At 46.2% G+C, this 144,179-nt stretch overlaps 1 protein-coding gene and 1 non-coding gene across 3 annotated transcripts; both read left to right on the plus strand.

Annotated features, from left to right (window-relative positions):
* Positions 1 to 28,498: 28,498 nt before the first annotated feature.
* TMED2 (transmembrane p24 trafficking protein 2) lies at positions 28,499 to 105,684 on the plus strand. Of its 2 annotated transcripts, XM_069619683.1 has the most exons (5): positions 28,595 to 28,882; positions 55,124 to 55,316; positions 68,690 to 68,710; positions 71,520 to 71,627; positions 104,275 to 105,684. In XM_069619683.1, the coding sequence occupies exons 1-5, from the start codon at positions 28,703 to 28,705 to the stop codon at positions 104,397 to 104,399; spliced, it is 627 nt and encodes a 208-aa protein (XP_069475784.1). In that variant the 5' UTR covers positions 28,595 to 28,702; the 3' UTR covers positions 104,400 to 105,684. The 2 variants fall into 2 exon arrangements, with proteins under 2 accessions (XP_069475785.1, XP_069475784.1); XM_069619684.1 differs by lacking the exon at positions 68,690 to 68,710 and having other exon boundaries at positions 28,499 to 28,882.
* LOC138496864 (small nucleolar RNA SNORA74) lies at positions 64,135 to 64,332 on the plus strand. The gene has a single exon (XR_011278324.1). It is a non-coding gene; the product is annotated as a small nucleolar RNA SNORA74 (small nucleolar RNA).
* Positions 105,685 to 144,179: the final 38,495 nt, after the last annotated feature.

The raw sequence follows: 144,179 nt of genomic DNA on the forward strand, positions 1-144,179 counted from the left end.
CCCTCACTTTTTGCAAATATTAGTATATCATCGCTGATATATATTAATTGCATGTGGGATGTCTGCAAATGCATCCCTCAGGGCGTTATGAAACACTTCCCCCGCAGATGAGATGCTGAAGCGTAGGGATAAAATCCGTTGTGAAAGTGGTAATGTACCTGGAGTCAGGACGTAGGACCAGTTGGTGGTATTCGGCTCTCAGATTCAGTTTCGAGAAGAAAGCTGCGCCTTGCACGTCAGACACCACACCAATCATGGTCTGCGTTATGTGCCTTTCCCTCTTTATGGCCTAATTAGGTTTGCGTATATCGACACATATCCTAACAGAGTTAGGTTGCTTGGGCCTTTCAGGCCACTACAATGGGAGATACCCATGGTGTAGGCCCCTCGACTCCATCTATGATTTCCAGTTCCACAAATATTTATATTTCAGTTTCAAATTGCTCTCGAAGCTGAAACAGGATTCTCCTATGCTTGAGTGCTATGGATTGGACGGTCCCGTAAATGTGTAGGTGAATGGGTTCACCCTTCTTTCGACCTCAGTGAATACTGAGTCAAATCTCTGTACCAGTGAGTGGATGTCCTCGGCATTTATGCCAAATGCAAAGTTCACGATCCTTAGTGCTTCCACTGCTGCACACCCTAAGAGTTTCTTCACTGACTGTGGTGAAGTAGAAACATGCCTTGATCTGTAAGTCTTCCTGTCTACCAGTTGTTACAAATACACAATCCAGTGGTAGTGACGTAGTCCCCTCAAACATGAAGATCCGCACTTGTGTGGGAGACATCAGAGGGGGCTGTCTCAATGATTTATAGTGCAATGCTGCCATGACATTTACTGAGGCTCCAGTATCTATTAGTACAGGGATGTCTGTACCTTGTATTTTTACTGTGTATCTCGGTGGGCGTTCCTTTTCTCACCTGCCCCTAGCACCATAGATATGAAACACACCTCCATTATCCACTTCTCCAGCCGGCTCATTTTCCTGCTCGGCTGGGTCTATTTAGGCAACCTTCTTCTTCTGTCTCTTAAATTGCGGCCTTGGTTTGGCCTTCCCCTTTCGGTTGCATGGAGGGCAGTTGGGCCCAACACACTCATGCAAATTGATTTTGCATGCCTCATCTGCCATATGTGTGCCTTGCGTCTGGCACTCCCCTGAGTGAGGTAGGTTGTATCTGCATTGTGCACAGACACTCAGGGCTTCAGCCTGTTTTTCACCTCTACTAATTCCGGTTTTCTTGAATGTCTCCATGTTTTCTCACCATGAAGGCATCTTCAATCTTGATGGCTTCCATGGTGACATCCATTTTGGATGCTGTCTTGATATTGGGCAAAATCTTCCTCGGGGCCAGCCCTTTGAGAGCAAAAATACCCAATTCAGCCCAAAATACAGGTTCTATTGTGCTGAGCAGTGATCTCATGCTAGTGACAAATGACACCCTCAAAGTGTTATTAGCATATTTATTCTAAGCAGTGAATTTCATATACATTTGGGATTCAAGTTAGAGAATATTACAAAGCATAAAACAAAGAGCAATGCAAAATATAGTGAAACATGGAACTTAGATAAACATAGAGAAACATAGAGAAATATAGAGAAACATAGAGAAACACAGTCTTACGTCCCTTAATCTCAGCCCTGGGAGACCTGGGTTTCTCATAGAAAAACAAGGCTGGAGGACACCGTGAGAGCCAATTCCGGGCACCTGACTGTACACGAATCAAGTCCACAGGCGATCTCCCCCTGATCCCATGTGTGCATGGATACTTTATACTCTCTTGCTGTCAGTCACCATGACGCATAGTTCCAGAACTTTCTCTGTGAGGCTGGTTCATGGAAAAAACCCAGCTCTCTCTGAGATGCTCCCTGCTCGCTCCTACCCCCTCCCTTGTTCCCATCTGCGCTGGCTGAGGAATGTCTTATCAGTACCTTCCCAGAGAAAAGGAAGATTAGCTTGGAGCCAGGGCTAACGTTAGTGAGGCTGAATATTCTAAGGGAAGCAGGGATGTATTAACCCCATCTGCAAGCTCTAAAAGGCATGCACTCATAGCTTAGTGTTTATAGCGCTTAAGACTGGCTATCTAAGCGCTATATAGGTGCCATGATGTTCCAAACACTCCAAAAACCTATTAGCTACATGGCTAGGGGCCCTCCCTGCCTGTCTATCAACAATGTTTAATTTGACCTATCTCATACTAGGCCTGCATATTCCTTGTAGCTCACTACTGCATAATGGAAGTGCTACAACAGACTACTGTCAGCATTTTTAGCACATACTTTGAATACACTATTGGCTTTCAGCGGCTAATGCTGTCATCTAAAGCCCTGATTGGCAAGGTTGCAATTTCGTGTATCACTACATTCCACCCCTATTCAACGTTTGTGCGACAAATGCTGACTAATACCTATCAACATAGTATTTAGTGCAGTGATAAAGACCTTGGGGCTTTGCAAGAGGTTTAAGCAAACTATCTTCTAGCGGTTAGTTAGCGTGGCATGCAAGGTAAAACACTACCTAAACAAAAATGTACACAAAGTGAACAGTGACATATACCCTTGCCAGAACCTGGCCTACACAAAAATACCTACGCCAAGTGAACATGGACATTTACTCTAGCCAAAACCTGGCCTACACAAAAATACCTAAATCAATTTTGTATAACTGATTGTCAGTTAAAAAGCAGCATGCAGTTAAAATGTCAAGGCAATCCAGTGTAGTCTAATCTACAATGCACTATTGCATTTATGTATGGTTACCAATTCTAAAACCTGGCAGCCTTTCACCCTAAGGGCCTACCCTCCCCCTGATCCCAGGGCATTCAAGCGTGACTATGGGCTGTGTGACTAGACACTTCCCCCAGGTAGGTGGAACCCAACCAGAAACCATCTAATTTCGTGAACAAGGTGAACCCATGGGCACCAGGTTGTCTAAATAAAAACAATTCTACTAATTTACATCAAAGCATGGCATGTGTTATTCATGCAATCAAAAGCAAGCAATTCAATCCATATGTATGCTGGTAACTGTAGCTCTGCGTGCCAGTGTGTGGAGGATGGTCGCCCCCACCCAGTAAAAAGCCAACACCTGCTGATTTAACAATGTTTGCCATACAATGCATTGTGTGTATTTAGCAGTCTTGTTGACCTGCCCTATGGCAGACAAAAATGTCTTCATGTCTAAAATTCTGTCATCTTCAATTGGCTGTCAATACTTGTAGCAGTGCTGGGCATATCAATGGGCCCCACTAGGCCAGAAGTTCTATAGCAGAGCTGGCATCAGAACCCATAGTGGCTAGCTTATTGTGCACAGTTTCTATGTCACAAGCATATAAAGCTCCTGCAATTAATGAATCTAGCTCCCTAGCTACGCGCACTCTAGTGATGGGCCATAGAAATGGACTCCATTTGTAGCAGCTTGGTAGTACTAAGGAAACATTGCCTCATGATAAATCTATGTCTAAGTGTAGCACTGTAATAATGAAGGTGTGCATTACCAGTCTACAATTTACATGTTGTCTTACCACTGGAAAATCTAACAGGTTCACAGTGTCTACCTTCTGTGACTTGGGGAATACCCTTCTTCAAGTGGGATATCTACCATATACAATATTAACTTTAGCCACAAACACCATACTACTATCCGGCAGTGGCTGTTTCATCACACCATGGAAAAAATTCATTTAGTCAAGTTATAGTTCATTAAATCTTGGCGAGAACACTCGCTGCAGTTCTTGGTCAGAAAAACATCACATTAGACAAATTAAACAAATGGTATCCATTCAGTGACAAAAGATGCCTGACAATGTGCCAGGCCAGTACTCTAGCAATTCCATGTGGATACTCATTTGCAGCGCTTTTCCAAAGAATTATTCCAAATGTTTACAATCAAAAGGTGACTCTTTGCATTAGTGTGCTGGAGACAGCTGTCCCCACAAAAACATGAAACTGGTTGGTTTAACAAAAAACCGTGTCACACTCTGTGTCATAAAATCAAACATCAAGTCAGTCATGGTTTCATTTACCTGCCTTAAGCTGGCTGTAAAAGTATCCAGTGTTTCAAAGATTACCATTTCAAATTATAGCTCACACACTTGGCAGCATTACTTCAATTAAGAATCTTAACCTACGCACAGGTGACTTTGATGTGCGCACCCATCTTATCTCAAAATAAATTACGCTCCTGCTTGCATAATTCTGCTGCCCCAACAGTTCATAAATCATTCTCCTGCCTACGTGCAATGTAGAATATTTTTTTTTTCAAAAAACAAAACATCTCTGGTTAAAGCCATTCAGTTGGAAGAGTAAAACCATTTGGTTTTTTCAGATTCATCTCAACAGTGCATTTAAAAACCATTTTTCAATGTGTTAGCATTCAATTGCTGTGTCACACAGCTGTATGTGGTGCCTGATGTTACAGTCCACAATTCATTGTCCATAGTCCTTTAAACAAGAAAGGGCAAAACATGTCATTTAAATGTGTAGCATCAAATACTTGATAATTAGCCAAGTCTGCACCGTGCCAGTTCAGCAAAAGTTATTACTCTGTTGGACACTATTCGCAGGTTACAGCATTGAGTGCGGTGCAGGGCACGTTAAAGTTGAAATAGCATGTCGCAGTGGCTCGCTTTCTCTGAGAATGCGTCTGACCCTTCTTTGATCAGTGTCACCCACAAACTGCATATTCACTCTCTATATTATGAAATGTCTTGTCGTGCTTTGCCTAGGCAAAATACAAACAGAAATGTTAGGATGTCATCAAAACTTCAATATCAGCGTTATCCACCCCTTCCCATAATACCACCCCCATCTTCAAAAAGTCTCATCAGGTAACTACACACTTTGTCATTGCTACTGCAATTATTTATCACCTTTCTGCATGTTTCTGGGGGCTTATTTACACTCAACCATACGGGGTGTAACTGCCTAATCACAAACTCATTTGTGCAATGCAATCATAGCTGGTCAATGGTACCTCAGACTGATCTGTGCTTTTACAAAGCCATATAGTAAGTACCCAGGTCGCACAATGCTTTTCTTTTTCACCAAAGCGATCACAAATGCCAGGCACCAACTTGCTTCCAGTGTCCCATGATCTTGGTTTAGGTTGCCCTGCTGGCATCACTCCATTTTTCAAAGGTAAAGTCTTTCAGTCCAATACCGCTTACAGTTGTACAAGCAGCTTTGTTTATTTATCTTTCTTTTCTTAGCAGTGTCTTTTCAAGTCTCTGGTTTTTTCACTTGTCATTTTTTCAAAGGGCGTTTGCTGTTTTTGAACCACTCCTTTGAGTGCGATAGTCTGAGTCAGTTTCTTTTGTTGCTTCAACAAATCATTCATTCTTGCACTAAGCCGTGTGGCTTCTGGATCATGGCTAATGTGCAGTGTTCATGTTGTACTTCAAAGCCCCGCTCTGCATGTTGTCTCTTGCAAAACGGCTAAGCACTTTTGTCAGTTTTGCTTCCATCTGGAATGCCATAATGTCTTTGTCAGTTACTCCATCCCTGGCAATGTAGCTTGCAGTTTGCCAGATGTGTATTTTCTCTTCTCAAAGCGCCTAGAGGTTTCTTCTCCAGTGCACAGCGCTTTACTTCAGTTCACATCACATGGAGCATTGGAATGCAGCTTGCACAGCAATAGCGTTTCACTTCACTTCACATCACATCACATGGGAATGCGGTTTGCACAGTAATGTCTGTTGGAATGGGCAGCTGTCTTTTCTTGGCCCATTCACAGATGCATAGGTAAATGTTCAGATGTGATGTGCCCGTCTGCCATCCTGCATGAAGCCTTTGCTCCGTACCACAGTTTACTGGGCAAATTCTTTACTTTTTGAACAGCTCTCTGTTTTTGCTCCCCCTTCCTCAGGAATGCAGGCATGTTTATCTTTCGTGTGCACCTGGCAGCGCCATTAGCACGCAGCTTATCTCTTTTGCCTATAACTCTTATACTGTGGCGGCTTCACTCGTTTCAGACAATTCATCCAGATTAACTCTTTCTTGTACTGTTTCTGCTTTTGTTTGCCTTCACGCACCTCGCCCAAGACAGCTTCAAGGCACAAGCTCTGCACACACAGCAAGACTCTTGTTTTCAAAAGCGGCACTTTTCTTGTCATTTTTCTACTCCATGTAATTTTGCAAAATGTCAAAGCGTCTTTTTTTTCTTGTAATGTGCGATCTTTCAAGAGAACTCACAACCCATTAAATCTTTGTGCTATCTTATCACACACAGATGTTTCATTCTGTTGTACCATTGCCAAACTATAACCACTCAGTTCAGTGCATTTAAAAAATAAAAAATGCCATATTTAGTGCAGCTCCCTGCACGTTTTTTTTCTGCAAGAACAACCCACACTCTATTGCTTGTGGGCTGTTTAATGTGTCAACAACATTTTTCCCCATGTATCACAGTCAACAGGTCACTATTTCCACAGCATACATCACTAATAAGGCAACAGCACAAATCCATGGCATAGCATGGGGACAGTCAAAAATACTCCAGGGGCAATTTAGAAAAATATAAATTGTTTTTCCCCCCAACCATTGCAAGCTGGTTCTGCAATTTCAAATCAGTACACAAAAATCGAAAATCCAAATAACATTCACTCACTTTCCTTTTAAGTGAGTCTCTCACCCAATAAAAGCATGGCACAGCCTAAAATGCAATATAACCATTTTAGTGTGTTTCCTTTAAACAGAATTTGCCACCATTAGCACATGGAATTTTACAGTTGGCAAAAGAAAGAAAAAACTCTTTAGGCTCTCAGCACAGATGTTACTCATTCTCCTAAGCATGGCTCATTCCCCTTCCTCATTATTCAGGAATGCCAACCCTTCAAAAGCATATATCAAAAAAGACGAACCTTCGCCTCCGAACATTACAGCCCCCACTCGCTAGCACACTGGGGCTGAGTCAATGGTTAAATCACTATTCACAATTTGCATGTCAAATCCCTGCAATTATTTTTCCTGCCCTCATGACAGAATAGAGATGAGAACTCCGTCTCATTATGCATTCCAAATTACAACTTTAAACTTGGGAAACCACATGATAAAATTCTTTTTCTAATTGAGCATACATCTTTCTTAACCATTCATCGGAGTGCTTTAAACAAAGCCATTTCCCGCTCGTTTATTGCCTTGTACTCCCTGGCACCAATCCCATGCAATAAGTCAGTCACGACTGATTTACTGAAGGGAGTCTTAACCACACAAGCTATCGGCCACGGCAAGCCGACACAACATTGCTGCCTTTTGAAGTCTCAGAGCTGCAGTGAGACCATCAAGGAAATGCGACAGCCTGCTCCCCACTCTACACTGTGTTCTCTCACACCATTTGTCATGTCATGGCACTGCTATTCACAAATCCCACAAAGCTGCCACCAAATGTCTTGATATTGGGCAAAATCTTCCTCGGGGCCAGCCCTTTGAGAGCAAAAATACCCAATTCAGCCCAAAATACAGGTTCTATTGTGCTGAGCAGTGATCTCATGCTAGTGACAAATGACACCCTCAAAGTGTTATTAGCATATTTATTCTAAGCAGTGAATTTCATATACATTTGGGATTCAAGTTAGAGAATATTACAAAGCATGAAACAAAGAGCAATGCAAAATATAGTGAAACATGGAACTTAGATAAACATAGAGAAACATAGAGAAATATAGAGAAACATAGAGAAACACAGTCTTACGTCCCTTAATCTCAGCCCTGGGAGACCTGGGTTTCTCATAGAAAAACAAGGCTGGAGGACACCGTGAGAGCCAATTCCGGGCACCTGACTGTACACGAATCAAGTCCACAGGCGATCTCCCCCTGATCCCATGTGTGCATGGATACTTTATACTCTCTTGCTGTCAGTCACCATGACGCATAGTTCCAGAACTTTCTCTGTGAGGCTGGTTCATGGAAAAAACCCAGCTCTCTCTGAGATGCTCCCTGCTCGCTCCTACCCCCTCCCTTGTTCCCATCTGCGCTGGCTGAGGAATGTCTTATCAGTACCTTCCCAGAGAAAAGGAAGATTAGCTTGGAGCCAGGGCTAACGTTAGTGAGGCTGAATATTCTAAGGGAAGCAGGGATGTATTAACCCCATCTGCAAGCTCTAAAAGGCATGCACTCATAGCTTAGTGTTTATAGCGCTTAAGACTGGCTATCTAAGCGCTATATAGGTGCCATGATGTTCCAAACACTCCAAAAACCTATTAGCTACATGGCTAGGGGCCCTCCCTGCCTGTCTATCAACAATGTTTAATTTGACCTATCTCATACTAGGCCTGCATATTCCTTGTAGCTCACTACTGCATAATGGAAGTGCTACAACAGACTACTGTCAGCATTTTTAGCACATACTTTGAATACACTATTGGCTTTCAGCGGCTAATGCTGTCATCTAAAGCCCTGATTGGCAAGGTTGCAATTTCGTGTATCACTACAGATGCAAGCACATCTGCAAGTTTGTGCGACCTACCTAGTTCCAGTATACTAACCAAGGTAATATCCCGCTCATGTAGTATCTGCTTCCTTAGCTTTACTGAAAAACAACCCTGACTCAACTGTGCCCACACCACGTCTTCTTCATTGAGCAGCGAACAAGTAAAGGCCAGTTGGCGAAGTCAGTCAAGGAATGCATCCAGCGCCTTTTCTTCCTTTTGGTTCGCTGCAGAGGACAATTCTTTCATAGTCAATATTTATCATTGGGCTGAAATACACATTTAGGGCCACAGTTGCCGCAGCATATGATGGGCCAGCCGGGCGCAGGGTCTTGAATATATTTTGAACAGCCGGCACAGCAGAATAAAGTAGGGTTGATTTCTTCGCATTGTCATTTAGCTCACCCGTGGCATCAAAGTACATTTCTAGTGTTTCAACCTATAGTGCCCATTGCGAACCTAGGTTAGATGGTCTTCCCACAATGTCGAACTCCACCAATGGGGCTGGAAATCCCTGTTGTCAGTGATGTCTCCCCAAATCCTGCACCCCAGCAGCCATATCTGCCATGGTCGGTTCTTAACTCTGTCCCTTCTTCTTGAATTCACATAGCCTGGCCTGTGTTGGGATAACCAGCTGCTTAACGTGGACACTTTCTGCTGATGTCACCAGATCTGGGCTGGGTGGTTGTTGTTCCCGTCTGAAGCTTCTACATTCCCCTTATATGGGTACTTTGGATGTGATTATTTACTTTAGAGGTGCCATAGCACTCCACAGTGGAGACACAATCTCAGATTAGTCCACGCTACAACATGTATTTTATCTTTTTTCTTTTTATATCCCTCCCTTGCAGGATATATGACTCACGGCTCAGCATGAGGAATTCCACTGCTCCAGCTCCTTGGTGGCTCACAGTTCAGCGTCAGAATGATCACGCTTGAATACCTTGAGGAACGGCACGGGCCGAGACACCTCCATGCCGATCCCTGTCCAGCGCATACAACCTCCTTGTCAACAGTATTATGATTGTGTTACCTCGCCCCGTGCTCACACTAAACTGTAGTCAGCCAAAGAGGATACAGCACACAGTGCTTCCCTTTCGGGTCCGCTCATGCTGCGTTAGCCACGCAGTGCGACGCCCCGCACTTGGGAGGGAGATTTTGTTAAGGAAAGTGCGAGAAATGAACTTTGTCCAGCATTGGATCTTTCATAGATTCAGATGCTTGAATATTCCCCATCGTCAGACTGGGAATCCTCGGTGATCAAAAATAATTATTAAAATGTTTTAAAATAAATCCCTTCTCCCTTAGAGAATGCATGTAAATACTCCATTGTGGCCTATGAGATATTCTATTGTGTAGTCCCTCCACCTCACTTTGGTCCTTTATGGCCCCAACCAATGAGGTGACAGGGTTTAAGCTCCGCCCCATTCAGCCATCTTCAGATTTTTCACCACAGTCTATCAGACAGAAGGAATCCTCCAGCTCTCTGAGTTTTCGAATTTATTTCACCTTTTGTGTGTAGTTTATATTCTTGTAATATATTCTGCTGGTGTCCCCTTCTTAGGGACTTTCTATTCTGAGCCTTTGGGCTCTGGAAAACGTTTTTTCTTGGCACTTTTTCATCAAGTGAAAGTTCTCAGCATGGCTGAGCTTCCGTCTGGCAAGAAGCCTTCCCTGTTTAGGGACTGCACGAGGTGCAGGAAGAAACTGGTCTACGTGAAGGAACCACATGACCACTGTATTTACTGCTTATATCCACATGACATCAACAAATGTGACATTTGCAGGACTTTCTCCACCAAAACCCTGCAAGACAGACACAGGAGACTTCTGTTACACCTAGAAGCCAAAGGAGTTCCTCTCCCTCTCATAAGACTAAAATAAAGTTGGGAGCCACTTCTTCTATGCCTTCCTTGGACTCAGGACACTACAAGGCACGGCATCCTGAAGAAAAAACCACCTCCCAAGGTAAGGAGGCATTTTAAAAAAAATACCAGAGGGGGTGGGGGGTGCAGTGGTCCACGGAAAAGCCGTCCACGAGCGGCAGCAAGGTCAGGCACTCAACGACGACCAAGCCGGCGACGAAGCCACCATCAACTACGACAACACTCCAAGCCTCATCATCCACAACTAAATCCTCGTCATTGAAGTCATCGTCCACGAAGCAGTCGTCGATGAAGGAAGCTCATCACTCGTCGACGAAGCTCTAGTCCACGAAGCTCCCCTCGATGAATCAACCATCTTCAAAGCCTTCGTCCACGAAATCACCATAGTGAAACCGCCGTCGACAAAGCCATCGTCCGCGAAACCACCGTCGACGAAAGTACCGTCGACGACTCCGAAAAAACGCTGTGTCTTCTGAAGAAGTAGAACCCACAACACCATTCGCTGACATCACAGATAAACCATCCTATGTGAGAAGTCTCCACAAGTCTTTGGTAGCAACGTCTCAAATTTCAGATACTCCTGAGCCAGTTGGAGCACAACTGTCCCCTTTAAAAGAGATGACAGAACTCCCGGACGTCATTCTTCAGGAAGAGTTCTCAGACACGGAAATTCTTGGTGAGCAACCTTTCCTCATTCCTAAGGAAAACAGCCCACCTTGGCAACCGGATTCAGAGGACATGGCTGATCCTTATGAACCGGGGCTCATGGCATCGATGCAAAGAATCACTGAGGATTTTAACAGGCGCCAAGAGCAAAAGAATAGGTCTTCTGTACCGAAGGAGCCAAGAACCCCCCTGAGGGATGCTTTACCTCGGCATAGCACACCCAGACACTCCCCTTCCAGGAGTAGGCCACTCTCATGGTCATGAAGTCAGGTGCACAGGCATCCAGGGGTCGCATGCACAGGAGACCTGGGTGGACACCGTCATGGTGCCTTTGGAACCAGGCTCATGAACAAAAGTAAATAAGAACATCCATTTAACACCAAAAAGCTTTTATTATGGACATAGCACTTCAGATGCATTAACCTTGAACATTCCATCCATTAAGCAGGATGCATTAACCTTGAACATTCCATCCATTAAGCAGCCCCAAGTGTATTCTTGGGTGTGGCTGCTAATGGACTGCCTTTGCACGTGATCACTCTCTAGAAGTGGCAGGGTGTGGCTGGTAATCCAGCCCTAATGGCATACCCATGATCTCAGCTATATAAGCTGCCCCTATCCTGAAGAAAGACGCTTCGCGTTATTCTGCACTTGCAAGCAGCGTAACGCTCACCGTCGCCTGAGGTCAGACTTACCTTTGAAGATCCTGCTTCATGGACATCCTGTTTCCTGCCAGCATACTTACCAACTGGGGGAAGCTGTTCTTACCTGTACATCTCTTCGGCGAACCAAGTATTCATCTTTACACTTCCCGGAACGCCGAAATTTTCATCCTGGCACCGCAGCACGACACGCTCCATCGTCGACAGCAGCGCCTGCAAGGAAAAACAGAAGACAAGGTTAGACATAGAAAAAACAGTCAGTTTAAGGTTGCGCTTCGCCATACTTGACGCTTTCCTTAAACCATCACTTAGCTGCTGTCGAATATTGTGGTAGCATCCATCTTCCATCCGGCCAGGCCTCGCGTCTCACAGCTGCATTGAGGCCGCATTTCCATCTAAGGGAAGAAAACAGGAGACTTTATTGCGGGCATAAATAGGAGCAACATATAAAGACATTAAACAGAACGAACAGTATCACAAGAGCTCAAGAAAGACTTATCAATCATAAGGAGAAGCATTGTCGCAGTTGGACTGGATGTAACGCTCACCTGATTCCCGTAGATGCGCCGGTCTTGACTGGGCGTATACCGTATCTTCAAAGGTGATGTGTAACACACGGCTGGCTCTTTGGGCTGGACCTCTGTGCACTGTATGTCTGACTCGAAGGGTAAGATGTCTGCAGATAGAAAATATGGGATTAAGGAACTGGGTTATTGAATGTCTCTCTCTTCTTCCCTTTCTCTTCTCCTGTAGAACCCCAAAGGTTAACGCTCTCACCTTAGGTAAGTGAACGCCGTGCTCTCCATCTGCCTCGGGGCAGGGTGCTGTAACCAGTTTCTTCACTGGATAAGGGGAGCAGGCCTCTTGACTTCAGAGGACTGCTGTCCGTCGTTTACTGCACGAACGGTAAGTTTCAAGTAATTCTAATGTCTTTAAAGTCTTTAGTAATGATGTTTCTTGTTTTGCAGGGTTCCGGCGATGGCGGATGACGGGCTGAAGTGAGTTGAAGATGGAGCCCGTGTGATGAATAGAAGCGCCTGGAAGCACGTAAGTAAGCGCTTGTTGCCTGCTTCATGATGCGCTCTAACTGTCTTTTTATTTTGCAGGTACAAGTTCGGAGCGGCTGCAGGGTGCCGAAATACCCACTGGGTTAGATGTGGAAAGGAGTAATGGCACGTGAGTATTAAAGTTCCCCAATGTCTTTAAACGCACCTTGTTTTGCCTTCCAGATGCGGGATGCAGCGCCGAAGGCCTCCGGAGCGTGCGAAGAGTTGGTAAGCTTTTGTCTTTCAGATGCCGGAATGCAGTGTGAAGACCTCCGGAGCGCACGAAGAGTAGGTAAGCCTTTGTCTTTCAGATGCCGGAATGCAGCGCGAGGCGTTGGTGACAGCCGATGGACCAGGTAAGTGAAGAGCTGTCACTGAAGACCGTAATGCTAACCTGTTCTTTCTTGTCTTTATAGGTGTTGCTGAAGACTGGATTCAGGATGGTAAGCCTTTTTCCTTAGGCCCAGGATCAGATGCAGAAGACACGATGAGCGTTCTGCTGCAGAGGATGCAGAATAACGCAAAGCAAGATTCATCCATCGGGTGTGGTTTAAATAGCCTCCTGTAGTGCTTAGGTGTCTCCTTCCACAGCCACGCCTAGGTAAGAAAAGAGTTCCTGCTTTCCAGAAGAGTTCCAGTGTTCTGAATCTAGGGAGTGGCTCCTGCCCCACCCAACAGGAAAAGTAGTTCCAAACAGAAGAGGATCAGAGGCTCAACTGGCAGACAAGTAAGCAGCATGGTCTGCTGCAGGTAAGTCCACCCAAGCATTATGAGCCCGGCGCTTCCAGCGCTGGGACTGGGCATATTTATGAGCCTGGTGCCACTGGCGCCAGGACTGGGTCCAAAAGGTCCCAATTGGGACTGGTTGGCACTCGGAACCTGGGTTATGGATCTGCTTCCAAGGGAGTTGGGAAAACCCTGACCTTTTGGAAGCAGAGATCATGACACTGGACTAATCCTTATCAGGGGTCAGTGAAGGAACTACATCCCATTCGACGCGCCTCTGCCAGAAGTAGCAGGACGGAGAGCTTATCTTCCATAATTCACAGATGAGCTTTATGGGTCAGCGTATGCGCACAGAAACTGTACTTTGGGGTAAAGGGTTCGAGAGGTACAGCAATCACAGATTGGCGCACACACACACACTCTTATCTCCACGCAGGAGCAGTATCATCACGTACCACCACTCACAGCTTTTCTACTGAGAGAGACCTGAAGGGGGTGATTCAAGTTCAGGGAGGACTGCAACCGTGCCCCAACGCCTCCGCAGAGACCAGGTGAGCGTAACAGCCACAGAAAAGAGCACAATCGCCTGAGCCTCCACGTAGATCCAGGAGCAGAACACTCAGTGCTTCATAATAAGAGTCCCCTCTCCAGCATCACGGCATAGACCTCGATCGCCAGTTTGAGATCCAACTACGGTACCGTCATCGGTGTCAGTATCCGATTGTCAAGAGGACCCGTTCAGGGATTTTTCGGATACTGAGGAGGGGGGGGGATTACACAGGAGCCTGATGCTCCCAGTGAATGGGATGATTATATCGTCGAGAAACCCAGGAAGAAAGACTCCCCAGGTGATTCGTCACCTCCAGACGATTTGGTATCGTTTCATACTATAATTGGTAAAGCTGCGGACTTGTTCAAAATACAAGTTTCATCGGAAGAGAAGAAGTCGGTGCTTTATGAGCACAAAGACAAACGCAGAAGAACGGTCACCACCATTCCTCTTCTCTACATCATATGGGAGTCTGGGTCGAAGATACTGGCCACACCTTTATCCACACCTGCGTTAGTGTCAAGACCTGAAAAGAACTACAAGGTACCTGACTCGGCACCTCTTTATTTAAGGGGTCATACTAAGCCGGACTCAGTCATCACAGTAGCGGCCAGAAAGAAGTAAGCCAACCCATCATCACCACCAGACAAGGAAGGTCGTAAGCTGTAAGCCATGGGTATAAAGGCGTCTTCCTCAGCATCTCTCACGATTAGAGCGGGCAACGCATTAGCCACGACAGCCAGTTTTGACCGCGAGCTTTGGCTTTGCATGTCCAAGCTGACCAAACATCTACCAGCAGATTTACAGGAAGAAGCCAGGTCCATCATTGCGGACGGAAAAGCTACTTCAGACCACATGATCAACGCTGCTGTCGATGTGTCTGGGTCAGGTTTCAGACAAATGGCCCATGGCACGGTGCTAAGGAGACAGGCATGGATGAAGGCCACGAATTTCAGGCCTGAGATGCAGGCACACATTTTGGACATGCCCTTCGATGGGCAAGACCTATTTGGCACAAAAGTAGATGACCACCTAAAAGGAATTAAAACGGACACGGATACAACTTGAGCCATCAGTTCCTTGAAGGATAAGTGTGAAGACTGCAGGTCTTTTCAACCCTTTCGAGGTTCAGCGTCAAAAGACAGAGGATATACGTGTTCCTCCTATGGTCAAAAGCCGCAAGGTAACACATATCAATCCACCAACAGGTATTCCCAGAGAAGAAGGCGTGGCGCTTCCCAAGATAAAGCCCAGAACAAACAAAATCGACCATTCAATTCTTCCCCCTCTATGTCGAACACCTGTGGGGGGGAAGGGTAAGCCAATTTTTTCAACGCCGGAATTCGATAACATCAGACAAATGGGGGGTCCGCAGGGGTCACACCATAGAATTCCTAGACCACGCTCCATCCCTTGCCCTCACCCCTCGCAAAGTTCACATGCTGCGGAACGTCATGGCAGAAGTTAACAAATTACTGCACAAAGCAGCTATAGAGCCAGTTCCTTATTCCCAGAGAGGAAAAGGTTTCTATTCCCGCTTCTTTCTAATCAAAAAGAAAAACAGTCAATGGAGGCCCATATTGGACTTAAGGGCACTCAACAAATACATCAAATGCATCAAATTCAAAATTAAATCCCTGCAAGGCGTCTTACCGTGGCTGAACAGAAACGACTTCCTAGCCACTCTGGGCTTAGAAGACGCATATTTCCACATTCCAATTCATCCTGCCCACAGACAGTTCCTCAGGTTTGCTATAAGAAACCTACATTTCCAATTCAGTGTACTCCCGTTCGGACTGAAATCTGCACCAAGGGTATTTACCAAATGTCTGGCGCCCGTAGCAGCGAACCTCAGAAGGTTGGGAACGGAGGTCTTTCCATACTTGGACGACTGGTTGATAAGGGCAAGCTCCTACAGTCAAGCTCAATTGGCAGTATTGAAAATGAAAAACTCCTAAAAGGGTTAGGTTTTTCAATAAACAACATAATATCCTGCCCAGTACCCAGCAAGACAGTTCTCTTTCTGGGGGCCCGAGTTCGACACCACCATTCCCAGGGTAAGACCATCGGCGGACAGAGTAACAGCCATCCTTCGCTCAACATCATTGTTCCTAGAAAAAGAGGCGACCACAGTACGCTCTTTCAAATCCCTCCTGGGCATGATGTCCTCATGTATATTTCTCATACCAAATTGCAGACTTTGCATGAGACCAATCCAGGAGGCCCTGGACCACCAATGCAAACAAGCCATGGGTTCATGGGAAGATGTAGTCCAGATTCTGACGGCAGTGCACAAGGCACTTCGATGGTGGAATACTCCACGGAACCTGCTTCAAGGGATGTCATTCCAGGCACCAACGTCTACTCTTCTCTTAAGGACAGATGCGACCCTTTCGGTAGGGGGAGCGCACTTGGCGGACCTCCAGAAAAAAGGGGCGTGGTCAGACCAGGAATCACAGCTCCACATCAATGTCCTAGAGCTCAGGGCGATAGGTTGGGCTCTAAAAGCATTCCTTCCAGTAGTGGCAGGTCAAGTCTTGACCATCCAGACAGACAATACACCTCCACGCACTACAAAAACCGGCAGCTCAACTACTATGGTCATGGGCCTTGCACCACAAAGTCCAGGTCAGGGCGGAACATCTCCCGGGAGTGGACAATGTCTTAGCGGACAAACTCAGCAGGGAGTATGCGTCATCCCACGAATGGGAGTTAGACAAAAAGGAAGGATTTTCTCCGTATGGGACCATCCACAGATCGACCTCTTTGCCACCAGAGTCAAAAGAAAATGTCAAGCATTCGCCTCAAGGCCGGATCATCAGTCAGCAGGAGATGCCTTCTCGGTGGACTGGACAGGGAAGTTCCTTTATGCCTTTCCCCCCATTCCACTCATAGCCAGAGTTCTGCGCAGAATGAAGGAACAGGGTTGCACCATGATCCTAATAGCGTCGGACTGGGCGCGACAGATCTGGTACCCGACTCTGCAGCATCTATCCCGGTGGCCTCCAATTCTCCTCCAGGTACATCAATACCTCTTGACTCAGCAGAACCACAAAGTCCTCCACCATGACCCAGCGAGCCTCTCCCTCAAGGCCTGGTTCCTCAGCAGCGCAAACTCATGAACTTGAACCTTCTGGCGGACTGCTGGGATATAATCAGGGCCTCTAGAGCCCCCTCGACAAGGATCACCTATGTGCGGAAATTGACCCACTTCTCTAAGTGGTGTGAAACATCTACGATTAACACACTTACAGCTTCGGTAGAACAGATACTACCTTACTTATTACATTTGGCCCTATCCTCCTTCAAAGTTCACCTGTCGGCCATATTGGCATACACGACAACTCCAGAAGCGTAGTCATTACTCTCTCTTCTGACCATCAAGATCTTCCTGAAGGGGTTGATGCGTACTTACCCTCCTACGCCCTCATCAGTTCCTTCCTGGAGCCTAAACACTGTACTAACGGCCCTCATGGAACCCCCTTTCGAACCCATTCACAGATGTGAAATAACATTCTTATCTTGGAAAACTGCTTTTTTGATAGCCAGGACTTCGGCCAGGAGGATCAGTGAATTACAAGCCTTGTGTTCAGAACCTCCTTTTACTTTGTTTCAGCAAGACCGCATCATTTTGAGGACACACGCAAAGTTTCTGCCCAAGGTCTTATCGGAAATGACACTCACAGAGCGCATTGTTCTGCCTTCCGGAACCATACCTCGGAGGCGGAAAGAGCTTCACATTCCCTAGATGTGACTAGGGTTTTGAAATTCTACTTGCAGAGGACTAAGGAGTTTGCTTATCTAACAGACTGTTCATTGCCTTCGCTGGCCGCACAAAAGGGCAACATATCTCCAAACAAAGTCTGGCAAGATGGGTCTCATTATGCATCACCCATTGTCATCAATCGAAGGGCGACCCCCTCTCCAGACCACCTTCAGCACACTCCACCAGAGGGAGAGTGGCATCAGTATCGTTTCATGCAGGGGTACCCTTGAAGGACATATGCAGAGCCACTACCTGGAGCACTCTGCACACGTTTGTCAAACACTACTGCCTAGCAGAAGATGCAAACAAGGAATCTGCAGTTGGACAGGCAGTGCTCCACCACCTCTTTGCATAAGGTAGGACCAGCCAACTTTCCCGCCTTTCCTCGAGTAGGTAACCGTTGTGTTGCTGCATGGTAAAGGTTTGTCAGAAATTACTTTTCTACATCTATGCTTATATATGTATATATATATGGTGGCATGCTTTAACTGCTTGGTATTCTATTCAAGCATCTGAATCTATGAAAGATACAATGCTGGAGAAGTCTTAGTTACTTACCTGTAACTGTATTTCTCCAGCATTGGTATCTTTCATAGATTCACATGCGCCGACCCGCCTCCCCTGAGAGGCTGCTCCTACGCTCAGCACCCATCATACTGTAGTCCCTACGGTTCAAAATCTGAAGATGGCTGCCTGGGGTGCAGCTTAAACCCTGTCACCTCATTGGTTGGGGCCATAAAGGACCACAGTGAGGTGGAGGGACTACACAATAGAATGGCTCATAGGCCACAATGGAGTACTTACATGCATTCTCTAAGGGAGAAGGGATGTATATTAAAACATTTTGATCATTATTTTTTTTATCACTGAGGATTCCCAGTCTGACGACGGGGAATATTCAAGCATGTGAATCTATGAAAGATACCAATGCTGGAGAAATACAGTTACAGGTAAGTAACTAAGACTTCCTATAAGCTTTGTCTTCCAAGGTTCTTTACTGTCGTTGATGTGTCAGTGAATCTCCTTGTTCTGTCGGCCATGGGATGTAGTGGCCGTTAGCCCTGTTTTTGGATATATTTCTGTTTAGCCAGGGTTGAGTTTGAGGTTTTGTGTCCTTGTAGGCATTCTTCCAGGTTTGTGTTTTCTCCTTGTGTGTTTTCTTTGTAGATGATCTGTCATCAGTGTAGTTGTAGCATGTGAGGCCATATCTTTTAATGGGCTTGATTAGTGGAGTCAGGTAGATAGGGGGAGGATCCTTGTGGTACTCCACAGGTGGATTTGAACGGTTTGATCCAGACCGTATCTGTTAGGGAAGATTTCATCCAGTGTAAGGATAGGTCAGTGATTCCTATTTCTTCCAATTTTGTGATGAGGGTGTCATGGTTGACTGTCAAATGCTGCTGGGAGATCCAGAAGTATCAGAGCTGCGCTTGTCTCTGAGTCTGTATTAGAGTTCAGATCGTCCCACATTGAGAGCAGTGTCGTTTCTGTTCCTCTAATTGGTCTGAAGTCTACTTGTGCCTGGTCCAGCAGTAGGTGTTCTATGTCATCTTGTATTATTCTAATGGCGTCATCGTGCTAAAGTTGAACTTAGAAAGTGTGCCCTAATAACATCACTGTGTTGGAGTTGAAGTTAGGGAATGTGCCCTGGTGGCGTCACTGTGTTAAAGCTGAACTTGGAAAGCGTGCCTAATGGCATCACTGTGCTGGTGTTGGATCTGGACGGTGTTCCCAACATCATTGAGTGTGCCCCAATAGCCTCACTGTGTTAAAGTTGAACTTGGAAGTATGCCCTAATAGCGTCACTGTAGTAGAGTTGAATTAGGATGGTATCATCAACATCATTGAACGTGCCCTAATAGCGTCACTGTGTTAAAGTTCAATTTAGAGGTATTCCAAACATCATTGAATGTGCCTGGTCGCATACACTTTACCGATTACCACAATATCACACTACTACGCTTACTCTCTCCTATACACCGCTATTCAACTAGAACACAGCAGTACTATGACACATTCGGTAAAGCTGTTCTAACATGACTCATCAAGTACCCATCATCCTAATAAAATGCAGCTAGCTAGCACATACCAGCTAGCTTAGGTGTCTCCTCAGGCCTAAACCAGCCAGAACTCATTCTGGATGTCCACCATCCAGACTGAACACATTCAGCTGATCTCCTCAGCATCACACCTACCGCTAAGAAGCGTCTATCATGCAACAACCACACCAGCTGCACACATACCTGGTGCGCCCACACACTTTTCGTCTCTCTCTCTCTCTCTCTCTCTCTCTCTCAACTGACTTGAACTGCAGTTCCCGAGGGCGCTCAACCTACCAGCGCTTTGAGATCATACCAATTATACAGGCCCTATACAAATGCAAAATAACATAACCGAAGACTGGCACGCCCGTGTTTTGAATGCTTTGCGCTCCGCGCATCCCCAGTGATTCTGATGGAAAGTAGATACGGCCGTGTGGACCTTTCCCGCGGGCACAATGGAAATGAGTCAACATGGCAAGGGCGAAGGACAGATCGTCGCAGACAAGCACACCCACCACCTGTTCCCTGAAAGGACATTTATGTTTATAACCCTGTAAATTATCCACACCAGCTGCACACATATCCAGTGCACCCACGCACCATACGACTCCCTCTCTCTCCCTCTACTGACTTGAACTACGGTTCCTGAGGGCATTCAACCTATCAGCGCCTTGAGATCATACCAATGATACATAAGGCGCTATATAAATGCAAAGTAACATAACATAACTTCCTCTTATCAGCTTTTCGGAGCACATATAATGGGATGCCAACGTGTAATGTATTTACACCAATAATATAGAACATTATTGTTACACCATTACACTATTATTACCGCATCCATGCGGTAATGAAGAACTCCTGTTACCTGCCTCGGCATAAGTCTCGTCTCATTGATTGTGACATTTGATGCATTTGGCTCAGAATCTGCACTCGATGACACGTCTGAACGAGACTCCAAACGGCCCCCTACAAACCTTCAAACAAACCAGGTAAGTATCCTTTTGGACTTCTTATACACTTATGTGGAGGGGGGACAATAGAATTATGTGAGAGCTACAATGCGTCCCTCCAAATGGATAAAGATGATGGACAGAAAAACACATGGAGAACACACACACGCACAAAACAGCACTCCAACATGGCAGAGACTATGAGAAACTAATATCAGCCTATTAGAGGGTAAAATTAGATTTTGAAAACGCTGCGAAGGATCGGAAGGGAGACAATAAAATTCAACACCAAGCCACGACTGGAGAGGTTCTCAAAAGGCAGCAAGTGGCAGACAAACTTCTAAAATATAATCATTCATCTGCCATGCAATTGCAGAAGACGCTGCATGACACTTATAACATCATCGATGATCACAAAATGGAGACTGCATTGTCAGTTTCCCTGGTAAAAACGTACTCGGTTCCGCCAAGAGGTACATTGCTTCCATCAATGCAGTGTTGGTAACAAATAGAAACGTTAGACACGGAAGTAATTTCTACCATTTTAAAAACGGATTTCAAACTCAGATCAGCTCCCGCAATAAAAACTGCACTGAAAATGGAAGAGGATATGTCTCCTACTGAGTTCCTTGATATGTGTAAGGTTATATTTCCCTCCGAGACAGAAGGTAGACGTGATGCATATGCAACAATGAGGACCCAAGTACCACAGTATATCACGGATGAAATAGAGCGTAAAGGGTATGTTAATAGAATCCTGACCTCAGAAGCAGGATGGGATTGACTGATGGATATGGTTCTAAAAATATGGCAAGGGAAACAGAGAACGATACCAGTCAGAGGGTGCCAGATGCTGGCAGACATAGGTATCTTGGAAAAGCAAAATGACAAAGAGAGACCCACTATGTATAACATTACATTCGACAAAGAAAGGTATAGTGATGAGTTAATAGCCATAGGGGGATTAAGAGGGGGGGGTACGAGAGGAACATTTGCAGGTAGAGGAAGGGGAGCCATGAATTAGGATGTGGATGTCCCCATCTCCTCCATTATTTCATAAAACTCCATTGATGAGAAGTATGAATGTATGCCAAAGGAAGCGGGACCACTCAAATGTACCCTCCAGAAGGTAGCAACACCCCGTAGCATCACTCTGAAGTTGCCCCAGGATACGGACACTGTACTCCGGGATTATCAAGCTACCCATCTACTAGATTGACAACATACTATACAAAAACGATGCCTTCTGCATTCCCCTCCCCATGCAAGAAGATGTGCTCAAGTGGCCACATGGATTATGGTGCCATGACAAGGGCCCACAAGGAAATCAACGGATAGAATACTTTGCTTGGTGACCCATGATGCTGACAGATTGGAAGAACTATGTGAATATATGCTCTGCATGCTGGGCATTCGACCGGAAACATAAGTCTGCATCTGGTATCCAACTCAATGAGCCACACCCCGACACCATCCATGGGAACTGATCCATTTAGATTTTGTGGGGCCCTTTCAAAGAACTCAAGGGAATAAATAAATGTTGGTCATCATAGATGCATTCTATGGACCTGTTCAGCAGAAGCAACAGCACAGTCTTCATCGAACTGGTGATTTCCAGACGTGGCATTCAGATGACGATATCCTCAGACAACGGCACTCTTCAAGAATGACCTGATGTCCCGTATATGTGAGAAACTGAACATCACCAAAAATTCCTATCCCTTACTGTCTATCCTCAGCCGGAATGTTGGAACGCCTCAATCAAGAGATCAAGAAGGAATTGAACAAACATGTGTCCACATAAGGATGATCCTGGGATGTCCACCTGCGATATGTGCTCCATGGTCTCCATTCCAGGATACACTCTGCCACCAGATACTGCCCATACGAGATCCTTTTTGGCAAACGGATGCCCTCCATCAAAATACAGCTGCTGCCCCAAGACAAGGGTCCCAAAACATATAATTTACATCAGGAACAATATCTATGAACGCTGTTAGATACATTACATGGGATATCAAAACAGGTGTCTGACTTACAGCACAAGAAGGATACACTTGTAACAGAACACATTTACCCAAAAACAGCAATCCTACTAATAGGAGATAACGTAATGGTGAGGAATGAGAACAATACAAGAAGTCGCAGCAGAAATGGCTAGTGACATATTTTGTGACAGACAGGATATTACCCCTGATATGTGCTGTAGACATCTATGATCACAAAGGTGTCATTTTTAGACACTTGCACCAACTAAAGAGGGTGTCGAGAGGGAAAACAGAAAGAAACTAACAAGAACGGGTTAATAATACTCTTGTTTTGCAGAACACTACCAATGATGAGGTTACCACGCTGCCCGTTAGGAATTGTGATGTGGCAAATTCAAGAAGAATGGAATAGTAATACAGCATTAGATATGGTGAACAGTGTGATTAAGGTGATAAACGTGTCTGACTGCTGGGTGTGCTTACTGTGAGAAACGTAAGGGGGGGGGGGTGTTCACATTTCCTCATCTGGATCCTTTGCTCAGGTGGCCAGGAAAGGGCCATCACGCTTGGATCCCGACCCTGAGTGTGACAAGAGAGGGAGGATCACCTGGGTAGTGGGGTTCGGGGTTGCGCCAATGGGAAGACCCTAGATGAGACTTTGTATCCCAATGGAACGATAGGCGAGGAGGAAGAAGTCCCTGAAACCTTCATGGGATAAGTAGGCTTTACTGTCCCTGATCCAAGAGGGAGGCGGAAATATCGTACCAGAACAGAAGCAAGCAGGGAGGTGGGTCAGATGAGACAAAAGAATGGCTTTGACCTCAACACCTATTTACCTTCCCCCATTTCAGACCATACGGTGGGCTGTCAAGACCAGTACTTTTGTGGCAGGGTGCCAGGGGTAGAGAGTAACCTAACAAAGGGGGAATCACCTCAGTTGCATAAAAACAGGGCCAGGGAACTCCCCTCTCTCTTTTTTCAATCACCCTATAATTATTCAGCCAATAAATATCAGTTTCTGTTTTATCCTGTTTCTTTCTCCCCATTTCCAATATATAATGGGACGAGGAAGAGGCAACCGAAAGTTAAGAGAGATTACCTGTGTGAAAAGGAAGATGAATGGAGATGCCTACATTCTACCACTAACCTGTCCCCTTAATAGAGTCGGCAGGGCCAGGCACTTGACACTAACCATACCCACCTCAGTTAAGGTATAAAAGGTGGAGTTCTGCCAGAGTAAATGGGCGAGCTGGTGTTGCTGGGTGGATTGTGGAAGCAAGGGAACAGGATGCTGCAGCTGGATGAGCCCAGAGGATCCGAAGGAGAATGGGACACCAGGACGCTGACCCGGTGTGTCAGAGTGGTTGCAGAGTGGCGAGGGAACTGTGTCTCCATGGAGCCGAATTCGGTAAAGCTGTGACCTGTTGGCCGTATCCAGGCCAGTGCTTATTCCCCTGGCACATTTGCAGGTTGCAGGGATGTCTGAGGGGCAGTTGGTGAGACCCTTACCTCGACACACGCTTTCTAAGGAAACTGCCCACCAGCTTTGTGCTACTCAGTGAGTTTCATGAGGGAGCGTTAGAAACTCCGCAGCGTGCGGGAGCAGTAGCAGCGGAAGGTGCAAGCGGCACAATAATTGAAAGGCAAGAGAAAAAAAAATGCGTGAGAGGTGCGAAAGGAGAAAAATGAGTTGTGAAGAATAGAAAGAGGGTGCGCGCGACTCGAAACAAAGAAGTAAAAGTGAGAAAGGTGCAGGCAGCACGAAGCAAAGAGAGAGGAATTGTGCAAAAGGCACGGCAAGGTAAGGTAAAGAAAGTGTGCAAGAGGCAAGGCAAGGTACAGAAAGAGTGCAAGAGGCACAGCATGGTAAAGAAAGTGTGCAAGAGGCACGGCAAGACAAAGGAACTGTGTAAGAGGAATGGTAAAGCAGAAAAGTGTGCAAGAGGCACAGAGAGGAAAAAGGTGCCAGAAAGAAAATAAAGAGTGTAAGGAGAGGGGCCAAGTATCAGAGTGGTTGCACATGGGGAGGAGGAAAAGCCCTGTATTCTCAAAAGTCTCTGATACTGCCCCAGTGTTGACCAAAGGAGGTGTACAGCGCCACTTGATAGAAGGTGGAAAAGGGTGAAGCTACAATGAGAGTGAAGTGGGAGCGAAATCCTCCAAAGTGAAGGAATGGCTGTTGCAATCTCACCAGAAGGTACTATGCTATGAGAGGGGCATCCTGACAAGGTGAACCTTTGGCGTTTTTGTGTTTGTAAACTTTTAAATGACCTTTTTGATACAATGGGGGCCTATGCTTGGGGAAGGGAACCCTTAGAGGCCTGAAAGGAACTGTGAATCTTTATTTAATACAAGAAGGGGCCCAAGCATGGGGGAAAAGAACACTTCGGAGCCCAAAGGAATTATAAAGCAAGACAGTGTGAATATTTTTGAGCCAGAGAGGCCTGAGCTTGAGAAAGGGAACCCTGAGAGGCCCAAAGGAAACCGGAAGAGACATTGTTGAGATGCTTAGACTTGCGGAAGGGAACCCGGAGAAGCCTAAAAGGAATGTGACTTTGTTTTGGTAACCAGAGGGGTCAGAGCTTGGGGAAAGGAACCCCAAGAGAGCCAGAGACATTGTAAACTGTTTTGTCCTGCTGCAAGAGTCCTACCTGGAAGATCCCAAGGGCACCCCTTTTGCATTGAACTATTTTTAAACTGGCAGAACTAAACCTGATGGTAAGGCTACCTGAAACCAGCCTCGATTTGCATTTCTGTTTGAACCACCACTTTTCTTTAAGAAGACCTCACATCACATTTGTTTAAGAGTGAGGGCAAGCATAGGTTGTGATGCAGACAGACTCTGGTTTTGGACTCATGGACAGACGGCCCTTAGAAGCATCAGCTGAGGGAACAACCCCATTAGCGTTAGGGCTAGTTAGGAATTACACCAACCCTACCAAGTTTTATAATAAAGGTTTTCAAACTGTTACTTTTGAGTCACTGTTACTTTTGAGTCTCGGTCTCTCTTGATACCATGCCTGCCTCACATTACACACACCCAACCGCTGACCCCACGCGCCTTTGATAGCTAACCCTCTCCATACTTTATTCAGTGAATACAACAGGACTATTTGCATTCCTAGGATCCAGGGAACTGCAACACCAATTAGGATTAAATATGTCATAGGGGCAGAGCTATGCGTTTCCATTGTTTGCGCTGGGGAACAAGAGATTACATCAGTAGGAAATTAAACAAAATGTAACATGACTATCAATTGCACATAATATTACAGGTTCTAGGTCTAAATGGTCAGCAAAATGGCTAAATAGAATGGGGAGCTAAGTGGCAGACAATGAAGTACCTTACACCAAGGAATCCCTATATATGACTGGTCCATTCAAACCTGTTCACCAGTGCACGCCAATACCACTGCCAGGAGCATGCTACAGTTGTGGTAATAAGGGGAACAACATACTTCCAGCATTATGGACAGGGCTCTGCACGTGGACTACTATTATACCATGGATCGGGATTATCAATAGAAAAGGTTTGGAGCAATCAGGGGGTAGAAAGAGAAGGGTGATAAATACACCAACGAATTAAGAGTTCCACGTGGAAATACACCTAGGGGGATAAACGAACCAGGATTTACGAATCACGTGGGCGGGGGTGGAGCATCACGAAAGGGCTATACTGAAAATATCAATGATTGTTGAACGTATGGTAAATGAAACTGCGGATGCACTGACCTTATTAAATGAAGAACAGAAGTGAATGGCCCAGCACTGGGATGCTCTGGACATGCTCCTAATTGAAAAAGGGGGATTATGCATGGCACTGAACCAAATATGCTGCCTTCTGGTCGATCTTAGTGGGAACACAGAACATAATATTAACAAGATACACAGGTTGGCAAGCGAACTACACCAGATGACAAGGTCGTTCGGCGACACAGAGGGTACCTAATGGTGGTCGACATTCAGGAACATGCTCCCAAGGCTGGGGCACACTATCACGTGGTATGTTATGTGTATCGCCGCCGTACTTATATTAATTCTATTGAGCACAGCTTCGGTGAAGCACAGCTTCCACTGTAAGAAGAACAATAGTGCCTATACGAACAGTAACTCAATTAGAGGACCAAAATAGAGTTACTGGTACATTGTACGTACCAAGGAACAGGGGTACGAGAGAGGAGGAATACGAGAATGCTTATACAGGGTTGAAACAGGGATGATTCCGGATGACTCCATTGAATTGCCACAACGCTAGATAACGGTGGGATTGTGTCTTTCGGAGCAAACACAGAAAACCAGAAAGGGTGTGGACAGTCACCAATGGCTGGTATGCCCGTGTGTTGAATTTATTTATATTGCGCCGAAGCCCGCGAGCATCAGGGCGTGTACATTTAGACAAGGGACATACACAAATAAACGGGACGTCACGCTTGTATTGTCATATCCTGACTATGTACTTATTTAAAGGTGCGTATTTTTAGTCTTTTCCTAAATGTTGTGTAGTTTTGCTTAAGTCTTAGCGAAGTTGGTAGCCCGTTCCAGGCTTGGGCCGCTCTTACAGGAAACATTTGTCCTAGTCCATTTGCTCTTTTGGCACCGATCCATATGATCTGTCCGTGCGCCTCTTATCTCAAAGATTGATCCGGGGTGTGGAGGGTGATCTGTTCTTTTAAGTAGATAGGCGCTACTCCAAAAATGCAACGCTGAATCATCGTCAGGATTTTAAAGGTGATTCTGTCCTCCAGTGCTAGCCGGTGAGTGCTTTGCGCTCCTCCTTACGTGCCCCGTGAGTCGCTGATGGAAAGTAGATACGGCCGTGTGGACCTTTCCTCCAGGCACAACGCAAATGAGTCAACATGGCAAGGGTGAAGGCCAGATCGTTGCAAACAAGCACACCCAGCACCTGTTCTATGAAAGGACATTTATGTTCATAACCCTGTAACTTATCCACTTCCTCTTATCTGCTTTGCGGAAAACAAAAAATGGGATGCTGACAACATGTAATGTATACATACATGACAACCCTCACGATTTAGGAGGGGGTCTCCCGATTTTTCGGTTAAACATAATGCTATTTTTCACGTTCTTCCGCCTAAAATAATTCTAGCCCAATTAATGCCTATAGGAAAATATTCATCTCCCGATTACTCTGATGAAATCTCCCTCCCAGGTGCGCTGGAACCTTGGTATGTATGTGTACACATGTTGCATCCATGCAGCAATAAAGAACTCCTGTTACCTGCCTATGCATCAGTCTGGTCTACTTGATTGTGACAAGCGTGCATTCGGGTGAGAATTATTGGTCGGAGAAAAGGAAAAATAGAAACATTTGTAAATGAAAAGGCAGAAGTCTCACGCCTAAAACGTGAGGGTTGCCACGTATGCATCCCTCACAGTGGTTGCTCTTTCTTCGGAACACGGCGTAGGTCACACTGAAAAGGTCACCTCAGGAGGATGCCCCTGGCCTGCGGTTATCTATCACACGACCCCATCCCCTGCTCTGAACGCTGTCTTTCCTTTGGTTCCAGGAATCTCTGCAGCAGACTGTGAAGCTGAAACCGCCTGCGTGCTCTGTTCTCCTTTGAGTCAATTGAACCTTCGTGGGTAAAGAAAACTACCGGTAATTCGGTAAGTAATCCCAACAATACCCCGCACTAACTGCCCCGTGTGTTCTGTCTATTCGAGAGTACTTCCGTATAAGTAAAACGTCATCACTAGGCGGAAATAGCGTCCATGTTGGATTGGGGCTAGCTTCACGCCTTTGTCTCATACAGTTTACACTTGTAGTCCCATTTCTATTTCTTAGGCTTGCTCGCAGTAGACGTGCTTGTTTCTGAACTTTGCCGGCCACCGTCTTAGCAGTTACGTGGCATTCACAAGGGTTTGGCCTATCAGGGCCTTCCTCATCAGTGGTGGCGGAGGGGAGTGTTTCCCTCTTGACGGAGTAAGAGGCCCGAGAAGCCTCTGCCGTCTCCTCTAGGTTCTCCCAGCCATGTTCACCACCACGGAGCTCGCGCTGCTTCTCGGCTTTCTGTGCGCCACCGCTTCTGGGTACTTCGTCAGTATCGATGCGCATGCGGACGAATGCTTCTATGAGCGGGTGTCTTCGGGCACCAAAATGGGCCTAATCTTCGAGGTAGCCGAGGGTGGCTTCTTGGACATAGACGTGGAGGTGAGACGGAAAGGGAGCACTTGTTACAGAGTTCCGCGAAGCATGACCGGGTAGTGGATCTTTGTGCCACATATTGCATCCGATTCATAAGTAGGGGGTGGATAGAATTGGGTCGCCGTCAGTATATCGCGTGGTGGAAAAATGTTAAGTGAGTGGTTAGTATGTTTTACCCATATTAACGGCTGGCTAGAACGTTGAGGGTCATTGGCCTTGGGTGGTGGGTGACGGGACATGCTTTAGGTAGAGGAGATCGTGTCTCAAAGTCCTTGGTCTCTGGGTCAGGGTCACCAGGACCTACATGTAAGGCGGCTAGGGTCGCAAGGCCTTATGCGTCTGGTTGTTAATGGTAGAAGATCTCGATGGATTTAAGCCTCGTTCATTGGGTGGCAGTTAGCAGGTGTTCGGGTGTGGCAGTTTCTAGCCAGCTTGGTGTCCAGGACGAAACACTAGCATGGGCCCCTGCCCTCCGACTGGCACACGTCACTCCCAAACACACCGTGTGTCGTGCGACAAACTCCCTCAATATCAACAAATCATTTCTATATAAATGAAGCTGGATTCATTACGTTGTAATTCAAGTATTTGAGAACACATGCTTTTGCTGTCCAAGTAAATGGATTTTCTAACATCTGTTTTTAGGGAAGGCCTTGCTTGACTGCAGTTTCAAATTGTTTGTACTGGCACACTGCGATGTGACCAACCTGTTGGTCTGAGGGCCCACTGGCCCTGTGTTGCAGGTGTTTCCGTTCGTACTACCTCACTTGTATTTCCCTAGGGGCAATAGTAGACTAACCATATGAATTATTTTCTGATGGGTTCAAAGATGGACAGTCTGGTACACTTATTGCACTCTTTCAAAATACTTATGAGAGTGGGAAAGGGTACAAATGGCACCAATGAGGGTTCCTGTAAGCTTTGCATTATATCACAGTGCATTTCAGGGATATAACGATGATCGGCTATCTCTATATTTGATGAACAAGTCTGTGATAAAAGGATTGTATTTGTGAATCTTTAAACTCATAACGGATGCATGGCTTAGTGCTCACATCAAGGTTCCCAACACTCACCCTAACATTAAAATGTTTGTTACTATGAACCATACATATGTATTCAAGCATCATTTTTGGATGCAAGTATAACATTGCTGGAACATGAGCCACTCAAATGGGGTAAAAAGGCTCTCTGGCTTTTTGTTTCTGGAAAACCTTAGATGAAAAAGGGCTGGCTCTCAATGTGAGCATGCCCAACCCACAATACAAAAACAAAGGGGTGATGGAATCCTCCAGACTGTCGTTCTTCTCCTGCCAAGCCATTACAGAAGGGGGGGACCATATGCAAATCAGGCTTGCTCCCACCCCAAAAGGGGCAGTCCAGCCCGAATCCCTTCTGCACGAGACTACAAGAATCCCCAAACATGTTTCGGCCTTGTTGGACCTTGTCAGTGAGGAGTAGCTAGCAGGCACTGGACCCACGTCTGGGCATGCCAGTCCCACTTGGCGTGACAAAGCAAAAACAAAGGTGTGCAAAGACTGCAGGACACCTTATCCACCCTTCATTTTCCCCACTCTTCTCTTTATGTTGCTTCTCCACCCACCCCGTGATTCTACCCATCCTTCGCTCTGTGAACATATCATGCAATCCATTTAACGCCTTTGCACCACAAATGGAGTTTGCACCTGTCTCTCTGCCTTACCAGCCTACATCTCTCAACTGTTCTCTTCCCAGCCTGTTAAACAGCCACTATCGTGAAAGCCACTATCCTAACACTCCAAAAGAAAGCAACTGCTGATTTCTCTCCCATCCCCAACCCCTCATTCTACTGACCTTTCTTTAATCTAAAACGGTTGATGGTTGTCTTCATAGTCCCCTTTCTCAGGGTAAACTCTGCCCCTCCACCCCCATTTCTGATCTGAATTGTGGTCCAAACTCTCCACAGGGACTGTAAGAGGATTCAATTCAACACTACAGCTAAGTCAACGCCTAGTCTATAATACTGAATGAAAACCCTTATTGATATATCTTTATGTCCAGTTCATGCGTTCTGGATGACTACCCCTATATAACACCCCTCTCTTGGAATCCCCCTGACCCCACTGAGCCAAGAAGTAGTTCTGTTTTGCCAGTTAAAAGGTTTATTTGATAATTTAAACAATAGATATATATATGTCACACCTTATAATAAATTAATAATTGAATAGCACACTTAATCTGATATGATAAAGATTAACAACGGAGAATCTGGCACTAACACGCTTCTCTATAATCAATAAGGAGTTGACATGAAATGGATAAGGTAGCACACAGGTGAATAGGAACAAAAGAAGAAGGTGGTACAAAATGCTTTATAGAGTTCAAATGGATGCAAGGTTGAATGAATGAAATGCAGTATAGAAATACTCAATATGATTTCAACAAAACAATGTAATCACTTTTCTCTGGCAATCCCCTCCCCCCCCTTGATGCAAGGCAAGGAAATGGAAGGAAAACACAGTTCTCAGAAATGCAATCAACTGTAATTCAGTTCACCCCAGCAAGCTTAGACTACAGAAGTTTGAAAACACAGGCCCAAATTGCTTTGATATGTGCTGGCAATGAATTAAAAAATATGCTAAATTTGCTTTTAATTCCCTTTCAGAGGTTCAGGGTGAATGGTATCTAGTTAATATTAGCTCAGGCTCACTCTTGCAATGATTCAGGAATGATTAGCAGGTTAAACGAATTTCTGGCAAATGGAAGGCAAGCAGCAGCTGTTTTTACACGGGGAGAAATTTGCAAATCGCGGTAAAATTCGCGGATGCGTGTTTCACGATTACGGCAAAACTATAGGGGGTAGGAATGCGGTTCTTAGTGCGATTAAAAGCTTAGATTCTCAACTTCCAGATGAAAGTTACTGCAAGTCTCTAGCACAAACGGTTGCAGAGATATGAGCGATTGAATAAAGGTCGTTTTTCAGATTTGAAATTTTAAAAGCTCAAAAAGACAAGTGCAGCTTGCAACTAGGAATGACAGGTGACAGATTTGGAGCTATCAGGCAGTTCTACTTAGGTTAAATAGATTGAATTAGATGAATTTAAACTAAGAGCTTTGGTTTGGTACAGTTTGGCGGTACTCACAAGAGATTTTAAACAGGAAGGCGGCTTTGTCACGATCTGGTCAACAGGTCTGGACTTCGGACGGTCTCTGGGCACAGCGTCTGGTCTCTGGAACTGCTCACAGCATCGGGGTCAGCACTCTGGATACAATGGCCTGGTCTCTGCTAGGCACCGGTTCTCTGGGTCGGGTCCTGCCTTCTCTTTGGATATTTCTGTCACCGGGTTCTTGCAAAAGTTCTTGGCAAAATTCAGACGGCGTCAGCCGGCTGTCTGAAGAGTTCAGTTGCAAAAAGATTTTGAGGCCTGCTGACAAATACTCTTGCTGGCAGTGACCTTTTTGGTTAAGGTTCTGAAGTCTCTGTTTATCTTGGAGTCTAAGTGTTGGCTCTTTGAAGTTTGATGGAGGTAAGTATGGATTTTTCCGGCAGAGCTTCCAGCGGCAGATGGAATTGAAGGTCCCTATCTGTCCTGTCTGTCTGCTTTTATGTGTTTAGAATGTGGGTGTGTTCTAGCATCACTGACCCTACCTCTCTCTCAGCTTCTAATTGGTCAAACTTCCATTTCTCATTTGATTGGGGAAGGAACTGTCAGTCAGAGTGATGTCATTTTATGGCTTGCAGATAGGACACTCCCCTGTCATCTGTGCACCCAAATCTATATATGATCCAAACACATATTTCACAGTTACACAGTTGTTTGAAATTACATACCCATGTCACAGATCACATGAGGTATACTCTGTCCCAAATCTGCTGTTTCTAAGAGCTTGCATTGAGAAATGGCACATATTGACTTTTTAACTGATTTTTCAATTTCTGACATTGACCCAACTTTACATACATGTGCGCAGGGAGTATGGACATTAACTGATGAAGTTTCAGATTTTTAACATGCATACATTTAGAGTAATATCCACTTTTCCGCTGACACCCCCCTGAACATACCACCGGTTCTAAAAACCTCTTAAACTGTGGGCAGAAAAATCACAAGAATTATGGTATCATTTATAAAATTTTCACATGTCCGCTCTGAGTTATTCATCTTTTTAGAGTTATGTTCTGGCTCCAAAGGGGTGTGGTTTACCCTCAGCACAAGGTTGAATTTCTGGTTTTTCCAGTTCTGCCAAGCCAGCTTGCTCTCACAGGCAGTGCCCCTCCCCTTTCCTCAGGAGGAAGCCACTTTTTAAGACCATTTACGACTCCTGCCAATAAAACCTTTGCCTGAGCCAGGACAGGGCTTTGTTCACTTTCCTGCAGAGCCCAGGTAATTCAATTATCAGATAGATGGCATATCCTTAGTGTGGCCAGCAAAAGGCAGATTGGCCTGGGAACACAGCTGTGACAAGTTTCACTCCTGATGGGGGTAGTTGCCAGGCAGAATCAAGTTCCTTAAGCCAGACTTTCAGCTAACTGTCATGTTTTTTGTTGCTTTTTAAATTAACTTGCAATTTTACACATGCAGCTAGAATGCTGATTCTAAGTGCAAAACTATGACATTTCAACAGTTACAAAGGCATGTGACACCAAACATAGGTCACTCATTTAATCTAAACATTTTCGATTTTAGTGTCTTTAAATCCAGTGCAACTTAAACTGCTGACTCCATAGCAGTTTTGTTATAAGCATTGTTTTGGGCTCTTCATTTCCCAGATTTTGTAAGCACACAAAACTCCATTCCGCCAAATGTCTGCTGGTGTCCAGTGAGTTTTTAGATGTGTTGCAATGTTTAAAATAGACATTTTGAGCCTGCCTTCAGAGAAACACAGGGTGGTTTTAAACTGCCGGCTTTTGGATAGTGGTGAGTACTGGTACTGCACCCATTTTTGGGATTTAAGAAAATGAATTCTCCACAGTTATGGGTTTGCATTTGGCAATCAGCATTGCCATTCCCAATGGTTTCAGACTACTGTGCGGGTAGTCCAATGGTGGTTTTAAAGCGCTTTGAAGCTAACCGGCGCTACTGTTTTTCCTTTGGCAACCCATTTCCCTCATGGCAACCCGGCCTTTCATTCTCGCACTGGTGGGTGGCACGTGAGGCAACCATCTTGAATTTTCTAAGCCCACAGCACCAAATGTTGTAGCATGATAGCTTAAACGTGGGTCAGGACACCCAACAGGACTGCATTCACTCGCATTGCCAATTCTTACTGCTGGCCATCATTCCCACCTCTCCTCCCCTAACCTTCTGCTGCTTTTGACACAATGGATTCTTCCCTCCTACAAACTTCTTTCCATCCTTGGCTTTAAGCACCATACTAGTCTTTATTTCCTCCCATCTTTTCCAACGACTCTTCTGCATCTCATGGGACTCCAGCACTTCCTCCCCATCACCCCTTTCTGTGGCTCTCCCTCAAGAATCAGACCTGGGCCCACTTACTTCTATGTACACTATGCTCTAACGGAAATCAAATGTTGCACCAGCCACGACTGACTCTAAAATAAAAATGGTTGGACCCAATTTCTATTTTTGGGCTCCTGCTATCTGGAACCCTCTCCCCTCTGACCTTTAGAACTGTGTGTCTACTGCTAACTTTAAAAAAAACAACTAAAGACATGGTTGTTCGATGGAGGGTCAGACTAGCTATCCGACTAAAAGCCTACTTTATAATACTAGACTTATACTGCTTTATGTTCGATGTCCATGTGAGTGCCTTGAGGCCTATGGGCGAATGGCGCTATACAAACGAAAATATAGATAGGTAACTCTTCCCTTTGCAAACTCATTTCCTTGTTTGCCCATTACCTTGACACTGATATTCTCCTCCACCTTTACAGTCTCCAAATACATAGCTAACTGCCATCCACCAGTGGATGTCTACACTGCCTCCAATTCCAACCTCCGCTGCCAACCCATCTGACCTCCTCACCCATGCTCACAACCATGGGGTTCTGTTTGACAATGACCTCAAACGCGACACAGTTATCATGGCCGCTGCCACTACAGTCGGGCTCAAACTAAACATTACGAAATTCTACCCAAGCTTCATGCACCATTCGACACAATCTCTACTCTTGTTCTCAGCAGACAGGACTGCTGCGCAATCTTATTTCTTAGTCTACCCCCTACTCTTTCTTCTCTCAACACAATCCTCCACGTTGACACATACCCTTTTCAACCTATTGTTGCCAAATCACCTCCTCTTTAACTTCTGCTACTCTTTCTGCCGAATCTGAAGACTTTGTCCCTTTGATGTAAAACTCTCCCTAGAGGTTTTAGAAAGTGGGACCTCACTTGGGGTGACTCCCCTCAAGGGAACAAGGACTCCCATTCCCATGGATAACACTCTCCACCTCCTAAGGCGTTGTATGAATACATGGGAATCTGAGAAACCTATGGTACGTTCAGCTGTGGGACTCAAAACAATACTGGAAGTGCCTTTTATGTATTGGCTCACAACAATACTGGCCTCTCCTTGCGCTTGACGGCTGAGGATAAGCAAAACACCCCTTTTAGGTCACGGAGTGAGGCTAAAGGCCCGATCACCCTGGAATGGAGAGAAGAAGCAATGCGAAGAGGTGGGCCTCCGACGTGAGCATGCCAGTGAGGGGAGGAACAGTGCTACACAGCAGAGCCATGTGGGCTGTGAGGAGCAGGAGAGAACAAGAGATGCCACAGTCGGCGAGACCAAAGAGTAAAGCCAGCCTTACCTGGAGGTGTGACCACGGAGGAAGTGGTGGACCCACTGCCAGAGAAATGACACAGAAACCAGAACTCGAGGGAGGAATGGGTCCTCTGTTCGACGCCAGGTCTGAGGAGCAGAGACCCGTTGAAACAAGCGCAGCACAAAACTCACTTGTGCTCAGACGTGAAGGCCAGAAAACGGTGTAGAACGATACCTAACAGAGGCCACCTCACTGGACTAAACCCTGCAACATCGAAGGTACTGGGTTGCTCATAGTGGAGGGGCAGGGGGTGGAGAGACCAGAGAGCGATGAGGGAAGGAATATCCTAAAGCCACACCATGGGCATAAAGGCCTGGAGAGAGAGAACCATCGGGGTTACAGGAGCCCAAGAAACTGGACTATTGTTATCGGTGGGGATATTAGAAAAACTAAGGAGAAAGCCACTGCTACTGAGCAGACACCGCCCCACTCGAGCAAACACTGCGACATTGAAGGATTCTGGGTTGCTCAGAGTGGAGGGGGTTGGAGAGGAGAGGGAGCGAAGGAGCAGAAGGGAGGATTGCCCTAAACCTATATAAGAGTCCATGGAGCGAGAAAAAGAACCAGATAAGAGCTTCGGAAACACAAGAATACTTAGTGTTGGCAAGAGGAATCACCTATAGCCCAGAGAAATAAGTGGGACCTGGAGACAGAGACTCCAGGGCTATGGGGACTCCAGCAACTCGAATATTGTAATAATCTAGACTGCTCAACGAAACTCCCAAGCAATAAGAGAGCAACGCATATAAAGAAGGGTTACCAATACCCATGGGAAATGAGTCTCATTGGGACAGAGAAACCCAAGAGAACCAAAGGAGCCCAATAACCCAATTGAAGGACAGATTCAAGGGGAGCACATAGGCACCTAAAAAGTGAACCAAGTGAGGATAAACCAACCTAGATGGTAGAAAGGGATCAGGGAAATATCCCTCCACCTAAGGAAACTTGTTAATTTTGTCTTTTCAGGATATTGCAAATTTTTGTCAACTTTTGGAACTTTGACAGCTGGCCAAGAACAAACCAGAGAGAATTGTTTTTTTAATGGATAATTCTTGGATCCTGGAAGCCAGAGCAAGATTGGGATGAGCAACTCTGAAGGCAGCTCACACTGTCTAGGTTTTTCTTTTATATTTTTGCTAAGTGGTAGGGCCAGTTTAGAAGATGGGTTTGGACAAAGGACTATTTGACTATTGACGAGCACCGTAGTATAGCTTGGTAGGAAGGCAACTCCCCTTTTAGCAATATGTCTAGAAAGACGTTTGCCTTTAGTTAAAACCCTTTGACAACCTGTCCTTTGGTCCGAGGAGTCCTTGTTTGCCACATTTTATAGAGCTACATGTGAAACATCCCACTGAATGCTGTCTGTGTACTCGCCACTTATCAGTTTGGCTCCCCATGCAGCCTCTTGCTAGCCCCCCATTTTCCATACTTACTCCACTCGAATGCTGACCTCCCAGCCATCAAAGCCACCTTTTTAGTGGAACTCATCAAAATGAGGCTCAAACTCGACATGCTACCAAGAAAAGGCCCTGCCCCCAAACCCATCCACCATTCTCTCAAATAGCAGCCCAAACCACTGCTCCTGCATTCTCATTCTTCCCTCTGACTACTTTATGTAATTATGTCAAAACTGGCCTCAGGCTCTGTTGTAATGTCCTCCTGTCCCTGGTTTGTGTTTCTATTCTTTGCCCTTTCACCAATTGGTAAGGCACCTTACCCTAGGACTACCTCTGCTCTGTTATTACCTACTTTGTAAGTCGTTTCTGTTTGAAATGACACCCTGTTCTTAATTACAAGCCAGAACTAAAGGGACACCACAGGTCTCATTTCTTGTTTTATTTGCTGCACTGTGATTCTGATAACTGAAGATTTGTGTGGGGGGCTTGGCTTCTTGGTGGTATTTGCTTATTTTCTGCTACGATTGATCGTGAAGGTTTGTTCTGTTTCCTGGATCCTCTAACCAGAACACTGATATATGTGCAGAAGAATTGTAGTTTGTGGACAAACGTCCACGGTATAATCAAATGGCAGTCACTACATAATTCGCATTTGGGTGCAGCCCCTCGCATTATGCAGAAGCTGCCACTCATTCTTCCATGCCACGTCTTCCATTTCAGGAGCACATGGCAGGCACAGAAGCCCTGCAGACCCATATTTGTGGCACTGTCCAATCTGGCCTCTGTCCCTGCAGCCAGTAGAATGCTAATAGCCCATAGAAAGCTACTGGCCTCTGTCCCTGCAGCCAGTAGAATGCTAATAGCCCATAGAAAGCTACTAGGGTGTTTGTGGACACGAAGCTCATGTTTTGTATGGGCTGTGCTTGAGGTGTGACTAGTGTCCATAGACTCTCCTCCCTGCTCTTTGTTACTGCGCATGCCCGAGGTGTGCCAAAACCCGTGTAGTACAAACACTCAGGTTGGCTGTGCCAATGATGCCACTATTTGTACTGTAAGAAGCCATGTTAATGCTGTGGCTGTGCCAGTATTGCCACTGTAACAAAACACTTGACTTGTCTAGTAGTGACAGTACTGCCTTTAGGAGCAGTGCTTTTAAGCAGTTTCCCTCAATGCCCACACACGAGCACGACCCGTTATGTTGTGGAGGCATGGTTAGCCGACCCAGTTTCAGCAGTGTTACTGCATGTACTGCTACAGCTTAGTTTGATTATGATAGATGGGTCACCTGTAAAATCTAATTTAGAAAACTTTCCATATTGACTATCTGCAGTGCTGGCACTGCTCCTGTCCTAGTGCCCGCTATTGACTGACCTATTTTGCCGTTTTCTTCTCTTTATAGAGCAATGCGTTGTGGTCATTGCGTTGTGATTGCATTTGTGAATTTACCTGTTGAGGGAAGCAATGCCCACTATTTGCATTTTGAATGGGCAGGTGTAATGTTAATAAGGGCTTGAAGCTTACTGGCCCTAAAGAGAGAGCACTCAAAGGTGTCTTCCAAATGTTACTAATATTGGAATTTTGTGTGGAAAATGAGCCTCTTGTTACTATTGAAATTGATTAGCCAAGATGCTATAGGAAATGGCAATCATTCCGTACCACATGCAAGTAAAATGTAGCTCCTAAATTAGTTATTAATGAAGATGTTTGGCATTTCCTTTTTAAACCGTTATTGATCAGGCTTTTTACAGTCATTATTTGCAGCACATCAGCAGGTGGTGGTGTTTGTTTTCATTTCTTATTTTTATCGCATTTGGGCCAGATTCGTGGAGCTTTTCCCAATGTGATTGTGCCATTATAAAATACTTCTGGGTGACATGGTTTAGACCCATGTAAGGTACAGAAGTAAGATTGTGTATCTCATAAATGATTGGCATAGTATACAAGCTGAATAACAAATAGCATATAAAACTCCATTGCATAACTAATTTGAGGGATTCAGACGCAGGGTTTGAAATTGAGGGGAGCTATTTGGCTCATGCTTGTAGCCTAGAAGAGCTTTGTTCACTGGACACAAGAGCTACATTTGCCCATTTAAAGGACGAGGGCTTGGCCGAGTTCCTGCTAGCCATCAATATCTAATTGGCATGTGTATGGGTGCAGAGGTGTACACCAGGGAAATAAGCTGGTGTGTTTGAAAGAGGATAGTCATTTATGTGTGTAGCTACAGTTGGAATTTTTGTTGTGAAAGGTATCTACGTTTTTGTGGCAGAAGTGTTGTGCAAAGTGTCATTCGAGTTGTGTGTGTGTGTGTGAAAGCAAATGCAGGTGGCAGTGTGGCTACACCTTCGGTTGATTGGAAAAAGGCATGGGAGTGTGAGGAAAAAAAGCGTTGCTTGTAATCAAACGAAAGACTAGAATGTGTACATTTGGCAATTTCTAATACATCTGGGTTGATACATTATGGTGGATATATTCTGCATGCTTTCCGCTATGAATATGTGGCTAAATTCAAGGCCCCACTTAAGAGTAAAGGCAGCATTCTGCCAACACCTGCATTCCCTCTGGTGGAACACATTCTGCAATCGCCTAAAAGCCATAGCATGGTCGCCCTGATGGGCTCGACTAAGTGCAGCACCCTGGTGAACTGCCCAACCATTCCAAGTGCTATACAATGGCTATCACAAGATCTCATCTGGTGCAAAGGCTACAATCCGTGCACTACAAAGGCTACCCTCACAAAATCCTCTGAGAGCAACACCCAGGTCGCCCTCCTGAATTAATCCAAGTGCATCACAATGGCTAACCGCACAAGTCTTCTAAATGTAACATGTTAGCAGCCCTAATGGATATTCAGAGGAAATCCTTGGCTGCATTTATAAATCATCTAAGCGCAGAATGAATGGCCACCTTTCTAATGATGTGGTTCAACACGTTGGCCACCCTCACAAATACCTCCAGTGCAATACATTGCCCAACCCCAGAATCCATCTAAATGCAATACATTGCCTACTTGTGCAGGAACCCAGCCAATCGGCACCCATGCGCCATTCAAACTGTGGGCAGTAGCTGTTATTTCAGGAACTGGTTCCAGGCAGGCACTGCAGAAGACAAAGAACAGTGGAGCTTCCGAGTCCTTCCTGTACTCGGACACTTGCACCTTGGCAGGCTTCACAAAGCGATCCCACCGAAGACAAAAGTCAAACTAGGACCTGCTCCACCCTACATGCCAAAAGGACCAAGAAAGGACTATCCATCTTGAATTGGCGAAAAAAGAATGCTGTCACCGTTTTGGGTCAATGCCCAAATAGCTTGATACCCTGCACAACAATGCTCTTGAGGTATGTACCTGTGTTGTTGTGACAGAATGCACGCGGGACGCCGGGGATGATGCTATACGGGACATGCTTTCCTATTAAAGGATCCTAAACTGAAAACTGCGACTTCTTAGTCGCAACCACACCGGTACATGCCCTTCACAACAAAGCTTGTGAGGAATCCATCTAGCTTTCAACACTTGATCCACAGCTATCATTGATCTATATTCAAGTAACACCCAGCGCACCAATGAGTTAGTGTTATTTGCGACATATGTTTAAGTCCCAGTGTCGAGACAGACTTTCAATATTTAAAAAAGCGATATGTAATAACTGTAAACTTTGTAAAATCTATTGTACAGTCTTTATAGAAGCCTTGCTCCAGTAGCAGTCACCTCGACTGTCCTTTTCCTAGAATGCCTTTGCCTTCCTGATGTACTCTGGGACGTGCTGTATTCCCAACAGAGGCACAGATCAATTGTTTATATTTGTTTTTATTGTGTAATGTTCTCAACAGAACACCTTTACAAAAAAATATTCAATGAACACATAGAACTTGCATTTCTGAAGAACAAATACCAAATTGAAGTTATTAAAACGTATGACAGTTCAGATTCTAAAAACGTTCAAATACAATACCAAACTCAAAAAATTCCGTAATACATAAAATACACAAATTGCAAAAAGCACAATAAATATTACATGACTATTTGAGAGAAGTGTGAAGAGGGGTGAGGTTTTAGTAGTTTTTAGTAGGATTGGTTATTAGCATTTCTGTCTGGAGAAGACACACTCGTATTGTCTTTCGAGATTTAGACAACATTTCTTCCTTACAATGATCTAGTTTCAGCATAATAAGGCTGTCTCTCATATCTCGGTCATTATGTTGTGTTAGTTAATCTCCTACATTTCTATCTTTGTTCTTACTCAGGCCAGCCCCTACATCAGTCTTTGGTTGATTCGAACCGGTACCCGCAAATCTATCTACTTGAAACCTATACACACACCCGTCGCCTTGTCGGAACGGAACGCAACGCAGTATAGTTAAGTCATTGCCAGGATGTCTGGATTGGCACAATTGAATCTGCATACCTATGTCTCCGATGATTTGTTGGGTTAATCGTTAGGAAGTAAGTACATCTCCGGGAAGACTGCTAGGGTATCATGTAAGTCAGTCTAGTGCATTCAGTCTTCTTACTGGCTTGGGTGTTGGTTTCATAGTGTGGTGATAGTGGTCTCATTATGGCTGGCGGGTTAGCTTATAAGGGGGGGGTTTGTTAGAGGATAGTTGTCTTGTGACCGTGAGGTAGCGGTTGGGTATTGTGGATGCACAATTGCGTTTGGGTTTACACCAGGTTCAGTGGGTAAGGTTGGTAGTTGTGCCTGTTTGTGTCACCCTTGTTTGCTATTCTGTCCTGATTGGGTTGTTGCTCGTGGTTGGTCTCCCCCCCCCCCCCCCCCCACCCCCTAGCATTGTCTGTTTTGTTCTTGTGGGTGTTTCCTCTCTGTTGGGTCTAGGTGTTACATCATGGTTTCTGTCGGCCTGTCCGTTTTGTGTTTCCTGGTTTGTTTGTTTCCATCTGGTTCCAAGGTGTTGAGCCCGGTTTTTAGTAGTTTTCTAAATTTTAGGTGGTCTTTGGTGTTTCTTATTCCTTTCGGGGAGGTAGGTTTTTTTCGCCAGGTGAGAGAAAGAGGAGCCACCTAGTTTATTTTTTTTTTTTTTTACTGGTGTATGGCTTTGGTTCCAGGTGTATTTCATTGCATGATCGAGCCTCGCTGGTTTGTAGCTGGTTATTTTCTTTTGTAGGAATTTGGCTCCCTGTCCACTGATTGCCCTGTGTGTTACGCACATTGTTTTGAACGTGATAGTTATTCAATTGGAAGTCAATGTAGCATTTTATAGCGTTGCTGTGATCTCTTCTAGATAGTTTGAGGAGGAGTCTAGACGCTGCGTTTTGGATGCATTGTAATATCTCTAGGAGCTGTTCCGGCATTCCGAGTTAGGGGCTGTTGGCATAGTCGATTCTTGACATAATGAGGGCGATGATTGTGTTTTGTGGGTGGGACAGGAATGGTAGGATTCTTAAGTGAAGGAGGAAGAAGCATTTCTTAATTATTGTGTTTAATTGTGGTTCTAAGGTTCGTGCGTTGTCCATTAGGACTCACAGGTTTTTGACTACGTTTGGTATGGACGCGGTTCCCAGTTCTATCTGCCAAGGTATGTAGGTGGTTTTCTTAGTCTTTGGATATCATGATTTCCGTCTTTCCTGAGTTGAGGTTATTGGTGTTCATCCAATCATAGATTTCTTTTAGACATTTTCCTAATGTTGAATGTTCAGTTTTGTAGATGATTTGAGTGTCGTCTGCGTAGTTGTAGCACGTAAAATTGTATTTATTTGAAGATCTTGATTAGCAGAGTCTGGTAGATATTGAAGTACAGAGGTGATCGTGAGGATCCTTGTGGTACTCCACCGTCAACTCGTGGAGTATATTTGAAGGGATTTATCCATACAGTTTCTGTTCGGTTCGCTGGATATGATTTCATCTGGAGTAGTGCTATGTCTGTTATACCTATATGTTCTAATAGCTTGATGAGGGTGTCGTGGCTTACTGTGCCGAATGCTGCTGAGAGGTTGGGCAGAATCAGGGCTGAGGTTCTATTGGAGTCAGCATTTGTTTTTAAGTTGTTCCAGATAGCTAAGAGTGCTGATTCTGTTCCTCTTGCGGGTCTGAAGCGCTTGTGCTTGGTCTAGCAACCGGTGTTTTTGTAAGTGCTCTTGGATTAGTTTGTATACGTAGGTTTCTAGGAGTTTTGCTGGGTAGGGAATGTTTGAATCTGTCTGTAGTTGGAGAGGTCTTCCACGTCGCCACTTGTGTTCTTAAGAAGTGGTCCAATATATGCTGATTTGAAGGATCGTGGTATATTCAAATGGAGTTCTTTGTGTGAGGATTGATTTGTAGATGTCTGGGGGCCAGGGATTAATGGGCGAGCCTGCTTTCTTGCTATATTTTACCCGCTTGACAAATGTCTCCACTGATATTTGCGGGAAGTTTTGGAGTTTGTGCTCTGGCCCCTCACTGGAACCCGTTGGTTGTGTTAGGATTGGTCGGTCTGTTTTCTATGATTTGTCGGACGTTGATTTTTATTTTTTAAATGGTCATTGCATAGTTTCTGTGACGGTATTGGAGTGTTGTCGCAAACTGGTAGGTTTCTCATTTCGTTTATGATGAACATTTCTTTTTTTGTGTTGGTGGCTTTGGTGATTCTGTCATAATGCCTTTTCTTTGCCTTTTGAATTTCCTTCTTGTACTATTGGATTTGTCTCTGGAACTGAGTTTTCTTATCTTGGTCATATTCCTCCATTCTAGTTTTTTCATGGTGCTTAGTAGTGGGGTGAACCATTTTGCCATTGCTTTTTCTTGAGGGAGTAAACTGTTTTTCCGGGAAGATGTTCGATTGTATTAGCAATCCATGTTTGTAGTAGGTCTGTTTTTCCCTCTAGGTCTACTTTCTCCAGTCCGGTCGTGGATGGTTTTGTCAGCTCCAGTTCTAGTAGGTTGTTTGCTTTGATGGCTTTCCGTTTTTTTTTTTTGGTGGTTGGGAGCCTGAGGGGCTGATTGGTAGCCTTACTTGGTAGCGTGATTACAAATGGAATTATGAGATGGTTGCTCCAGAGTATCTGTATTGGCGCTGTGGTGGTTGGCGAAGATCACGGTGTGTGTGCCCTGCAGAGTGTGTTGCTCCTTTGACCAGTTGTAGTTCTATGGTTGCAAGGTACCTGATTAATGAGCTTTGTGAGTTGGCATATTTTTCTTCTGACCATGGATTCACAGTTCATGTTTTGAGGTTTGCCTGTTTTTTATTATCAGGTGTTCTTTGAATGCTATTGCAAAGACTCCTCCTTTTATCCATTTCCCGTTTAACTGTAGGCATTTGAAGTTGATGGTGAGGCAGCTTTGGAGTGTGATTTTTGTAGTTATCATCCAGCTATGTTTCTGTGATGAATAGTGTCGATACCGTTGTCACACAGCAGGTAGAAGATATCTGTTGGGTGTTTTGACATTGATTGGGTTGCAGTGGACTTTTATGGTATAATTTGGTTTGTGCTTAATCATTGGTATTGTCTTCTGATTGGTGTTTTGGTTTTCTTCCATGTAGATCTCAGGTTGTGGTGTTGGTACAGTGTCGTCGTCGAATAGCTCTTCTAGGTTAAAGTTTTTGTTTTATCGGGTTCCTCTTTTAATTCTGTGGCTGTTGAAGGGTGGGTCCTCTTGTTTTGGTGATATATGGGTTTAGGTCGTCTATCATGTTCTTGGTCCCTCTAGCTTTGTCCCTGCTTCTTCTGCGTGGTTGTGTTTTGTTGTCTGTCTTTCTTGATTCGTTTGTTGGGTTTGTTTGTTCCGGTGAGTGGTTGTTTGCGAGTTATGGTGTTTGGTATAGGGACTTTTCTCTTCTGTCTGTGCTTTTTGTTCTTGTTTAATGGGGGGGGGGTGTTCCGCAGTTGGGGATCTGTGGTGGCGTGGGGTTTGTTCTCACTGCCCTTTGTCTTTCTCATGGTCCTATTTGTTTTTGTGTTATTTGGCAGTCGGTTGTGGGGTTGATGTCTGAGAGTTTCTTCCTTTTGGTTTTTGTTTGGGTTGTTGCGGACGCGTTCCTTGTAAATTGGTAGGTTTATATTTCCTCTGAGTTTCCTTCGGGGTTGAGGGAGGAGCGGTAGCCCACATGCAGTGCTTTGTTGGTTGGCTGGATTTTTGTTATGATTGTATGACTGTGCATGTTTTTCCTGGTGGTTTTCGTTCGGTTCATTGCATGTATGATTGCGCGACGACAGCACCACACCCACAGAGTCAGTCTTATGTGCTTAGACTGGCTTTCTCGCGGGGTTAGTCTCGGCGCGGTGGGTTTGTCCGATACAAGCTTGAAGGCTGCCTGGTGGTGTGACTTGCTAAATAACATGTCTGGTTCAATATGAGGCTACGGTGAGACAAACTGTCAAGTTGGTGGCTGTGAGTATGATCTAAGAACGTAGTCAGTAATATTTTAATTGGCTTGTCCTACTAAAGCACAATCTTCTTCAAGGTAAGACTGATCAATAAATTGATATTTTGAACCAGTTACATGTATGTTTTTAAAAAGAGGGGGGAGGGGCAGAATATACTTCTTTTACCCTTCATTTTTAAGGAGTCCATAAAACCCATAACTGCAAGTCCCATCCATGTCAGGCAATCGCTCAACATTTCAACCACTATATGTCTACGTCGCTACTAGGGATACATATAAGACGCTTACCAAGATATTTCTCACAAAGTGGGGTTAATGCCTTACAGTATTGTACCAAGTGCTTCAGCGTTTCCAGCTCCAATTGTTCATTACAAAAACAGCAGTATGGCTCTTTTTATTTATTTTTCTTGATTTGCTTCTACTAAGAAAAACCTCCCTTGTATAAAGGAGGTTCCATCTAAACTTCAAAAATTCCTCACATCTGTAGCAACTTGGAAAAATGTTAAGGAAAGGGGCCGCAATCCCTATTTTATTTTTTATAATTGTACACCAAGTGAGTCATTGAGGCATAAGCATGAAAAAGGTCTAGTATGTTTCGCTAATCCCACTGTAAAAGAGCCATTTTTATCTCATCTGGACACATCGCTTAAGTCAGTGGGTCCCTTCCCAATTTCCCCAAGAAGCTTCTCAAATCGCACTTTTATTTCAGAAATCTAATTTGTACCCTTTACTGTCGGCAGATAATCCATCTTCTCGTCAATAGCAGCCGCTGGTATTACATGTGGTATTTTTAAGACTTTCTTCTACATACGAGGTTCCAATTTGTTAACGAGGTTCAAAAGCCCACTCTCCCAACAACTCTACTCCGTAGGCCATTTTGGGTACTACTTCCCCAAATAAACTTTTAATACTGGCTTAATAGTAAATCTTCCAAACCTTTGATTTTAAACATCTGATTGGCGAGAAGGGAAGCTTTTTGCTTCATCAAATTGACAATAAAAACGTTCTGTGGTTGGCCACAAATTGGTAACCCGGGTAGACTAGAGTTCACCTACTGTACACTGTTATTTAATTTCAATTTATAGCTTGGACAGCTCTTGGTTTGGGCAATCTGCAAGACTTTAGCTATTTCTGGGTTTATAATAAATTAATTAGCAGAGGTCAATAGCTCAAAAGCAGCAAGTAATCTTTGTAGGCCTATAGGGGTAAGGTTGAAAAGCAGGTCATCTGCATAGACCAACCATGACACTCTAAAAGTGCCGATTTCTGGAGATATGGCAGCCCCTTCCAAATATTTCCAACGTCCGAGACCTATAAATTAAATAGGCAGGCAGCAACACTGCATCCCTGCCTAAACCCTGAGTTTATAGCAATTCTTTTACATAATGAGCCCCCCCTTATTCAATCGGACCTGAATGCCAGAGGATTTGTGTAAACCTATGATCAACTCGAGAAGCCCATCTGGGATCCCCCAGCTAGCGAATTTAGCCCATTGAACCTTTCAGTTCACTCAATTGCAACATACACTACTGAAAACATCATTGCCCAAACCAGAGATAGCAGTGTTTTCACCAGAGACCCAATCGGATTGGTTCTGTTTCCTCTCCTAAAACCAGTTTGTAGGCTGTTTAACCTCATGATTTTCTCTAGCCCATGACTCCAAATCATCTAACAAGAGGGATGTGAAGACATTACTATCCGCATCCAATATTGAAATGGGACAGTAGTTTCTTGGATCGGTCCTCGCACCCCTCTTGTAAATCTGAATCACGAACGCAGTCTTCTAAGTTTCTGGAAAGCTCAAGCTATCAACCAGACTACGAAATAATACAGTAAATATAATTGCCCAAGCCTCAGGATTAGTTTTCAATTGGTTATTAAGCTGATGCCATGGAGTTAGTGCACCTACAAATAATATCTAAAATAAGTGCATTATCAATCTTAAGCTCCCAGTTAACAAGGGAGCCTCTCAGATATATATCTCCTTGGATATCGCTTTTCTATTTTTATTTTGATGTAAATCTAGCCAAAATTCCATTCTTCAGGACAGCTAGCATTTGTTCTGCATCATTCTGAAGAATTATTGCACAGTGTTGCTTTATAAAATTCTTGTAAGCTTGTTTTGACTTTCTTAATCATCCACTGCAGCAATAAACCTCTTTAACATATCTAATTGTAGCCCCTTTTTTCTGCAATGATCCACCCACCTGTCTAAGCCCACTGCGTTGCCCACAGAAGTTATCTTCAGTTATCTCCCTAATTGTTTTAGAATGGTTAACACGATTAAATATTACCCATTTCCACTCAATGGTTGTGGATTGGAGAATGTGATTAAATCTGATATGGAGCTTACTCATAGCTGCATCATGGCATTTAACTTGATTCCTACTTTCATTTACCAATAAGTCAGTTGGGGGGGCCCCCCTCATGACTTAACACATGGTTATATAAAAAAAAAAGCCTGAATTGAACTGTGATCACTCCATTCAGTAGGTATAACACCTTTCTTTTAAAACCAAATTAGTGCACACATTATCAAGGGTAGACAAGCTGTATCTCCTCTGCCAAGTCGAGAGGCTGGGAATGTCTGCCACCACTCGGTTATAACCCGACTGAGGTAAAACAAGGAACCCATTTCTTAGAATTTCTGAGTTTTTCAGGTTCGCCTTCTAGAGAAGCAGCAAATACTCCTCCTCATCCAACATATTAAAAATGCAATCTGAGTTCAAATCTCCTGCAACCACTTTGTCATATTCTAGCTTCCATTCAAATATTGTTTTGGCCACATTTAAAAAAAAAAAAATAAAAAAAAAAAATCAACTTATGCAAGTAGATTGATGGACTTTGCCTAAATACTGAGACTTTCCCCGGCTGTAATTCCACAATTTGAGCCCCAAGCCCTAAAAAATAGGCAAATACTCCCAAAATATAAAAATGGGCAGTAAAAATACTCTCAACAAAAGCATAGGAAACAAATATGTAGAATCTTATGCCCCTGCTATCGTCCACACAGCTCTATGGATTTGTTTGGATCCGTAGTACCACAGGGAGAAACTGGTATTACTGCCTGTTCCGAATAAGAAAACCTGTATGAATAATTGGGTGCAAAGAAATAATGATTTTAAAAAAAGGTATTTCGAAATGTTTTCCAGTTAAAAACGTTTTTAATCACCTGTAAAATAATACTCCCACTGGGAATTGACTTCCTATTTTTAAAGTTGGGAGTAAAAATGTGAGTAAAATAACTTCCAAATCTTATCTGTAGCACTGAGAGCCCCATATAGATCGTTGTCCAAAGTTTTTACTTTTTATATCCCGAGACCTATGAATCTCAGTCAGTAAGCTCCCTGTTGGATGCCCTCCATGGCCAGATTGCACCCTTTGTACAGAAATGACATAACCGTCAAATGGTTGGTCCGTAAGCCATATCTACTGGAACATTATTATACTGTGAGTTCTAATGAATGTCAGCATTTCTGGGTTTGAGAGCAGATGACCATGTCTTTGTGAGTTCCATGAAATACACATCTTCTCGGAGGCTACCACCTCGACGTGGTTTCCACCATTCCTATCGTCATTTGCCATAGATGCTGCCATCCAAGCAAAGTCGGTCTGATCTAACTTTCAGCAACCACCCCAGATGACATTTTAACCTTTCGATTACATTGTAGTGGCAGTTGGTAAAAGGAGCCAATGTCCCCCAAAAAAGTTTCCCTCTCGAGATAACCTGGATGAAGAAGCCGAGCTAAATGCATTCAGAAATTTCAAAACCTAGCTGCTTCACGGTGCACCTCCTTTATAAGATTACACACACAAATTCTACCCTTTCAATATCCATACTGGAATTAAGTTTGGAATTTCTGCAGCAATTGCTAGAACATGCCTTTTATTTAAGCACAACGTCAAAGAGTCCCCACAGCAGGTGCTGCCCTCCGTCTTTAGCCGGATCTCCTTAAATTCCGTTAACTCCAAGACTTTCTTTGCCTCTTCCTTCTCTCTAGCTCTACCCTGCGGTCTGTTCTCCCTTGTCTTCACCCCTTAATTGCACTGTTAAAACTGCAGAATCGCTGCCAGGCCCATTTGCTGTCTACCAAACTGTTAAATGTATTTTTTTACTCACTCGATCTGTGCAGACTATTATCGTCTCAGAATTTCAAGGGATCTGAGTGACTGTTTCTCCCCATGTTCCCAGCCTGCTTGAACGCTTTGAAACACTTGCCTGTGTATAGGCGCTGTATAAATAAACAACACCATACCATATAGGCTACAGATTACTATCTTGTATGTTTTAAAATTGTGACCAAATAAAGGGGATTTTCCTTTCAAAGATTTGATTTGCAGTCCTAGCTGTTTGCAAATCATCTGTACTCTGATTCCCCCTTTAAGACTGGGGCAGTTCCTCGCCCCATTCAAGTGACCCCCCCAGAGTATGTATTTATGTTAGAAGTGTTCAAAACGGAATACCTACTCTTCTGACACCATTCCGCTCAGCACTTCACCACACCTCCCTGAACAAACCCTCCACTGACAACTCGCACATTCCTATTCTTGACCATAAACCCCCACATAACCTTCACACACCACATATTTTGCGTTAGCGGTGTAGCTGCATCTTTCATGACGAAAGGTGAGACCTGTTCTTTCCCTGGATGACTTGCGTACCACAGTCCAGGCACTAGATCTCTCCAAGCTGGATTACAGAAACGCAACTCTCCCTAAACGGCAGCAAGACTCGATCTATACCTACTGCAGGGCTTGCTGAACACTAAAGCTATACTGCACCACCTCAAAACCCAATCGTACCTTCACAACTGCAAAACCCCTCACCCCCAAAAACACCAGACAAGCCAACCAAAATCACCCGCACATTCCACTCTGCAAGCTAACCTGCACACAATAACAAGCCTTCAGCCAACAAAAGCCTCACTGTGCCTCTTTTTCCGCACCTAATCAAATCGCCTCACCTGCTATCAGTGTCTATCCTAATCTTCCTAAACTATTGTGAAAACTTTGTAGCTTCCTTTTCAACTCCTACCTTGGAACTTTGTCAGAATCTGAGGAGGGCCAGCACTAAATGGCAATCCATGCCTGAATAACCTCCCAAGTTTGACTCCCACACTCCTCTTCCCAAAAAACCCTTCCATTACATCTTGTGGAGACTGCTACCAGTTCAACAGGATGAAGAACAGAGGCCTGAAAATTGAGATTGGCCAGCTCCTTCACAGAACATCCTGCCTCTTCACTATCTATCCTGGCTCAGTTCTGGGACGATGATTTTTTATTTTTTTGTACGTTACTTGCTTCCTCCTGGCTGCTGCCACCAGGACTACCCATTTTACCACCCAGATTCTGCAGCGTGGCTATTGCTGGGCTCCTGTTTGTATTATTGTACATCTCCAGATCCTTTGGTAGTCCTATATGCTTTAGCAATTTGTCTTGGGATGTGTGGGGACCCCAGGTGTAGTATGTCCAGGAGTTATCCCCTTTCAGACCTTCTTCTCCACCTTCACCACACAGGATACTGCAAATCTAACTTTCACATGATAGGTACACTGCAATTTGTGACTCCTTTTATAACAGATCGAAGGAAATGGGCAAAAAGCTGCCAGCCATTATGTCACATTTTAGATCTCGTTGAAGCCATGCGTGCATCCATGGCATCAGGCTTCTTGTATAGCCTAAGGACTCGTGGATCATTCTTTCACCCTCATATAACCTGGTGTAAAATCTAATTTTTCTTTGACCTTCTCTTTTCATTTTGCTGTTGTCCAGAGAAGCTTTTGTGCAGGGTACATGTTCACTTTCATTCACAGGTGACCCCCCACGCCCATAGCCCCACTTTTGTACGTGTTCTCCCAGCTGCCATGAGTGCCACTTGTCTGCTGCCCCCTCCAGCTTCCGCAAGTTCGCCCCACCCCCCCTCCCATAGGATCTCCTGTTGGCATCTCGTCCATTGCCCCCGTTCAGGGCAGTCGTCTGAGAAGCACTGTGCCTAATTGGTGGGAGGTGCCTAATTGGTGTAAGAGGAGGAGTACAATGACTCCTACTCTTTGCCATTTAGGTGTCTCTGGGGTTCTGCCTCCAGTACTCTCCAGGGAAGCAGGAAATAGTTGGAGTGAGCTAGCACAGGGAAGGCAGGCAACTGAGGTATAAATGTCGGTGTGAGGATGTGAATTGCAAAAGATTTCAGTTTGCCAGGTAGGCGGGAGCTGGCGCCAAAAAGGAAATGTAGAGCAGAATACTTAAAAAAAAAAAAAAATATTTAGAAAAAGAGGGAGCAATCGCACATGGACAACCACCCCATGTGGTGGAGGGGTGTGTGATGAACGAGGGGCGGTTTTAGAGGGTGCAGATAATAGAATTGTATTTAAAATGTCATATGAAATACTATATAAATAACCTTTAACTACCTCCTAAAGGATGAAAGCCGAGTTGTCCTTATCTTGATTCAAACCTGCATATCCTGGCAGCATGTGCTCAACCCAGTGAACTTTCTTACACTTGCAAAAATAGCAAAGTTAAGTACCTTGTTGAGTGTGGTAATGGAGTAAAGGAATCTATTGCAAAGGTTTGAGCTGTAATCCATTCTACTGAGGGTAAGGGTGAGATGAGATTTAGAGTGGAAATGGGTGACACTGGATGGAATTTATGGGTGCTTTGGTTGAACTTGGCTTCCGTTTGGTGGAGGTAATGAACTGTTGTAAATTCAGCTCACAGTGCCAACACCCCATGATGCACGTTATGGAAGAGGGTGGCATGTTGCTGTCGATGGACGTGATGGAGTATGCGCCTACTGGTAAGGTGGCACTACACTCCCCTACGGTTGTCTAAAACGTTTCTAGGCACACCAACCCCCCCCCCCCACTGTTGGAGAGGCTGCGGTGAAAGGTGTGACTACTGGCACCAGTGGTGGAATTGTCACGAGGTGAAAATGTACTGGAAAGTGGTCCTGGGGTGGATTCAGGCCATTGATGGGATATCCAGAGTACTCACACCAGTGCTGGTCTTGTTTGGGGTGGAATCGGATGATGACTCTTACGAGTCACTTGCGCACATGCCACATAATTTATTATTAGCAGCAAGGGTTTGTTTAACTGTCAAGTGGAAGTCAACCACCCTCCCCACAAAAAGAGAATGGCTGACCAAGTCGCATGCCATTTATGAAATGGAGAGCCTCACAGCCGCTGTTCACGAATCTCGCAGGGACATAGATCTGATATGGCTACCCTTTTTAGAATTTTACACTGCATATTGGGATTCCGTAAGGCCGAGTGACTAGACCTATTACCGTGAATAATTAGCAAAAGCTAATGGAGGTGCCCCAAGTCGTCCACGGTCCTTCATCTGTGTCTATAATCTGTAATGCAATCTAAGTAATGAAAAAATATGCTACCTAGTGTGTGGTTTTCAGCAGACAGTAATGAGGGAAAATGGCTGCTTAGTGAAGGCTGAACATCATCCGCAAATGATGATGTGATAAACTAAGGAACTGGCCTGGAAAATCATACAGTAAATTGCACCAAAACTGCTTTAGTGTTGAGGATGCTTCCCACAAGGGTAGTGCTCTGAAAGCAGTGGTGGGTGAGAGTTGGGAGGACGAATGGCCTGGCAGTCAAATCCGCTTGGATGCGGATGAAGGACTGGTAAAACTGATGGAGTTGGAGATCTGGGTAGTGCTGTTTCTTTGGAGTGACTAATTGGGTACCTGTCCTGAATGGATGTTTTGACTCCACGTGGTTAAATAATACACTTGGATTTTAAAATAGTGGGGGGGGGGGGGGAGAGAACGGAAACGGTAAGGTGGGGACACTAGTGTTTGTGTGTTTTTAAAATAAATGGTGGCTGCCGTCCTGTTCTCGGTAAAGAACCTTGTGGTGATCATGAGGATAGAGAGCAGTTGGTAAGGGCAGAGGTAGATGCAGGTAAGGACGCCTCATTTCCATACAAATCTGGGGTGTACAAAGGGATTGGTGTTGCAGAAATGGGAGCAAATGTGTGGTACAGGGCAGTGAGTGGGTCATGGGATCTTGATGTTTTAGTAGAAAAGTAGCAAGTAATGTCTTTGACGCAAGAAACGTCTTTGTAGAGGGGAATTAAGCTAGACTGGTCCGTTTTGAGGTTGGGCTGTGGAAAGCATGGACTGGAGGGCCCAGCATAGCTTGAAGGGTGTGAATTGGGGGGAAGACTGGAGGTTGGTGCAGTAGGGAAATGGTAGAGGAGAGCACCCTTGGGGAATTTCCTTGCTGGAGGAAAGGGGTGGGGGGCGGTTGTGATGCATGACCCCAACTGCTGACTAGTGGGTTGGCAGGGGAGATCCATGTTTTAGAACTGGAGGAAGCAAAATGGGGAACGGGATAGTGGTGTTCGGAGGGATTGGTAAATGCCAGGTTAATCTTTTGAAGGGCCTTTTTTTATGAAGTTGTAAAGGGATGGAGAGAGAACATAGATGTGGACCCAACTTGGTTAAGATTAACACCTTGGTATTTAAACTCGGTGATGGAAGTGGCATGAGTCAAAAATCGGGTGCTAATATCAGCTCCTCTGTATCAAGCACCTGGTAATCTGGGTACTTCCTGAGGAACTAGTACCTGCCACACCACAAATTTAACTTGCAAATTTACAAAATATACAAAGTTGCAATCACATCAGCATGGGGCCAGTTTACAAGGAAAGTCCAAAGCAGTGCCTGGTAGTTGTTGGTGTCAAGTTAACCAGCCACCCATATGGCTACAAGCAGCTGCTAAATGTCTCCAGGCAATTGTGAACCCTGAAGTGGATACTTGGGCAGATACAGTGAATCTTAGGGAGTATTAAGGGGAGGCAACGACTGTAGAGGAAAGGTCTAATGAATGGCCACTTATGTGGGTTGACTTGTTGTGAAGGGTGGCCAGAGAAGGGAGAGTTAACTTGAAGACAGTGCACCTTAATCCGGTTAGAAAGGCTGACGTTTACTCGAGTAAAAGGTATAGTTTGGGACAAAAGAAGTACAGCGCACCAGTAGTCTGCTAGGTGAGTTTTGTCTTTATTTGTGGGATGTACATTTCGATCAGTTATTACTTCCAATAACACATTTACAGATGGCGGTGGCCTTACGAGGGAGGTTGGAACAAGGAATTTTAAATAGGATGGATGCATGGATAGTTGCATAGTCTCTTTACTGGTCCGGAGACTGAGGTGTTAGAGGCGTGTCAGTGACTGGTTAGAAAATACCTCTATAAGAGCGAGTATTCCAGATCCCTAATGAGAGTGAGAGGGTTGGGCGGGATGACGTCTGGGGTGGTGACTGTCCCCATCAAAGAGACGGACGAGGGTTGAAGAGGTAAACTTGCATGTGGGCAGAAAAACTTGAGCCTTTAGCAGTAAAGGAAACCATCTGGATAGGGTGGGGATGTCCGACAGTGCCTGGGGCAACATTAGCGCACATGGGGTATACATGCCAATACCTAGCATAGGAACCTGAGAATGAATGGTGGTATTGCCCTGCTATATGGTGGCACTAACCGGTGAACTGTACACTTGCACGTATGCAAAGGCCATAACTATTCCCATTGCTAATGCTTCTTTAATTTGTATACAAATTCACCACAATGGTGACCAGTGCAGTTGTCACCGATATAAATTAACCTGAGTTTATGGCATGTTTTTGGACCTGGTTTAGGACTATTTCAGAATCCATACTTTCTCTTCCATGCACAAACTGTTGTTGGATAAAAGCAAAATATGATGAATTTGTAAAATATTTGTCATTTTAATTGTTTATTTTTATTGTAGATTACAGGACCAGACGATAAAGGGATATACAAGGGCGACCGCGAATCAAGCGGGAAGTACACATTTGCTGCACACATGGATGGAATTTACAAGTTCTGTTTTAGCAACAGAATGTCCACGATGACTCCTAAAATAGTAATGTTTACTATTGACATTGGAGAAGCCCCAAAAGGGCAAGACATGGAAACTGAAGGTAGGCAGTGCTCTAGGAGGGAAGAGATTAACTGCTTCTTCATTCCTGGTTAAAAAAAAAAGTTGATTTTCATTAGCCTACATAGTATTTTAAGGACTAGCACATGCAAGAGAATAGAATGTAGGGAAATCTGGTTAATCCCAAATCTGTGAATTGTTTTCGCTAAATGTCTCGTTTTGGTTTAAACCATTGCCTTGGTATGCTGGAAGTGCCTGTTGGTTAAAGGAAGGAACAGGCTAGCAAAGCCTGGCATCATTTTCTTGAATCCTGTTGCATAAACAACCTACACACCAAATGGACGTGCTAGTTTGCATCAGGCTAGGAAATGGGGGCTACAATATGAAACCAAGGAGGATTACGGGCGAAAGAATAAATGAAGAACAAACGTATAGTGCAACTACCTATATTACAAAACTGGATGCTCCATCATGCTTTTCCGACGGGGTCCCAGATAGAGCAACTGTCAACAATTGAGCATCAGTTTCAGACACTGAAAGTATCTGAACCCTGCAAAGAAAATAAAATCCATCTCCAGCATGAGTGAATGGTAATCTGGTTTGCATCCTTCAGGCTAGCAGTAATTGCTTTTATTGCAGATGAGCACAATCGTTGCTGGAATTATTCTGTACGGTACAAATTATGATAAACCGCTGATTTTAAAAGGTATTGGTCTGCACCAGTTAACTTGTTTTATTATATACATCCCGCACCTGAGATTAGGAATGATACATTTTAGAACATGAAGCAATCATGTGAGCTAGGGCGCCAATGTCGGAGGCTGGCTCAGTAGTTGGTCATTGGATGAGTCAAACCCTAACTTGCAAAGCAGTCCATAACGCTCAAATTAAAAAGGTTGTTTAGGGTGGTGAAACATAACCTGTCTAAACGTCGTTGCATAGTAAAATATGTTTCAGAGCAGGTTATGCATGGCTTTTTTTCTGTCAAGGAGTGCGTTTTCGGTTGCCTGTAAATGATAAATATCATAACTGGGCAACTAGAGACTTAAGGGAAGTCTGGTTGGTTATGCTGAACACAAAGCTAATGTGGAGTTTAAGAAATGGAACCAGAATGCCCCTTGTCTAATCAAAAAGACTGAATGGCTAAGTCTGAAATCTGGTAATTTTGAACCACCATGCGTCTTGCTATTTGCAATCAAATGGAGAAAATACTTAGTGGGTAATACGTTTGGGTTGCTGTTATTTTCACTGCTTGAACTCTTGCCTACCAGCCTGATACATAATGTAAAACATCTGAAGACTGCTGTATTTTAATATTGTTTAAATGTGTGGGTCATTTAATGCTACCAGATATTATTTGCATTCAAAACTGTTTTATCTCTTGAGGCCAGATGACTGAATACTCTTAAGGAATACATAAGTGGATAAGAGGAGATGTAGCCTTATTTTTAAATCGGGGTGCAGAATCTGCACTCCCTATTAGTGATATTTGACTCTTGGCGAGTAAGAAATGGTGTGCTATTTTGTATGTATAGTTGCAAGTGACTGACTTTTTTTTTTTATTTTTTTTTAATTTTATTTTTTATGGCTGGCTACAAGCTCTCACATTTTTGCCCCCTGGTTAAGTGACTCACTAGAAACCGGGATTTGATAAACATCTTCATTACCACGAGCTATCTCAGCCAGTCTCAAATAAAAGGAGTGCCATGTCAAAGAAAAAAGTAGAGGGCGGGGGAATGGGACATGCATTGATTTGATTTACAATAACTACTCCCACAGCCTAGCCACATGCAAATGGAATGTCAATTTGATGTATGTGGCTCATGCCAGAAGTGCTGCCGCTGTTGATTTTTTTTTAAGAAGGCTTCAAAGTAATGCACCAGGTGCAGTTTGTCAAATTTTTCATTTAAATGTTGCTCTTGTGGAAAATAGTCCAACACATGTATATAGTAACTCCTATATAATAGGAAGACTACAATCACATTACAATGGAGGTGAATGGAACAGAAAACTGGAGTAAACATGAGCAAGTGGATGTTTTTTCAATGTGATACTTAACAAGATCAGTCTACTGGGCTGTGCAGACCAATGCGGATGGATCATTTCAGCCTTGGTGGAGGAAGGATGTAATTTAGGCGGGTATGCAGAATATAGATTCCACACACTTGTTTGTGTTCGGGGAAGTCTAATTTTTAAGGCACAAAGGTAAATATGCTTCATTCCATTACTTATGTTTCAGCATCCAAGCAGAATCCAAAGAGTAAACTACATTGCCCAGCATTTGGTCCTCTCCGTAGTTTTCTTGGAATTCTAACTAGTATTGCTCATAGTCAAATCCATAGTGTGGCTCCCTCTGACCTCTTCCTTGTTCCCAACAACTCCTCCTTACTTTACGGTGACCAGCACTGTGTACCTTTGCAAGGTCCACGTCACATTGTCGGGGAGTCCACACCCAGAAACCTACGACAATGGTCTAAACTGCAACTAGCATCAGTGAGTGGCTTTTATGATCTCAATTGCAAATAGCAATGTGCTCCAAGTTTCAGAACAAGAAATGATCAAAACATCACTGATCTGGTGGGAACAGGCATGTACAGGAACCAACCTGTTCAAACCACGCTTGATAACCAACTTGTAATAGAAGACTATAGATCTGATCTACTCTCCTATGTTTTTAATAGAATTTCAATGTCCTTAATACAAGAATGAGGACTAGATATGTATATGGGAAGACCCAGAGTTGAATATTGGGCTTGTCCAAACGTTGCTCCCAACCAACAAAGCCACCTCCTCTATTGGCTTAAAGTAGAATTCATTAACCGATTCACCAGCCTAATCGAATGTACTGATTTTATATCTTCCAGTCAATCCCCAATAGGAGAGACTTTGGAAGCTATATCTCTTGTGGCATAATGAGTCCTAGTATTTGGGTTATGAGAATTACCCTATCTAATGGGTACATGCCTTGCCACAACTTGTGTATCCCCTCCAAACTTGTAGCTGTGCGTCTACCTGGTCGGTGCCGAAAACACTTTTGGCAAAATGTCTGCCTTTAAATTAGAGTAATGACGTCCTTGCAAAAAGCAAGGTTATGTCATTGCATCAATGCTAAGGTCTCAAAGTAAATAATGGGCCATCAAAGTGTCTTAAAATGTTATTTCTTCCTTTTTAACATACAAGGCAAAGGCCAAATGAAATGTACGTGAACATGCTAAAGTAATTGTGCTTTTCCTACTGTAGAAATTGGCAAAGGCAAAGATTCCGGACTAACTGGGAGAATTCCAGAGCTCTCATGTCTGAAATGCACTTGCATGATATCAGAAACAGGAGCATTGTGTGCTTACAGGCTAGCCATTGGAAACTCAAATTTGCATGGTCTTCGAGAAATTAAAGCACAACCCAGAACTTCCATAGGGCGGCATAGGAAGGCTCTGGAGGTCTGAGAAACCTTACCCATCGACCAAAGGGTGCTCGCTGACTGGTTTGCTTGCCACAAAGTTTGGCAGACTGCAATTGCTGACCTGTAGATGCACGGGGCATGGGAGGCCCTACCCATATCTACTTAAATCCGGTAAATTCAACACCTTCACTTTAAGACCTGAAATGGGATTTTTGGCCCCTTTCAATGAACCACAATCCGAGATGCCCAGGCTTCTTTGGAACTTCTCACTGTAGAGGTACCCAAGAGTTCCAGAGGCCAGCAGCTTAAACCAAAAGCCCTGCAACATGACAGTGCACCCCAAACTCATCCAGGCTATAAGGACGTCTCTTGGAGGGTGGAGCCTCCACCAATCCTTCAGAATGTCAGGACTCTGGGGGAAGTAGGATTGGAAAATCCAAGTAAGCTCCAGACGAATCAAATACAATTTCTGGGCTGTCCATTTCAGGGTGATTAATACCATGTACACTTCACCCTTTTTTTTTAGTGCGAGTGGATTGAAAGCATGTGCGGGTGTGGGGGAGCATTTCATCCTTTGCGGCACGGTAACTGATCAGGTCTCCAGCTGAAGATGAAGATGCACTGGAGATGGGTGTTGAGCCTGGAGGCAAACCATACTGCAAACAAAAAGGCCTTCTCAGAAATGCAATCCTCTTACCAACTGAGGGTCTAGTTGCTGAGGTATTGCAAGTTCTGTTCGGGCACTGCATTGGAGAGGCCTGGCAAACACCCTGCCAGCACTGACAACTTTGCAGTCAAATGTCAATATCTCTCGTCAACTCTGCCGGGGGCATGGACCTTGTGCCAGCAGGTGGCTGATGTACCAAATGGTGCGTATGTTGTCCATCATGAGTAAATAATGCTTGTTTTCACTTGGTCTGGGTACTGATGGCGAAGGAGCCTGTTAGCGTTTCCTGGCAGTTTGACCATATCTAACATCTGAGGACAACTTCTGCCAGTATAGAGTTCCACACCTGGCTCCCTAGCCTGATCTGCTCACATCAAGAGAACCTCTGTTCCACCCATCCATATTGTAGTAGTAATTTTATATAGTGCCTTTTCCCATTTGTATGGCCTCGACCCTTTTTGTGGTAGGAACGCCCTCATGGACCGAAGTCAGGTATCGGAAAGTTCCAAGAGGAGGCTTTGGAACAGTGTGCGCATTTGGGCATGATTAGGACTTGGAAGGGCTGGCTAGGCTCAAGTAAGCAACCCAAGTGGTCAGGCACTGAGGAAGGTCACGACAGAGCACTAGTGCTGGAGACCCGCTATGTACCCAGCTAGGCAGAATTTGTTTCTGGTTGTCGCTGTATTCTAATGGTAGAAGTGTTGAGGCAAGTCTGGTGTTTCATTGTGACCAGTTAGCTGAATTCTAGAGTGCATAGATGGATAGCCGTGTCTGCGGCAGATGTCCACTGAAGTGGTGCGTTTTATACATACCTTAAGTTCACCATTTCAACCCTCCCCACACACCATGAAATCTATCCAGGTGCAAACCCCTTCCCACCCCCAAAATCCATCCAAGAGAAACTCGCTTCCTATCCCAAAACCCATCTAAGTCAACTTTGGCACAGCAATCAGAAGGCACCTAGATTTTACTTTAGCACAGCAATGGAAGGACACTCTGATTCAACTTTGGCACAGCAGTGTTAAATCAGACAGAATCGACTTTGGCAAAGCAAAAGAAAACGCACCAGATTCACTCTGGCGCAGCAGTGGAAAGACTCCCAGATTCAACCTCGTACAGCAATGGAAAACACCTAGTCTCCGCCCCGGCATAGCAAAGGATATACACCCAGACTTCGCCTTGGCTGCCTGGTGCAGCTAGGCTGAAAGTGGAGCATGGATGCCTGACACAGCTGGGCTGCTATTTGGCTGCCGGTTAAATAGTATCTCATATTTGACCCAGGCACACCAATGGGCACACTCAGATTTAATTTGGCACTACTATATAAACACCTAGAGTTAGCTTTTGGCAGAGCGAAGCGGAAATTGCCTAGATCCAACTGTGGAAATAGCACAGGAAAACACTTGGATATGACTTTGCAGAGCAATGGACAACCCTGAGTTTAAACTTTGGCCCTTTATTAGGAACATGGTGTAGCCACCATTGGGGTTCTATGTTCGATTCTATGTCCAGAGACCTGTCTTGAGAGTAGGACATTTCTGAACGTAGATGTTGCATCTTCGGGCTCTGCACCACCCTGTAATGGAATAGTCTGGGAAATGTAGCCGGAATCTGTGGCCTATTAACCTGATTAAATCCCTGAGGGGGAACTGCTCTCTTCTCCAGTTTGTCTAATCTGTCTGTGCAGCAATCAGTTTTGCTCCCTGAATGTAACCTGATATTCACATGAATAAATGAATTCTGATCCCTGGGGTTTTCATGGCCTCTTCAGTAGCCCCACTGGTCGAGTACAGTTTGTACTTGCAAGTGAGCTCTCAAATTTTGTCTACCCAAGAAAACGTGTCCTGTGGTCACGTAATATCAGAACAGCTAGATATGTGCCTTGAGTTTGAGGTGTAATAGCCAGTCGTCCTTCAGCAGGTGCATGCCTGCCAACTTGGAAGTAATCTGGACTATTGCGCCCTTCGCTGCCAGGGCCTGGAATCCCTGAATCTGAGGCCCGCACTCCTGCCAAAAAGGTGCAATTGTCTGGGCGGTATTGGTCTGGTGACCGATCTGTTGTAGATTGAATCCTGATACGTTCTGACACCCAAGCATCTTCTAATATTAGACCCCAGTTGAGTAAATTAAGCCATCTGTCTTAAACATTGGGGCATCCTGCTCTATCAAAGCCTTTACTTGTGTATTGCTTGTTCGGCTCGGATTCCCTCTACCTCTGGACTGGAAGAAGGTATCTTGCCTAAGTCACAGTAGGAGAAAGAACTACAACCTCCTTCGGATCGATCCTCCTTGCAATTTGAGCTGGCTGTGTAAGTGCCCAAAAACCTGTTTCACTTGTTTGTGAACGGTTTTCTAAGCAACGTGCTGTTGCTTCTGAGAGTGGCAGTTAATCCAGCTTGGGGTGTATTTTCATTGGCAACCCTCAAACCCCCTCCCACCCCCCACGCTCTCACATATGACAGTTTACTTTGTGCAAGCGGCAGGGTGACCTTTGAGCCCATAATTCTCATTTCCGTGCTAATTACCTTCAACCTTAGAGACCCCCAGCCCTTTTGCTGAACTTTAGGACTTTTCTAATTGTAACCCTGCAGTGAGTGAGCGCTTTTTCTCTCTCATGTGTTTTGGCCTGATATGTTTCCTCAGTTTTTGGAGTCCGGCAAACTCCATTGGCATCTACTTTTTGCATGGTGACACACAGTACCTTCAGTGCAGTGTCACAGAGAAATCCCTTAGATTTCTCATAGTCTACCTTTTTCTTGTGTGAACTACTGTTCCCAAGAATTGTAAGGTGAAATTGACTTTACGTACCTTTTCTCTTTTTAGGTCCAGAACACCCCATCTTATGTGGAGTGCTGGGGGTGTTTCTTAGCCACCTTGCCTACCTGCGCATGTAAAGAAAATTGTTACCCTCACTAATTTAAATGGCTGGTGGCAGTGGATTAATCTTCTCCCATTGTGCTTTCCTACCTCTCAGCTGCAGTATGGTACCCATCAGTGGCCATTTTGTCAAAATGGCCCTGGTCTTCTTTTTTCGTCATTTTCTGTTTGTGAGGTCTGTCTTGGGTTTTACTCTGCGCGCCAAGCCAGGTTTGAGCCCTTATTTCGTTTTGCCTTTAGCGGGCTTCAGTGCAGAAACCCGCCTCTGGCTCCAGTGTGTCTGGAAGTGCAGGAGGTGCCCGAAACTCCCCTGTCCTTTGCCTTTTGGAATGCCTGAATGCACCCAGTCCTGGCTGGCTGGCTGTCCTGGACAGGAAAGCCACCCTTCTGTTTGAGTGACAGGCTGTGCATGAATGGGAGAAACCTGCCTAAAAGGCGAGGGTTTTGGGACTAAAGACAGTCGACCACTGGGAAGAACAACCCAACGAAGAAACGGTGAACGAAGCTTGCTGCATCTTCCTGGACCTTTTTTGAATTGCCCGGTGAAGCTCTGCTGCTGTGCTGAAACATTTTGCAACCGACAACAGAAGCTTCGGAAGGGGCGACTTCCCTTGGGGTAGTGGGACCAACTAACCCAGAGATTTACTCCACTGGACCACCTTCCCCAACTCGCTGTACTTCTTTGCTGCTGTAGGAACCGAGTGCAAGGGATTGAGAAATCCGTAGTCGAGTGCAATGTCTGTGATCCGGCCAGAAGCGCCAGGAGTCTCCCCAGGACTCTCCAGAAGCAGGACGACCAGAGCTCCAGTCCCCTCACCAGAGTGCAGGAGTGAAGGAAGCCCAAGCGGTATCCAAGATCTGCGGTGGTGCTATTTACCGAGGGCTGAAACCGCAAAGTGCCGCTGATCCAAAAAGAGCCCGTAGCTGCTGCCGACCTCCAAATTGCTGTGCAGGAGTCCTCCAGACATCCTCCCTCTTGTCCCCATGACTGAGGCCCAGGAACACAGGATCTGCATCACTGCAACCAGACAGAAGCCAGCTGGACCACTGTTCTAACCTTGGGGTATTTACCTCATTGTCTGTAGCTGTGCTCTTCTCAGTTGAGACTTGCAGTAGCTGCTTTGATTGAGTTGATTTCAGCTCTACCCTCTGCAAGTGCAACAGCCAGTGACCCTACAGTGATTTTTCTTCAACAAACTCTCTAACTCTGTGCCAGACTTTGCTATCTAAGAAGTGCTGCATGCTCCATAAACTGTGCTCCAATTGACTTTGGCTTTCCTGGCTCCATGCAGACTCTTCTAGTCCAACTGACTGGTGTCTTTGCTCCCATCTGTCAACTGGTCCCCACAAATTGAGGGAGTGCCTTCCCTTCATCTTCCTCAGGAACTGACTGAAGTATGCCTTAACTGGAGACGAGGTCAAGAAGATATGCATGCAGCGGTTCATCCGAATCGATGGCAAGGTCCGCACAGGCATCACTTACCCTGCTGGCTTTATGGGTGAGCGATCACCTGTTCTCTCGTTTCTCTGAATACAACGCCGGGATACTGTCCAATTTAGGTCGGGGGAGAAACGATTCTCACTTTCACTTTATTGTGCTTATTTGAAGTAGCACTTAAGGTGTCGCTCTTTCCGTGCAAGCCCCGAAACACCTTAATTGTTGGGAGAACATCCACTTTCCCGAGTTGCCAACCTAACCTGGTTCCATGTCATAGCTTTACTATCTCCAAGTTCGTCTTTCCTCTATACCATTTCATCAGTGCATTTCCCTGGGAACGGGGTTTCTCCTGCTGTGTCCCTCCTGTCATGCATTTCCCAAACCTGGTATATCTCTCGGTGGTTGCATTATTTACATGCATTTAATTCCCCCCCCCCCCACTCCCGCCACCTTTGTACTGAAGTATTGTAGACCCTCGTTCCAGCGGTAGTCAGCTGTCCGTGCTTTGCCATGCCTGTGACAGTGTTACACTGCTGGAAGATTAAGGTACTGCCTGTTTAAGTAGGTTGCCGTCTCCGTTTTGGGGACAACTATCTGCGTTAGGCTGTACCGTGCTTTCTTAAGAGTACACTGAATGATAGCATTCGCTGTTCAGTGCTAGTTTGGAAGCACACAATATTTAATGCAAAAAATGTATAGCTTCAAACTGAGTTCCAACTGCACTGTAAAAGGTCTCTTGCATGCTTTTATTTTCTAATACAAATCTTTTTATTCAGGGCAACCGGCCTAGTTCTTCTTGAACTAAAAAAAAAAAAAAGGGGACACGCCTACCTGCTCACAACTTTTGATTACGTAGCTCGGTTGGGCGTCTGAAGCTTTCCAGATGTTTTGCACTACGACCCCCATGCTCCATCATGATTGACTAGGCTGTCTAATGCTGATTGTTGTGATCTAAACCATCTCGCAGCCAAATGGTGTAGACCTTTGGCGTTATTGGTGCATGTGGTATTAATCAACTGAGCCTGCCTGCTTTCTTACTAGTATCAAAACAGCCACAGATCACTTGGCCCCAAGGTCTACACACAGATGCATCTGTAGATGGCAAGACCCAGGCCAACCCACAACCATCTCTCCATCCTATTTATGATATATATGCTATGTACCTGTATCCCGATGTTATCTGTATCGCATGTTTACCCTATCCATCCTGTCACTTTTTATATACGTATCCCGCTATGTACGCCCCCTGTCCTGCTCGTGTGCCTGGCCACAGGCGCTCTGCTGATCACCACCATATCACACTACTACGCTTACTCTCTCCTATACACCATCACTCATCTAGAACACAGCTATGCTATGACACATTCGGCCTAGCTGTTCTCATACTAACAAGACCCCACAAACACCTCATCATCCTAATAAAACACAGCTAGCTGAGCACATACCGGCTAGCTTGGGCGTCTCCTCGGGCCTAATGCAGCCAGAACTCAGTCTGGGTGTCCACCCTCCAGACTAAACACATCCAACTGATTTCCTCAGCACCACACCTACTGCTAAAAAGCGGCTATCATGCAACAACCACCCCAGCTGCACACATCTGGTGTGCCCACGCACCATATGACTCTACTGACTTCAACTGTGGTTCCCGAGGGCGTTCAACCTACCAGCGCTTTGAGATCATACCAATACATAAGGCGCTATATAAATGCCAAATAACATAACATTTGACTTTGATACTTACTGTCCCTCATTGGAAGATTTAAAGTGTTCACATCCCCTGAGAACCTGTTTAATCTTTTTCCTTCCCTTAACCTTTTCTTTCTACAAAACTTCAGAATCTACAAAGTGTGTAAGAAGCATCTTTAAAGAGTATGTACTAGCTTTGTGTTGATTTTGGAAAAGTACGTTTGATTGTTACACATTGCCCCTTTTAAAGAATGCTTATTTAAAAACTAATGTTGAGTAAATAACTATTTACATAACTGGAAGGGGAAGGATGATACATCAATAACACCTTGGACTACAAACTATATACAGGCAACTATGGACCACCGATGGAAAATAGATGGCACGGGAGTGGGTGATGGCTAACTACAGCACCAGTACCAGATTGGGTGACAAGACACACCCCCTACCTACTACACTAAGTTCGAAACATCACAGTTGGGAACATGCCACACCATCACTCATAGCCATTAGACGTGCAGGAAAGAAAACGTGAAAAATATGCATACCTAATAGGACAACCGGACACACAGAACAAGAATTATAAGGACTAAGACCTATAACCCCCCCTAACGCTATGCTCCAATCTCTGCATACCGAACTTGCACGAAAATCCACTCGACCATCTTCTCGCTCAGCAAACCGCATACACTTCAACACACCGCAGCAACAAACCACACACAAACCACACCAACAGCACACAAGGTCTTGCATCGGTCCGATATTCACACCAAAACTCATTGCACAGTAAAAACCGAACTTAAGCTGTCAACAGCACACCACTTTCTCACTTTTCTATTCCCTCTTCACCCGACTAACCCATTCCCGCCTTCTTGTTTGCAGATCCACCTGAGCGCCTGGAGACCAATTCCATTGGTGATGGTGCACAGGTACAAATACCTTTTAACATTAACATAACTTGAGTATGTCTTACTTGGCTACTTCTATTGGTGGATTTCATTGCTACAGCTCATGTTTACCCTTCTTGAGATAAGCCTGGCTGCTCAGTCACACTACCAACTTGTACCAAAATGTGGGTTACCTAATACAAAGAGTACAAGGGTGGTGTTGTCTCCCACAGGGTTACTACATCTATTCCTGCTTAACGGTGGGGGGGTTGTTAATGGTGGATTCACCGGTTTACCTGGCTAGCTAGGAGGGCTCAACTATCTTGGCCAGTGGCTGGGAAAGATCTAATAACTTTCCCTGACAGGACTTCTTGGGGACCTTCCAGTTCTTTGAAATTAATTGGCTAAAATGCACACACGCATTCAAAACCTCTTCTCCGACTACTTTCCCATACCTGGACTTCTGCCTCACCTGAGAACGTTCAACCTGTGCATTGGGACCATATCAATGCTGAAAGGTGCTGAGCAAATTACAATTACATTACATTTTAGCCTCAGTCTGAGGTGCAGAAGCCCCTTTGCCTTCCAGGGCAGAGTTGGAGTTTCTGCTTCGTTTTGCTCTGACTCTTTTCTGCAGACTATTAACCTGGAGGCCATGTAATCGGCCACTATGGACAATGTTACCCATTCCGACGACCCGGAGGGGGCGGCGGAAGGGGGCTTTATAGTTTAAGAGGTGGGTAAAACATGACTGAACCCAGTATTGTATGTTCCTGGCGTGCAGGCATTATTGTGGTCATTGAGTGCTTGCTTTTGTTTATGGTCACGCTATTCTTCCTGAACAGTCATCGTTCTCGTCATCGGAGGTAGCGTGTTGGGTCTCATTGCAGACTGCACCATCATGGGTATGGGTCTCATTGCAGACTGCCCCTCCACCCCACCCCCCAAGGGAGTGTGGGGCAACTGCATTTGTCACCTGGGGCTGAGACCAGGCAACTTATTTTTCATTTTGAGTCTGCTTGACTGTCTCGATGGTGGACGCAGCCTCTGGGTAGACTGCCTTCAGGAGGCGATCCTTCAGTATCATTGGGCCTTGTGGGAAGGCGGAAAGTGACTTCTCTTCCAGGAGGCCAGGTTACTGCCCACTGTAATGACCACATTGTTTTGCCCAGTAGTGTTAACTGGTACCGAGGGCCCCCTACAAGTGGGTATTGGGCACTTCACTTGCCTAACTCTAGTGAGATGATGCACTTTTGTTGTGAGGGTAAAGGAGTAGGACGAAGGAATGACTGGATCTTAAAGGCGCAATCGAAGCAAAGGGAGACTGCGCATGTTTTAATTGTACACAGATGTGTGCCTGCCTACTGCACCCGCAACGTACCCCTACATAAAACTGCGGCTTGCAGCATTCCTGTCTGTACCTTGGCAGTGTCCCGGCTCTGGTGCACAACTGGACACATAGTGAGAGATACCCATGCTGGAGCTAATCTAATATTCAGTAGCTGCTGCTGGGGTTAGGGGGTGTTGATCGGCCTGGGGAACACAAGATGATTGCATACTCTCAGGAGGCTGGGCAGGAAGACTCTGCTCCACACCTGCCCTTCGTAACACCCACAATGAGGAGCAACCCGCTCATAAAATAAATCTAAAGAGTGGGTGGGGGGTAAACTCCATCAGTCAATGGTGGGTGGGTGTGTGGTTGGAGATGTAATTAAAAATCAAAATGTGAACATTGTCTACATAAGTGAACTGATAAACTAAATGAAGCATACAGTTTGTGTGGTGGTGCAAGAGTAGGATAAAATACGCAGGTATTGATTCCTGAGGGCATCCTACAAGATGAGGGGGCAATAAACCATTCTGACGTAGTCAAAGCAATGCCGTAGATCAGACAACCAATGAAGAGGGGACGAGATACCAAGAGGGTGTAAAGAACATTGAACTGCTGTTTTGTATTCTGCTTATGGGTTAGTGGAGATTCTGAAGAGGTGCTTAACATGCAAGGGTACATTAAGATGTATTATTTACAGTAAGCAGTGCAGCTTTGTGAATATGCAAGGTGGAAAACTAAATTGGTGAACATAGGGGGGGGGCAAGCGCTACAGGTAGATTTTGTTAATTATATTGTAAGCAATCCAATGGCTTTTAGAGGCATGCTACAAAGAGCTGGTAGGTAGGTTGGCAGGATCAATATACGATGTAATATTTGGACTGTGATGGACAAAACACACCTTTTCCATTGTAGCAAGGGAGAGATGGATCATTTCTCAGTTATATAAAATTAGTAATGCAGGAAAGTCAGAATAAAAATTTCTTAAACTAAAGTAATTGCTCATTGCCCACATTGTGAATGAGATTGTGCTCGCAATCGTATGAATAACCCAACAGCCCTTTAAACTTTGTCAATTGTGCCATTTAATCTGTTATGTTCCTTCATGTTTTCATATCCTGCACTTTTCAGGTGGTGGAGATACATGGGATGGTACGTCTTCTCTGCTCTTTCAAAGGTCTATGGCGTTTGCTTCTTGCTGTGCAAAGGTTTTGGATGTATAACATATAATAGTTGAAGTTTTTTTCCTAACCCCAATGTTTTCTTGGCATGACTGTGTGGGTGTTTCTTGGCTGAAGATACATCAGCGTTGTAAGCAATTTCACATATGCCATCCTTTCTGCCAGCAAGTAGTTGCGCGTTCGAGAACTTGGCATGCATTTGTTGCCATGGAATGTTAATAAAGACCATAACATTTATAACCCAATATAGTCCAATTCCTTCCAACACTCACCTTTTTGTTGCTTGAACATTATTGGCAGCTTTGTTTTGCTGCATTTTAAAAGCAGTGCTTAAAACCTGACCATTCTTAAGCTATGATCCTAAAAAATATTTTGCAAGAGCTTTATTTGAATAAGCCTGCCTTCTATTGGCTTTCATGGCACATTTGTAAGTAAGTGCTACGGGCAAATTGTTCATCCTGAACTGTATAAAGAGTTCCTGTAAACCCTGCCCTCTGCCATAGTTAAGCGGTTAGGATTTTTATTCTGCATTTGGCTCCTTGCACCTAAAGCCATTTTGATGCTATATTGGTACTTTACACATTTCGTTTACTCTGCAGTAACCTTTCTTTGAGCAACTGTGCAAAAGCCATTCTGTTTTGGGCCTGGAAAATTGCATGGATTAGTTGACTAGGTGCTTTTTAATTCGCCTCATAGCATTTCTGAGCAAACGTTTCTGTCCATTACTAAAGCACAACCCGTGTTTTTGCATTTCTCCCCAACACAAATTGAGACAATGTCTTTTCTAAGATCTTAGAATTTTCTTTATTGGGCATCTGGTTATTGTACAAACCAAGATCTTACAAATGTTTTGCACGCCTTTATTTGAGTTGCTTCATTGTCACTGCTTGGATGCAGAAAAAGAATGATGATCCTCTTGTCCAGTGATTTTTTTTTTTTTTTTTGTGCTGAGCAACCTGGTTGGGATTGGATGGTACGAGGCAGGCCATGGAAAATAGCTTTTTATATATTGTTAATGGGCAACTGCTAAAGGTGTAGCTAAATGTTTGTTGTTAGTAAGCGCCATCCCATGATTTACGGTTATTACAGTTGCTAAAAATTAATTTTGCTACACATCCCTTTCTGTTATGCCTGTTAAATTTAAAATGCACATCGGTTTTATTCCGTTGGTAGAGATTCTATCTCGCCTATCCTTCCAATGAGTTTGTTTTGGTACTATCTCGAGGCCACCAATCACTCAGTCTGCAAAAGATCTAAAGCAGAATTTAGGAATAGCAACTGATCAATTCAAATGGCTGTACAATGTGTGTCGATTTTGGTAAATTTTTGATGGACGGCAGAGATTTTTTTTTTTCTCAGTCAATGCAAAATTGTTCACAGTTGCAAGGGTTTTTGTGGAATTAACTGATTTCAGTGGAAAACAAACATAAGTGATTCCTGACCACGTGAAAATCTAGTGTTTGCCTGGCCTGTTAATGGGACTCAGTAATATACTGATTGTGGACGCTTGCCCAAGATTACATGAGAACATAGCCTTTCACCATCTTGGGTCTTTGTATCCTTTTGCAAGCCAAGCTCCCCGATTTTGGTGCTTCCCCTTTTTAAAGCTGTAGTGATTGATGTCCGCTTGTGATTTTGCAAATTCACTGAATTTTCTTTGTGTCTCTGATATATACAAATGCGTCATAAAGATGTTGATGTTCCTCAAGGAGGTACTAAATTCCAAAATTCAACTGCAAGCATGCCAAGTGGTGAATTGTTGCTCAGCCTTGCAATGTTTCCGATGACAAATTTTCAGCCCAGCCTTGTAGATAAAAATTGTTTATGCTCATTACTTGACTGTACACTGTAGCTAACAGAGCGTGCATGGCCTGAATTTACAAATGAACATCAGTTATTTTACCTAATCCCCTTTTTAAACCTGAAGGGTTTGAATACGAAGTTTAAAAAGGATGGCTATGTTTCTTCCTTTTTGCAACTAGGTTAGTGATGAACTAATCTTGAGTGTTTGTAGTTGCATAACTCGCATTTAACGTGTTATCTGTGTGTATAAAAAGGACATTAATTCTCATCGGCTCTGCATAGCTTATACTGTCAAAGTGAAAGGTGTTTTTGTTAATTTTTGGGGCGGAATTGCATCCTTTGCACTGTAGCTTTGGCCATTGTTTTTGGCACCACTATTACAAAAATTCCGAAGCAGATCCGAACCTGCTCTACCATTAGTATCCGTCCCACTGTGCTAATTTGTAAAACGTGCTAATGGCATGATTATGAATATTGGCAGATTTTGTAATAGTCTGCTTTGTACCATACAGCTCAAGTTCTAGCTAATCTTTGGAATGAAGGTTTATAATTCAAGCTGTTAAGCAGGTTCACGTGTTGGCTTGGGATGGGGGTGGTAGAGAGGGTGGACGGAGTCCTATCAGTAAACCTTCAGCAAAAATTTGTTTTCTCCAAGATTATTTCTATTGCCCAACAGTTTGAGAACGCATGACAAACACGTTGATTTACTAATTGAAAGGGCGTTAAAGCTGTGCTTGTAAAACCAACAAACTCCGTAATCGTAAAAATACATTTAATTCTAAATAAACAGAGTTTGGAATGGTTTGGTGAAGGAGTTTGTATGGTGCTCCATGCCGTCTCTGCCTTCTTACTCTTTACAAGGGATCAGTTATTTTTTTAGTTTAAATGTTCTTCCTTGGTATCCACTAGCTACTGCCATTTTCAATTTGTCTGATCCCATGCATCCGATTTTTGATTTAGTTTGAACTTTTTTGTAGCTCATCAGAACAAGCTAGAAGAAATGATAAATGAGTTGGCTGTGGCAATGACTGCGGTGAAGCATGAACAGGAGTACATGGAAGTTCGGGAGCGAATACACCGAGCTAGTGAGTATGAATCGCTTATTGGTTATTGATTTAATACGTCTATTTCTTGTTTACCAACATCAAGTGTTCGTTAGTTGTAACCGACCAAATCTCATACTTTTTATAACAAAGGTGAGACTGCTGGGTTCATATTTTCACCATCAAATCTACTTTTTGCCATGGTAGATAGACTGGGGAATGTCATATTTCATGCCCATGATCCACACATTTGTGTGGGTCTTGCTGAGATGGGGTATAAATGGTCTCCTGATCACCCCCCATTTTCCTGGCTTAGGTGGTGAGAATGCTCTGCGCGCATAAATTTGATAGTGTTACAAAGGCACATTGTAATGTTTGATATGTTAGCGCTTTCTCTTTGGAGAAAAGGACCTAACTTGATGGGTATAGGAGCAATTTCTTGTGGTTCATTCTGAGAAGCGCTACTTATTAAATCTACCCCACCCCCACATCCTCACTTTATCTCCTGATTTAAAGTACCTTGCTGCAAAATGATCTAGCTAAAATAATACACTTTCTTGTTTCAGAACATTCTGAAACCGAAATTATATACTACCGACTTTAACTCAGCCCGTTTCCATCAATGCCTCCACTGCTGTATTCAGTGGTGAAAAAACATTTTTACTGTCATACATACAAAAAAGCGCACTGTTGAGAGTATTAAAAACCATGAAACTCAATTCAAAAGGCTTTTTAAAAAAACATTGAATTTCAAACGATTGCAAACAAAACATTGCTATATATAGCAGCGTCGACCATGTATACATGACTATTATGTGTTTTATATATATTTTTTGCACATGAAGCAGAGTGAGGGGCACACTCTGGTTCACAGCAAATTCAGCCCCTTGCAGTCCAAAAGCTTTTGTGCCTCTTGCACTACCACGGAGGCAGTCAAATCCGGCTTTGCTGTTTAATCCGGTTTGTAGCTTCAATGTTTTTTGGTAGCTTTTATTTTTAGTCCATAAAGGCAGCCATGAACCAACTCTCCCTCCTGTTACACAATTTAGAAGACCGACAGTGGGGAGGCAGGAGGGACTGGAAAACCAGTAGTGTGGCTTTCCCCAGTAGGACATGTCACCCTGGGTAACCTCTCTGGAGTCAGGAGCTTCCCCTCGCCTACTTAATGTGTGACTCTAGTTGCTTCAAGAACTTCACCAGCTGCTTCAGCTATATGCAATACAGCTGGTTCCTTGCCATCAGGATGTGAGTTTTACTTCAGATTATTTCTGGTCAGAATGTGGTGATTTTGAGACTTTAATCCGTTCTTGAAATGGGACACTATTGAAGCTGTTAGGACGATGTGCTCCTGGGCTCCTCGTGATACATTTCTTTCACATCCCTATCCAAGAGGAACACAGAAAATGTTTTGCCATACAGAGACTCCCTTAACTCATCTGCTTGATGGAATGAATGCAGCACGCCTAGCCCTTACTAAATAAGTTGTCGAAAGTTGTTGGTGTACTTTTTACCCCTTCTTAGATGATCGACTGATTCAGGCCCAGATTAATCTACAAACTGCAATCCTAGTGTATACATCCGCAAGTCAGTCTTGCTTTGCCATAGAGCAGATTCTATTGGCTCTCAAGCCTTGGTACCAGAGACTTTGAGACCTTCGGGCCCTTTGCATTCATGTCCTCCCTGGCACAAAAGATTGCGCTCACAGCGCATCGCGTAGAGTTAGCTGGATGCTGGATCTGAAATTAGTTTGTCTGCCGCTGAAAGTAATTGCGCACTGCCCGACCACTGTGCTTTAAATAAATTAGCAAAGAGGTGGTACTTCCTTCCTATTTCTAAATTGGCAATAGAGATTTAGGAGTTGGCATCAAGTGGCACTCCTGGCATTTGGAAGGAAAATGCAACTGCACAGCAGATGCTTTGCGAAGTCTCTCCCATGCTACACTCAACTTCAAGCCCTCCCTGTTTGGGGAAACTGTGTGGGTTTTCCACAATTACCGCTCTATTTGCCACACCACAAAATTTGTTGTCACCAGTACGCATCCAGTCTGGGCCTTGGTCTCAACTCTCAGGCAGATGCGCCCTCAGATTTGTCATACCACTGGTTTGCCTTTCCTCTGACTCCTTTGATTCTGAGCACTCCTACAATAGTAGGTCAGCCTCTCTCCGTCCCAAGAGGATAGCTCAGTGGCAATGTGCTCGCCTTGGAAGCAAGGTGACACGAAGCAACACTGGTTCGATCCCTTGGTCTGCGCTTGGAAACCTCTGGGTATTTAAGCGCGTTATAAATGCGCAACTAAGAAAAACAACTACGCAACTAAAACGAACAACTCCTGTAACAGCACCGCGATGCCCGCAGACTGTGTGAGCGCTTTAAAAATGCAAATTTTAAAAAAAATATGATCCAAACAGGTCCTTGCCAGCAGTGGTATTTTGAGTTGAAGGCCGGTTCCTGAAACTCGCAATAAAGAGCCATATCTCCATACTTTGTATAAAGAGGTGCATTTTCAAACTTTGCCCCCCTACTGTTGCTTAACTTGAGAAATTGGTACCTGTAAACGTTACTAATTCCTGAATTTCAGGTGAGAACCTGCCAGCTAAGCCTGTAGCAAGAAAAGAGACCACTTGAAAGCCGTACTAGTGGCCTTGCTTTTATCCCTGTGTTATTGGGCCTAAGATTGCTTTTGTGGCATCTTTATTGTCTTTTAGGGCCCATTTGGCTGGTACAGGGATTCTAATTGATTGTTGTAAGCACTCAGTTTAGCCATTGCTGCATAACTGAACTCTCGGGAGGTAACATCTGAAAAATGGACTTCCTCATATTTAACATCTTGTTACAATGCCTGCTTTTCCATGGGATTTGGATCAAGTTCTTTCAATTATCTTTCAAGCCATTGGCATACTGTGATCTAGACTTGGCATCCTAGAACACTGTTTTTCCTGTGGCAATAACCTCTACCAAGCCGCTTTAGTGAACTACAGACTGTCTTCAGAGAAAGCCTATGGGTATTACATAAGGGGAAGGTGGCATGTTGTACAATTCCCTGCTTCATCCCTTAAGGCTACTTTCTAAATCAAGTGATCATTACTCGGAATTCCATCGTAGATTGCATGTTACCTCGCTGATGAGATGCTGCATAACCTGGATGTTTACAGCACAATGACATTTTACCTCCACCTAAACCATTCCTTGATACAGGTAATGGTTTTGTCAATGTCAGGAAAGCATTTAAGGAGTAAATAGATGTATTTATTATACTCGTACTTCCCGTCCCCTTTCCTCCATACTTCCCGTCCCCTTTCCTCCATACTTATGGGGATATTCTGTCCTTTGGGACAGGACCAGAGCACTTTTTGACAGCCTAAAAAGGCCTTTTTTTTCTATTTTTATGTGGGTCCAGCACGTGTGGCTTTAGCCCAGCACATCCCCCTTCAGTCCTTTTCTCTGTGCAGTCGGGCTCAGACGCACTTAGCATTGTGTATTTTTGTCTTTCTCACCCTGCTTCTTGTCCTTAAATTTGTCTTCCTACCTCAGATCTGCTGTATGCTGAAGCGCAAGGGCTTCCCCTCGTGCGTTTCCTTCTGATGTCCTTACGTGGCGATGGACCCTCACAATATTTGCCAAGAGTGTCTAGGCCCAGATCATCTCTGGAACGTGTGCTTCGACTACGGCTCCCTCTGGGTCCGCACACTCAAAAGAATGCTCATTGGGTGGGAGGAGGTCTGTTCACTTATGAGAATTCAGAGGAAAAAAGAAATCAACCGGGGAGTACCTTCCTTTTCAGAGCACCCCATCTGGGTACTGCTTCCCGAGGTCATTCAGTTCAGGGAGGAGTTGTACAGGCTTTAGTGTTACCAGGGCTCGCTATGAGGTGCCCCAACCGGGGTCTAAGCTGGATACCGGCATTTACTCTGAGGTTACCCCTGTGGGGGCTAAAGGTACTGGGGTCACTTCCGAGATTCCAGAGAAAGGGGATAAGAATTCCAACAGCAAGGCTGAGGATACTCATTCCATGGATAATAAAACCGGATTGATTTCCGAGGTTCACCTCAAATGGACTAAACTTTATACTTGTCAGTAGGGGGCAAAAAGGATTGTGGTAAATCCAAAGTCCACTTCTACCGGCTCTGCTGAGGATGCCTCAAAAAGGGCTAAAGAATTGTCGAAGGCTCCTAAAATAACGACCAAACCCACCATGGTCTCTGACAGATCTGTGACTCCTGTCACCAAAGTCTCGCAATGTCAGCCCCTCTGGTGTTGACTACGTCTGCCATATTGTCGGTGCCTTCAGCTGCATCTGGTGCGGATGCCAGGCCCAAATCTCCGCCATCTGCATCCGTGGGGACAAAATCTTAGTCCATGAATGGATTGGCATTGAAGACTGCCCCTTACACCTACAATGTCGCTTCCTCCTACATCTGCACCGTTAGACTACGTTGATTCATAGATTTGGGGGAGGGGGCCCTTTTGGCAGCCGGTGTCTACAGAATCATGGATGCATAATCCATTCGACAGACCAGTTCCGACACCACAGCCAAGACCATCTTGCGTGTTTCTGCTGTTAACAAATCCAAAGGCACTCCTGCCTAATGATGCCTACTTTAAGGACCTCTTCAGGGAAAATTCCCCCAAACCAATGAAAGTACTGCCTCCTCCTCTAGTGGAGTGTCCTCCTGAGCCATAAGAGCCCAAGACTGCGCCTCTTGCTCTGCCGCTACCCAACCTGCTGTAGTTCCTACCGAAAAGGGTGTGGCGCATGTGCAGGAGGATAATGATCTGCCTTTGTCAATCAAGGCATTTCATGATGGGATGGTTGATCTAATGTTGTGTTTAGACGTTCCAACTCCTGAACCTCCTACTCTGCAGGCGGGTATTCTGTCAGGAGCTTTTACACAGGAACGATCAGGACTTTTCCTTCAAAAGGATATTTTGTCAGAGGCCTGTAAAGTGTGGGAGAAGCCACACATGGTCAACACATGAACAAAAAGATACTCGATAAAGGCTTCACGCGTCTGAGGAAATTCCCCTAACCACAGTTCCCTCACCTCTTCTACAGTCTTGGCAGCAGCAATCATCCATTTTAAGTCTTGAGCATCGTCCTCGGCATCACAAGTTTTGTCGAAGGAGGATAAGAGTTTGCAGGGGTTTGTAAAGAAAGTCTTTGAAATACGGCCCAACAGCTGCGTCAAGCAAATACCGAAGCGTTGCTGGCCGCGGCAAACCTAAAACTCGAAGGCGCTTTTGGAAGTCAAACAGTTAATTCCCTAAGACAAACTTAAACATTTCAAAATCCGGTTTATCAGGTGCTGGCTTAAGACCTGTTGGAAGCTGCCACACATCATAATGATACTTCGGCAGGCGGATTTATGATCGGCATAGTTGTCACGCCAGATGTGGCTACACGCAACCTAGTTTATGAAGGAGATTCAAGGCCAGTTTCTGGATCCACCCTTCGAGGGTGAAAAATCTCTTCCACAGCTTTACTGATGTTGGTGAAAACAAAGGTGACTACTTTGACGGCTAAGGGTAAGCAGCAGAGAACGAGTGGTCAAGTGTTTTTCTATCATTCAGCAACCCCCACCTCTGGAACCAGTACACCCCCTCTTCCAACAAAAATACCAAATGATGGTTTGGAATGGTAGTGTGATGCGTCCTACCCCTGGAGGCCTGGCGGACGATCACAAAGGATCTGTGGGTTCTATCAGTTACCCGTTCGGGTTTCCGTCTTCCCCTTCTGACAATTCCTCCACCCCGTCCTCCTACAGCAGACAGGATCTCCCTCTTTGTTTGGAGGTTCAGAAACTTGTTGATTTAGAGGCAATAGAATGTGTCCTTCTGTCGAAAGTGGGGATTCTACACTCGCATTTTTACAGTGCCAAATTCCAACAAAGCTGGCCTCCGCACCATTTTAGACATTTCAGTCTCCATCTTCCCCAGGAAAGATTCAAGATTATCACGCCCACACAGATTCACTCATACCTTGTAAAGGACGATTGGCTCTCTGAAATAGATCTTCAGGATGCGTACCTTCATGTACATGTCCCCAACACTGCAAATACTTGTAGGGGGGGTGAACCATTGCCGTACCTAGTCCTCCCTTTTGGACTGAGCTCAGTGGCAAGAGCTTTCATAAAGATAATGTCTGTGATGGCTGCGTTTCTCAGGTTTCGTGGAGTCCATGTCTATCCATATCTGGACGACTGGCTCTTGAGGAGTCGCTGTCCTCAGAAAGCCGCTTAACAAATGATTTTTGTTACTTCAGATTCTCCTAGACTGGGATTGTCAGTGGACTGAAGAAAATGTTCATGGACTGTCTCACTAGACCTGATTTTCTTCGGTTTTCAATAGAACATTCGTGCCAAAGTCTCTCCTGCTTTATTAGATCTATAACCATCAAAGCTTACAGAAACAGTTCATTTAAAAAATAAAATTGTACGATCCATTTACAACCACGTGCAATCAATTAAAACATTTCTTTTAAAGTGACCTTAGCAAAGTAAAAAATGTCCAAATAAACACACTTCAGTTCCAGCAAAATGACTAGAATATCAGTTGAAACCATTTTAAAAGTAGTTGTACACGGTCTAAAAACATGCACACGGTATTTACATAATTTATCATCAATCTTGTCCAGTTTGTACGGGAGAGCTACTTCTATGTAATGACTTAATCCTCGTCAGCCAAGCACGGTAAATATATTTTGCTACAAAATGGGCAACAGCGAGATCACTAGCATTCTTACAGCATTCTTACAAAGAGCCATAGCATCTTCTGTCCGATTAATATTTGCTAATCGATAGTATAGTAATAAATACCTTGCTCTAGGGTCCTTATAACCTGGACAGAATAGCATAAAATGAACTAATGATTCTTCTTGGATCCCACAAACCGGACAGGCTCCAGTTCTTTGTAATGCTTGCAACCTAAATTCTCAAAGTGCTCATGCAAAAAGTGGTCTAATCGTGTCAAGATAGGCTTCGTAGCCAAAGTCATACTTTAGTCTCGGGTACTTTTGACACGTACTAAGCTTAAGACCCGCTTCTTCCATAAGTATCATACAGGCCATAATACCTGCTTGCTTCACCTTCTCACAAAACCCTTTGTTCATATTCTCAGAATTCTTTCAAATTTCTTTACAATTGAGTTTAATTAGCCAATACATGACTAAACCAGTTTAACAATTGACGCCTCTAACTCCAGAATGTCTTAAAACATCTCTGTACCTAGAAAGCCCCTGAGTAGATCATATACATGTCCAATAAAGGAGAGACTTAAGGCAAACCGGACCTAGATCACATATATGTAAAGTTGCATTTGGAGAACTCTCTGGTAACGAGCATGGATTTCAAGAATTTATTCTGAACCGTACCTAGAACCTTGCTCCCAGAGTTCTGCACTGTAAAGGGCTGACTGGAGGGCTAGCATGCTAAACAACTGTAGTGCTGGTGTAACTGCAACCCCGCCATGATGTGCAGAAAATCTACATATTCCACCATTGTATTTTTCCAAATTCACAGTGGCTTCTGCCATCTGCTGTGTCCAAAGGCCATTTTCAGTGAATCCCGAGCCTAGGTAATCGTAAGCTGTTACCTGCTCACGTTCAACACCATCAATTTCTATGTTGGTTCGTTTGGCGAATCAAGGTTTTGGACTTAGTCAGTTGTAGCCAAAGATCTTTGCACTTGATAGTGAATATTTGAAGTGTGTGTTTGAGACCCTTCTGGGTGGTAGACCAAAGGACTGCATAGTCTGCAAAAAATAGCACCAGGTAACGATCTTGGCCCATCCTAGGTGGGTCCAAACATCCTGCTATTAACTCTTCAATTATTTTATTGATGCACAGACAGCCTTTTTAACAAACAACCAGATTAAGAAAATAGTACCTTCATGTACTGTTTCTGTACTCCACCCATAGGCTAGCATGGTGGACCCAGAGGCTTCTCAGCCTAATGCATTGTTTCTCAGCCCTTTCTCTAGCAAGGTTAAAGATGAGACGTCACTGAAATGACGCTCCGACAAAGCTGGTCTTGGGCTACAGACCCAGACTCCCATTGTTTCAGGTGTCCCCAGAGAGGGCTCCTGACCTCCGGTGGTGATCAGACTTCGCCATCCTTTAGGCGGGGACTCCCTTTATCGATCTGTCTCCTCATATGTTGAAAATGGATTCCTCTCTTCTCGGCTGGGGAGTGACATTGGGTCACTTGGAGGTGTTCAATCTGTGGTCGTCCTCTGGCAAAGAACATCATATCAACTACCTTGAACTGCTAGTGATGTCTAGCCTTTTAAGGCTTTCCAGTATTTCAAACAAAGTAGTTTGAATAAGGGCAGACAGCTGAGCTGTGGTGTTCTACTTGAACAAGCAAGAGGGTTGGGGGGGCAAATCTGTACCCCTGGTGAACCTTCAGATATGGAAATGGGCAGTGTGAAAGAAAATTTGGCTTCAGACTGTGTAGATCCCTGGCCAGGAGAACACAGAAGCCGATTCCTTCATTCGCCAGGCTATGGCAAACCACGAGTGGGAGTTGCACATTCAAGTTCTCTCCCAGATCTTTTCCGAGTGTGGCACCTCGAGTGTAGATCTGTTTGCAAAACTCTCCAACAGGAAGTTTCCCCTTTATTCCCCCAGAAAGGGTCTGGGTCTTGGATCCCTCTGCAACGCACTAGAAATTTCTTGGGACATTCTTGATTTGTTGCTCTGTGCTGAAGCTGCGGGAGGCGCCCAACTGCATGATGATCTTCATTGCACCCTGGTGGCCAGAGGCGCTCTGGTTTTTGGAGCTAAAGACTCGGTCAGTCTGTCCACTAGTTGCCAGAGATTTGCAATCTCATGCACCAGAACGATCAACAAGCGTCTCCCCACAATCTCTTGCCTTGGAGGCCTGGTTCCTGAAATCTGGCCGCTAGCACAGTTCAACCTATCGGATGATATGCGCATCATCCAGGTAGCCTGCAAACCCTTTTCTCGGGCACAGTACAGAAGCTATTGGCTCTGCCTCTTTCACTGGTGCCTAGACAAACCTATTGATCCTTGTCAAGCTTCAGCGGTTTGTGTCCTTTTTCATCCAAGTCCTTGCATCCACCTGCATTCACATATACTCGTGCTGGACGTACCGGTCTGCTATCGGGGCATACCTCACCACTGATTCTTCTTCGGTCACAAATCCTGTGATGTCATTTTGCTGGTCTTCCATTGCTTTTCTCGCTTCAAACTGGCTCAGGCGAAATGGGACCTCCAAATGTGGTTCTCAGCGTGCTCCGCCATAGGCCGCTGGAGCCCATGGCAATGGTGGACTTAAAATTGCTTACCTGGGAAAGGTGGTCTTATTACCTCAACCAGGAGGATTGCCGAGCTACAGGCCGTCTCCCATTGAAGAACCTTTTTATGGTTAAAAGAAGGTTGTGCTGCATGCACACTTATCTTTTCTTCCGTAAATACAGGTTAATATGAAACTACTATCCGCTTACGAGTTTTTTTTTTTTTTTTCCAGACCTTGTGTCCGACTCAGAACGGGTCTTACACAACCTTGATGTTAGGAGAGCTCTCATTCTATCTGGATAGGACAACAGACTTTAGAAACTATTCTCACCTTTTTGTGACATTCAGAAATTCAAAAGAAACACGGGCCTTGAAGGCCACTATTTCCTGCTTGATAACTTCTTGCATTACGGAGACCCACATAGTACAGGGCGTGCAAGACCCTAAGGGCATGCACGCACATAGAGCGCAGGGTATATCAGCCTCCAAAACATTCTAAAAGTACGCTCCTTGAGTCCTTATCGACATTGGTGTCCTTTCAGGCGGGGCCTGTCCCGGTCAGGGATTTTGTAATGTTGCCATTTGGGTCGACACAGATGCTTATTGCTAGCCCTAACTCTTTACATGCCTCTTGTCCAAAGGATGCTGTTCATCCTGGAAGTTCTACGCAGTCCGGGTGTTTGAACTTGATCGTTATGCTGTCTCACACCTCCTAGCATCATCCAGTAACAGAAAAGAGAGCAGTGGTTGTATGTTCCATTTATTGAGTTGGGGCCTGTCCAAAAACTGATGCGAGTGTGCATATTTTCAAAAGTAAAGGCATATATCAACCAGGTTTTGGGGGAATGGGGGACGAGAGGGGGCAGCCACGGTCTAAGAGAACCGGAAATCCCCATAGATGTAGTTTTCCTAACATACGTTTAGGTATACACAGAGCATACTTGGATATCTGTCATGGCAATTCTACTGCCATTCTCCTTGCAAAACAGCTTGAAAGGTTCTTGTATCGAACTTGTTTGCATGCATACAATCAGTGTTATTGCATACTGTAATGGCCCTGTCCTCTTCGCGTATCGATCTTCTTAGCATTCGATCTAAGCTCAGTCACCCAGTCTTCCCCAACCTGGTCCTCTGAGCACCCGGTAGCCAATATTGTTGCCAGCTTGTTTTTTAGATGCAAATGGATGTTTCATGGCATTTTGCAGTAAATTGGACTCTTGCACCACCGCCAGACAATCTTATTTTAACTGCCAGGCAAAATGCTTTCCATCCTCAGAAAAATCAGTCTCAAATGTACTTAATGTCGTCATTTTTTTTATAGGTTTATAGTGTAGTCCACATAATATGATTGGTGCGTGTCTCTCCCCCTCATTTAATATTTGGGGATAGAACTTACTTTGTATAGGACCTAAGTCTGAGAGAAACCCCTTTTAAAGAAGGGGGGGGGCTGGCCCTGGTTGTACCTATGTATCTGACTACAATTCAACAAGTAAGCTCGGTAATTCTGACCCAAAGGGAAAGGTCTTGTCTATAGACCATTAATCCGTCCAACTAAAAGGCTTGGCAACTTGTTTAGGGGTGCAAGTGCCCCATTTAGTGGCCAACCCTGTTTGCCACATCCTTCTCTACAAGAAAAGTAAAACTTCTATATATGGCAATTCTTTAGAAACTTTTGTACCAGGATCAGTAGCTTCCATTCAAAAGATGTTACACATTGCATCAGGGAGAGTGATGTCCATATTGTTTTGAGGGCTAGACTAGATACTCTTATTTAAAAACTCAAATGCTAGTCTTCCAACACCCCAGTATGTAACTCTGTTAAGTATTCACTCTTAAGAATTGGTGCGGCCTGTTGTATTGGATGGTTTAAAAAGTAAAAATGTTCCGATACATTAGAATTGTCATGGATGCATACAAGCTGTTGGCGTTTGTCACCTAATCATATCAGATGTATCCGTTCATTAATTTGTTATACAAGAGGTAACAAAGTTCCCAAAACCGCACTTTTAAAAAAAAAATGGATTGTGTTGCCAGCGATGTAGCAGTTTTAAAGCATGCAGCTTACACTGACCCAATATGGACGTCTTGAAAGCCCTCCTACACATCAGCTGCCAAAGGTTCCACCCCAGTGCCATCCCCAGATCTTTCCCATTTTGCCAGAGACCCTGTGTAACCCCATCTCTGGGTTTTAACAGTGCCCCGTAAAGGCGTGAAATTAGGCCTTTTAATATCCGCGTGTCTATCCAGAACCTTCTCAACAGGCAGAAGTTCCCTCTGAATAAGCCCCTTCCAATTTTCTGCCATGAATATTCCTTTTAGCCGAAGGTACAACAACGCTGATAAATTGCCTTTGCCCAACGCCGCCTCCAAGTCCTGTATGCCTATGAACTCCCCTCCTTTTACCAACTGGCCCAGCCTGGCAAGCCCCCCTTCAAACCATGACTGATACCGTCGAACCTCTGGTATCGCATCCCTAACCGGTGGAGCCCAAATATGGTAATCGGGGAGGGCCATGTGGTTATCCCCTCCCCCTTTCCTCCCATCCCCAAAACCTCCCAATGAACTACGAGGATTGGGTGTTCCCTAATTCGCCTCGGGAGTCTGCCCTTCAGGACCCAGAGCCATTCCCCCCCCCCCCCCCCCCCTGTTGCTGGAAGCAAATGTTGGTTTCCAGGAATACCCACCATTTCCCTGGGTCCTCCCGCAAGTGCGGGACCAATGCCCTAAGTTGCGCCGCCCTGTAATACATCATCAGATCTGGAAGCCCCAATACTCCCCGGTCTTTCGGAAGAGTTAGCATCCCGTAACCCACCCTGGCGTTCTGACCCTGCCATAAGAACCTCACGATGCGTAACTTGGCCTCTTTCAGGAGTGGACGAGGTTGGCATGGCCCAGGTCTTCTCCAGGTTTAACAATATTGACCCCAAGTATTTCACCCCTTCCAGTTGAACCTGCATTCTCAGCTGCATCAACTTTTCTACCTTCCTGAATCCGTCTAATGCAAAGGGAAAAACCACTTACTTTCCTTTATTCACCATGAATCCCGAGTACCTCCCATACCCCAATTATTGCCACGGCTGCAGGAATGGCACTGGGTTCACCAGGTGTAGCATGACGACATCTGCATAGAGGCCCAGTTTAAACTCTCTATTACCAACCTTGATACCCTCGACCTGTGGGGCCCTCCTCGGGTGCTCCGCCAGTATCTCCACCTTTATAGCGAACAGGAGAGGCGACGGTGGGCATCCCTGCCTCGTCCCTCTTCGTAACGGAAAGGGCTGCAACATTCTTCAATTGACTGTGACCCTGACCGTTGGGGCTGCGTAAAGTGCATGAATACCCTTCTGGATCCCCCCTCACCAAACCCACATTTCTTGAGTACCCCATGAAGGAACCCCCAGGCCACCCGATCAAAAGCCTTCTCAGCGTCTAGGGCCACCAAATACTGGGATCCCCTCCTCCCCTGCGGCAGCCCCCATAAGGTGTAACATTTTGCGCATGGTATCTGACCATTTCAGGCCTTGAATAAATCCCACCTGATCTGAATGAATTTCTGCATAAGGCCCTCCATTTGTGTGGCGAGTACTCTAGTGAAGATTTTTGCGTCCACGTTGACTGGGTAGATGGACCTGTATGACTTGCAACTCTCCGGGTCCTTTCCTGCCTTTGGTATAACTGTAATTAACGCCTTCCCAAAGGATGGGGGCGGGGGACCCTCCCAGTGGCCATGATGGTATTAAATGGGCCTGCCATGTGGCGTGCCAGGGATCCCCCAAAGGTCTTGTAGAACCCTGCTGTGTACCCGTCCTCCCCCAGCTTTAGCCCTGCTATTGCTTTCAACACTTCTCCTGGGTGATTGGCTTGTCCAATTCGATGTTCTCCACACTGGAGGCTCGGCAGGGATACTTCCGCCAGATATGTATCCAATGTTTCCTCGTACGTACGTCCCTCCTCTCTCCCATATAGATGCTCATAGAATGTGGCGAATTCGTGTCACCTTCCCTGCTCTGGAGCGTAGCTGCCCGCCCTCATCCCCAATCCCATGCACCCACCTCTCAGCCCTCTGGCCCCTAAGTCTTGCCACCAATAGCGTGTCGGCCTTGTCCCCCTTCTCATAGTATTTTTGTTTCAAGTACTGTAAACTAGCCAGTCCCTTGGCCATCTCTACATCTTTCAGCGCCTGATGCTTTTCCCATGCCAACTTGAGATCTCCCCCCCCCCCCCTCTCCCTTCCCCCTTAAGTTCCTTACGGCTCTCCAAATGACTAATCTCCCCCCTGAAGTTTCAGGCCAATAGGATCCTAATTCTTTTTAAAGGCACCCTCTCTGATGAGGAGTCCCCTTCACGTTGCTTTCACTGCATCCCATATCCTGCCCTTCTCGACTTCCCCTGTGTCATTGAGTTGAAAGAATTCCTCGATTGCCCCCTTCATTTCGGCTGCAAAGATGGCGTCCTTCAGGAGGAGATTGTTGCACCGCCAAAGGGATTCCCGGGGTCTCAAACCTGTCGGTTATGCCCATCTCTACCATGTCATGATCCGACCAACTGAACGGTATGTGTTCACAACTGGTAACCCTACCGGCGTGCTGCTCTTGCATGAACCAGTAATCGATCCTCGTTCTAGATCCGTGAGCTGACGAGAAAACTGTGTAGCCATTCTCCGCTGGATGATAATTCCTCCACACGTCCACCAACCCCTGTTCTCACATGTAGTCCATAAATCCACCTTCTAGGTGTCTACCCTCACCCCCTGGGGGATGTTGCCCACTGCTATGGTCCATTTCTCTGTCTGCCCACAGTAAGCCCTCTGTCCGGTCAAGTATCTCGCCCATGACTTTTCTCAGGAACTGCATTTGGCCTACATTCGGGCAATCTATGGAAGCAATGTCAACTGTGAATTCTCGGAACTCTGAGGCCACCGGAACCCTCCCATCAGCTCGACTCCAGACCACTGGGTCCAACACTCTCATGCTTCGATTCAGTATGACCCGAGGCCCAGAAAGCCTGAATGTGCGCTCCCAGGATTCGTCTTTCTGCCCCATCCCCCCCCCCCCCCCCCAACATACCAACCTAGTCTCCTGCCCAGGAGCACATCTAGGTCACAGCTCTGCATCTTTCTCCCCAGCAAAGAACGTTTTGTAGGGGAGTTCAGGCATTTAACATTCGAAGATCCCATCTTGAACCTCCACCTGGCCCCCTTTCTCATGGTGCACCATTTGGAACCACTACCTCCCCTCCAGACCACTCTGTTTCCCTTAATACAGAATTCCTCATATTTACTTTAGATCTGCCTTCCCTTTTCCTAAATTCTTATGTTCAGGCAACTCTGCACTGCCCTCCCACCCCCTGAACATCGTCGTACGCAAGACGCCCACCCTAAGTAAGGGATGCCACGCAGGACGAACTTCTGCCTCTCCCATTGTCCCCAATATCTCCATCTCCCCCTGGTGGTAGTCTAATGCACTTAGCCTCCCCCCTTCTTCAGCTGGTCTGTGCGCCTTGCATTCCTTTTATCTCTCATCTTCTGTGGAGGGGTGTTCAACTTCTTGAATTTCCTGTCGCCTTGCATCTTCTTTTTTACACTCTGCGGGCCCATAGGACCCTCTTGGTTCCAGGGCTGTTGCCTTCGCCCACTCCTGTCCCTCATCATATCTTCGCCTTTGAGAACCTTAAGCACCTGCTGTGCCTCCTGACCACTGGTTATACAGAAATCCACTTCTCCGTGTTCGAATGACAAAGCAAAGGGAAAGGATCAGCGGTATCGGATGCCCTTATTGGTCAGCCACTTCATGAGGGGGTGGCAGTCTCTGTGGCGTGTCAGTCAGTCCCGAGAGGTCCTGGAACACCTTGACCGTATCACCTTTGTATTGTAAGCTCACCAGGCGCTTTGCTTTTTCAGGAACGTCCATCTTCTCTCTATATCCGAGGAAGCAAGACCACTATGGACCTTGGGCCCTTAACAGCACCACCTCTGCCTCTATGGGCTTTTTCCAGCTGTGCCTCCTTACCCCCTTCCAGGGCAACCAATTGGTTTATCAGTCCTTGTACCTTCCGTCCAACTTCTGTTGCTGACTCCCCCTTTTGTTCTGACTCCCATGATGCGTAGGTTGTTACGCCTCTGTTCTATAAATCATCCAGCTTCAACAATGTTTTCTCCACCTGCATTTCCAGATCTGCCAACGGGATTCATATTTCATGTCTAGGAGACCCACCTTTAAATGATTGTTCTCCTTCCCTTCCATCTTATTCTCCAATTTATCGACCCTGCCCCTGAGGTCACAGATAGAAGCCTGAATATCGGTCCTAATCGCTTTAATCTCCTGAAATATGTCCCTCTGTCTTCTTTGGTCAGGATCGGTACCAACGTGCCCTCTCCGGTCGCCATCTCGTGTTGGTCGGGATGGATTCTCTCCCGGGCACTCCCGACCTTCTCTAGAAGCGTTGTAGCGGCCGGACCCCCATGGAGACCCTCATTGCGGAGTCAATCTTTTCTTGTGCTTACTCCAGGACGACCACCTGCCCCATTTGCGGTGTGTGGCCCACTTTCTTTTGAATTTGGGGATGGTATTAATTGTGTGGCTCTGACCTCCGTCTCCCAAGTCCTGATTGGCTGGCTGGCTGTCCTTGCAGGACAGTGACAGGAGTGACCGCTAGGCTGTGCATGAATGGAAGAAACCTGCCTCAAAGGCAAGGGTTTTGGGACAGAAGACCAAATCGACCACTGGGAAGAACACCCTGATGAAAAAACTGTGAATGAAGCTTGCTGCGTCCTCCTGGACCGTTGAACTGGCCAGTGAAGCTCTGCTGCTGTGCTGAAACTCCTTTCAGATCGACAAGAGAAGCTTCGGAAAGGACAACTTCTTCCCTTTTGGTTAGTGGAACCAACTAACCCCGGTTTATAGTCAATAAGTCGAATGCAATAATTTTGAATGCCTTAATGTTTGATGCAAAATGTAGAAGAAAAATGTTTTTTTGTTTTTTTTTAAAATGGGTGCAGCCCCCCGTTTTTTTGTTTATTAACCCCTTTTTAACTAAATAGACCCAAAAAAACCTATACAATAAAAAAAAAAATCGAAACAAAACAAATTCAACATTTTTATTTTTGACATTAATGCATTAGAAATTATGCATTCGAAATTGACTGCACACCCTAACCCCGATACTAACTTGCTGGAAAACCTTCCCTGACTGCCTGTACTTGTTTGCTGCTGCAGGAACCGAGTGCCAGAGGTCGAGAAATCCATCTGAGGACCCTCCAGAAGCAGGACGACCAAAGCTCTAGTCACCTCACCAGAGTGCAAGACTCGGGAGTGAAGGAAGCCCAACCGGTGTCCAAAATCAGTGGTGCTGTTTACTGAGCACTGAAACTGTAAAGTTCAGCTGATGCAAAAAGAGCACGCCACTACCGCCAACCTTCGAATTGCTGTGCGAGTCCTCCAGACGTCCTCCCTCTTGTCCCGCGACTGAGGCCCAGGAACACAGGATCTGCAACAGTGCAACCAGGCAGAAGCCAGCTAGACCACTCTTCTAACCAAACGTGCTGTTCTGACTGGGGGTACTTGCCTCTTTGTAGCTTTGCTCTTCTCAGTTGAGACTTGCAGATCTAACTTTCACAAGTTTAACAGCTTTTGACCCTACAGTGATTTACCTACAACAAACTCTCATTTTGTGCAAGACTATTAGCTAAGAAGTGCTTCAGCTCCATAGACTGCTCTAATTGTCTTTGGCTGTCCTGGCTTACTGCAGACTCTACTATTCCATTTGACTTTGATTCTTACTGTCCCTCATAGGTGAAGCATTGCTTTTAAACTAATATTGTTGGGAAAGGTTTTTATCTAGACTTCATTGGAAGATTAAGTGCTCACATGCTAATTTTCCTTCCCTTAACCTTTACTTTCTACAACCTCAGAATTTGAAAAGTGCCAAAGTGAAGTCACCTCAGGGCGTAGGAAGTGTGTAGGAAGCATCTCTAAAGAGTGTATACTTGCTTTGTGTTGATTCTGAGAAAGTATTTTGAAGTTTATTTGATTGCTACATATATTACCCTTTTAAGGAATGCGTATTTAAAAACTGTTGATAAATAATTACAAACCTTGCGTATTAGTGTTACTTGGCTACTGGTGTTGTTGGATTTCATTGCTAGAGCTCTACAGCTCACATTTACCCCTCTTAAGATCAGCCTGGCTGCTCAGCCACCCTACGAACTTGTGTAGTACAGGCCTATACCAAAAGGTGGGTTACCCAATACGAAGAGGACAAGGGTTTAGTCTCCCACAGGGTTACTACATCAATTCTTGCCTAACGTGCGTAGGCTGGATCTGCCTGCCACAGGTTACAATGCCCTTTTTTGTGTGTTTTAGCATAGATGAGCTATCCCCGCAGCGTGTTTCACTATATTTTGGACTAGCACATCAGAAACGCAGACAGACACAAGAAGCACACAGCAACATATATATGCAACTATCGCACCAATGTAGCATTCATATACAGATCTTTTAATTGCATAGAGGGAATACCCACAAGCAAAAATGCAACGCCTACAGAAACTATATACATGGGAACTATTTTCTAAATACCACAAGGAACGGTGTATTTTTTATTTTTTTTAATTTTTTAAAAATTTTTATGATGGCACGATATATTAAAATGAGCTATGAAGTGAATCAGAATCACTTGCAGAGCTGCAGCTAAGACAGTGCCATTAATTGATTTGCCCAGGATTACACACTTTGGTTGTACCAAGTAGATGGTGTTGCAATATGCACTTAGGTAAGCCACACCACCCCAGCGCAATTTCCCCACTTCAAGCACTGCCAGAGCCATTATATTAGCCTGGTCTAGCTAATCCTAGCAGCATTGTATTCGTTTTTTTTTAAAAGGCAGTACTGCCTTACTTTGTTTGCAGGAAGTACATAACCGCGTTAAACATGCATTGCTTTGCAATTTTTTTCTTTTGTCAGAGCAGTATGCTTTCAGAACCACTTAACGATCAACCATATTCTTTTACTACTACTAGCATAGTTTACCTTTTTTTATTTGTCTTCATTTAGTTCAGGTTATCACTCTGGATATTATTACTTTGCCAGTAAGATTGCTCACTGGATTAATGCACCCACTGCAAAAATCTGTGGGTCACGGGTCTAAATTCCAGCAGGCACACTCAGCCTTACATCTTTCTAAGGTCGAAAATGAGCATCCGTGAACTGGGTAATAGTATCTGTAATTACTGTGATGTCAGACATTTATTTATTTTTGCATTTGTTAGGCGCACTAAACCAAGGGGCATCAAGGCGCTGAAAGTAATTTAAGCTCTATAAGAAATCAGTTATTGTCTTTTGGAACCTAGTCGTCCCATGTGGTATACTGTAGAAGATTCCAATCGGACTTTGTAGCAGTATTTGGTGCTATTGACGATCAGGTCTTAATGGGCAGATTTCAAACCTGGAAATGTATTTAAGCATCCCTCACTAGGTTGTGTGAAATCAATTCCAGCAAATAATGAACGGTCTGTCATTACAGTAATGATTGTTCTTTCCCTTCCACCACACAAACCTTTTTTTAATATACATGTGCACCCACTGGCAGAAGTCGCAAGCTAGCATACCCTTAATTCCTTAATTGTCATTCATGCCCTTTCAGCTAGTTGTTAGTCTGGTACAGAGGTGGTGGGCCAAACAGAGTCCTGGGGCCAAACCGAGTCCTATAACCAACCAGTAGATGTTCATAGCTGGATGCAGTCTATTTGCTTGAAGTTTTGGTGATCAATATGCCGGGAGGATAGCTCTTGGGCAACGCGTTTTTGTCTTGGAAGCAAGACAACTCATAGAAACACAGGTTTGAATCCTGGTCTCGCGCTTAGAATGAAACCTCTGCGGTATTAAACACGTTATAATAGAGCAATTATATTCTCTCAACCCGTCATGAACGTGTAACGCGTCCCTGGCTGTACACCTCGGTTTGCAGGCAATGTTTGATTGTTTTTCTTTATTTTTTTAAAAGATCTACCTGTTTCCACTATAGGGTCGAATCTTTACTGGCCAGTGTCTACAAGGGCCCAGTTATCTTGGGTAGAATAGTCATAGATTACCTTCTAAAAAGTAACTGAAGCAATGGGCACAGCCATAGTTGAAAATGTTTTATGAATGATCAGGTGTTACGTAATAATTAGTGCATCCAACTGGTGAGGACTACACAAGACTGGGCTGCTTGGTATTGGGTAACCCACCTTCCCACCATAGGCCTATAATACACAAGTTGGTAGTGACTGAGCAGCCAGGCTTATCTTAAGAGGGGTAATGTGAGCTGTAGGGCTGTACAATTGAAATCAGTAAGTAAAGATGCCAAGTACACTTAGTTATATATAAATATTTATTTTATAATACACAAGGTTTAAATGAGCATTCTTTAAAAAGATCTGGTCGACGAGTGGAGCAGTCCTGCAGTCACTCTACTCTATGCTGCTTTGAGCAGAGTCTTTCTACTCTATTACCCTGCTGGCTGACTGGGAGGAGCTGGTGTTAAAAGCCCAGTCTGGCCGCGGAGCGGCCGACGAGTGGAGCAGTCCTGCAGTCATGACGGCAACGAAGACCGAGGAGAACGAGGAGCGTCGCCTCAGAAGCATTAGATGCAGATGTGATGGGGGGGCCATTACAAAATAAGGAGAACGAGGACCCGGCTGGTCGGGATGAATTTCAAGAGTCTAGAGGTAAAAAGAAGCTAGGTACAGGCTCTGGGCCATCTCCGGTTACACTAAGACCAAGACAACTGCGTATTCCTTTTCTGAAGCCCCCATTAAAGCTACCTCTAAACATCTCCAACATCCCTAACACCACTAATAACACTAAAATTATGAATAACCCTACCGAATTGTTGCACACTCCAAATAAATTAAGCACTACCACTGTTAGTGCCCCCCCTATCCTCTTCAACATTCGGGACTCTGAACCCTTGGCTCAACCTGCATTGGGAGGACAGGCGAACCTTTGAGAGCCTTGTGCAGAGGGGGGAGAAGGAGGTGGGGTGTGTACCACATGCTGAATTTCCTGAAAATGAGAAGAAGTCTACCAAAGGAACTAGCGAAGGTGCCAGCAATATAGACTCCATTGTTACTGTGGTGCCCTCTGATGTAGATACAGTGACTACCCTCAAAACTGGAATCATTGTCCCCATCACCAGCCTAAACACCACGTCCAAGCTCCTAAATAACATTAAAGAGAACGACAACAACCCCCACCGGCCCTACTCACCGCTCCACCTCATGACCCGGGAGACATGGGAGGAATTCTGAGGCCGCTGTCTGCCGCAGAAGCGGTGTCTTCAGGTGGGTTGGTGCCGGCTGCGGCGACTCCCGCCCTCCTTGCCCAACTCTCCACGCGCCAGAGGAGAGACGGGGCCGTGGAGAGTTGGGCAAGGAAAGCGGGTTCAGCGCCGTGGTTGGAGGACGCGGCACTCTGCGATCCTGGCGCCGCGGTAGACGTGGAGTTTGTGGGGGATGCCGTTGGCAACGGTGCGGGTTGCGGAGCGCTGGAGGAGGAGGGGGCTCCCTGCTCGGTTTGGCCGATGGAGCAGCCGACGTCCCCAGCGGAGGAGGGGGAGAGGAGTCAAGCCGCGACAGAGAACGGGGCTGAGTTCGCTGGCCAACAAGCAGCAGGAGTGGCCACTGACACCTGCTGGCAGCCCGCATGTACTGCGGAGGCCAGGCCAGTCAAAAGAAAGGAACGTGCATTAACAGCACTAAAACAAAAGAATCTGAATAGGGGGAAATCCTCCACCAAACCCTATTACAGAGGATCAAGTAAAAAAAGTAAATCATTCAAAGTACCGCCCCACAAACAGGTGACAAACTTTTTTTTAAAAAAAGGGTGTAAGCCCCCCCCCACACCACAAAAAGAAATATCGGATGGAGAGCTTTTGGAGGGGTGGGTGGCGGTTGAAGGGTCTATTTTAAAAGAACAACCATCCAATAGTCAAGAGGAGAGGGGAGCTGTTAAACAGAGGACTGGGAACATATTGCCACAACTTGAAACGCCAGTAAGGTGGCACTTTGGGAAACCCCCCCCCCCCCCCTGGCCTCTCCTATTCCGCACCTCCCTGCACTGACTGCAGGTGTGCCGCCCCTGGGGCCCAACCAGACCACTAAGTACCCACGAGTCTTTGGAGGTGACGGAGGAATCGAACGTCTGGTCTCAAAGTGGGCACCCGCAAGAGGAAACCTCTAGCCAGATCCATCCTGGCCCCCAGAAGGCTTTGGGAAGTCCCCTGGGTCGTAGTGCGGCCTCGAATATACCTGAAAAAAGCCTGGCAAAGACACCGCCCAGAGGCGCCACGGGAAAACCAACACCGGCCCACGAGGCGTGCCTTACCCCAGGTAGAGTGAGGACCGACAGAATATCATTACACGGGAGTATAAAGGAAACGCTGCATAAGAAAATAGACCTAATGGGTATAATGTCCACTGTGACGATCGCCCTAACTCCTTTTAACAAACTATACGAAGCACTGAATGACTCTGTGAAAGATCAAGCTGCAATCACGGCCCTTATACACACCAAGTTATTATACTTGGAAAAATACATATTGGCTAAGGAAGTGAGACAAGAAAACACCAGAGACCAAGGATCATCGTGCTCTCTAGATCTGGAGCGGAATACACAAGGAACACAGACCAGTGCCAAATGTTGGAACAAAAATAATGACTTGGCACTGAACATGGAGGAAAAAAACACTAGTGCACAAATGAGCATGAACGGCCAAACTAAACCTAGCGATCTGCCACCTGGTGGAAAGAAAGCTACGCCCATGTCAGAAAATGGATGTATTAACGTGGACTGCTCAGGAATAACCCCGATCGAAGCGGAAAAGGGGTCGGGGGGGGGGGGGCAAAACCAAAACTAAATGTACAAAACAGAAAGAACTTGGAAACTTTTTTAACAAGAAAGTGAAACCAGTGGAAAAATTAAATTTAAAAAAGGTACTAGTGCCGGAAAAAATAGAAGCCAAGAAGGTAGTTCTAAAGATAACAACCCCACCAAAGCTGCCAAGAAGAACAGCAACAGCGAGACGACGAATGGGAACGAGTGAAACCTCCAACGCAAAACCACCAGGAAAGGGTGAATCAAGAAAAAACTTTCTCGGAGGAAGAGAAAGTGGAGGAAGAGTTTAACTCTATAGAAGCCTTATTAAGTCTAAGTACATATACAGTGGAAGATTCAGAAACAGACATCCCATCTCATAAGACTAGATCACATACTGAAAGAGTGGCTGAGAGTGTGTAGAGGGGAAGTAACCCCAGCCCCCCACCCAGGGAGCTGAAGAGGAAGACTGCACAGTAAAGATCAATACAGACATACGGAATGGAAGAAAAGGAAGCTGTTATGCTCACCTGGTTCCCACGGGGGCGTCGACCGGAACTGGGCCGCTGTTATTTCCACCAGCGTGACGTGTAGCGCCTAGATGACTGACTGGACTGGCCCGCTCAGCCTAGTTTGTCTGGCTCGCAAGAATATTCTTCTGCAAAGGAGAAGAGGAATTAACCACCCGTGGAATTGAGTGTCAACCCACCTTCCCCACTCCCGTTGTCTTCCCACTGATCACTCTTGATGTCCCCTCCTTAGTCTCACCTGATGGTTTGGAAGGATGAGCTCTCCATCCTGCGTCGACCGCAGGGGCGCGTTGATGACCAGTTACTTCACTGGCGTAGAATTGGTGAGTTCCAGTATTGACTCTAAAGTCCAATTGTTCATAAGAGTTCAAATGTCTGCTCTTCACTCTGTCCGAATCCTTGCAGGTTGCCGATTAATCCACTCGAAGATTTCCAAATGGCACTCGGTAAGATTCAGGTAAGTCTATTCTGTTTTTCCCCTTAGGGGCCGGGGTACGGCGATGAAGCAGAGTTGACTGTGCCGACCCGAGATGAGGTGAGACCCCCGTGGTAAATCAGGTATGTTTTGTGGGGGGGTAACTGGTATTGTCCTTGCTTTCTCCCCTTAGGGGCCGGGGTACGGCGATGAAGCAGAGTTGACTGCGCCGACCCGAAATGAGGCGAGTACCTCCCGTGGTAAATCTGGTAAGTCCTTGGGGGTAGCTTGTATGGCCTTAGAGAGTTCCCTTGCTCACCTTGCTGTCTTTGTCTCCTTAGGTGTCGGAGGGCGGCCGCGAGATGGAGAGAGCGTGATGGAATGCTGAAGTACCTCCAAGCAGGTGAGTTCAGTGCGGCGCCGTAGGAATGCGAAGCGATGCTTCAAAGACTGTCTTTCGGTTCCGTGGCGAAATGGATCAGGATTCAGGTAAGGATTAAAGTTAAAACTCCTGTTCTAACCTTTATCCTTTTTGTCTTCTTGTTTCAGGAGTCCCAGGACTGAAGCGGGCGTGGCTGAAGACTGGAGCTGCTGAAAACACAGTGAGCGTTACGCTGCAGCAAGCAGAATAACGCGAAGCACGTGTGGCTGTCCGGGCGTGGTTTAAATAGCCTTGGAAGAAGATCCAGGTAAGTATTCTTCCACAGCCCCACCCAAGTAACAAAATAGTCCCTTCAGTAAAATAGTCCCTCCTAAGCCTCATTTGGCTTGAGTCTTCATGCAGCATGGTCTGTCTCAGGTGAGTATGCAGCATGGTCTGCTTCAGGTAAGTTATCAATAATGAGCCTGGTGCCCATGGCGCCAGGACTGTACCCAAACAGCCCCTAACTGGGGCTTTTGGGCATGCTCCAAGTGGCATGATGCCTGCTTCCGGGGCTGCTGGGCCTGGTCTGGTCTTCAGGGGGCAGGCATCATGACAGAAGCCCTCTAAACCCCTCACAGCTAACGTCCTAAAGACACGAAGAGAGAGCAACTCTCCTTATGACAAACGCAACGATGATCTAAGTACTGGAGACAAGAGGTCTCGGCAGAAAGAGTCCAAAACCAGGAGGACTCGAGAGAATTTTTCAAGCAATAGTCAGTGAAATAAAGAGAGAGAACGAAGCAGGGGACGATCGCCGCACGAGAGCAATAAGGTTTGGAAAAGGAGTAGAATGAACAAACGCATCAAGACGGATTACGCCATCTTCAAACTGGAAAGGAGTGAAAATCCAGACGACTTTAGGTTGAGCAGGAACACTATGCTGTATATCTTTGAGCAAATCCCAAGCTTACGACTCTTGACCTCTCAAGACTTAAAAATTGTCGAACCATGTGAGAAAGGACGGAACGATCAGGCCTATATACACATCATCATTATTAATAAACATCTTGAAGGCTGAGAAAGAAAACCTCTGGTATTTGGGATATGAACTGAAGGAAATTCAGGCCATTCAAAATCAGAGGTACCATCGGACGCAAAGCACCTCAGTGACGAGATCCCTAATAAGAAGAAAGAGAATACTGTCATGATCTCTGCTTCCAAAAGGTCAGGGTTTTCCCAACTCCCTTGGAAGCAGATCCATAACCCAGGTTCCGAGTGCCAACCAGTCCCAATTGGGACCTTTTGGACCCAGTCCTGGCGCCAGTGGCACCAGGCTCATAAATATGCCCAGTCCCAGCGCTGGAAGCGCCGGGCTCATAATGCTTGGGTGGACTTACCTTCAGCAGACCATGCTGCTTACTTGCCTGCCAGTTGAGCCTCTGATCCTCTTCTGTTTGGAACTACTTTTCCTGTTGGGTGGGGCTGGAGCCACTCCCTAGATTCAGAGCACTGGAACTCTTCTGGAAGGCAGGAACTCTTTTCTTACCAGGAACTCTTTTCTTACTTAGGCGTGGCTGTGGAAGGAGACACTTAAGCACTACAGGAGGCTATTTAAACCACACCCGGTGGATGAATCTTGCTTTGCGTTATTCTGCAACCTCTGCAGCAGAACGCTCATCGTGTCTTCTGCATCCGGTCCTGGGCCTAAGGCTTACCATCCTGAATCCAGTCTTCAGCAACACCTATAAAGACAAGAAAGAACAGGTTAGCATTCCGGCATCTGAAAGGCAAAGGCTTACCATCCTGAATCCAGTCTTCAGCAACACCTATAAAGACAAGAAAGAACAGGTTAGCATTCCGGCATCTGAAAGGCAAAGGCTTACCTACTCTTTGTGCGCTCCGGAGGTCTTCACACTGCATTCCGGCATCTGAAAGACAAAAGTTTACCAACTCTTCGCACGCTCCGGAGGCCTTCGGCGCTGCATCCCGCATCTGAAAGACAAAACAAGGTGCGTTTAAAGACATTGGGGAACTTTAATACTCACGTGCCATTACTCCTTTCCACATCTAATCCAGTGGGTATTCCGGCACCCTGCAGCCGCTCCGAACTCGTACCTGCAAAATAAAAAGACAGTTAGAGCGCATAGTGAAGCAGGCAACAAGCGCTTACTTACGTGCTTCCAGGCGCTTCTATTCATCACACGGGCTCCATCTTCGACTCACTTCAGCCCGTCATCCGCCATCGCCGGAACCCTGCAAAACAAGAGACATCATTACTAAAGACTTTAAAGACATTTGAATGACTCGAAACTTACCGTTCGTGCAGTAAACGACGGACAGCAGTCCTCTGAAGTCAAGAGGCCTGCGCTACCTATCCAGTGAAGAAACTGGTTACAGCACCCTGCCCCGAGGCAGATGGAGAGCTCGGCATTCACTTACCTAAGGTGAGAGCGTTAACCTTTGGGGGTCTACAGGAGAGGAGAAGAGGAAAGAGATAGGGACACCCCAATAACCCCAGTTCATTAACCCCATATTTTCTATCTGCAGACATCTTACTCTACACGTCAGGCATACAGTGCACAGAGGTCCAGCCCAAAGAGCCAACCGGGTGCTACACATCACCTTTGAAGATACGGTAGTCGCCCAGTCAAGACCGGCGCCTCTGCGAGAATCAGGTGAGCGTTACAAATACCGTCAGAACAAAATCACCACAATAAAGATAAAGGAAAGTGTCGGCCGAGTCATAAATCTTACTTGACTCAAGACAAGCAAAACACACACGGCCCCAATAGGTCGAGGGAAAGGAAGAGGAGAGAGGAGTCACCACACCTAGGTCATAAGAAATACTCCGATGGTAACCAAGCAATAAACCCGGAAAGATGGCCAAAAGGACCGGGAGAAAAAAATAAGAATCACAATTGCTGTAAGCCCCATGAAATTTTCTCGAGCGGAGAGTGGCACCGAAGCCAGAAGCCCGGTTAGACAGCACAACAGGAGGTGGATATCAAATACACGACAATATGCAAACAAAATCTAGCAATTAGTGGACAGAAACCCCCCGCCGAGCCAACTGGTGAAGCAATCACCCTTGATAATGGGCTCATGGAACACACAAGGGTTTTTCCACTTGACGGTAAGCTCCGATGTTAATCTAGGAGACTTTGATATCTTGTGTCTACAAGAAACGTGGCTGCTGGTGAAACCCTGCCTTGACGGATACACTTTGACCTTCACCCCGGCGGAGAAGGGAGCCACAAGAAGGCCAAGGGCTGGTCTTGTGACCGCTGTAAGATCGGGATGTGACTTGGTGCCCAGGGCAGAATTACATCTCTCCCCGCTTATCCAAGGCACTAGATTAGAGTGGCAATGGGATGGCGTCGGAACAGGGAAGGAAAATTCTCTACAAAAACTGCTAGTTATCAATACATACTGGAATCCGGCAGAGACTACTACAGATCAATTTCTAGAGGCTGACAACCTCCTGGAGAATGAAAGCGAATGCCAACAACCGAGCCTCATCATTATAAATGGCAACCTAAACTGCACAATGGAGGTTGACGAGACTCCCACATGCATGAGATCTACAACTGATGGGGACAGAGCTAAACGATGGGGTAACCTGATGGATAAATGGGATCTGCATAACTTGCATTGAGAACAAGAAGATCCCAACATGGCAAAGAAATCATCAAAAGGGAACTATTGATCATACTTTTTTGTATCGAAGGCTTTACTGAGCATGATAAAGTCTTTCAATGTGGTGAAAACGGACAAAAGCGATCACACTATCTTAAAAACGACCTGGCACCATTATAGGCCGTCGCAAGAATCCATGCTACAAGGCTTGGAAGCTAACCCGAGTGGCAATTGCCTTAGGTTAACGGCAAAAGCCATCAGTGAAATAACGACGGTTTATAAAACCATCAGCAATAAGCTTATTGATAAGACAGTTGGAGCTGCTAATGCTGATTACGTGCCGTTATTGGGAATTTACCGCAGATCGAAGCAACAAGGGGGCCCTTCACACTCAGTCCACAGACAGTTACAATAAGGAACTGGTAAAGCAACGAGCTGCCTTAAGAAATATCCAGAGAATGGCAAAATCCAGTGACTCAAACTTGCAAGCGAAATACCACCTTGCGCAACGCAGGTATAAAAATTGGGTGAGACATCAGCGTGCAAGTCTTCTACAGCAAGACGCAGAACAAATGCGTATACTTTCAAAGAAAAGCAGCAAAGAATTCTGGTCTTTGATTCATACGAAAACAACAAGTACCCAGACCAGCCTCCAGAATAGCGTCAGCGAAGAGAAATGGGTGGACTTCTTTGCGTCGCTATTTAAAAAGGAGGACAGCCGGATATCGAACATCCAGAGGTGCCAAGTGACAAACTGGGAAATACCCTGTGATCATGATACTATTACATCAAAAATTACGAAGCTAAAAAACTCTAGAGCGCCAGGACCGGACGTCATCTCCAACATAGATTTGAAGACCAATGTTGTAACTTGGGTTCCACTAATAAGCCAGATTTTCCAGAACTGTAACACTTCTAAATCTGTGCCTCCCTCTTGGAAGACTTCAAATGTGGTCCCAATCTTTAAAAAAGGAGCGAAAGAAGATCCGAGAAATTACCGTCCTATAGCGCTCCTGGACGTTATCGGGAAGTTATTTGGCTCTTGTGCTCTGGACGGCCTGAACAACTGACTAAAGGAATCCAACTATAGAGATCAATTCCAGACGGGGTTTGTCCGAAACATCGGCACGTCAGCAAACATTCTGGTACTATGCTCCTTGAAAGCAAGAGTCGAACAAGGAGCGCCGAGAATATTCATGGCCTTCGTCGACCTAGTGCAGGCATTTGATCGTGTGAGCCGTGAGCGCCTGTGGGACAAACTAATTGGCAAGAACTGCCCAGGGAAAATCTTATCCCCAATAAGAGCTCTCTATGAAGGTACCACCATGAGAGGCCGGCTGAATGGGGCAGGGGCACTGTCCAAGGTTATCCATACCGCCCGAGGAGTAAAGCCGGGCTGTCCCTTAGCTCCAGCTCTGTATAATGCCTATATGGCAGACCTGGAAGACGACTTTGCCAAAACTAGGTGCTTTTCCCCCATCATTAGGAGGAGAGAAAATACAGACTCCTCTATGCGGTTGATATCATCCTATTCGATCAGACAGCGGTGGGGCTCCAAAGGCAGTTGAACAGTCTTCTTGTATATCTGGGAAACAACCATTTAGAACTAAATAAAAGCAAAACCAAGATCATGGCCTTCGAAACTACAACTCGAACAGCAGGCAAAGAAAAAAGGAGCCTAGAAAACGAAAAAGTTGAAATTGTAAAGAGCTTTAAATACTTGGGAGTGACGCTAAGTAACAGCCCCACGGAAATTCCAATGCAGGAGATGCTAATAGCCAAAACAAAGACCCTGTCATGCCAGGCACGGACAATCGACATGAAATACGGAAAGTTCTCATTGATTCCAGTACTGTCTTTCTTTAAAACCAAAGTCATCCCGAGTATAACGTATGGAGCGGAAGCAATGCCACAAATCCCGAGGCAGTTTTCGGACAGGTTGGAGGGCCAATTTTGGAAGGTGGTGCTGGGACTGCCAATGTCTGTTCCCATATGTCACATCAGACAAGAACTCTGCCTACCATCTGTGAAGGGGACTGTGGCGAGGAACACCCTGATGCTCTTCAGGAAAGTGATCATGGACTCGTCAGTGCCTGTATTTGAGATTCTGAAGAACGAACTGGCCAGCGGGAAAAACAAAATACTAGCATCATGGGAAGAACACTGAAAACCTGTTACAAGAGGTGGCCCTCACTAGAGCAATCCTAATACAAAATCCAACGAAGGTGGTGAAAAAGCTGATTGGATTGGATCAGAACGCAGGATAACGTTGCCTCGTATAAATCAAGTAAAACCCTTCCGAAAAGCCAAAAGAGTCAACGAAGTGAGAGGGTACTTGAAAAAATTCCCGGACAAAAAGCTGCGTAACACCTTCCTCAGAATCAGATTGAACCTCTTGCAAACAAATGAGATCTTGGCCAGAAGAGGAGAGGTAACCACGGATAAGTGCCGGTATTGTAATACTCAGCAGGTGGAATCCATCAGACACCTTCTGTTAAAGTGCAAGGGTACCCACGAGGCAAGAGAAATCCATTTAATGAAACACCTGAGCAGTGTAACTACAGCTGATGAAGAGGACTGGTGGAACGGCTTACTGGGGGGGGGGGGGACCGAATGGTCAGTGGCAGTGACTCTGTTCTTTAAAAAAAATTGGACTAGTACAGGAGTACAAAAAAACTGTTCAGGCGTGAAAAGGACAGTAACGCAGTAATGGAGACAGGCGTAAACTGAAGCCTAAACTCTCGCTCTCTTAAGCTAGGAACTCCTGAATTTAACTTGGACGGAACGCAATCTAATCTAATTTGGAGGGATGAACCTTCATCTGCTTGTCTGTTTTGTAAAAATTGTAAAATTGTATTCCAATTAAATCAAATAAAAAAAAGAAAGATCTATTAGTAACATTCAATCCGTTGGGATTCAGTTTTTAAAAGACAATAAAAGTTGGTAAATACTTTACTTATGCAAACACATATTCCAGCACACGGAGTAACTTCAGTAAAGGTCAATATTACTTAATTCAGTTATTGAGTTAGGAAGGGTTAGGATAAGATTTAGAACATTTTGTAAAGCAATTGCAATCTCCTAAAGTGAGACAGGTGAACGTTTATCCCAGCAATAATCGTGTCAACCATTATAACCTATGAGGGAATAAGTACTGCCTAAGTATGTAGATTCAGAGGAGTGCCTTTTAGGGAGCTAGGACAGCCAAAGTCAATGGACAAAGTAAATAGTTCTGATGTACTTTTTTTAAAAGGCTTGACAACGTTAGTAAGTTCAGAAGAAATCACAGTAACTCAAGTGAGCTACTTTGTGGAGAGCACAAGCTGTTAGGCCAGTGCAGGGGCGTTGAGATCAACTCCAAAAAGTACTTTGCAAGATAGGAAGCACAACTTGTGGCTAAAAGGTGAAAACCCCAAACCCCACAGTACCTATAATTCGGAGAAACATTTTTCACCTGGATTCCTCCTTGTTACGGCTTGGCAGACCCTTGTTCCTGGACCTTGGTCATGGTGATGAAAGAGAGGATGTTTGGCGGGCCTCTGCGGCAGTACTTTGGAGAGGGACTCCTCAGCAATGGATTTCCTTTGTTTCAGGGGCTCTTCATTGTATTGGCGCCTTTTCCTCAGCGTCAAATGAAGAACAAAAACTCTGATTGGAAGAAGCTTGCTCCCTCGGTCCTGGACTCTGGTGAGGGGACTCTGGATCAAGATTTCCTTTTTCTGTAGGGTCCTCTGGATGCCGACGAAGACTTGGTCACAGGACCCAGGGCATAGGGCTTCTGCAGCTCTGAGGCACAGCAAGTCGGGATGATGCGCCAAATGTAAGCTTGTTTTGAGGTTAGTTGGTCCCACCAGTCCATGGGAGGAAGCTGTCCCGTACATGTCTTCCCAGTCGATATGAAAATGGGGCCATCACAGCTGCAGGGCTTCACTGGGCACTTCATGGTCCAGGAGGGTGCTGCTGGTGTCTCGTCACGTCTTCTTCGGATGTTCCTCTCCAGTGGTTGACTGCCTCTAGTCTCAAAAACCTCACTTTTTATGAGATTTTCCCATTGATTCACAGCCTATGCTGTCAATTACACAACAGGGTGGCTGTCCTTTTAGGACAGCCAGCCAGCCAATCGGGACTGGTTTCGTTCAGGCACACTTGGCGACAAAGGACTGGGAAGTTTTGGGACCCTCCCTCACTTCCTGCCTTTGCAGAGACACTGGAACCTGGGCGGGCTTCAGGGCTGAAGCGCACCGAAGGCAAAACACACAAAGGGCTCAAACCAGTTTTAACTAAAAGCCAAGAAAGAACTAACAAACAGAAAATGGCGAAAAAAGACTGGGCCACTTTGGGGGAAAAATGGTCACCCATGGGTTCTGTACTGCAGCTGAGGGTTCAGCCTGCGGTAGAAATGCACACTGATAGTAATTCCCTCTCCCACTTGTCATGTAACATTTGTGGCAGTGGTTTACTTTTACTAAGTAATCCCCCAGCACTCCACATAGTGTGGTGTGTGTTGGTCCCATAAAGAGAGAGGTGAGTAAGACGGGATCATCTTGCCGTTCTGGGGAACGGTCCTTCACCCAAGAAAATGTAATAAAGAGAAGTCCAAGGGACTGCTTAGTGGCACTGCACCTAAAGTGCTGTGTTTCACTATACAAAAAGCAGATGCCTATAGAGTTTGTCAGACTCCATAAAACAGTAAAACACAGAAATTCTAGTCCGGAAAAATAAGTGAGGTAGTGAGAAAAAGGTTCCACTCGAGGGGGGAAAAAAAATCACGAATCCCAAGTCCAGCAAACGAGCTGGGGGTCTCTTAAGATTGAAGGGAATTAGTAGAATTTTTAGAGAAATTAAAATTCTCTCAACATACGGTGCTGCATATCTGTGATCATGAACGTAATCGATTGCTAGATCTGTACCGATGGCCTATGCACAGTTTTTAAATCCGATTTTATTTGATTTCTAAATTGGGGGCCGGGTGGTGACTTTACTGTGACAAATGCTATGTCAACATCGACTATGACGAATTAAATATGTTCATAATTCCGTACCTAAATTGAACTCCTTATTACCTATCCCTTTACATATGTAACAAATGCCATATTGGTCGACACAAATTTTACATAAATACCAAGCCAGAAAACCTGTCGCCGCAGGTAGCGGCAGTCTGCAGAATTCCAACTCGATGCCATACATGTACTTACGGAATAGACTAGTGTACTCCTTTTATGTGTACAATTAATGCTGCATGAACATTTGCAGTGAGGGTGAATGAACTGTATTTTTAGTGAACATTTCTCTCTTCTAGAAGCTCATTAGATTTCCTTGCAGCAGCAAGAATAACCCCGAATATTTTGACCAATGTACTAACATTTTTGGATGATCTGCTGAAATGTTTATCAGGGAGGGGGGTGTGGCTGAACAAAGACAAATGTGTACACTAGCCAGCTTTGTGGCTGCGATTTATTAATTTTTTGGTAAATATGGAAATGCTGTTAAGAGAATTTTGTTTTACCTTTTAACTATTCTTATCCATCTACTGAGAAATGCACCACAATCTGAGCTTTGAAAAATGTTATGAAAAAGATGTTATCCTTAATAATATAGTGAGTCAAATATTTTAACTTTCTCATTTTTTATCTCCACAGTTAATGACAACACAAACAGCAGAGTGGTCCTGTGGTCCTTCTTTGAAGCTCTTGTATTGGTTGCTATGACACTTGGACAGATCTATTACTTGAAGAGGTTTTTTGAAGTCCGAAGAGTTGTTTAAAGAACATTTTTCCCCTATTGTCAGTGGTCCCAATTCACTGTTTACCAAACATCTTGGATACAACAACTTCACTTAGGTCCTAATCTTTATTTTCGAAAGTATTGTTACTTATTTCTTAAATCTTTTTGTACCTTAATGAGATGATTTACAATTAGATTTCCATAGCAATGGGTTTTGAAGAGAAACTTGTGTCGGATCACATTTTTGGCATTCACTTTGTGGCTGTCTGCTGTGTTGTCAAGATTGGTTCTCCTAGATTGCAATTGAAATGTAGAGATCATCAACTTAATCTGTTCTTTCGTATGCTTTATTAAAATATAATTGGCTCTTTACAGGCATGCAGGAAGAGAGGTGCACAAGACCATCTTTTTAAAAAAAATAAGTTTTTGATGATTTCGGCAGACCATACTTACGTGATGTTTCTTTTTTGTATGAATATCTCCAAATAGACCGGAGGACGAGTTAAAGGACCATCAATAATTTATGTCAACACTTGGTGCGTGTTGTCAAGTTGTACATTACGATGTTCCCTCTTGACTTCCTCGGACTTTCCAGTACCTGGCTCAATTGCATCTGTTTTATGACCTGTAATTGCGCACTAAATGTTTGCAGTTTACTTACACACTTGCAGGTATGCTTTGAAACCTTCTTTGCACCTAAATCCAAGCCATTGCCATCTTTAGAATACCATTGTGCTATGGAGTCAGTTGTGGGCATAGTGGGGGCAAAAATAATTAAAGGTTTGTGGGTTTATTGACGTGTCATGCATCTACTGAAGTCTAATTTACAGCTGCCGGTATTTTGGACTATTTCGGCTGTGATTGGTCCTAAACATAATGCTTAGGACTGACTTTAATTTTATTCATTTGGCACATGTGGACTTTTTTGTATGAATCCAGACTACTTTTTTCGTTCTTTGATGATGGGTTAAACAATGTCTATCGTATGGGTGATCCAGATTATGTTGTGACTAATGTGAATTAGTTGCATGTATTCCTTTTTTTTTTTTTTTCTCAAGGGGGGGGGGGGTGTTTCCGAAGAACAAACAGTTTTCTACCATTAATTTAAGATTTATTACAGGTTTTCATGTTTGGAGCAAACCTTTTTCAACCCTGGGCAAACCTTTATAGCAACAGTACCCATATGGGATGGATCTCATCACTGTTGCGTGCCAATATTTGTTGTGTAAAATATCACTTGGAGGTTTGATTCGAAGATGTACATTTTAAATTGCTTGTACTATGACCTGGGTTCAGTGAATAATAAACACAACATTGTTTAAAAATGTTGCTTATTATGGCGTCTTTTTCACTATTCTGTGTTGTAATCCTCACTGGGTATCCTTTTTTAAAGCACTATTTTCTTAAATAGTGAATGTTGTCTACACATTTAGTAAAATACACAATCTGTTCACCTTCTATCTGTTTATTACTACATCAGCATAATTGGTGATTCGTATGTGAAGAAGTTAAGATTCTGCTTCACAAACTTAATAGGTACATATTAACATTCTAAATATCCAGCAAAAAAATCTGAAAAGTAGACCAGCTTTTGCCTGTATAGGTGAAAATGCTTACTGATTGCACCATAAATGTGCCTACATCTCGTGCTTTCTTAATTTACTAATCTATTAGACCATCCAGGATTTTGCGGCACAAATCTTTATTTATGGTGGCATTTGTGCAGCACAATCTTTGGCTGGAGGGTGCAAGATTGGTACATTGCAGGAAAGAGGCTGTGTGCAAGGCTACAAGAGAGCCAAGGTGTCATATGTATCTTTTGTATCAATTTAATAGGAAGAGTCCTAGATGTCTCTGGCTTGGCAGAACAGTATTTGTTTTGGCTACTTTTTCTGGTTTAATGTGCATGCCTATTTAATAACGGTATTAATCATTATCGGTTGTAATGTTCTCCAATCCCCCAAACACCCACACAACTCTCACCCAACACACCTCACACATCTCACGAATTCCCCATCGCAACTTGTATTTTCGAACCTCGCTCTGTCATACACATGCTCTGTCAGACTGCCAAGTCACAATTTGCGCTCTCAGGTCCCTGGCAAATGCCAAATCAAACTCCCAACTCGCACCTTGCGCTCACCAATGCCTCCTGCAGTATACAGTCCTTCATTCTAGCGTGTTACTTCTGCATCTTTCTCCCATTCTATCGCACTCTTCCCTCACTTCTCCCATCTGCAGTTTACTGCCTCTTTCCGGCCAATCCCGTTCTGCTTTTGGCCCACTACTACCCCTGTGCCCACGCTCCTTCCACTTTCTGTACCTCCAATCCCTCTCTGATTTCTGGCCCACTGCATCCGCTCTAAAATGTGTTTTTATTGCATTTCTTATCATTCGGACCAAACATGTCCGTGACAATCTCCCCCCCCCCCCCCCCCCCCAGCCCCTTACGGTCACCTTCAATGTTGTAAGTGACATGTTCCAACACTATGTGTCCATATCTTTTGTAACCATTCGATCAGCGTTGGTGGGGTTCTGTTTCCACTTTTGGGGTATAGCCAGCCATGCCGCTATGAGCAGACCCATGAAGTTCAGTTTCTGTGCCTTCGTCATGGTTTTGTCTCTGGGGTCCCAAGGCTGCATAGCCACACCTCCTCCCCTAGGTCTCCCGCCCCAGCAAACATTGAGTTAATTTGTGTTTTGACATCTGTCCAGAATTGCTGGATAGACCAGGCAGTCCCGCCAGATGTCTCCAGTTGCCTTCTGCACCACATTCTCTCCAGCACTTGTCCGGTGTGGATTTGTACATTTTGTGTAATCTTCCTGGGGTATAATACCATTGTAGAAGGATTTTCATCCACATCTCTTGTCTGTACAGCCCGCGTCATTTTGGGGATGTGTTCCCCATGGTTTTTTAGGAATCCCCCCTTCCCCATTAGCGTGATTTCCCACCTCTTCAGTATAGCCATTTAATCTCTTCGGATTGGGCGTTTATACGTATCCGTCGACTGGGTCAGTTTTCGTGTCGCTACATATTTGATCCGTGGGGAGCTGAGCCAGTCGTGCAGTTGCTAGTACTTGTATCTATCCTTGTTGGTGAGGCCGAATTGTTCTGTGCAGTTTTCGAATTCTTCAAAGGTTCTTATTTCCTGGGATTGATACATAACCTCAATCTTTGTGCAGCCCGCTTCCTCCCATTTTCGATATACGCCGTTCTCCATCCCCGGTTGGAACTCTGGGTTTTTAAACATTGGCATTAAGGGTGCCGGATCTATGGTCCGTGTCTCCTTTTGCGTGGCGCTGTCTCAGATCACTAACAATGCTTTCAGTATCGCACTGATTTGTGGGTTCAGATGTCAATGTTCTTTTTTTTTAATCCAGAGGAGATGGCGGAGTCGGATCATGGCGACCGGTCTGTCTTGTGCTACCTACAGCTTCTGGGAGGAATCCGGTATCCACTCTTTCAGGATGCATAGTTTAGCTGCCTCAAAATATTTGCAGAAGTGGGGGAGTGCGCAGCCGCCATTCATTCTCTGTGCTGCAAGGACTGCGCTTGACACCCTAGGTGTCTTTTAGACGTACAACGTTATTGTTTGAGATCATTTTTTGAAGTAGGCAGCCGGGACTCTGGGCAGTATTGTCATTTTTGTTGCCGTAATCCAGCCCCACCATGATCTTGATAGGGGGTTCTATGTCCTTCTTGGTTTTTTTCTAATTGTTGGATACTTTTCTTCATATAGTTTCCCTATGTGGCTGGTCAGTGTGACTCCAAGATACTTGACCCCTTTCACTGCCACCCTCAGTTGGTGGGCCGTTGCTGGCTTGTGAATGGCCTCTGTGTCCCGCCAGTGTAAGGACTTCCAACTTCTGTCTATTTTTAGCCTCGAGATGGTTCTGTAGGTCTCGATCTCCTGAAGAAGGGTTGGTAGCGAGTTCACTTGGTCTCCCAGGGCCACCAACATATCCGCATATGCTGCAATTTTGTGGGATATCACCCCCCCACTCCCCCACATGTCTACGCTTTTAATCTGGTCTGTCCCTTATTCGTATCAGGAGGGCACAAGTAATATGGCGTAAAGAGGGGAGAGAGGGGACAACCCTGTCTAGTCCCCCTCTCTATCCTGACCTTACCTGAGAGCTCCCCGTTTACTGCGATCCTTGCACTGGGCGTGCTGTAGTTTGCCCGTACCATACTTATATAGTTCTCCCCTTGCCCATCTTCCTCAAGATATGAAATAGCAGTGACCACTCCACATGGTCGAATGCTTTTTCAGCGTCTAGCGCCAGTAGGACTGCTGGGGTGTGCGTAATTCCCACTTTCTCGATCAGATGGGTTATCATCCTGATATTGTCGTGGATTTGTCTGTTTGGGACGAAGCCCGACTGGTCCTGATGAATCTCTTTCGGGACCACCGTCGAGAGTCGGCTGGCGAGTATTTTGGTATGCAGCTTTGCGTCCAAGTTTATTAGCGCAATCGGGCGGTACGAGCTGGGAAGTGTCGGGTCTTTCTCTTGCTTAGGTAACGCCACTATTTTGGCCTCATTCATGGATTGTGGGATTGTGCCCTGTTCTTTAAAGGTATTGAAGAGTTTGGTTAGGATGGGGGCTAAGTCGTCTTTATATCGTTTATAGAATTGTGCAGTGTAGCCATCCGGGCCTGGGGCCTTGTTAGGGAGGTCCCGAATTGCCCTGATAACTTAATCTTCTGTGATTGGGCTGTCTAGCCGCTGTTTCTCTTCGCTCGTGACTGTTGGAAGGGTGATCCCGTCCAAATAGGAGTCTTGCACTGATTTCCTTTGGGATTCTCCAGATCCATAAGCCCGTCCGACGGCGAGGCAGGCAGATGTCCGCCCAGACTAGGGCGTGATCGGAGAGAGACGTTGCTCTTGTTTCTACCTGCACAATCTTCCCGAGGACACCCGTGGAGACCCAGAGGTAGTCTATTCTGGAATTGTGGACGTGAGAAAAGTGTGTAAATCCATGGGTCTGGCCCGTGATCTCTCTCCAAACGTCCCGCAAGGCTAGATTTCCCATTTTTAGTTTTAGATTTAGATTAGGGTCCCATGCGATGTTGATGGGCCCCCGCCCTCTCCCAGCACGACTTCCGCTTTTGCAAATGTTTCTAATTTGTCCAGGCAGTCTCTGATAAAGCCATCCTGCCCTGTGTTGGGGGCATAGATAGATGACAGTGTTAGAGGGTACCCTTCGATGTGTGTTTAGGAAAAGGAATCTTCCCTGCTTATCTGCCTCGATGTCGTGGATTTGCGGGTGTAGAGATTTGTGGAATGCGATCAGGACGCCCCCTCTTTTCTCCTGTTCGTTGGCTTGATAGATTTGGTTGTATCCTCTCAGGCGGAGCCCCCTCTGTTCTGCCTTTTTTATATGGGTTTCCTGGAGCATTATGATGTCGTGCTTCCCTTTTTCCTCTTTAGCAGGGAATTCAATCCTTGTAGGTTGAAATGTTCAGCCCCATCCTTTCCTATTGTGGGTATTCACTATCGGTGGCCGGTGGACACTTGTCTGCTGATTGTTTACTTATTCCGCCCACCCCAACTCCCCCAAACTTTGCAACCCCCAACTTGCGTATATTACTCGCCCCCCCCCAATAACTGCCCTGAGTGCCCTGGGACATAGACTCTGGGATAAACTTTGTGGGGAGTTCTAAACCCCACTCGGATTCAGTTTCTGATGCAGGGGAAGGAGTCCCCCCTTCCCATCGCCAAAATGGGGATTCATGCGCCAGCGAGAGCTGTCAGTTAGGAGAGCGGGCGCTGGCTGTAAGTGGGCTCTGATCCAGTGTGTTGGACCGTCTTGAGTCTCATACGGGCTGTTTCTTTTTGCTAGGGTGCCTGGACTGTCTGTTAATCGTCTTCCACTCCCATGGGGTTCGTTGCGCTGAGGACCCTTCCTCGCTGCTTCCCTTGGGGGGTGGGGGGGGTTTCTCTGGTTCCTGAATGCCCAGAATATGCATACCCTCCTCGCATGTCGTTATTCTTTGTTGTTTCCATTCCCAAGAGAAGACCGAAAGGAAAGGTCCACTTGTACCTGATGTGTTTGGCCGTGAGCTCTTGTGACTGACCCCATTTCCTGCTTTTTTCTGCAGTCACCAGGGCCAGATCTTGGTAGTTTTTTTTTTTAGTTTTTTTATTTTTTATTTTAAAACCAAACGACAATACAAACCAAACATGCAGTGCATTGTACAACAGTTCAATTGTTCGTTACTTGATCATGGTCACTGCTTCCCCCTTCCCACCCCCCTCATGAGCCTATTTACACCTCGCACTTTGTAATCGCTGCCCGTGGTGGGGTCTCACTTCCTGCAGACTGTGAGGTCTGGCAGTGTTCCAAATAATTCTGCAATTAATGATCTCCATGCCATCAAGGAACAGGCTTCTCCCCCCCCCCCCCCTACGTTACTCGCCTCTTGCCAAAATCGTTTCAGCCTCCGCCCATTTCTGCAACTCCTTCCACCACACCTCTATCCGCGGCTTGTGACATGTTTTCCAGCCCATGGCAATCCTTCTCTTAGCAAGCACATATGCTAAATCTTTCAATTTCCCAACATGTTTAAGTTTCTGTGATCTAGGCAAAACCTCCCAGCAAACAGGCCCAGGCAGTGTCTATGATAATCGTAACCCCCTTTTCAGCCAGTTTCTGTGCCACTTCACCCCAGAAACACCCAATCACTGGGCATGACCAAAACATGTGTCTCATGTCAGCATTTTCCATATCGCATTTGGGACATGCCTGTCTTCCAGCATTCACAAACCTGGATATCCTCAAAGGTGTCATGTATGCTCTGTGCGTTACATACAATTGTATTTGTTTTAGTCTCGCATTCCTTAACACCTTTTTATGGTATCCTAGGGCATGTTCCCACATCCCATCCTCTATCAGGGCTCCTACTTCCTCTTCCCATTCTAATCTCAATCGTGTCAACTCCCTCCCAACCCTAGTCATCACCATCTCATACAGTCTAGAAATCTCATGCCCCCCTTCCGATATATCATATATTGCCCCCATGATGGCGTCTGGTTCTTCATCCAGTACCTGTTTCAGGCCACGTTTTCAGAACTTTCCGCACCATTCTATGATATGTGATATATTGGCCCACATGTAGCCCGGTTTCCTCCCCGAGCACATCAAAAGTCTTAATGGTTCCATCTTGCCACATGTCTCCCAACGTTACCAACCCCACCGATTCCCAGTGAGCCCTGATAATCGCCCGCAGCTGCACATTTACACCCGCCAATGCAACCAGCGGTACCTACGGGGATGGGTTATCCATCATCCGGCATGTCCTGCGCCACATCCTACACCCAAGCACCAACATTTCCGGGCGCCCTCTCATTTTCGACTCAGGCAGCCAGATCACCTCTTTCAAGTGGAATGGGGCGCAATCCTGCTCGAACAGCCGTAGTTCGGGGGTCACATCAGAGAGCCATTTGACCACATATTGTAACTGGCTCACCACATAATAAACCTCGAAATTAGGAAGTTTGATTCCCCCCTTTTTCATAGAGGTTTTGTAGCTTCCATCGCGCCACTCTTTCGGGTACCTTGCCCCAGGAAGTCTCTACACATGCTGTTCAGTTTAGTAAAGAACTTCTTAGGTATCATGTATGGGATATTACTAAAGTAATGCAGAAGCCTAGGTAGGACCACCATCTTCAGCATCGCACCCTCACCCATCATTGCTAGGGGCAACTTCACTTTGATAATAGCTACCTCAGTGTTATGCCTATGTTCCTCCTCCAGCGTGTGGTACACGTCTATCCCAAGGTACCGGAAGGAGCTAATCACCCATGGTACTTGCAGCACCGGTAACCGTCCCAAAGGGGTTCCCCTATAGCTGCCCAGCGGAAAAATGCTAGATTTGAGGATTCACTGCTATCCCGGACAGCCCCGCATACCTCCATCACCTCCAGGATATGCTGGAGGTTTTCTTCCGGGTACCTCAAGCACAGTAGCACATCATCAGCATATAAAGATATCAGGTGTCGTTCGCCCCTCCACTTCAATACCTATCGGATCATACTGTTGCCTGAGGTATATTGCAAGGGGCTCAATGGCTAGGATATAAAGCATCGGGGACCAAGGGCATCCCTGCCTGGTGCCTCTACTAAGTTGCCATCTCTCGGATATCACTGATCCCGTTCGGACTCTGGCTAGCGGCGCACTGTATAACATCTTCGCCCACCTAATGTAGCCGGGCCCCATCCCATACCCCTCCAGGGCCGCCAGCAGCCACGGCCACTTGACCCGAGTCGAAAGCTTTTACCGCATCCAAAGACACAATCACCATTTCCCCTCCGGTCTCACTACCCCCATTCAACCACCCTTCGGAGTGCCCTATTCGGGATGTAGCCTGTCTGGTCAGGGTGTACTAGTTTGTTAATTGTTCTCCGCAGTCTTTTTGCCAGGACAGCCGTCAATATTTTGCTGTCCTAGTTCAGCATCGACAATGGTCGATAAGAGCCGCAGCTATGCCCTGGTTTGTTAGGTTTGGGAAGCGGTACTATGACTGCCTCTCTGAGTGTTTCCGGCAGTTGCCCCACCTCAAACGCTTCATTAAGCATTCCTAACATTGGGGGGAGCACGTCCTCTTTATATACCTTATAAAAGTCACTCGGGAACCCATCCGCCCCCGGGGTCTTACCGGTAGGTAACTGCCTCACTAATTTCTCTAACTCCTCCAAAGTGATTGGTGCATCTAGCTCCTCCCTCTCTTCTTCACTTATCTTGGGCAATCCTATATCTTCCAGTGTTTCAGTGATCTCAGTAAGGTTGCAGCCCCCTCATCCCCATACAGAGCCTTATAATAATCCACAAACTCATTGTTAACTTCGTCTTGGGTATCCGCCACCCCACCATCTTCTCTCGTTATCGTTCTGATCAGGGGTTTGGGAGTGTCACTCTTATATAGCCACGCTAGGAGCCGTCCTGTTTTGTCCCCTCCCGCATGCTGTCTCTATATATTTTCTGTAGTTGAGGTTGCAGAGCCTCTCCCAGTGTTCAGCACACTTCTGCTGTAGCTGGAGTACCAGCTCCATATCTACGCTTCCACCTTTTAATGCACTTTCCAGTTCCCTTTCTGTTCTATGCAGGTCAGTCAGGACCCCACCTTGCAGGCCCTTTGATTTTGCTATGGCAACCCCCCGCATCACTACCTTGAAGGCTTCCCATAATGTACAAGCCGAGTCTACACTACCCGTATTCACCTCAAAGTAGTTAGTAATCTCGACCCTCATGTCTTCTCTAAAGACTGGGTCCTTGAGCGCCTCTGCCCGGAGGCGCCACGTCGGAATCCGTGCTCTCGGGGGCAATATTGCCACTCGAGAACCAGGGCGAGTGATCCGAGAGGACCCTCGCTTTGTATTCAATCTGGGTGACCTCTGTAATTACATCCAACGTGGCAAAGACATAGTCCAGCCTCGTATGTAGCTGCTGCGGGGTGGAGTAGTGCGAATATTGCCTTTCCTGGGGGAATTTCGTTCTCCACACATCCTCCAGGCCAAAGTCATCTAACAGTGTCCGCAGCGCTTTAGCCGCCGGGGTGGGTCTATCAATCTTGCAGTCCGATCGATCTACCTTGGGGTTCATTACACAGTTAAAGTCCCCGCCCCAGATCATCGCACCATCCACACACATACTAAGGTTAGTACAGAGTTTTGAAATATGCCGCCGTGTTATGGTTGGGGGCATATGTATTTACAATACTTATCTCCTTATTCTCCACCAGCCCCCTCAGTATGACCAGCCGCCCATCCTTCTCCACCAATTTTTGTAATAGTTGGAACGGGACATGCGGCGCCACCCAGGTAAGTACTCCTGGCATAGGCAGAGTATGACGAGCCCACCACAACCCCTTTCCATTTCTTCGCCACTGTCTCCAATTTGTCCCGTGTCAGGTGCGTCTCCTGCAGCAGTGCGATATCTATCTTCTGCCTTCGCAGATACACCATGACCATGTTCCTTTTCAAATAACTAAGCCCCCTGACATTCCACGTGATTATTTTGAGACCCCCCATGGTTCGTTAGAGATCCTCATTCTCCCCTCCAGCCACTCTCTCCCGCTCACGCAGTCCAAATACCGCCATACGGCGTTTCTACGTAGGCTCCTGCTCAAACCTAACCCCCCAACAACTATATACACACAAAACTCCCCCTCACCCTCCCTGCCCTTCCCCAACAACACACTCCCCAACTGTTGCCCAGCTCCATCCCTGGATCTCGGGCACCCCCACATCTAGCCCCGTCTCGCACAAGCCTGTGCCCAGGGCTCAGTAGGGTAAAGTTGCCGTAATGGCCACTCAACTATTAGTTTCAAGGGGTGGGTTGCTTCCGTCCCGTTGCTCCTATTATCAAATTTAGTACACTACATGTTAACATTACGCAACTCCCATATGCATCTTATACACTATATGCCATTCCGTGCGGAGCACAAGGTCCGAAGATTGCCCAATGTCAATCCCCCAATAGCAGGGCCACCCTCCCACTTACCCCCGCAATGTCCATGACACCGGCTCCTCAGTTGTTAGTCTCCCGACGGTCTCGATCTGCTTCCTGTTCTGGGCAGCCTTGCACATCCAGCCATGACCCCACCTGCTCCGGTGTGTCAAAGAAAAGCGCTCTGCCTTTATGCAGCACTTTCAGTTTCGCCGGATACAGGAGCATGTATTTGATGCCAGCCGCACGCAGCCTCCTCTTGACTGCCACGTAGCTATACCTCTGTCGTTGCACCATCATCGTGTAGTCCGGGTACGCCGTGATGTTGGCGGGCGCTTTCTCTATCGTCCCGCCCTTACGGAAATATTCTAGGATCTTCTCTCTTTATAGTGCAAGATCCTCGCAATTATAGGTCTCGGCGGGGCCCCAGGTCGTGGTTTCCTCATCAGGGCGCGATGCGCTCGTTTCACCGTGAACCCTTGTGAGAGCTTATCTGCTCCCATTTCCTGGAGGATCATGTTTTCCACGTAGTTAGTGGGGTCCTGGCCTTACTCTCCCTCCGGCAGGCCAACCACCCGTATGTTGTTTCTCCTCACCCTTCCTTCCGCTTCTTCCACACGATTTTCGAGATTGGCAACCCGCTGTTTTAGCACGTGGACCTCTTTCGCGTTTTGTGCTGACCTCTGTATTGGACTTCACCGCGCTTTCCAAACCACTCGTTCTCTCCGCCAGCGCCCTGACGTCTTGTCGTAGCAGGGTGAGTTCAGTCCCTACTCCATCAATTTTGTTCTCCAGGGCTGTCCGCAGGTCCGCCATCACTAGGCCCCATTTGGTGCCCATCTGCGTAATGGCCGTCAGGATCTGGTGTTTGTCCCCCTCTGGGGCTTCTTCCGCGGGGGTCGCGACCGTGCCTTGCGCCAATGTTGTAGGGGTCCTTTGCGCTTTTGCAAAGACCTCCATTGTCGGTTGTTTGGTCTTGGTTCTCAGCCCTTTAGCTGACATAGCTGTGTCTGGATCTAATATGCTGTTGTTGAGGCACTTTCAGGTCCTCAAGTCATCGAGGTATTAGTCCTCTAACTTGCATTTGCGCAACGGCGCGTGCAGTATCTTCCAGGTGGATTGTATCCGCCCACGCGTATTATATATATATATGCAATCCTTGTTGGCGCATACGATACAGGCAGAGTCGGAGTGCACCTTTTGAGGTTATAATAGACACACTCACTGACCATCAGTCTATCATTTGTGCCCCCCCTTTGCGACATTCAAGGTTAAAATAGTGTTCAATTGCACTGTATGCAGCCTGCCAGTTCACTCGAATGCATCCGCATAAGACTGTCTCTGAGAAGAGTCTGCTAATATGCGTCCTGTGCCGCCTCCGACTCCAGTAATCGGCCGCGGGCATACTCTTCAGGCGCAAGTCGGCTCAGCTCGCCGAGAGCGCGTACGATCCGCACCGGGTCACAGCATGTGTGGCTCTTAGTGTTGCTAAGCCGGCTGCTCCCCGCATCCGGCACCTGCACAGTCTCTTTGTTTCCTCCCCTGCGTGCCTCACGGGCACAGCGTTGTCCTTGTGCTGCAGGCCTTCTCTCCCGCAGGCGTATCTGCGCAAGCACACACGCTCGATGAGCCTCCGGCAGATAACCGGAGCTCTCGCTGCAATCGCAGAGGCCCTTCACTCCTACGGCCTCGTTCAAAGAGAGCAGTCGGCAACTACAGCCATCGGCTGAGGCAGCTGGTCCAGTACGGGGATGTGCACCTCGGGACACGTCTGTCTTCGGCCTCCGCCGCCCTCTCAGTATTTTCTTCACGGCAGGCGTCAGGAAACAAAGTATCCAGTCGCCCGCTCCAGAACTCGGAGCGCACCGTCCGCCCCACACGTTCTGCCAGAGCTTTCGCACCCGCTTTCCAATGTTTGGAGCTGCTTGAGTGGAAAGGAGAGAAAAAAGACACACGGGCACTTCCGATCCGCACCACGGGTCGCCGTGTGTACGCGGCTTTTTGTATTGCGGGGCCCGGCTGCTCCTCTTCTGGCGTCACCAGGCGTCCACACAGTCTTCCCGTGTCTGCTCTTGCCACGTGGATCAGTCTGCAACTGTAGCCATCAGAAGGGGCAGGCACTCCATTACGGGGATGTGCTTCGTAGGATCCCTTTGTTCCCGGCCTCCGCCGCCATCTTGCTGTCCGTTCCGCGTCAGGAGACAAAGTATCAATTCGCCCACTCCAGTGCTCCAGGCGCGCCGTCAGCCTGCACACGTTCTTCCCAGTGGCTTCACACGCTTTCTCCAATGTTCGAAGTTGCTTTTAGATGAGAGAAATATACATTTCTTCATCGGATGACTCGCCGGATCCCGGAGCCCACGGAGCTCACAGCCTATTCCATGGCTGCCTAGCCACGCCCCCAGATCTTGGTAGAGTTGTTCACTCCATTCATTCTAATATGGTCCATTGTCCTCTCCTTTCGTAGGATCTGTTTTTTGCGTGTAGGACGTGAGGGCCACCAGAACATCTCGGGGTCGGGAGCCCGGCTCACCCGTCCCCCTCCCTCCTCCTCTGTTGATTCTATCTATTAGGACGTCCATATCCTCTTTTGTCACCAGTATGTCTTTGAAGACTTGTTGTACCGCCTCTTTCAGATCTTTGTCTTCTATGGATTCCACCATGTTTTTTATCCTTATGTTCGACCTCCGGGAGTGGTTTTTGAAGTCCTCTCATTGCAATTCGAGATTATGGGCCAGACGGACCAGATGTTCTGCGTCTCTGCGCTTTGCCGTGTTTCTTCTTCAATATTCTGTAATATTTTGTCCAGGGTATCGGTTCGTTCCCCCAGGTTCACCACCTCTGCTTTCAGCTCTTGCACCGCCGTTTTAATTTCACTTCTCATTTTTTCGAATTGGGTGTTCATTGAGCCCATAAATTGTGCCTGGAATTTCCCAAACCTAGCTTTCATGTCCTCTTTCGTGGCCATTGTTGCACCGGCTGGGTCCAAGTCTGTCCTCGAGGGGCGTTCGCCCTGCGTTCTTCCCTTTTATCTGTGATGTGGGGTCTGTTCCCCAAAGTTGGGCCAGGCTTGGTTCCTGCTGCTTCCCCCTTGTTTTTGACGTGTACCGTACTGCTGTGATCCGCTCACGTTTGGGGGGGGGGGGGGGGGTGCTGCAGACCCACTTCATTATGGCTTGCTGTGAACCCCTTGACTGTCTGGGGGGCCCCTGATTGTGGGTGTTGAGCCGGCTTTATTGGATCCTTTGCCGCATCTGCCGACCCTCCGTTGTTCACAGGGTGGCAAGGTAGCGCGGGGTGGGGCGCCGGCAGTGGTGTGTCTTTGCTGTTCCCGTTGGTTTCCGGGCCGGTATGACTGTGGTTCACTGAAGGGGGGGGGGGCTCCTGACTGGTGGAGTGGCTCTGCTTCCCCCCTCCTGCTGGGCTGCCCACAGGCTCTGCAGGCTTATGTTGCCTTGCCCTCCTTCTGGATCGCTGGGTTCTGGTACGGTTCCGCTTCGTCCCCTCTGTCAATCTGGAAAAATGAATACCCTTCATTTGAATGATAGACGTAACTTGATGGCCGTGGGCCAACCGTCTTATGCACCGAATTGGAGAAATAAGAACTGCTATGCTTGACCGACGAGCGGCCATTTTAAAAGTAGTTAGAATCGCCATTTTGCTTGTTAACCATTGCTCATTGCTTTCTGTCTAAAAACTGCTTTGCAGCTTGCAATTCTTGCGGATTCTGCTTACTCTGCTCAACTGTTAACATTGTTGTCTGAATATGAAAGGACAAGGTCGCGGGACTGAAGAGTTTGTTGAACTCCTCATGAGTAGCCCAGAGAGGAATGCCTACACTCCCTCTCTGTAGCCTTGGGAGGAAGCTGCAGGGCATTTAATCACTTCACAGCTGCCAGCCAGTCTCGTACGATGGTAGAATGTTAAAATAATACAGTTAAAGGCTTGAATTATGCTTCTCTTACAGCCCCCCTTCGCAAAACCCTTTAGAACGTGTCGGCTCCCAGGACACGAATAGTACCTCATAGATGGCAAAGCTTGGAATCTGGCTCTTCCCCCGTGTACAGATTGCTTCCAAGAACAGAACCACTGTGTTCTAAAAGATGCCTCCGCACTTTCTAAATTGCACATTACTAGAATAGACATCGAAAGCATTATAATCGTCATACTCGTCGGATATGTCCATAGTCATCCCGAGTTCAAAGGAACTTAATACAGAGGGGTGTTGAACATGACTTTGCTGATTGTATGATATGCATTCTGTATATATGTAACTGATGTACGTAATTCGCTCTCTTGCGTCCCTCGAGGTCTAGGAAACTCATGTCGCGGGGCGTGAGATCAGAATTGGCCAATTGATACTATCTTTTGCTTGCAATAAACCCTAGCATTGGGAATTTGAAACCTTGTGTCTGGCGCATCTTTTCGTGTATGGTCATTGCCTTGTTTCCATAGCACGAGGGACCCCTAGGGGCCCCTTTCACCTCCTGCTGTGGCTCCACTTCACTGAACCTGCTGTGGCTGTCACCGACTCCGCGGGCTGTGCCCTTGCGTCTTCCTTCAGGCATACAGGTTGTCTGCTTCTTTCTGCCACCTTCTGCGATGCACTGCCTGCACCGTGGGCCAGGCTTCCACCGTGGTCCTTCCTGGCATGGTTGATCCGCTCCTTTTTGAGGTGGAGCGAATCACTATTTCGTACCGTAGCTTCGTGACTCAGGGTTTCTCCTCCAGTGTCTCCACTTTCGATTTTGAGAGGGTTATGGTCCGTTCTGCGACCATGGACCATCCCCCACTCTTCCTGCAGCCGCTCGTCCCTGCGGTGTCGGAGATCTATTGCCAATCTGCTATGTGGTGATATCGCTGTTCGTCTACCAGCTTCCCCTGCATAGATGACTCCCTGCTGGACTTGAAATCTGCTTTATTGTTCTCTTTATTATCGCAGCTCGGGAGGGGAGACGTCACGCAAGTCTTCCCCTCTCGGCTGCCATCTTGGAATCTCACTTTGCTTTCTTGCCTACCACTCCACAGTTCACCCATCACTCACCCGCTCTCTCCTTTCTCTCACATATTGTGGTAATTTTTTTTACTTTTGAAAACAGTAGATTTTGGCCCAGATCCTCAAATTGGGTTTCTAAAAATTGAGCATTGGAAATGAGCAGGCCACCTTAGTCTCAAAGGTGACCTGCGCGTTTCCCCAGGGCTATGCTGTAGCGCAAATGATGCGCTGGCCAGCCGCCTTGAATACATTTGTGTTGGAAGCGCTCTCCCGACAATGGTCTACTGTACAGGCTCCCCGTGACTGGCCCTTAAGGATTCTGCCACTGTAAAATGCAACCCAAAAACACACATTTCTATCCCATTTTTGGGAACAGAAATGCAAGTGAGACCACAGCTGTTGTACTTAAAAAATAAAAAAAATATTCCATGAGTTGGGGTCAGTAAAGACCCTGTTGCAGTGGCACCCCTCGTGCACCTTTTCAAAGTGGGCGCATAGGGTTGCGTACAAGTTCTGCACATTTAAAAGCGCATCTTTGTGAAGTTTGCGATATGCTTTTAAATGCGCAGAAACGGCCCCCGATTTGTGCAAAGGGGGGAAATTATCTGAATGGGCGCATAGAAGCCTCCATTCAGATGTCCTTTGTGGATTGGACTTTTATTTTTTATTTTTTTTGCGCAAGTGATGTGCTTGCGCATTTCATTTCTTGAGTCAAATAAAAAAAAGTTGAGTAACTGGCCCCTTGAGGTTTTTTTTATTTGTTTTGCAAAATGGGCATTTTGGGGTTTTTGCAAAAACAGCCGTTTTTATGTTTATTAAAAAAATGGTTGTTTTTCACTGCATTTTGCGGGATCGCAAAAATTGCTATAAACTGGAGGGTCTGAAGCTATTCAATATTCTGCCAGCCCACTGTACAGTTCTTGTAGTCCTGCTTTCTGCCCTATTATTTTCCAACCAAATGAATATTTTTAGCAATTCGATTTCTCATTGGTATGAACGTTTCTGATGCTTGTGGATCTGCTTAGAATCATATGCTGTGCATGTAGTTTGACATCTAGAAATCGCAGAGTATTGCATCTTTATTTCGAAGATGGAAAGGGACGTGACGGTAACACTATCCCTAACTTGATGTGTAGGGTACCCAAAATCCCTCACACGTTGAGGTCCCTCCCTCAGATTGTTTTTTTTTCCACCAACCTAGTTGGACGCTTATGCTGAACTCGTAAGAGTTTTTTTTATATTGCTAAACTGGTTTCCACAGCCTACAGTCGTCCAGTCAGTGTTGACATTCCTTCTTGACTGCTTCGTGGGTTTCCTGCTGCTGAGGACATAAGCAACTGCTCGGCTACTGTGACATGCGTGACAATGGTCGACTACGTGGCCTCTGCCCTCGCAATTACAGTAGGGAGAGTGGGGCCCTGGGTTCCTATTCCTCTCTGAAAATGTTTTTCCTTCACGCCTCTTTCTGGCCTGGCTGCCGCTTACTTCTGCTATGGAGAGGACTGCTTTTAAATTCTGCCTGTCGTGTAACAGCAACTTTGCCTGGAAAGACACTCATCGCCGATGCAATCAGTGTCTTCCTCGTGACGACCGCACGTGCAAGGCCTGTAAACCTTTTCAACCGAAGACGTTGAAAGACAGGCGACGGCCTACGCTATGCAGGCTGAAAACGTTCCCCCGTCGGCACCGTCGCTTCAGACAAGGAATCCGTCGGCAGCCATGGCTCCGATTTGGAAGCCTCAAACCTCTCAGCGTAGCCTGCATGCTCCTGGATGCCCGTCCCCGACACAGGCGACCGGCACTGTTACGGGGATATCGCACCCCAGCGACAAGAGCACCCACACACTACGTGTCCACAAGCACACAACCCCTAAGGCCTCTTCGACTGAGTCGTCGGCGTGCTCGACGCCCACAGGACTGTCAAAATTTTGACGCACCTACCGAACCCCGGGGTTAGACGCCCTCCGCGTAACCACATTCACGGCATGTCACTGGGCTTCCTTCTGATATGGGTGTTCTCCCTAATAAAATCCTGTGTCGACCTGCCATTCAATTGCGCACAAGCAGCGAAGGACCCAGTGGAGTCACCGACCACGACTGCACCTTCAGGTGTGTTGAGACCCTCTATACAGCCGCCGAAGCTTCGCAAAAGCCTTTTGGAAATCATTTTGGTGGCCATGGAGTATAAGGGCACCCCCCTCTCATCTAGAGGACTATTCTGAAGCCGCCCAGCCTCTCTCTCTAAGACCTTATAGGAACATCTTCCCCCCTTCTGGGCAGACCTTCCTTCCTCCTGACCGTGCAGCTTCCTCTCTATGGACATGGGGAAAGGTACGAGCAATATATGGACCTAATGTCCCATTTCATTGACTTTTCAGACCGATATACCCAAGAGAACTAGGGAAGTGGACACTTGCCCCATCCCCTCCAAATTGCAGAAACACCCCACCTCTTCACAGGTTCACCAAGAAGACCTCTTGCATGCCCCAGAAGACCCAACCCAGGAGGATTCTTATGAAGCGCTTAACCCCTTTGATCAAGACCCAATTGTTCAGACCCAGACCGGGATAGGCTGAGGACCAGGGTCCTTGGCTCACACCGACGCATACTGCTGACCCAGACGTCCTCCTCCACAACATGAGTCATCACCTGTTGACGACCAGATGTTGTCGAACTCCATTTTAAAAAGAGCAGCCAACCATTGTAAGATTGCAACGCACAACGCTGCTCTAGACTCAGACTTTGTGGAGGATATCCTTAGGGAAAAGGCTCCAACTAGCCAAGTCATCCCTTTACTGCATTCTATAAAGGAGCGCCTGGCTCATTCTTTACTGTCCCCATCTCTCACGCCGGCAGTTAACCCCCGGGTTGAGAAATGATTTCGCCCATCACCCTCCAACCCCCTCTACATCAGGAGTCATGCCACACCAGCTCCTTGGTTGTTACGACCACTTGGAAGAGGGTGAGGGTACCTCTGTCCTCAGCAGAATCCCCTTTGGACAAAGACTGCAAGAAGCTTTACAACCTTAGTAAGCGGGTCACCGCCTCTGTGGCCTACTCCACCAGGGTCGCAAATAACACCACACTCCTGGCAAGTTGGTGATGTCCAGTGGCACCTAGTGCAGGATGGTCTTCAGGATGAGGATGTTCCAGAGCCCACCTGATCACGCCTGCTGGGGGTTGTAGCTGAAGGCAGATAATTAACACAAAAAATACTGAAGGACACGCTGGACTCGGCTGAAACCGCTGGATGCACCCTCGCTCAGAGTACCCTGCTTTAAAAGACATGCCTGGTTAGAAAACTCTGGGTTGAAACCCGAAACTCTGGCTTTTCGAATTAACAAGCCAGTGGAGGATTCCAGATTTTGGGAAGGCGATTGACTCAACCCTCCCAACCCCCCTTTCCCCCCTCCCCCCCCCTCTCACCCCCCCCATAGAGATGGCAAAGAAAGAACATGAGACTCTAAAGTCACTTAACCAGATCATGGCTAAACCCTTTGATCAGCGTGGAGGCTATAATGCACGCTGGTACTTTCGTGGCCAATCCTTCTCGCCCCAGGGGCAATACGGCTCAGGAAATAACTCCTGGTGCTCTGGTCAAGGCTCCTCTGGCAACCTCTAATACCAGCAAAGCGGCTCTCGTAGGGGCAAGGGTAGAGGCAGAAACTCTACTCCCAAAGGCTCCCCGGACTCCACCACAAAGTGACTCACTGGGTCAGGTCCCCTCCCACGCTTCCCCACTCGGGGGGGGGGCGCTTACCTGTCTTCATTCATCCACGCCTGGGAGGCAATCACTTCAGTGGGTACTAAAGACTGTTCTCAGGCATGGCGTCTGGCATGGACTCACATGCTCATGAATATTCCCCGTCGTCGGGCTGGGAATCCTCGTTAAAGAAAAAATCAGTTTCAGTTACGTATCTGAACTGTCTTTTCACTAATAACCAGTCACTGTTCTCTGGGTCATACTGCGCCCAGCCAATGACTGCCCTCTACCTAAGCCCCTCCTCTGGCAGCCATCTTCAGCTTTTTACCACATGTTCAAGTGTTGGGAGTCTTCGTGCTTTAGCTCTCGAGCTTTTACTGTTTTGTGAATTATTTATTTTTTTTTTTTCCGAAGAGTTTACTCTTATTTTTTCAGTCAATCGAGCCTCAAACTCCACTGATTCTACTTCTGATAAACGGGGACCCGTTTCGAAATTTTCTATGCCCCTCAAGGGCGAATTTTCATTGAGTTTTCCCTTCTTGGAGGATTCCGGAAGATCTTTGAGGCCTTCCCCGCGTGGACATGGCCAGGACAAAGGAAACATGACGCCTGGATCCAAGCTGTTCAGGAGCTGCCCTGGATGCAGATTACAGAATGTGTTCAAGGAAGATGAGCACTCTGTGCCTCTACTGCCTTCACAACGACAAACTGCACGTGGAGAAGGACTGTGCGTTTTGTAAGAATATGTCCGAACGGACAATGAAGCATCGTCGCGTTCGACTCACCAACCGGCTGGAGGGGGAAAAGCCCAGCAGCAGGTGAGAAGTTCAAGCGGTCTTCTAAGACCTTTGAGGGCGCTCCGGCGACAGGGGCCCAACAAAAGGCAAAGAGCCGCGAGTCCGCGGACACTGGGAGTGCCGATGGTTCGGGCTCCTTGGCTGCCAGGCAGGGCGCAATGTCAGACTCCATCAACCACGGGCCAATGCTCTGGCTCGGTGAAGAGGAAGTCTGAGAACCCGGTTAAGCTGTCCCGAAGCCCCAGTCGATCCCGACGGAAGCAGCCGAGGGGGAGCGAGGCAGCACGGCCCCCCCCCCCCCCAAGGTGAAGGCCTCAGGCGGGCCCAAAGTCATGAAGGCCCTGATTCACCCGGCTAAGACCTCAATCGAAGAAGTCGTGGTGGCCCTGGCGAAGCCTGTGGAGGCTACCCCAGTGGAGACTACTTCCGGGCCTACAGTTTCCCTGCCACCCCGGAGAGAATCCCCTTTTCAGCCTATTGATAAGACTCCTGTGAAACCCTGGGTGGAGAAAGAGGGGGAGGGGTGGCACGGTAGCCATTATGGACACAGATACCACCTCTGAAGATGAGCTGGCTGGCGTCGCAAAGATCCTGGACAAGAGGTTCGAGTAAGTCCGGTCCTACGGGAGGGATCCCGATGAGGCGGACGTAGAAAGCGACGGTGGAGCCGACGAGGAACCGCTGAGGACCCTACTTCCTAGCCGTTGCAACTCGTGCCTATGCCACAGGACAAGTCAAGAGCAATCTTGATGGCAATCCAGGCCCTGTGTACAGAGATAAGGACAAGGTTGCCCTTACCCCCAGCGGACGATGCAGCGGCACCTGGTCTGTTGGGAAGCCCACCGAACAAGCGGAGGTGAATCCATCCTCCCTCTCCTTTCCAGCTTTCACCTCCTTCTGGAGCGGAGACGACATTACTGGACGACATCTGGGACGAAGGACTGGCGCTGCTGAAGAACCCGTCCACGGCTCCTGCTAAGAGGGATCGGTACGAGAAGTAGTACCGGGTCCCGGACTCCACCCCTGTGTGCCTCAGAGCACAACCGTCCCCGGATTCAGTGGTCTCCGCAGCGGCCAAGAAGAAACCGGCGAGGACGGCGGCATCAACTTCCACTTACCCACCGGATGGCGAGGGGAAGAAGCTGGACGCCATGGGACGACGGGTCATCTTGTCGGCGGCGACGACCATTAAAGCGGCCAACGCCCTCGCAATCGTGGCACGCTACAACAGGGAGCTGTGGTTTAAGATCGCTCCCCTCCTGGACTTCCTTCCAGACAACAAGAGGGCAGAGGCCCTGGAAATCCTTCAGGAAGGTGAGATGGCTTCGGACCACGCCATCACGGTGGCCACGGACATCGCCGACACCGGCTTCCACCAGATATGCAACAGCTTTTGCCTTCGCCGGCGTGGTTGGCTCAAGGCCACTGATTTCCGTCAGGAAGTGCAGACCAGGGTACTGGACATGTCCTTCGACTGGAACAATCTGTTCGGCAAGACAGTGGATGATTCACTGCAGGCCAAGGCGGACACAGAGACTGCCCGGGCCCTGGGTGCTCTCCAACGACGACGGCCCTCCTTTTGGACCTCCAGAGGCAAGCAAGGTGCCTCCAAAGGATTCGGCGGCGGTGCTTGACGTACCGCCAAGCGGCCCACTCCTCGTCGCAGGAAGCCTACAGAGGACGCAGCAAGACCGGAGGATCTCGTCGGCAAGGCCGCAACGAAACAGGACTGAACCGGCCGTGGCGGCAGGCCCCCACCTGAGCACCCCGGTGGAAGGCCGGCTGGCGAAATTCATCAGCGTGTGGGAGTCCATCTCCGCCGACTGTTGGGTGCTAGATGCCCTGGTCCACAGGCACACTCTGGAATGTCAAATGTGGTGTGCCTGTATACCACCCGTGGCCAGGAAGGAAAACCACGTCCCACAGCTACTTCTGGAGGTACGAGCGATGCTAAGAAAGGGAGCCATAGAACTCGTCCCAAAGAGGCTCCGGAGTTTACTCACAGTACTTCTTCGTCCGAAAGAAGACCGGCGGGTGGCGACCCATCCTGAACCTTCGCCGCCTCAACAAATCCATCAATTCCCAGAAGTTCCGGATGGTCACCCTTCAGCATGTGCTGGGACAGCTGGAGGAGGGTGATTTCCTGTCGTTGCTGGACTTGGAGGACGCTTACTTCCACATCCCCATACTCAAAGGACACCGAAAGTTCCTGCGATTCGTGGTCCAAGGGCGACACTATCAGTTCAAGGCTCTGCCCTTCGGGTTGAAGTCGGCACCAAGGGTCTTCACCAAGTGCCTGGCACCGGTGGCTACGCCTGCAGGGGCATCCACGTATACCCCTATCTGGACGATGGGCTCATCCGAGCAAAGTCAAGAGAACTCGCCACCGATCACACAGCGAAGACTGTCTGCCTGCTTACGGAACTGGGTTTCTCGATCAACTTTGAGAAGTCCCACCTGGTACCGTTGCAGAACGCCCTGTTCCTGGGAGCAAGACTTGACACAGTGGCACGGTTGGCTTCTCCGTCAGAGGATGAAAGCCATCCTGGGCAAGGTACAGGGGCTGTTGACCATGGAAGTGGCCAGGGTGAGGTCCATCAAGTCCCTGCTCGGCATGATGTCCTTGTGCATGTACCTTGTGCAGGTTGCGGATGCGTCCACTGCAGGAATTCCTCGACGCCTGTTGGATGCAAGCAGCCGGCAGCTTTGAAGACAGGATCTCCCTCGACGAGACCTTCCGCCAAGCGATCTAGTGGCGGGCATGGACTTTCAGACCCCGGCACATCAGGAAACTGTGACGATGGACGCCTCCTTGGAGGGTTGGGGAGTGCACACCGGAGATCTCCACGCAAGAGAATTTTGGCTCCCGGAGGAGAGGTCACTGCACATCAACGTCCTGGAGCTCCGAGCCGTGTCTGGGCCCTCTGGTCGCTTCTTCTGTCCCCCAAAGGCAAGGTGGTAAGGGTCTTCACCGACAACACCACCATGATGTTCTACATCAGGAAGCAGGGGGCACCAGATCTCCAGCCCTATCCAAGGAAGCACAGGATCTGTGGCACTGGGCCATTGCCCAAGGGATGTTCCTGGAACCCTTCCAGCTGGCAGGAATAAAGAACACCATCGCCGACTCACTCATCAGGGAGCTGCACTTGTGCCACGAGTGGGAACTACAGCAGGATCAAGTGGATCGCCTATTCCGACGATGGGGCAATCCCCAGATGGACCTTTTTGCGACGGTGACGAACGCCAAGTGCCAGAGGTTCGCCAGCAGGTTTCCCCAGCCGGGGAGCATGGGCAATGCCTTCTCGTTCCCCTGGGATGGCCTGTTCCTGTATGCGTTCCCACCGTTGCTTCTACGACTTATCGGTCAACTCAGACGGTCCTGGTGCAGGATGATCCTTGTCAGGTTTGGTTCCCAGACCTTCTGGACATGTCAGCATCTCCGCCAGTCAAGCTGCCGGCGGACGCAGATCTTCTCGCCAGGGAAGGAGGTGCCATCCTCCACCACGACCCGGGGTCGCTGAACCTACAGGCCTGGCTCCTGCAGCACTACAGTTCGGAGGCTACGATATCCCGGCGGACTGCAAGGAGGTGCTTGCAAAGGCCAGGGCGTCCTCGACTCTCGTGCTATGGACACAATTGAAGAGGTTCTCTGTCTGGTGCCGTGCAAAGATTAGCCCTCTGCGGATTACGGCCCCTCAAGTGCTGCCGTACTTATTGTCGCTGGCCAAAGTGGGGCTGGCGCATGCCCCCATCAAAATCCATCTGGTGGCTATCTCCCGCTACACCAGAACTCCGGGACGGTCATTGCTGTGGTCGCACCGCCTGGTGAAGGAGTTCATGAAAGGACTGTTCTGCTCGTTCCCGCAGGTGAAAGCTCCGGCCCCGGCGTGGGAGCTCAACGTGGTGCTGACCAGGCTCATGGGGCCGCCATTCGAGCCTCTGCATTCGGCACCGTTGAAGTTCCTATTGTGGAAGACAGCGTTTCCTGCGCCCATCACCTCCGCACGACAAGTGGGAGAGATCCAGACCCTCTCCTGTAAACCTCCATACCTGACATTCCACGAGACGAGGGTAGTGCTGAGGACGCACCCCTCTTTCATGCCCAAGGTGCTGTTGGACTTCCATCTCAATGAGCCCTTGGTGTTACCTGTTTTCTTCCCGTCGCCTTCATCGCCGGCTGAGAGGATTTTTCACTTTCACTCGCTGGATGGGGCTAGAGCGCTGAAGTTCTACGTGGACTGCACAGAGTTTTCGGAAGACATCACAGCTGTTTGTGAACTTTGGACCTGTGAACCAAGGGAAGGCCCTCTCGAAGGCTTCCATTTCCAGATGGCTCTCCGGCTGCATCATGCACTGTCACCGGTTAGCAAACTGACCGTTGCCCGGCCGTCGAAGAGCCCATTCAACCAGAGCGATCGCTGCTACCACGGTGTTCCTGTCTGGTGTGCCTCTACTGGACATCTGCAGGGCTGCTACGTGGAGGTCGACGCACACCTTCATGAGATTCTACTGCATCGACAGGGATTCCAGGGAGGAGTCCAGAGTCGGCCAGGCAGTGCTGCGCAACCTGGTCGCTTGAAGGTGAGCCTGGTGAGGTGGTAAGAGATGCTTAATGTTGAGCCTTTCCACCTCCCGTGGTTGTGCATGTGTGTACTGCTATGTATTCTTGTATTCATCAGCATGTGAATCCATGCCAGACCCCATGCTGGAGAAGGAACAAGTTACTTACCTATAACTCTTGTTCCCCAGCATGGGTCTGGCATGGATTCACATGCGAACCCTCCCTCCAAACCCTCTGCGGCTCTTCTCTTGGTTTTACTGCCACTTTACGTGCAGCCAAATCTGAAGATGGCTGCTAGAGGAGGGGATTAGGTAGAGGGCAGTCATTAGCTGGGAGCAGTATGACCCAGAGACCATTGATTGGTTATTAGTAGAAAGACAGTTCAGAAACTAAACTGATTTTTTTCTTTAATGAGGATTCCCAGCCTGACGACGGGGAATAGTCGGGAGCATGTGAATCCATGCCAGACCCATGCTGGAGAACAGTTACAGTTAAGTAACTTGTTCCTTGCCCACGGGTATTGTATTGAGTTTCTCCAACCACCTCACTACCACCCACCGAGAAGCAGATGCCTGGTGCCAGCTCACCTGCACATCCTGCTGGAAGTAGTTCATGTCGTGCTGGAAAGGGGCGCCATCTAAGTCACCCCCCTTCAGGTAAACAAGGGTATTTATTCAGTGTACTTCCTTGTACCCAAAAAGGATCTCACCATGCTCCATGTTTTAGACCTGTCAAACCTCAGAAGTTCAGGATGCCAACACTTCAGGAGGTAATCCCAATGCTGCAGCAGGGGTATTACATGGACACATTGGACACAAAAGATGCATACTTTCATATTTCAATGTTACCAGTGCATAGAAAGTACCTCAGGTTCATGATAGAGGACACCCGCTATAAATTAAAGGCTCTCCCCTTCGGCATTGCCTCAGCCCCAAGGGTGTTCACAAAGGTACTGGCGGTAGTAGCGGCTCACCTGCACAGGCAGTCCATCCCAGCCTATCCCTACCTTGACTGGCTTATAACAGGGGATTCGTACGGAACATGCCAGACAACAGTAAATCTCCTTCAGCCTAGGATTTGCTAAACTAGACAAAATCCAGTCTAAACCCCAGCCAAGTCAAACAGGGGCTCTAATTCGGACAAAAGACGGGCTCATCTTTCCCTCCAAGGGTCCAAAACCTGCTGTTCCAGGTCCCTCACTATGTAGCCAGTCACCAGTTGACTGTACGCAAAGCTATGCGACTGATGGATGTGATGTCTTCCTGCGTCTACCTAGTTCCTCACGCTCGTCTGCGCATGCGCCCCATGCAAGAGTGGCTCTCAAGCCAATTGTGTAAGACCAGTGGTCAGTGGGAAGATCTAGTGTTCTCGGCAGCCCTCGTTCAGTCTCTGCAGTGGTGGTCAATGGAAAACCTTCTGCAGAGGACAACCTTCACCACCCCTGCAGTGGAAGCCACTCTCAACACAGACGTATCTCTGACCGGCTGGGGAGCTCACCGCCTTCAAAAGACGGCACACAGCGTGTGGTCCCCAGCAGTAGCATCCAATCGTATCAGCCTGTTGGGACTGCTAGCAGTGTTCAAGGCCCTGAAGGCCTTCCAGACACACCTCCAGAGGAAGACAGTTCTAGTCCTCACAGACAGTACTACGGCCATGTACTACTTCAACAAAAAAGGGGGCACTCACTCAGTCCGAAAACATCTGGAAGTGGCTACTCAAACACAAAGTTTTCCTCCTTTCACAAAATGTTCCAGAGGAACTCAATCTTCTGGCGGGCATACTCGGCAGAGACTTCCCCCTACCCGTAGAGTGCGAGGGGCAGCTACAGGAGGACATTTTACTCTGCGTCTTCGCAGAAAGATGTTTACCAGAGATTGACATATGCGCCACTCTGGAGAACGCCCAATGCCCAGATTACGCCTCCAGGTACCCACAAACGCTCCAAGGGGAACGGTCTTTGGATAACATGGTCTGGGAGATTTGTCTGCGCTTTTCCTGCGATTCCCCTGCTTAACAGAATAGTCCACGAAATGCAACAAGAACCAATCATGATAATCCTGGTGGTCCCACCAACCATGGCAATGTCGGTTCCCCTCCCAGGAAGCTGCCGTGCCCGTACAACATGCTGTCTCAGGAAAAGGGAGAGACACTGCATCCCTGCCCCCAAACTCTCAACCGGCCCCCTTCAGAGATGCATGGACATACGCGGAGGCACAGAAACCTACCACCAGACATTGCTACTCCAGCAAATGGAAGCACTTTCTGGTGTAATGTCAAGGGCACCAATCATATTGATTGGTCACCTAAGGATATCGTCCTAACCTTAAAGTCCACTCCATTTGGCTGCGCTTTTGGCATACACCATGTCCCAGAGCAAGGTTTCGTTGTGGAAAATTCCTGTAATCAAAGCCTTTATGGAAGGGGTAAAGAGACTTCATCCCCTTATCTCAACCCATCTCCCGGGTGGGACCCGACATTTTGTTATTACCAGACTAATGGGACCTCCCTTTGAACCAATGCACAAGGCTAGCCTTAAAGCAATCGCCTACAAGACCGCCTTCATGGTGGCGATTACTTCTATAAGGCGAGTTAGTGAACTGCAGGCTCTTGCAGTTCAGGACCCATTTCTCACGATTCACGAAGACCAAATGGTTTTGTGCGCACACGCTCGCTTTGTGCTCACATTTATCTCAAAAGTTCCAAATAAACCAGTCAATTGAACTACCCACCTTTTTCCAGAACCCCACTAATGTGGAAAGAAGCCTCCACACACTGGATGTAAGGAGAGCTGTTATGTACAATCTGGAAAAGACAAAGCCACTAAGAAAAACAAACCAGTTCTTTGTTTATGTTGCAGCTGCTAGAGAAGGGGACCCTATCTCTAAATCAGCTATTCCCAAGTGAATCGTTCCTTCACAAATCCTACCACCATCTCTGGGTACTGCTCGCTAGTCTATGCACAGCATGTGATTCTATGCAGATCCACAGGCATCAGAAAACATGCATTACTCACCGTAATAGCATTTCTGATGATTGTATTTGCTCAGATTCACATGAGCCCCTCACCCCCCCTCGTGGAGTAAAAGGAACATTGACTTCTTACACCTTCTTTCTGCTCACACAGACTATAAGGCTGCCTTACGGCAGAAAAAATACAACCAGAGGGACCTCGATGCGTGAGGGATTTTGTGTACACTACATGTCACATTAGGGATGGTGTTAGTCACGCCTGTGTCGTCCCTTTCGATCTTCGAAAGAAAGATGCAATGATCCATGATTTCCACTATTTGTCGAACTATATGCACAGCATGTGAATCTTAAGCAGATACAATCATCAGAAATGCTATCACGGTGAGTATTGCGTGTCATTTAACCATTTTTGTAGGTTGGTGAAAATGCAGTCGCTGCTGTAGCCCCAATATTGTATGCTCTACACGTTGTTTTGTTTAATGACTTTATTACTGCTGAGCAGTCTCGCAGCACAGAGGATAATTGCAAGGGGGAGGGGCCTGCACTAGTGGCCTTGTTTTTGCTTGTATAAATGTTCCTGTCCCCGATCCACAATTTGTAGGGTTACTTTCCACTTTGACAATGGGCCCCTTGTGCATCCAATGGTGTACAATCTAGTGGTACCAGTTCAGGTATCTCCCAGAACTTATACACGGCTCGTCTGTTCTGACGAGTGCCCAGCTCGTTTTGAAGCTGATAATACCAGTGTTCACTGGGTATGCAATATTTGCCCTAATATTCATCTGCTTTTGAAAACCTCAAGCATCATAACATTCTTTTGGCGTCTCGTGTTTGTACATCCATTTACACAACCCAGTATTGTATGATGTTTAATAAACCTGGCAGCGTTTCCCTTTGTGAGACTAAACGCCACTTATCTGCTTGGTATTAGGGAACCCACCTTTTGGTATAGGGCTGTACTACACAAGTTTGTAGTGTGACTGAGCTGACTGAGCCGCCAGGCCCATCTCAAGAGGGGTAAATGTGAGCTGTAGAGCTGTACAAATGAAATCTGTAGATACAAGTAGCCAAGTAACAGACTCAAGGTTTGTTTATTTAACATTTTTTAAATACGCGTTATTTAAAAAGGCAATTCATTGTAACAACATAAATATACTTCCAGAATCAAAACAAGTTAGTGCATAAACTTTGAATATGCTTCTTACACAATTCCTACACCCTGAGGTGACTTTAATCACAAGAACAGTAATGGCATTCATATATCTCACTAGTATACTTTGCAGGAAGGAAATGTTAGGGAAGGAAAAAGGTTAGACAGGTTCTCCGTATGTGTGAGGACAACTAAATCTTCCAATGAATTCTAGATGAGCCTTTCCCAGCAGTAAGAGTATACAACAAGCTACCACCTATGAGGGACAAACCGTATCAGTCAATGCACTAGAAGAGTCTTCAGGGAGCTAGGACAGCCAAACGTCATTTTGGACAAAGTCTATGGATCTGATGCACTTGGATCACAAAGCTAGAGAGTATCTAGAAAAATAGGGTCACAAGCTGTTAAGCCTGTGAGAAGAGAGTTGAAATAAACTCTAAAAGGTAAGCCAATGCAATCCCCAAATGAGAAGGGCGCGGCTAAAAGGCAATAAGGCAAGTACCCTAGCTTAAACAGTATGTCTGGTTTGAAGAAGTGTTCCAGCTGTGCAGACCCTTTTCCCTGAGCCTCAGTCATGGGGACAAGAGGGAGGATGTCTGGAGGGCTCCTGCAGCGGTACTTGGGAGGTCGTCCGCAGTTACGGGCTCTTTTCGGTTCAGCTGCACTTTGTGGTTTCCGCACTTAGCAAAAGGAAACTGTTATGGATCTTGGACACTGGTTGGACTCTTTGCTCTCTCGGCCCTGCACTCTGGTGAGGAGACTCTGGATCTGGAGGTCCTGCTTCTGGGGGGGTCTTTAGGAGTCTCCTGTAGCTTCTAGTTGGATTTGTTCTGCGGTAGACGTTGCACTAGACTACGGACACTGGACCCCTGGCATTGGGCTTCCGAAGCAACAGAGAGGCACAGCAAGTTGGGGATGGTGGTCCAGTGGAGTGAATCTTGGGGTTAGTTGGTCCCACTAACCCAAGGGGAGAAGTCGTGCCGTCCGGAGCTTCTCGGTCGAGATGGAAAAAAGGAGTTCAGCACAGCAGCAGGGTTTCACCGTGCAATTCAAAGGTCCAAGAGGTTGCAGCAAGCTTAGTTCACAGTTTCTTCGGGTGTTTCTCCCAGTAGTCGACTCTGCCTGTAGTCCTAAAACCCTCTCCTTTTTTAAGAAGGTTTCTCCCATTCATGCACAGCCTAGCCTGTCAATCACACAGCAGACAAAGGACGGGGAAGATTCGGGACCCTCCCTCACATACTGTCCTCCCAAACACACTGGAGCCAGAGGTGCGCTTCAAGGCTGAAGCATGCCAAAGGCAAGATAATGGGCTCAAACCTGTCTCAACGCACAGAGTAAATGCCAAGAAAGACCTTGCAAACAGAAAATGCCAAAAAAAAGAAGACTGGGGCCATTTTGACAAAATAATCAGCCAGGGGTGCTGTACTGCAGCTGAGGGTGCAGCCTCGGTAGAAAAGCACAATGGTAGGAAAAAGTAAACCACTGCCACCAGCCATTTAAAGTAGTGAGGGTAACATAAAAATGATAGAATGTAGGATAAGGGGTTACTGGGTAATCACGCCCCCCCGCATTCCCTCCACTCTCTACATAAGATCGTGTGTGCTAGACCTACAAAGAGAAAAGGTAAGTAAAGTCAATTTCACTTTAGTGTTCTTGGGAACTGGTAGTTCACACGAGAAAAGGTATTTAAACCTTATGAGAAATCTAGGTGCTGTCACTAGACAAAAAGCAGATGCCTATGATATTTACCAGACCCTAAAAAGTGAAATACAAAATCCAAATCTGGTAAAAACACATGAGGGTGAGAAAAATGTCTTGCTCGCTCCAGGATGGAAATAAGTGCGAAGTCCAGCAAAAGAGTTAGGGGTCTCTAAGCTTGAAGGGAATTGGCACAGAAATGTAGATTCTCCCCAATACTCCCCTCAAAGGCCTTATTGCACTCCTCATTCCACCTGACCTTCTTGTGAACTTGGGTGAGGAGATTACATTTAAGGAAGAAGCTATGGTCCCATAGTTCTCGGTGAAATTCCTGTAGTACTCTGTGAGGCCTAGGAAGGCTCTCATGTGGGTTTGAGTAATAGGGTCGGCTTAGGCTTGTACTTTGCTAGGTGATGGCCTAATTTCACCACCTCCTACATCATGTCCAAGCTAGACCACTTTACCCTGACCAATTTGACATTTACTAGCCTTTATGGTCAGACTGGCCTGTTCCAGAGCCTGCAAAACATATCCTAGGTGGTGAAAATTATCTTCCCAAGTGGGGCTGAACACTGCCATGTCATCCAAGTATGCCATGCAGAAGTCCTCTAACCCATTCAGAACTTGATTCACCATCCTCTGGAATGTAGCAGGTGCATTCATAAGTCCAAAAGTCATAACCTTAAACTGGTATAAGCCTCCTGTGGTGGAGAATGCAGTCTTCTCCTTGGTATGGTTTGTCAGGGCTATTTGCCAATAGCCTGAGGTCGGGTCAAATGTACTGAGGAACTTGGCTGAAACAAGTTTGTCCACCAGTTCATCTGTCCTGGATAAAGGATGGGCAGCAGTCGTGGTGACTGCATTAAGAGCCCTATAGTCCTTGCAGAATCTCAACTCTTTGGTTCCTGCCTTTGGCACTAGTACTACTGGACGCGCCCACGGACTGGTAGATGGCTCAATAACCCCTAGGTCAAGCATCTTTTTGACCTCTTCCTTTATGCGAGATCTTACATTCTGTAGCCCCTGCTTTTGACAGGGAGGCTGTCGCCAGTGAGAATATCATGCTGGCCCCAAGGGGTCAAACCAAGTCAGTGAAAACAGGAAGGCAGACTGATTCAACAGATCCTTGTACTACGCCTGTTGTTGCAGAGTCAGATCTGGAGAGGTTTACTACTTCAATTGTCTCATCTGAAGGTTGTCCCCTGAGGAGATCAGGGAGAGGCTCACTCTCCTCCTCTTGATCAGAGGCTAAGAGCAAAGCTCCCAGTTCTGATCTGGAAACACGCCTTCAGATGGTTAGTGTGATAGACCCTAGGGGCCTCCTTGGGGTTGCCCAAATGCACTAAATAGTTGACCTCTCCAAGCTTGCCTACAACCTTGAAGGGTCCAATCCACTTGTGCTGTAAGGCCCTCTGCCTTGTAGGTACCATAACCAATACACGCTGGTCTGGAGTAAACTCCACCATGTTGGCTTTCTGGTCGTGCCAATGCTTGACAAGAGCCTGACCTGCTTTCTAGCTTTCTGAAGCTTCTGCCATCAGTGCCATCCTCTTCCTGAGGCCCAGCACATAGTCAGTGACTCTCACTGGCTGTAGGGAAGGAGCACTCTCCAACCCTTCCTTGATCAGGTCCAAAGGGCCTCTGACTGACTGGATGACCATAAAGATGTTCAAAGGGGCTGAAACTAACCACTGCTTGATGGACTTCTCTATAAGCAAGGAGAAGGCATGGCAGTAGAAGGTCCCACTTTCTTATAAGGGGTTCCTCTAAAACACCTATCCTGCTCTTCATGGTACGTTTAAACATCTCCACCAATCCATTGGTTTGGGGATGGTAGGCTGTTGAGAACTTGTAAGTCACTCCACATTTTTTCCACATGGTCTGCATATAGTGGGACATAACGTTTGATCCCCTGTCAGAGGTGACTTCCTTAGGAAACCCAACCCTGGTAAAAATAAATACCAAGGAGGGCCTTAGCCACTGCTTGAGCAGTAACCATTCTCATGGGTATTCTCAGGATACCTGATAGCATGGTCTAGCACAACCAATATAAATTGGTTGCCCGAGTAAGTTTGAGAGTCTAGGGGACCAACAATGTCAATCTCCACCCTCTCAAAAGGGACTCCCACCACACAGCAGCACTAAAGGTGCTGCATTCTTAGGTCCATTCTTGCCATAAGTCTGACAAGTGTGGCTGCTCCTACAGAATGCATCTACATCAGCCCCCATCTTGGGCAAGCAGAAGTACAGAGATAGCCTCTTTGGTCCTCTTGAAACTCAAGTGACCAGCCAAATGGATCTCCTGTGCCAACTGTAGGAACTACTGTCACCCCCTGGGGCACTACCAGTCTCCTGTAGTCCCCTGGGGCACACTCAGTAGGTCCACTGTAGAGGAGGCCATCCTCTCAGTAAGGCTTATGCTTCCCTGACTCCTGCCCTTCCAGCTGGGAAGCTGTCTGCTAACTCTGACCTTCTAGAGAGGGACACTCTTTGTCCTCTGCTGAAGTCTGGCCTAGAGAGTCCACCTTCTGCAAGTAAAGTGTGCAGCTCACGATGGTCTCTACGGTCCAGATCTCAAATGCAGGGAAGGTTTTCTTCCAGCTCTCTCACCAGTAGCTGTTTCCACAGAATTTGGTTGGTCCTCCCATCAACTGGGGAAATGGGGTGACATGGGACAGTCCTCCCCAGGATGTCCTATTAACAGGTTTAGGTTTCAGATGTTTCTTTTTCCCAGAGATCTTGGATTTCTCCTTAGTCTCATTTCTTGGAAGTTGAAGGGGGGCCTTCCTGTGGACTGGAGGTATTGGGAATCTCCTTAACCTCAAACTGAGAGTCTCTTAAGGTTGCCTCGCTGGCCAATTTTGTTTGCTCATGCTGCTTTTTGCTGGGAGGCCTGGGGGGGGGGGGGTACTAGACTACTCCAACAGCCTTCAAGTCATTCCTCAACAGTACTCTCCCTGGCACTTCATTCTGTACACTAATGGGGATCCTAACAGTCATGTTATTACACTGGATGAGAGCTGGCAGAATAGGAACGATTACATGGGGCCTCCTGCAAGTTTAGTGGGACCTTAGGGTGCCTAACCTACATCCTATGGTTTGAAAAAACATTCACCAGCCACTGTTATGCTTGCCCCAGTGTCTCTTATGGCAGGAGTAAATACAAGAGCAAGGGGTAGGGTGGGCACTGCTTATCTTTGGTAAATTCACTATTTCTGTTCTTTTGCCGTTATTAATGGGAGCTCATCCTTTAGCCTAGGCACAAGGTCCAACAATAACACAAAAAGTAGGAACGGATCACTTCCATTCCAGGACGAGCTCACTCAAAATTCCCTATCCAGGGTTTCACCAATGTTTATAAAAAAACAGTTCACTTTTCCGTTAATAATTATATTGAATTTTAATCACAGATCATTGTGATTCTTTGCAAATCATCCTTCAATCCTGATTGTCCAGTGTCATATCATTTTTTGGCCAATGCATTTCGGACTTCCATCATCATCAGGGCACTTAACACTGTTTATTGATTTACCAGAACAGATCCCATTATATCACAATGTACATGTATTATGTAAATCATTCCCCATTATCACTATATTGTAAAATACACCCAAAATCTATCAATTGCACATACCCGGTTGTTATGTAGTGAAATTGAGCAGAGCATAACAGAGAGATGGAAAAAATAACAAAACAAACAGAAAAAAACAAACTAACATTTCTTAGCACTATCTTATTATCCATATTAATGTCACTTTTTTCATTGTTCGTAGCAAACCTGTCTCACTTCTGTCGCTTAGAGTGCAATTTCACTCTGTTTATACTGATTGTACTTCTGCACAGCTCACAATACCTGTAGAGGCAAAACTCACAATTAGCTTCCCTCTATGTGCTCATTCCCTAATCCTAGTGTTTGGCAGAGTTGAACGTGAACATGACCAGAGATTGCACAGTGTGTCGAGGTTTAATGAAAAGGGATTGAAAGTGGAGAAGAGCAAATGCAAGTATAAGGAGGTAGAGGTTGAGTATTTGGAACATGTGGTTAGTGGAAAAGGTTATAGACCTAAATTGGAGGCTATGAAAGTTATCAATGAGTCATTGGATCCCAGGAACAAGGAAGAACTTGGGTCATTTTTGGATCTTTGCGAGTTCTACACCAAATTTGTACAGAATTTTGCCAGCACAACGGAACCCGTGAGAAGGTTACTAAAAAGGGAAGTCAAATCTGAGTGAGATACTGAGTGTGAAAAATCAGCAGAGTGCATGAGGAAAAGCATATGTGAGTCGATTGATTTAGGTGGGTTTGTGTTTGGAAACCTAACCAAAATAACTGTAGATGCCAGTGGGGTTGATTTGGGAGCACTTCTTTCACAGGTTTCTGGAGGTGGATGTGAGGTCCTATGTCATGAGTCGAGAGCAGTAACGGAGATAGAGAGCAGGTACTCTGTGATTGAGAGAGAAGTGTTAGCTTGTGTGTGGGGAGTAACTCATTTCAGAAAGTATGTGTGGGGAAGTAAGTTTATCTGTAAGGATCATAAGCCGTTGTTGGAAGTGTTGTCAGTGCGAGGAATGTGTAGGACATCCCCCAGGATAGACAGGTTGAGTTTGAAACGGCAAGATTATCACTTTGATGTGAGATAATGTACCTGGGGAAAAGGAACCAAGTAGCTGATTTCCTTTCGAGATTGCCTCTCGATATGGAGGAGATAATGTAGGTTGAAGCTGTGGAAGGTGTTGCTGTAATTTTGGAGGTCATACTGAGAGAAAAGTGGATTCAGGAGATTCGAGAGGATGAAGTTTTGTGTAAACTTATTGAGTATACTAGAAATGGTTGGCAGATAAGAGGCTAGTGAATGAAAATTGTCTTTGATTTTGGGAAGTTAGGGATGAATGCTCTATGGAGGATGGCTTATTATTGAGGGGAGACAAATTGATACCGGCCGGAGTACCCCTTAACCCAACCATCTAAATTCATCAAACATTCACATACCCAGGTAGCCCAAGGGGTACCATCAGTAACCCACCTGTTGGTATAGGTCTGTACTACACAAGTTGGTAGTGTGACTGAGCAGCCAGGCCTATCCAAGAGGAGTAAATATGAGCTGTGGAGCTGTACAAATATAATACATAAATACAAGTATCCAAGTAACACTTAAACTCAAGGTTTCAGTTAATTAACATCCATGTTTCAATAAGCATTCTTTAAAAAGGCAATTTGTTGTAAAAAGGTAAATATACTTAAATTACTTTTCAGAATCAAAACAGGTTAGTGGATAATCTTTGGATATGCTTCTAAAACAATTCCTACACCCTCGGGTGACTTCAATCACAAGGACAGTAATGGCATTTATATATCTCACTAGTATACTTTGCAGATTCTGAGGTTTGCAGAAAGGAAAGGTTAGGGAAAGAAAAAGGATAGACAGTTTCTCGGTATATGTGAGGACAACTAAATCTTCCAATGAAATCTAATAATAATTTCTAATCTAGATTATCCTTTGCCAGCAGTAACCATATACATCAAGCTACCACCTATGAGGGACCAATAGCATCAAAGTCAATGGACCAGAAGAGTCTTCAGGGAGCCAGGACAGCCAAAGTCGTTTGGGACACAGTCTATGGATCTGATGCACTTCTTAGATCAAAAGTCTTGCACAAAGTTGGTTTGTTGAAAAAATCACTTGCAGGGTCACAAGCTGTTAAGCCTGTGATAGAGTTGAAATCAACTCTAAAAGGTAAGCCAATGCAATTCCCAACTGAGCAGAGCGTATCCAAAATGTAATAAGGTATGTACCCCAAGCCTAAACCTCTGGCTTGAAGAAGAGTGGTCCAGCTGGATTCTGTCTTGCTGCAGTGGCACAGACCCTTGTTCCTGAGCCTCAGTCGTGGTGACAAGAGGGAGAACGTCTGGAGAGCTCCTGCGGCTGTACTTGGGAGGTCGTTGGCAACTATGGTTCTTTTTTCAGCAGCCCTTCGCGGTTTCAGCTCTTAACAAACAGCACCGTTGTGGATCTTGCACCCCGGTTGGACTCTTTGCTCCCTCGGTCCTGCACTCTGGTGAGGGGACTATCGAGGTCCTGCTTCTGGAGGGTCCTTAGGAGTCTCTTGGAGCTTCTAGCCAGATTTGTTTCATGGCAGGTGTTGCACTCTACTACGGACACTCGACCCCCTGGCATTGGACATCCAAAGCAACTGAGCGGTACAGCCGGTCAGGGTTGGAGGTCCAGTGGAGTTTGTCTAACCCAAGGGGAGAAGTCGTTCCGTCCGGAGCTTCTCTGTCAAGGTGAGAACATTTCGGCACAGCAGCAGGGCTTCACCAGGCAATTCAAAGGTCCAGGAGGTTGCAGCAAGCTTGGTTGATTGTTTTTTCGTCTGGTGTTTCTCCCAGTGGTCGACTGCCTGTTGTCCCAGAAACCTCGACTTTAATGCAGGTTTCTTCCATTCATGCCCACCCTAGGTTGTCAATCACACAGCAGGGTGGCTGTCCTAAAAGGCAAGCCAATCGGGACTCGTTGCTTTCAGGTATTCCTAGAGACCAATGACGTGGAAGTTTCTGGACCCTCCCTCGCATCTTGCACTCCCAGACACACTGGAGCCAGGGGCAGGCTTCAGGGCTGAATCCCGCCAAAGGCAAGACAAAGGGCTCAAATCTGTCTCAACGCACAGAGTAAAACCCTAGAAAGACCTCACAAACAGCAAATGGCAAAAAAAAGACCAGGGCTGTTTGGACAAAATGGTCACCCATGGGTGTTGTACGTTGAGGGTTCAGACTCTGCTAGAAAAGCACAGTGGTAGGAAAAAGTAAACCACTGCCACCAGCCATCTAACGTAGTGAGCGTAACATAAACATGTTACATGAGAATCTAGGATAAGGGGCTAATAGGTAACCCCCCAGCAGTGGGGAGGGTTCAGGGGGGTGGGGGCTGGGAGGCAGCGGGGGATACGGGGGTGGGGGTGTGGGGGCGGGGGGGAGTGGGTGGTTGAATCCAACTCCCGTTTCATCGAGCAATCCTTTGCAAGTGGTTCTACCAAGGAGCATTCCTTTAGCTCCACCCGAACGTTTTGCTGGGGACCCGAAAAGGTTCGCCGTGTTCATGAACCAATGCCCCTTGCACTTCTTATGCAGACCTGGAGCTTTTCCAAACGACCAAGCCAAAGTAGCCTTTGTATTATCATACCTCAGTGGCAGCGCAGCGGATTGGTCAATTCCACTAGTCAACCAGGATGACCCTCTTCTTCGGGATTTTCAGGGTTTTCAATTGAGCATGGAAAGACTATTCGCCAGACATTCACAGGGACAGGCCCTGGATAACAAACTTTTATCCCTACGACAAGGTAATCGGGATCTGCTAACCTATATCGCAACCTTCAATAGGTTGCTGGTGGAAACCAGATGGCCAGAGGAAAAATGAGTTAATTATTTCATCGTGGACTTCAGGGTGAACTCAAAGATATTTTGGCCCAAGTTGTGAACCCACCTCAGAATTGCGCAGAATATGTAGACTTAGTGGTCCAGTTAGACCACCGACTTCAGAATAGAAAGGCTGATCGAGCTAAGTTCGAGAATCGGGTATTGGTTAAACCCAATGTTACCCCAAAGGAACAGATGCATCAGAACCTATGCAGATGGGGGGGGGGGGGGGTTAAGGGACCCTTAACTCAAAAGGAAAGAGAAAGGAGACGGCAGATGCAATTGTGTCTGTACTGTGGGGCCTCAGGACATTTTCTATGGGATTGCCCTATAAAACCATCCAAGAAAGTAGTCAGAGTTGCTGATAGAAATCAAACGGAGCCTGATTCGGGAAACGACCACGCCCGACAAGCGTAGAGGTCCGCTTGCCGAGCTTGAAGAAGGACACTCCGACCTCGCACCTAATCATACCAATGGTCCTTATTGAGCCAAGGCAGCCATCACGTATGCACGCAGTAAGGGCATACATCGATAGAGGGGCCGTAGGAAACTATATGGACCACAAATTGGCTTCCAGGATGAATCTACCTCTCTGCAAAAAGACTACTTCGGATGTCATCACCACAGTCGACGGAACTGAAATTGCCTCTGGCCCTGTAACTCATTCCACCACAGAGATGACACGGTTCGGTAAAGATGGGCATCGAGAGACTATTGTGTTTGATTTAATCAAAGCCCCTCAGTTCCAAATAATACTGGGGATACCTTGGTTGGAAACACATAATCCTTGTATTAATTGGCGAGAGAAGAGAATAACCTTCCCGGATTGTGCGCACACCCGTTACCTGAAAAAAAACCTTGAACAAAGGTCTGGCCAGTCACTAATCCAGTCGTGCAGTTACCTCAGGAATATCAAATTCCAGGATGTTTTCCAAAAAGAACAGGCAAACACCTTACCACCTCACAGATCATACGATTGTCAAATCAACCTCATACCCGGTGCACAACCTCCATGCAGTAGGATCTACGCCCTTACGGAACCCGAAAACCTTCACCTACGACAATACTTGGACCAATACCTTGCTAATGGCTTCATTCGTCCATCCAAGTCCCCTGCATCCTCAACTTTATTCTTCGTACCTAAAAAGGAAGGTGACCTCAGAACGTGCATAGACTACCGCGCATTAAATCAGATTACGGTGAAGAACCGATACCCATTGCCTCTGATCCCCAAATTACTAGACCAAGTAAAGGATGCTTGCATCTACACTAAATTAGATCTCCGAGGGGCAAATCATCTGGTACATGTAAAGAAAGGCGACGAATGGAAGACTGCCTTTCATACCAAGTACGGATTATTCGAGTATCAGGTGATGCTCTTCGGGTTGTGCAATGCACCAGCAGCCTTCCAGTATTTTATGAACGATGCCCTTCGTGAACTCATTGATGTCTGTGTTGTCATATACATAGACGATATTCTAGTGTACTCCTCCTCAGAATCAGACCATGCTCAGCACGTTCGTGCAGTCCTTGAGAAATTACGCCAGCATAAGTTATATGCAAAATTGGAAAAATGTGTTTTTCATACTACAGAAGTTGAATTCCTTGGATTTATCCTGACTCCAAAAGGAGTCCGAATGGACTCTCGAAAGGTGGATGCAATTCTCAAGTGGCCATCACCCAGTTCAGTTAAAGGGGTACAAAGCATGCTTGGATTTGCTAATTTGTACCGCAGATTTATTCCTGACTTCTCGCATGTTGTACACCCCATCACAGCCCTTTTGCAAAAAAACAAACGCTTCTTGTGGACTGAAGAGGCTGAAAAGGCCTTCCAAGAGCTGAAATTGAAATTCACGTCGGCACCTGTCTTAAAGCATTCACGCCCGAGCTCCAATACGTAGTTGAAACCGATGCATCCAGTTTAGCCATGGGAGCTGTCCTGTCCCAGAAGGATCCTGAAACCGGTCAACTTCATCCAGTAGCATTTTGGTCCAGAAAATTCTCGGCCCCCAAGTTAAACTATGCGGTTACCGATAAAGAGTTGTTAGCCATCAAATCCGCCTTCAAGGCTTGGCGGCATT

This window comes from Ambystoma mexicanum, chromosome 10, assembly GCF_040938575.1.
Source record: "Ambystoma mexicanum isolate Mex_15411 chromosome 10, UKY_AmexF1_1, whole genome shotgun sequence".
Lineage (NCBI taxonomy): Eukaryota > Metazoa > Chordata > Amphibia > Caudata > Ambystomatidae > Ambystoma > Ambystoma mexicanum.

Coding starts and splice junctions, on each gene's coding strand:
- TMED2 (XM_069619683.1), top strand. CDS start 28,703: ATGTTCACCACCACGGAGCTCGCGCTGCTTCTCGGCTTTCTGTGCGCC. Junction 68,711..71,519: donor TGGTGGAGATACATGGGATG/GTACGTCTTCTC, acceptor ACTTTTTTGTAG/CTCATCAGAACAAGCTAGAA. Junction 71,628..104,274: donor GGAGCGAATACACCGAGCTA/GTGAGTATGAAT, acceptor TTATCTCCACAG/TTAATGACAACACAAACAGC.